The sequence below is a fragment of the Carcharhinus amblyrhynchos genome, chromosome 28, assembly GCF_965287045.1.
Source record: "Carcharhinus amblyrhynchos chromosome 28, sCarAmb.v2.hapA, whole genome shotgun sequence".
Taxonomy (NCBI): domain Eukaryota; kingdom Metazoa; phylum Chordata; class Chondrichthyes; order Carcharhiniformes; family Carcharhinidae; genus Carcharhinus; species Carcharhinus amblyrhynchos.
In genome coordinates, this window is record NC_137351.1 from 27,250,959 (window position 1) to 27,395,137 (window position 144,179).

The following is a 144,179-nucleotide window of genomic DNA, read 5'->3' on the forward strand; positions in this document are numbered from 1 at the left end:
GGATTACTACAATCTACTTCTCAATTAGTTTTCAAGTTTTCAGTTTATTAGTGCCACAAGTAGGGTTACATTAACACTGCAATGAAGTTACTGTGAAAATCCCCTAGTTGTCACACTCCAGCGCCTGTTTGGGAAACAAGAGGCAGAATTTAGCATGGCCAATGCACCTAACCTGATCGTCTTTCGGACTGTGGGAGGAAACAAGAGCACCCAGAGGAAACCCATGCAGGCACGAGGAGGATGTGCCGAGTCGCACGGAAGGTGACCCAAGTCGGGAATCAAACCTGGATCTCCGGCACTGTGAGGCAGTAGTGCTAACCACTGTGCCATGACCTGACCTTTCAGTCATTTGAGAATCATGTTCCTACACTGTGTCACTTTTGTTGCTGCGGGCTGGTGGTTATTTGTTTGAATTATCGGACGTCACTCAAAATCTCAAAGTGGCTAAACAGAGTTAAAGCGGCTAAACAGAGTTAAATTCTTGCTGTGTCAAAATGCAAGTTATGTAAAATACCACAACACCCAAATTATTCAGGGTATGGAATTCTGTTCATTATCTTCAATGAATTATTAGTGAAGAACTGAAAGCTTGGTAGAAAGGAGGACAAACTGCTATCTCAATAATAGATGAAATATCTCCCAATCAACATCTGGAAAAGCCTCGTGTCTTGATTATTTTGTTCTCGTGTGCGTTTGTTTTCTGAGGGGATCCAGAGCGAGAAAATGCTGAATGCAGAGTAAACAGAGTTTTCCCACAGAACTCAGGGAGGCCCAACCCAGAAGGGGTGAAGTGATTTCTAAGAAAGGGTCATTGTGCAATGTCAGAGCGGAGAAAACACTGGACAACTGTTAACTACCTTATTTCAGAACCCTACAAATTTTCCACGCACAATGGATACTATTTGCGTGCTGAAATTAGTCCAAGAACAACTTGCGCGAGATGCAAGCACACATTGTGTGTGAACATTTCAACTGAAATGGGCCACAAAGCCATTTTGCTTGCGCCCATTATCCTGATTTCTGCGGCTACAGGCATTAATCAAACCTGCCTCTGAGGTGACGTGCAAAGATTCAGAGGTATGTGAAATGACTGGGCACCTTTGAAAACACTTCTGGGAGCGTTTTAAGTCAGATTCAGTGGCCCAGGAAGAATGGAGCTATTCAGTCACTCTTGAAAGAACGGGGCAGGGGGAGTAGGGGTTGGGGCTGCCAAGGAAAAAGGGTGTATCACAAGAATCAGGCCTGTGGGTTACTGAGCGTCACTACATGACACGAAGGAGAATTGACCACCGTTATATAAATAACTATGGACTGGGAGCTTGTGCCAGGTGCAGGCAATATCACATTAATATGCCTTGCTGACTAAAAGCTGGAGACTTCAAAGATCGTTCAAAGGGAACATGAATACCTGTGAAAACAAAACTGTGCCTAACCAATTCATTCTACAGGAAATGCCGAGCTCCCGAGGGTTTCTGAAGTAACATTGGTCACAAGAACAGAGCCTTCTGCTTGGATCCCAATAGACGTGAAAAGCCACCACACTACTTGAAGCCTCAAACATAAGCTGAGACCTCGGCACAAGTGTCCTTTCAATTTACTCTTCCCGCAAACGTGGCTGTCACTGGTCCAAGCTGGGACCTGTTTAAGTATGGACGGGAGACAGCCAAGCTCAAGAACTGGTTAGCATTGGAGCTCAACAAAATGGATGACGCTGCACTTAACCAGAAGATGGTGGTACACTATCCCTTACTTGCCCCGTTATATAGACTTTTTAAGAATATGGGATCTCAGTTAAACAAAGTTAAATGGAATGGCCATCAGCCCCATGGCTGGGTGACTGTGACTGAATATTTCTGATGACCAAGGCATCACAACACCATGGACTGCTAACTCGTAAAGTATAGCAGTGAACATAAGACACATAAGAAATAGAAGGTTGGTTGGCCCTTGAACGTGCTCCACCATTCAATATGATGATGTGGAGTTGCCAGCATTGGACAGTAATAAGTCTCACAACACCAGGTTAAAGTCCAACAGGTTTATTTAGTAGCACGAGCTTTTGGAGCGCTGCCCGATTCATTGCCCGGACTCACCTGATGAAGGGGTAACGCTCCGAAAGCTCATGCTACCAAATAAACCTGTTGGACTTTAACCTGGTGTTGTGAGACTAACAATATGATCATGGCTGATCTTCCACTTCAACCCCACTCTCCCATCCAATCCCCACTTCTCCTGATTTCCAAGAGATTCAATCCTGAGAAAATCTATGAATGGGAATAAATCAAGTTTCTCATCGTGCTGACATCATGCAGTTAATGAATGGAAGCTAATGATTTTTTTCTTTAAATAGAACACAGCATTTTGAATGTTACCCTGCAGGGTCAACATAAAATAACAGGTTGGCTGTAGGTAATCTGCCATTAACATAAAGGAAGAACACTAAATCCGGAAACACTCAAATCAGATTAGCTGTGGCTCAGTGGTTGTATTGGCGCCTCAGATGGTCAAAAGGTTCAAGTGCCCATTCCGAGTACACGATCTATGCAGGCACTCCAGTGCAGTACTGATGGGAGTGCTGCACAGTTGAAAGTCCTGTCTTTCAGGTGAGCTCTTGAACCGGTTTGCCCTCTCGGATGTGGGTAGAAGATCCCGTGCGACTGTTCTGAGGGACAGTTGGGGACTTCTCACCTGTGTGGTGGCCAATATTTATCCCTCAGCCCACATCAATAAACCAAGATTATTTGGCCATGATCAGGTCATTATATGTGGGATCTTGCTGTGCGTAAATGAGCTGCCACATTCCCTACATTACAACAGCAACTACACTTAAAAGAAAAAGTACTTTATTGTCTGTTAAATGCTTTGAGACATCCTGAGATAAAGGTGCTATATAAATGAAATTTTTTTTAAAAACAAGACCACAAAGCTGGACTTTAAATATAGACCATAAGCAGTGTTTAAACTGCACAGCAATAAAAATCAGCAGACCTGTAGCCAAGGATGGTTTAATGGGCTGGACATTGTTGCCAGGAAGATGTCCAGTCAGGCAATGACGAAAAGACACTTGGTTCTGGCCCTATCTAAAAGACAAGTCTTAAGCAGTGCCGTGAAGGAGGAGAATGAGGTAGAGAGGCAGAGAGGTGTACAGAGGGAATTCCAGAGCTTGGGGCCTGGGCATGATCACCAAGGATGGAGGGACTGACACTGAGGATACACAAGAAGCCAGGATTAGAGGAGCACAGAGATCTCAGAGTTGTGGAGCTGGAGGAGATTACTGAGATAGGGAGGGATAAGGCCACGGAGGGATTTATAAACAAGGATGGGAATTTTAAAATCAAGACATTGCTCAGCCAGTACTCAATAAAGGTCAGAGATGATGGGGGAAAAGAATATGGAATGAGTTGGGACAAGGGCAGCAACATTTCAGATGATCTCAATTTTATGGAACCATAGATCAAGTTACATTTTTAAAAAATAATTGAGTGACTTCTCTAATCATTGATCTGAATGGGACGAGGCAGTATATAGGGGAGTTCTCTAATGAAGAAATCTATTAGTGTGTTACAGTGCTAGAAAGTAACAGCCATCAGTATTCAACAAGCAGGGTCCAAATAGTCATGTTTCGGTGGACCTCAAAGTCCCAGTTGCTGCAAATTCATCTTACATCTAAAATCTTCAGTAAAAAGCACTAAAACGGTAGAATTTCACAGTTTCTGGCGCAGTTCACCAAAGGAACTGTATTATCCACCGTCGTGAAACTCCACCCGAAAAAACATAGAACAAGGAAACACAAGGAGGGGTATTAAATGTAGAAGCATAAAAGTTCTTCAAACCCAAAGTGCTATTTGAAAGTGTGCAGTCATTCATTATACGGACATGTGCCTATCGCAGTTGTGTTTTAGTGGCAGGTAACTTTGGTTGGTGCCAGCAAGCTGAAAAATTGCATTAATGAACCAGATTACGGGCCATCCTATGACACCCAGACAGCAGGAAACAAACACAACTCAAGAGCTAATTCTGCACTGACAAAGATTGGTGAGTTATGGCCACAATACTCCCAGCAGCACAGGATTATTCCACATACCTGCTGCAATCTATTCCGAGTCAGAGTTAGCCGCGTAAATCTTAACACTGAGAAAACAAACCACGAAATCTGGGCTTTTATGTAATGCACAACACATTTCTTCACCCAAGGGAGTTGTGGAGGTGGAATTTAACTGCTTTAAAAGATCAAGGCTGGAATTTTCATGTCCCGCCCACCACGGGAATTGGAGCAGGTGAGAGGCGAACAATGGAAAGGTCTGTTGGCCTTGGATGGGATCTTACGGTCTTGGGACGAATGAAGCCGTAAAATACCACCCCAAAAATTTTTGGTAGATCCTCAAATACATATAAAACATTAAGCTCAAATGAGTTTTCTTCTGAGAAAAATACTTAAAGTAAAGCTCGAGTTGTAAAAGGGGCGAAGAGTTAAAATCTGATTTGCCACTATTTTTATGTCAACTCAGGATCATAGATAGGGTGGAAGGTTCCAGGCATGCTCACCCCGAAACCAGAATATCCCACCCGAGGTCGATGGACCTTTCCATGGTCCACTCCTCACCCACAATGATTCCCGTGGCGGGTGAAATGGGAAAATTCACCCCATAATACCTAATTCTGAACAAACAACCAAATAGGACTGTTGCTGATGAGACTGAGCAGGTCAGGCAGTATCTGTCATGTGAACATAAGGCTTGAGGTTCTGGAGGAAGGATTCTAGATTCTGTGCTCTCACTGGGTGCAGAATGTTTCGAACATGCCCTGTTTACCTTTCAGTATCCGAGCATCCAACCTGTACAAGTGACACGGGGATTTATTCCAAGTCCATAGGATGGATGGATAAAAAAAGGAAATGAAAGAGAAAGGCAAGGTCCAAGAAAATGGATAAGACTAGCAATAAACTAAGGAGTGACAGTGATTGCACAAGGAACAATTTCAAAACTAGAATTTCAGAGTGGAGCATTGCTCTGAACATTCACTCTAAGTTTATCACCCAGTCACCACACTCTGCCACCTGTTTGGTTACACTGAGGGAGAATTTAGCATGGCCAACGTGCACCCAACCAGCATGTCTTTTGGACTGTGGGAGGAAATCAGCACACCCAGAGGAAACCCATGCAGACAGGGAGAACGTGCAAACTCCAGACTCCACCTAGATAGTGACCCAAGCCAGGTCCCTGGCACTGAGACACAGCAGTACTAACCACTGTGTCACTATGCCACCCTGGATTCAGGGCTGAAAATAATGGCAGGGTGGGAAGTTATAAGCATGGACTCTCATGGATAGTAAATCCAAGAAACAATATAACAATTGATCAGCTCTGTTCCAATTTTTATGCCATTCAAGCTTACCTCCACCTCCAATCGCAACCCATAACACAGAAATAAGGCTAAACTAGGCTGAAAATCATATTTGTTTCTTCAAAAAGGTTCACCTTAATAGATTTCAACAACACAGAACAGCAATGCTAAACAAATTGATGGAATAGTTTTGAAGTTTGAAATTTGCAAGGCTAATTTTTAGTGGGATGATGAATGACAAGAACAGGAGCTAAAGCAACCATGTAAACATAGCACAGAAAGCTGCGATGTTACACCTGGCAAACATTCTCCACGATTTACTTAATCAAGTACTTTTGGCCATAAATGACAAAATCTCCACCGTCCCGCTTGCACAATGTCAATAGCTTGAAGATGAAAACCCCACAAAACGCTTTTGTTTCAGACAAACACATTCATCAAATTCGCAGCAACAGTGTCAGAATGGTTCTGACCCACTGATGTAAGATTTCAGTGATATCAAGACAGACTCAGTTCAACCACATAGGATACAGTTCAGAGCAGTATTGGGCAATTTATTCTATGAAGACGTCACCATATGAACTACTGTATAGCACACCAGCCACATTTCACTGGAGAAGCACATTAGCTGCTGCATGCCCACTGTAAATGAGGATGCAATTAGAACACTGGCTATGCTGCAAGAGGGAGAAGTTAGAATTCAGCTAGGGTCTTAGACTGACAAAGAGTCATAAAGATATTCACAATTCCCTACAATAAACAACTGCCATAAATCACTGTTATCTTTGATTTGGTACATTGTACATCAAGCTCAGACACCTACATTTTAAAAATCATCCTGTTTTGATTGTGCAAAAAAAGCAAAACAATTGAACAATAAATTATTTTGTACACACATCCATCAGGTGTACGGATCAATGCACGAGAAGGCAGTAGCTTAAATCATGTTTAGATAACATGTTTTTCACATGGTGAAAATTCCATATCAGAAACACTGTGCGTCAGACATACAATCTGAGGATTACACAATATTCTTTGAAGTAAAGCTTTACCAAATTGGGCTTTTAATTACCTTCAACTGGGATTACGCTCTCTATTCCTTAGAAAAGTTTACTTTTCTTTTCTGAGAATGTTAAAAGTAATCACTAATTACAAAAAGCAGTCTATACTGGAGGGACATGGGAACACACAACACATTCACTGTTCTGTTTCTTCTCGCATAAGATTTGCGAGCAATCTTGGATGAATATATTATTCTTATTGAAAGACATTTATTTGACATACATTCAGGATCAAATGAGAAGAAACAATTTCTGACGGATTTAGGAGCGAACTAAGGCAAAAGCAAACACATACTAGTGTTATTCCCAAGAAGAAACACCTTAAGGCAATATTACTGCGAAACAGATTACTTTTGTCTTAAATATCACAACGTTGTTGCCTGAAGCTATAAATGCAGTTGATTGTAACCTTAGGTGATGAATTTATAAACAGAAATGCGCACTGCATATAAAGATTGGCCCCATAAAATGCATGGCAGACTTGCGTTTTAAATTCATATTAAGGCATCTTCGAGGAGATAAATGTTTTCCAAAGTACACCGACAGTACTTTTTTCTGGTTTTGTGTTTTGTTACGTAGTATGTATATATATACATAGCAAAAATATATAGACAACATGCAGCTTCTGGCTCAGTTCACATTGTCAATCACAGGTATTCAAACCTTGCTGATAGCACTGAGACCTTCAGTTCTTCATTAGCAGGTCGTAACTCTTCAATGATCAAACTGCAATGGTCAAAAGGTTTGTACTCTTTAAAAAAAACAGCTAAAAATTGTCCTTCTTAAAAGTCATTTTCCAGACAAATAGGTTCTCTTGTGTTGTGTCCAGAAGCAACTAGTTGCTTTAAACATTTGGAAAAACAAGGGAAGTCTTGGCAGTGAACATCATCATGACATGTCGTTTGGGTCATATTCCAGAATTAACTGTTTGATGTGTGCTAGCTTCCGGTGCAGGTATTCGCAGCGAATCTTTTCTTCCTGATACGTAGGGTGGGTCTGTTTCAAAAAGAAGTAAATAACATTCACTTTCATATAATTGGCAACAACACAAAATTTAACAAGTAGCTTGTGTCGAGAACCACTACCTAATTTCACAATGTGCATGAGGGATCCTGGTTTGAGTTCATATTGTTAAAACAGTGATGGAAGAGCACAAGTTGACATGGACATTGATGACATGAGTAATACAGAATGGAAATGTTAGAGGGAAAGTTTAGCAACAGGATTAAGGCACTGAATAAATCTGGAGAGCTGGATTAAGGAACTGGGGACAGAAAAACACAAAGTGGAATTGGTGAAAGCTGAGAATATTTGCATTGTAAAAGAAGCAGTTGATATTGATGCACAATATCATCCTCTTAAAAGCATTTTGAAAATATCCCATTTTCCAGGCATGTTAAAGGAAAACATGAAAACACAGAATTTGGGAGTAGAATCATGGAACCATACAGAGCAGGAGGCCATTCAGCCCATAGAATCTACACCGACTCTCCAGAGTATCTTACCCAGACCCTCTTCCACTGTCTTATCCCCACACATTAAGCATAGCTAATCCATTTAATTTGCACGTCTTGGGGAAAAATTAAAAATTTTTTTTGAAAGCATACCAATTCACCTAACCTGAATGTCTTTGGACTGTGGGAGGAAACAGAAGAAACCCAAGCAGACATGGGGAGAATGGACCAACTTCACACATAGTCAGAATTGAACCCAGGTCCCTGGTGCTATGAGGCATCCACTGTGCCACCATGTACTGCTCCCAACACTCGTGTCATCAATATCCACATTAATCTGCGCTCTTCCATCATTATTTCTAAATTAATATGAACTCAACAAAAGGTGGAGAAGCTATACAACGAACCAAACCAGGATCCCTCACGCACATTCTGGTTCAACTCTGGCCTTGGGTGATTTGACAAGAACAAGGAAAACGAGGTAATTCACTAAACCTCTATCGCCCCAAAAATAAGTTACCTACCTTTTTAAACTTCCTATATTCTTCAAATATTTGGTCTTCCACCACCTGAAAAACATCAATAAAATAGGCTTCTATTTCTTACATTTTAGCATACCAACACAACATAACAAACTTTTCAATCTGTTTCAGAAATTAAGCTCAAATGCAAAACTAGCCCCTTCTCCATTTTGAAATATCAGTTCAAAAGGGAAGAAACTTGCTTGAAAATTGAGATGTTTAGTAGATAGGAATAGTTCTAGCAGGCACCAACACCAGTTCAAAATTTCAGTATATATTACAATAAAGATTAAATGTGTTATTCCTACACTACCAATTTTAATGATAATCTAAATTTGTATTTCACCAAGTTTATTTAAAATGTGAGGCGTTGGCTATGCATTTCTAGAGGAATTCAATCATTTTTATTCCGTCAAATATGGTCTTAAAATACAAGGAAGCAATTCATAGAAAATGGAAGCTGTCCTTTCCATGGAAAGAAAGCTTTATCAATCTGAATAAAAAGGAAATGTTTAAGGGAGGATGCTCAGATTGCAGCCCTGGGCCACATTCAGCTGTAACATCCTGACAATCTGGCTCCTGAAGTTCAAGCCACTCAATTCTACTGTTACAGTTTAAGTTTCTTACTTGCAGGCTTATCCCGTTTGAGGTCTGTAACCTGCAGGTTTAGAAAGGGTCACTTGTACCACTTAAGTCTCACAGGAGGACAAGTCCTAAAGCAGATCAAATCCCAATTTCAATCCCCATTCTGTGGCATATCAACTAACCATAGTGTCCTTCCGCACTGTAGGATTCTATTTTGCCTATTGAGTTTGCACCAACCACAATCCCATCCAGGCCCTCTCCCCATAAGCCCATGCATTTATTCTAGCTAGACCCCTGACACGTAGGGGCAATTCAGCATGGCCAATCCACCTAACCCATACATCTCTGGACTGTGGGAGGAAACTTGAGCACGAGGAAACCCACACAGACATGGGGAGAATGGGCAAACTCCACACAGTGACCCGAGCCAGGAATTGAACCTGGGTCCCTGGTGCTGTGAGGCAGCAGCGCTAACCATTGTGCCACCGTGCCGCTGGCAGCTGCAGCGCTACAGCAATGCTCAGCTCCTCCACGCTCCACTGGACACTGTGCGCAGCTGATGGAAATTACTCCTCTATTTTTCAAACTTGTGCGCTTTCCTGGAAAGTTTACTGTCATTTTGCAAAGAAGTTATTATTTTTTTAAAAGCAGTCCATGATGTAATTTTAGGCCTTGCACTTACTGAACTTTTTTTTTTAAAAAAGGGAGCCTAGGCATTGTCAAATTGTGGTGGAATAGTCAAAAAGCAAAAATGAGGCTGATATTCTACTGGCTAAGAGGAATCCAATTTTTATTATTATACTGTAATGAGAGCAGTTAAAGTCAAAGTGATGCAGCATTTTATGGCTGATCTGCATCTTTATTCTTTAAATACAAAGTCTGACATGGTGTACAGTGAACATTTAATTATGTTGTTCTAGCTCTTTAGCATGCCTGAATTGGTGTCAATCAGGTGTGAAAGTAGCTGAATATCATTCTATTTTAATTAATTCCCTCCTCTCCCTCAATAATTTAAACACAATAGGCTTACTAATTTAACATACTTCACTTGCACAGATATAAATCAATGTTAAAACTAATATTTAATACCTTTAGGAAGGCACACAATTATTTAAACTTACAAACACAAGCTGCCCCCTCCCCCAACCCCTTAGTGCCCATGTTACCAATCAACCAGGAACAGGTGAAGTTTAAGGAGAGGGAGAAGACATGGGGTGAGCGAGCGAGAGAGAGATAATTGAACAACACAACCTAAGGATTTGCATTCTCTTACCTTGTACTCCTTTGTTCCTGGGCTAAGTGTTTTGATTTTTGATCCCAACTGTATGAATTGCTGAGTTATGTTTCCAATTCTTGCATGAAGATCCCGATATTCACTGTATTCTGCGTTGAAATCGTTCCGATAGTTTTGACACATTTCTAAAGACGTAACGGCGGTATACTTTCTGCAAAAATAATGTTGCTGTTACCTCCAAGTTTTCAAAAGCAGAGAAATAAATCGGTGCAGACAAACTGAATGAAAAAGACAAGAAAATTGACGAATCTTTGCTCAGGCTCTAAAGCACTTCAGTCATGTGTGGTAAATTTGATAAGGGGCATTTAGGAGGTGATAGGGGGATTTCTCTGGTGTACCCGTTCCTTTATTGAGTTTCAATTTATACTGATTTACATCCATTGTCAACCCACACTATTTACTACATCCCAAAGGTGAAAGTTTAATCAGACTTTGTCTCTCCCATTTTTAGATGCTGCATACAGATCATAGTGTGAGGTGTAGCATTCTCTGCTGCATTCTGAGCAACACACAAAAAATACTTACATGTCCAAAACTAAATGAGGAAGTATTGGAAACAAAATGAAGTGTCCAAAAGAAGTTTATTTGGCAACACTAAATCCCCTCCGTCAACTTTCAACTACACGTTAAAGGAACCACTCTAGGGGATTTACAAACCAACGATATCTGAAGGGCAGGAATCCAATTGATTTTCTCATATCCACTTGTCAGCTAACTGGTAGAATCATTCTCACAGGGTGCAGAGAAACAATTACAGAAAATCTCCCCAGAAAAAGAGAGGCTGCAACAAAAGCGTGCAATATTTCAGCAAACGTTAGAGCTAAACGTCAGTAGTTTCAGCTGGGGGAAGGGTAATTATGAGGCTATTAGGAGAGAATTAGGAAGCATTGGTTGGACTAGGAGATTACAGGGACTGGGAACGTCCGAGATGTGGAGATTTTTCAAGGAGCAGCTACTGCGGGTCTGTGATAGGTATGTCCCTGTCAGGCAAGGAGGATTTGGTAGGCCCAGGGAACCGTGGTGCACTAAAAAAGTTGATTCGTTGGTTAGGAAGAAAAAGGAGGCTTATGTTCGGATGAGGCTTGAGGGCTCAGGTAGTGCATTAGAAAGTTTTAGATTGGCTAGGAGGGAGTTGAAGAGGGAGTTAAGAAGGGCTAAAAGAGGACATGAGATGGCTTTGGCTGATAGGATTAAGGAGAACTCTAAGGCGTTTTACAGGTATGTCAAGAACAGAAGGTTGGTTAGGGCAAGATTAGGGCCAGTTACAGACAGTAGAGGGAAGTTGTGTGTGGAACCGGAGGAGATTGGAGAGGCGTTGAACCAATATTTCTCTTCGGTGTTCACGCAAGGGGACATGAATGTAGCTGAGGAGGACACTGGGGTGCAGGGGTGTAAAATAGATAGTATTGCAGTTGATACGGGGGATGTGCTGGATATTCTAGAAGGTTTGAAAATAGATAAGTCCCCTGGTCCGGATGGGATTTACCCTAGGATTCTCTGGGAGGCAAGAGAGGTGATTGCGGAGCCTCTGGCTCTGATCTTCAGGTCGTCGTTGGTCTCTGGTATAGTACCGGAAGATTGGAGGACAGCAAATGTTGTCCCATTGTTTAAGAAGGGGAGCAGAGACTTCCCTGGGAATTATAGACCGGTGAGTCTTACTTCTGTGGTGGGTAAGGTTTTGGAAAGGATTATTAGAGACAGGATTTATAGTTATTTGGAGAGTAATGAATTGATTAGAGACAGTCAGCATGGTTTTGTAGCGGGTAGGTCGTGCCTTACTAACCTTATCGAGTTCTTTGAGAAAGTGACCAAAGAGGTGGATAGGGGTAAGGCAGTTGACGTGGTGTATATGGATTTTAGTAAGGCGTTTGATAAGGTTCACCATGGTAGGCTTCTGCAGAAAATGCAGATGTATGGGATTGGGGGTGATCTAGGTAATTGGATCAGGAATTGGCTAGCAGATAGGAGACAGAGGGTGGTGGTTGATGGTAAATATTCGTCATGGAGTTCGGTTACGAGTGGTGTGCCTCAGGGATCTGTTTTGGGGCCACTGCTGTTTGTCATTTTTATTAATGATCTGGATGAGGGTATAGTTGGGTGGATTAGTAAGTTTGCTGATGACACCAAAGTCGGAGGTGTGGTAGATTGTGAGGAAGGGTGTCATAGTTTGCAGGGTGACTTAGAAAGGTTGCAGAGCTGGCGGATGGAGTTTAATGTGGAGAAGTGTGAGGTAATTCATTTTGGTAGGAATAACAGATGTGTTGAGTATAGGGCTAACGGGAGGACTTTGAATAGTGTGGAGGAGCAGAGGGATCTAGGTGTATGTGTACATAGATCCCTGAAAGTTGGGAATCAAGTAGATAAGGTTGTTAAGAAGGCATACGGTGTCTTGGCGTTTATTGGTAGGGGGATTGAATTTAGGAGTCGCAGCATCATGATGCAACTGTACACAACTCTGGTGCGGCCGCACTTGGAGTATTGTGTGCAGTTCTGGTCCCCACATTACAGGAAGGATGTAGAGGCTTTGGAGAGGGTGCAGAGGAGGTTTACCAGGATGTTGCCTGGTATGGAGGGGAGATCCTATGAGGAGAGACTGAGAGATTTGGGGTTGTTTTCGCTGGAAAGAAGGCGGCTAAGAGGGGACCTTATTGAAACATATAAGATGATTAGAGGTTTAGACAGGGTGGATAGTGATAGCCTTTTTCCTAGGATGGAGAAAGCTAGCACGAGGGGGCACGGCTTTAAATTAAGGGGGGGGTAGTTATAGGACTGATGTCAGGGATAGGTTCTTTACCCAGAGGGTGGTGAGGGACTGGAATGCCCTGCCAGCTGCAGTTGTAAATGCGCCTAGTTTGGGGGCGTTTAAGAGATCTGTGGATAGGTTTATGGACGAAATGGGATTGGTTTAGATTAGTGGGTTAGTGTTTTTTTTAAAAGCTGGTCGGCGCAACATCGTGGGCCGAAGGGCCTGTTCTGCGCTGTAATGTTCTATGTTCTATGTTCTAAATGGATAGGGCATTTCTGCAAATATCAAAATGATTTTACTGGCCACACCTGAAAAAAAGCACTAAGTATATTTTAGCTCAATGTTTATAAAAATGATAAAACAGAAACCCAGAATTTCCAAGACAGTCTATGAAGGCATTCGGTGACTGGATAATACTACCAGCCTATTTCATTAGATAGAGATTTGCATCTAATTTTACATGCCTTGCAAATAGTCACTTGACAGGTATGGAACTAGAATATTGCTATCAGGACAAATACAAGAATTCCTAATGTCAAATTACCACAAAAAATGTACATCATAGGAGAAAAGGTGCTGATTGTTAATCAGAGTCAACTTGCCAAGCAAAGTGTTGCCTTGGAGAAAACAACATGGAACTACAGGCTCCCGAAGCCCCCAGAAAAGAGATACTTTTTTTTGGTACCTATTGGTAGTTTATTCCGAATCAAAATTCTAATTTAGTTAAATCAGAGTTCCCACGAGGGACAAACCAGATCCAAGCTGACAAGGCAAGATATACATCCCATCTTGGGCTTGATCAAAACAATATCGGAGGTGGCAGGTCAAGGCATGGCACTCCCTCCCGGGTTTGACCTGAGCTTCATGTTAGCTAAAACCCACACACCCATTCTCTGCAAACAAAATATATTCAAGCCTTATAACTTTTTTGAAGTACCCAAGAACTTGGGTTCCTATAATTCCTCATTACTTCTTCCATGGAAAACCTCAGCCTATCAGGGGTGACTTGCCAACCAAACAGCACCCTCTTCTGCTGCAGTGATCATTTGAAATTTGGCATTTGTTTTGATGAGTGTAAGATGAAAAGCTTTGGCAAGGTTACTCTTTTCACCTTGTAAATAATTATAATACATAAAGACTATCCCTTTAACCATGGAAGGTAAGCAGCTTGACATTGGATGAAATTAATTCCAGTCAACTAAAACAGATCAAGTAAAATAAAACAAAACTGGCTTTGCCTGTGTTTTGTGTTTTTCTTCTCGGACGTTGCATTCTGCTGTCCCATTAGCCTCCAATATCCAGTGAAGTGCTGAAGAAACAGTCTAACTAGGAATGGCTTCAAACCTGGGGCTATCCATGTGACAGCCTGACCAATACCATTTATCTGAATAACAAGCTTAAATTCTGAAAAGCTCCAACAAATCAGGAGTCTCCACTAAATTTCCTTTCTGTTTAAAGTTTATTTATCAGTGTCACAAGTAGGCTTACATTAACACGGCAATGAAGTTACTGTGAAAATGCCCTCATTGCCACACTCCCATGCCTATTCAGGAACATCAAGGGAGAATTTAGTATGGCCAAAGCACCGATGCATCTTTTAAACTGTGGGAGAAAACTGGAGCATCTGGAGGAAACCCACACAGACACAGAACGTGCAGACTCCCCAGTGACCCAAACTGGGAACTGAACCCAGGTCCCTGGTGCTATGAGGCAGCAGTGCTAACCACTGTGCCGCCCCCAAATACTTTTTTTCAAAATTTGGAATTATTTAACATAGTGAGCTGATTTCGAGCTGCAGAATCTACCAATTACGGAACTGTAGTTTACCAAAAAACAATCAGCTACCATTTTCTTCTCCAGCAGGGGCCAGTAATAAAAATATTATGGGTAAGGATATGAGCTAACACCAGCAGATGGCACCAATATTAGACAGAATGAGAATCTGGGAGGATCACGTCAAATTATAAACAGCCTCAAGATGACCATACTCTGGAACGATACTACTGAATACCTAGCTCTTGAATTCCTGAGAAGGTCTGATCGATGCTTTCAGGTATTACGTTTTCTCTTGTTCCAGGAGATTAGAATCCTGGAATTAGCCAGTTAGAACCTGTTACAGGGTTCTGTGACAATCATCCTATTCACTTCTGCAAATATGTGCCAACCCACTCAATTATGAAACACCAACAAGGAAATTGTCTACTCTTCCAGCAGCTGAGCTTAGAGGGGTCAACAAAAAGCCAACGCACCAGATCAACTGTAGTTCAACAGCACAAGTTGGGTTTAAGACAGCCAGTCACCACACAAGCAGCAGAACACAATATAGCTGTCAATGTTTGCAGTGTTATACATACATAAAGTTTCAAATTATAGTGAATACTTCTAATAAACAAATTTAAAACTTTTACATTACTGAATTCTACAGTGCAAGAGGCCATTCAGCCCATCAAGTCTGCACTGACCTCAATCGCACACAGGCCCTATCCCTATAACCTTATGTATTTACTCTGCTATCCTGACAGTAAGGGGCAATTTAGAATGGCCAATCCACCTAACCCTGCACATCTTTGGACTGTGGGAGGAAACCGGAACACTCAGAAAAAACCCACGCAAACATGAGAATGTGCAAATTCCACACAGACAGTGATCCAAGCCAGGAATCAAACCGGGTCCCTGGCGTTGTGAAGCAGTCGTGCTAACCATTATGTTACCATGCTGCCCATATCTTCAGGCAGAACAACTATAAACCTTCAAAGAACAAAGAACATTACAGCGCAGGAACAGGCTCTTTGGCCCTCCAAGCCTGCACTGACCATACTGCCCAAATGAACTAAAACTCCCTACCCTTCCAGGGACCATATCCTTCTATTCCCACCCTATTCATGTATTTGTCAAGATGCCCTGTTCACTAAATTTCTTGACGTTTGAACAGAGAAAACAGTAAGTGACGTCTTGAGGACGTAATGCAGTAGAATTATGATCTCCAAGTACATTTTCCTCATTCTTCAAATGTTCCACAATCATCGCATATCAATAGGAATTTGCCTATCTACTTGGGATGGGTCATGGTAATTGACATTGTTGCTCTTTTTGGTTCAAAGTTTAGTGTGATGTGAACTTCCTCCCTCACCGTGATCCTTAGTTCTATTCTCCAGAGAAGTCACAACATCTGGAGTGCATGTGCCACCAGCAGAATGCCCATCAAACTCTTAATCCCAGCCATCTCATTGCAACATATGGGACAGGGAGAAGGTTGTGTGTATGAAAGTGTATTGCGTTCAATGACATGGATGATAACACTAGGGTGCAAAGAGATACCTTTATCAATTTCCAAATTCAAATAGAAACATGCAAAGAAAACTGGCAGCGAACCTCTTTGACTTCAACTCAAAGATAAAGACCATGATCAAGCAACCTCTCCTTCCACATAAATAATGTACAGGAAAATGTAAAACAACAAAGAAATTAGACGCAGGAGTAAGCTATTCGGCCCTTCAAGCCAGCTCCACTGCCATTCATTTTGATCAAGACTGATCATCAAATTCAATGTCCTGATCTTGTCTTCTCCCCCATATCCCTTGATGACTGAGGGTTATAAGAAATTTCTTCTTGAAATCAGATGTTTTGGCCTCAGCTATTTTCTGTGGTAGTGAATTCCATACGTTCACCACCTTCTGGGCAAAGAAATTTCTCTTCGCCTCAATTCTAAAAGGTTTACCCCTTATCCTCAAACTATTACCACGAGATCTGGACCACCCCACCATTGGAAACATTTTCTGAATTTACTCTGTGTAACCCTGTTAGAATTGTATAAGTTTCTATGAGATCCCCTCTCATAGGATTGTACTGGATACAATCCTAACCGACTTAGTCTCTCTTCATATGACAAACCTGCCATCCCAGAAATTAGCCTGGTAAACCTTTCCTATCCTCCCCCTATAGCAAGGGCACAAAACTGCATACAATGCTCCAGGTGTGGCCTCACCAACGCCCTTTCTATTGCAATCAAACATCTTTATTCCTATACTCAAATTTTCTTGCTATGAAGGCCAAGAGGAAAATCCACAAAAAATTGGAGACTTGAACTAAAAAGTAAAACTACATGGCACCTGCAGGAAAAAAAGCAACTCTCAATACTCTGGTTACACAACTTTCAGTAATACTTCATGTCACTAATACATCTTGACAGATCCGGGACACTGTAACAGTGCCGTAGTGACATTCCTTCGCCTTACTGGGTTGGGTTCCTCAGCAACACCACAACAGTATGCAAGCTATTTAAACCAACCAACTCTGAGATTTGAACTGCGTCAATGAAGGGAAATCTTGCCTTTAGCACTATCTCCAAAATAAGCACTGAGTCAAGGCTTTGTCATCACCATGAAGTAAGAAGCTGCTCTGTACCCTGCCTGACGTTCCACTTGCCTGGTCGACTGAGCCTGGATCCTTCCATCCAAAAGAGCCAAAACGTATCAAGCCAGGAATAACTTGCACCCCAGACAGATTTTTCCATGAAAGAGGGCAGATAATTTGATCGTGCTAGGAATTCATGTTGAGATCACAAAATGTTCAACTAGCTGAAATTAAGCCATACAAATGCTCAAATACTGTCTCTGATTGTCATAACCTTGCTATCGTTTCACTAACGGAGCAGCAACAGAGGTACCCACGATGCACTCAATGTAAGTGAATTGTATGCAATGCCACTGTGGTAAGACATGTGCATATAGGATAGCCGCGTCCAACAGAGGGCACCTTTAAAATCCATGTTGTAAAGCCAGTGGATTGCCTAGTTCAAGTTTTTCTCAAATTGCCTTCAAGGGGACAAGGAGAATTGAAGAATCACAGAATACCTACAGTGCAGAAGGGTCTGCACTAACCACAACCTACCTAAGCACTATGCTCATAACTCCACTTAGTTACACTGCCAGTCCTCCCAGACACTAACGGGCAATTTAGTATGCTAATCAACCTAACCTGCACATCTTTGGATTATGGGAAGAAACCAGAGCATGTGGAGGAAACCCATGCAGGCATGGGGAGAACGTCTGTGTGGAGTTTGCACAATCACCCGAGGCCGGAATTGAACCCGGGTCCCCAGTGCTGAGGCAGCAGTGCTAACCACTGTTCCACCATGCCGTACTGGCCACTGTGCCATCGTGCTGAGAAGGGATTTGGAAGGCAGAGAGATAGACAACTGACCAGTTCCAACAACCAGCTGTTCAGCTGTACAAAACAAAAAAAACCTCAAAGAATGTAAACGATTCGACCCTCAACAGAGGGCTACAACCCATTTACTTGTCGTCTAAGCTTGCAACTACTCCTTACACCCGTACCCATATGTGCAAAGATGAGAAAGAAGTTTGAAACCCTTTCAAAACTTAAGTGCAGACATGATACAATGGTCAATATGAATGATGGCTCAAGTACCAGAAAACACATTTACATCAGGCTGTCACTGGAACATAGAATCATAGAAATTTACAGCACAGAAGGTAGCCATTTGGTCCATCGTGGCTACTGGTTACATAGGAATAGAAGAACAACAGTAAGCAAGCTATTCAGACTCTCAAGCTGATCAGTACGCCAGCTCCATTTACCAGCTTTTCTCCACTTGTGGCGATAGCTTTACCTAACAAAACAAAATCTGTTGTTCTCAACCTCTGAAATTAATTGATCCAGAATCAGAGCCTTTCAAAGAAGCTAATTCCAGTTTCAACCTTTGAGAGAGAGCATGTGATTGTTATCTAGTGATTTAACAGGTCTTTGCAGAACACCCTACCTAGCATGGAGAAGAATAATTGACGATGGGAACAATTAGTCAAAACTAAATCTCTAATTTACTAGGGGTATACCTGCAAGCATTTTAAAACGCACACCAGGTTCCTTCCACCCATGCCATACACTGCAGAGTCAGTTAGTGACATCAACACCTTGCTTACTTAATCAATTATGGAATCATTTGATGACGAAATAGCTGGCTGGCAAAGCCTTCATATTAACAGCTTTTTGATCATTACCAGAGAAGGAAGTGACACAACCCCTGGGATACAAATGCCTCTCCCTCGAGGTTTAAATCACCACAACGCATTATGCAGCTGGTATGTTTTAAATGGTCATTATTAAATAAATAAAACCCCTGCCACTGCACAAGTCTCTTGTTGCTCTAACCACCAGGGAAGGCAGGCACAGCAAGAACAATAATGTACAGCAATGTGAACACATATCATAGGAACAAATGCTCTTTCATGAAAACCTTTAACCAAGGCAAATCCTTTCTATTGAAGTTTATGGATGTTAATTGAAAGCAGGCAACACAAGTCTTCAAAAGTTGAATTTAAAAATCCTTGAATATCTCAACTTAGTTAACTAATTTGAAAGAGAAAACAAACTTGATGAAACTAGGAACTTTTAACCATTTTGAAGTCTAAGAAAGAAATAATGTGAAGTTGCTCCAGAACAAGACTGCACATCTTCCTCAATAAGTGTATACAAAGGTCATGGGTAGAGGAGGGCACTCAATGTTAAAATGGCGGCGCTGACTCGTTGGGCCGAAGGGCCTGTTTCCCATGCTGTGTTGTTCTTTGTTCCATCAGAATGGGAGAAGAGCCCTAAATATGCATTTGTTTTAGAAGGACAGCATTTCTAAGCATCTCTCCTTCTTTCTCCCTCACACATATAGATAGACAAAGAATCAACTTACTGTCATTTTCAAAATGCAGCACAGAACATTATTGGTAAAGAGCAAAATAATCCACTGTTCTAGGTGAAAGAGTTTTCTCCTATTTGCTGCTGACTCAAGATGATGTTTTGTGGAAGGTCTCTTACAATTAAGTCTAGAAGACACCCGCAAAGAATAGCACAGCCTTCTGTGCTGTAAACTTCAATTGGTTAAATTTACTACAGATGTTCAGATCTCCCACCTTCAAGGTGTGAATTACGCTGCATGGAATTTTTCTGGTGCTTGACCAGTCAGCAGGATAGAGTTCCTGTTGCAATGTGTGCACCGTGTCTTTCAGCAGCAGGGAGCCTTTATTCGGCACACCAATGGCATTTTATATTTTAAGTCTGTCAGATAGAAACCATACTGATTGTCAACATGCATTAAATTGCAGATACACAGCAATAGTGCCTTCACTGAATATAGCAATTTCCTAATGCAAATATTTTACTGAATTAATACTACTCACAATAAATAGTCAGGCATTTCCACTGTTGAGCTAGCAGTTGCAGATGTATTTGTGGTTTCATGCTCTGTAGATAAGATCATACAGGTTATTTGACTATCTAAAATATTAAATGTCAATGGACTTACTAATTGCCAATAGTAATTACATGGCTATTTTTTGGTAATAGGCATTGGTAGCAATATACGATCGATTTTCTTTAAAGACCTCACTGGTAACAGCTGCTTGGGTTAATGGATCTTCGCAGTTATTTATTGTCAGTAATCAGCAAATTGAAGAGAGCTTTGGCACTTTGTGTACACAGTTAAAAGCAAACGTACTTCACTGCATCTGTCACATTTCACACAACCATGGACACAATGTTTGAACAGCTAAGGTAACTGGAAGTAGAAAGATTAATTAATCTCTTTTGCTGTCAAATTTACACCAGTTAGTTCCTACTGGTTTTGAGTAATGTTTCTGCAAAGCTAAACTGAGTAGCATATTTTACAACATACGCTAAACTGAGTAGCATATGTTAAAATAAGGCTTCTTATTTAATCTTAATTCATTAATTAAAACAGTGAAAAACACGACCTACAATTTGCTTACAATTATGTTGATGATTGCATCAGTCATTGCTGTTGTGAGTGCTGCAACTATTCAAGTTGCACAATTTATGCGCATTAAGGGGCTTTTGCATTTTTAAGATGAAATTGCATTCAGCAACTCCATTCGTACTCAATCCACTTTTCCTTGCTCTCTGATGTATTGAAGAGCAGTCAGTATTTTGTTATACCCCCTCATTACTAGGGGCCGTGAGTAGGCCATTCAGCCCCTCAGCCTCTTATGCCTCCAATTAGAACATGGTGAATCTTCATCTCAGCCCTATTTACTCACCTTATTTCTAACATCTCTTTCTACTACTGCCTGACAAAATCTATTTTGTAGACCAGTTTCCTTAGGTTAAGATGCAGGAGGGAAAGAAAGCAAGCAGTTATCAAGACCTGTGTTAAATTCTTTACCATTTAAAGTTGTGTTGAGAAATGTTAAAAATTACGTCAAAGTGACACACATTTAGTTATAACATTTTTTAGTCATTTATCTAGTCACTGATAGTTTGGAGATTCACAGCACTGCAAAATCTTAAAAACGTTCTAAGTTTAAAAACCCTATGTGACACAAATGTTACCTTCAACATCCTCTTTGTCCTGTTTTCCGACCCGATGTAGCGGACTCTCCTTTAGCCACGTTCTTGCTTCTGGTTTTGTGTGTTCTCTCACTTTCTCTTTGTGCTTTTTGGCTTTCTTTCTAATGTGGCTGGCAGAGAGATCCAGATCTTCTGCATGGGGATAAGCTGTCTGTTCTAAACTCGCTTGGGCAACTGGATTCCTAGGGCTACCAGCGATATCCCTGTTGCCTTTGAATTCTTTATCATTTCTGCTCGGGTCACTTTTTGTGGAGTTGCTGCACTTTTTAAATGGTTCACTAAACTCATTTTGACACACAGGTAGTGAAGTGCGAGTTTTCTGGAAGTCAGTTTTAACTGTTACACAGGAATTTGCAGTGGCAGTAAGGCATGCTGAATTAGGAAGATGTCCATTCAAAACAGGATGTGGATGACCCTTGGATTGTAAGACTTTACTTCGCTTGCTTGTGTGAGAATCTGTCCGTTCTGAAGGCACTGGTCGTTTCTGGAATATGGGCACATTTAAAAAAAATGAACATAACTGCAATCCTTTAACAATATCAACAAATTCTTTCTTGTGGTTGTGACAAAAGCTATATCACATTTCACAGGCAACATAATGTAGGAGACAATTTATATGTTGACTGCCCAACTTCACAGTTGATTTACTTCCAGTTATGTATTGATTGATGAAAGGGATGACAATGGTGTACAAGTTACTTTTTAAAAAAACCTGAATGCAATGAGTAGCTACTCCGAGCAATACTGCTGCCAGGCAGTAGCAATGTTTCCCCGTGTACTTATTACAAGTAGATCAGCAATTTAAAAAAACAAGGTTGAACCATTAAATGCTTCCAGTTTTATCCGTGGCCAATTTAAAGTACAACCATAAATCAACTATGGCATTAGAAGTGTCAGGTTAAACATGTCTGGGCAAGAGTGCCAAAGTACAATTCATGTTCTTGGATTGAAATGTAATGTACACAGACTAGTTTAAAAATCACTAACATATTTAGCTGCAGAGATCTGTTGCAATGAATGGGAGAAAGGGGGTGGTGAGGTGAGCTGGGATGGGGTGGGGGACGTTAGAAGAGGCAAGGGTGTCAAGCAAGGGGAGGGGCAAAAGACAAGGGGGCCGAGCGAGAGTATATCTTCTTATACCTATTCTGCATCATCAATTTATACTTGCACACGTATATATAGTATAGATATATGTAGAACAGTCCACTTCCACTCAGATTAAACCTAACCCAATTTCCACGTTTGCTCACTTTGGCATTTTCAAAAATCCCAATTCTCACTAAAACCTCACATTTTAATACCAAGGAAACGTGAACAAGGTGACCATTCTATTAAAGCTCAATAGAGCTCCCCAAATATCCAGAACATATTTTTCAGTTGCAGCAGACAGGTTACTGCAGGAACTGACAAAAAAATCATAAATTTGACTTTTTACCAACAAAGAATTTTTGACAGGGCTCGATTGTGGTGAGGTTTCCCCTGAGGACTTCTGGGGTGGAGAACTGAGTTGAAAATTCTTGGTCTGACTCGAATATGATGGTCGTCGTTTCCTACAACAAAGAGACATTGGTCAGAGAGTCAAAAAATGTAAAATAAAGAGGTTTTGTCAAATATGATGCTGTATTCACTATTGCATACAAAGAAGTATCTTCAGCAGCAGACATGTGAATTGAATCCTTCATATTCCTTGAATTATCTTAATACTAATGGTTTGCAATGAACCTCACCATTACAGCAATTACGAAGGCAGAACTTCTAAACCCACGCATCTAGAAGGATAAGAGCAGTGGGTACCTGGGAACACGACTACATGAAGATTCCCCTCCAAGTCAATCACCATCTTGACTTGGAAATATATCACCCTTTCTTCACTGTCGCTGGGTCAAAATCTTGTAAATCCCTTCCTATCAGGAAAGTGGGTGTAACTACTAGTTACTACAGGGACTGCAGTGGTTCAAGAAGCACAGCATCACTTCTCAAAGGCAACAAGGGATGGGCAATAGATCATAGAATCCCTACAGTGTAGAAGGAAGCCATTTGCGTCTGCACTGCCCACAATCCTATCCAGGCCTTATTCCCTCAACCCCACATATTTACCCTGCTAAACCCCTGACACGAGGGTCAATCTAGCATGGCCAATCAACCTAACCCACACAGTTGTGGGAGGAAACTGGTGCACCCAGCAGAAAGCCAAGCAGAATGTGCAGATTCCACACAGACAGTCACACAAGGCTGGAATTGAACTCGGGTCCCTGGCGTTGTGAGGCAGCAATGCTAACCACTGTGCCACCATGCCGCCCAAATAAATGCTGGTCTAACCAGCAATGGCCACATCACGTAAATGAATAAAAAAGGGCATGAGTTCAATCTGAATAAACATGGACAATTAACAAGAGGAGAAAAAATACTCATGATTGGTGCAATGTTCTGTTACAGACCATATGGTGCTAATTAGCAAACAAAAACATTGTGCAGTCATATCCTTCACTGTCAATTTGTGGCCTGCACACCACATTATTAACTGATCACTTCCAGTGATAGAAATGCTACAATTGGTCTCAATGTCGTCAGGCTGGTAAGTGGATCATTAATTACCAGGATTCCCTGATCTGGATCAATATTCAATGATCCCTGCAGAAGGTTTATGCGCATAAACTTAGGTGAAAGCAGGATCAGAATCCGCTACAATACCATTAGCCACAGAACTCCACTTCAATAAGAATTGTTGCCTTCAGTGGATGCTAAAAATGAGGTGTCAACCCAGTGAAGTTACAATACAGGACACTTGCATGCCAAAAGGCTAAGCAGCAAGCGATAGTCAGATCCAAGGATGCCACAATGAACAGATCATATCTAAGATCTGCAATCCTGCCACATCCAGTTGTGAATGAGGGTGGACAATTAAAACAGCTCACTATCCTCAAGGATGGGGCAGTCCAGCACATCTGTGCAAAAAACAAGGCTGAAGGTACTAGCAACCATCTTCAGCTAGACTTGCTGAGTGGATGATCCATCTTGGCCTGCTCTTGAGATCCCCAGAATGACTGATGCTAGTCTTCAGCCAATTCAATTCAGTTCCTGTCACTTCAAGAAACAGTGAAAGACATTGGATCTTGCAAAATGCTGCTTGATTGGCATCCCATCCACAAATACTCATTCCCTCCACCAGTGCATTTTGGCAGCACTGTGTACCAATGCACTGCAGGAACTCACCAAGGCTCCTTAGACAGCAGCTTCCAAACCCATGACCACTATCACCTACAAGGACAAGGGCAGAAGACACATGGGGAACACCAGCATCTGGAAGTTCCCCTCCAAGCCACTCATTACCCTGGCTTTGAAATATATCGCTGCTCTTTCACTGTTGCTGTGGGTATATCTACATCACAGTCCATGATTCAGGGAACAGCTTACCACCATCTTCTCGCAAGGAATTAGGGATGGGCTATAAATACTGGCCTAGCTCAAGATGATCACATCCCACAAATGAATATTTTAAAAAAGCATATAGCAAATGTAGTGAATGGATTTTTCACAATTGTTTTCTCAATGGAATACTAAGATGCCATCAGAATAAATGAATCTCATGCTTATAAAAGCTAGTGGAATATGCTACACAGAAAATGAAAGAATAAAGTATTAATCAGACTGAATCAGATGAGTTATAAGTAACGAAGGAGGAGGAAATTAATAATACCTTGGTCAAAACATTATCACACACCATATAAACTGGAGTAATATCAGAGGGCTGGAGGATTACAAATGTAATTCAAACATCCAAAACAGTGAACAAGAACCTGCAAAGTGTAGGCCAGTTAGCCTCCCAATCACAGTGGGAAAGCATGAAGAACATTGTACATAATGAACATTTGAGTACAGAAACGTGGAGCACAGGTTTAGAATTAAAAAGCCATGCCTAGCAAGATGGCTGGAATTTTTTGAAGGTTTCAGGACATAGGTAATTCAGTATATATGGTTTACTAGAATTTTTAAATGGCATTCATTATTTCATGTGAAGTACAAGTGAGTTAGGCAATTCGACCCCTTCAGCCTGCTCTACCATTCAGGAAGATCACAGCTGATCCCATTGTAGCCTTCACGGTACTTTCTTCCCTGTCTCACATAACCCTGGACTTCCTTGTGAATCAAAAGGATTTCACAAAGTTCTTTATGCAAAATTAGTAAGGAGAATTAAGACTCATGAAATAGTTCAGCTGTTTAGTTAGATAGTGTCCATATCTGTTGTGCATGCTTCAAGTGCCATGCCATAACAATGGTGAAATATGAAGGAAAACCAAATCGGTTGTGGAAACAGCCTGAATAAATTATAAGTGGTTTCAACTGCAACTACTCAAGCTATCAAAATGTAACAGTACTAATGGTGTTTTTTTTGTTAACTAGAAGCAATTTCTGGCATTACTCAACACAAAACTGCTCTGAATTTGGCCATCTCAATCTGAGGCTCAACAGTTTAAAGTTTATTTACTAGTGTCACAAATAGGTTTACATTAACATTGCAATGAAGTTACTGTGAAAATCACCTAGATGCCACACTCCGTTGCCTGTTTGAGTACACTGAAGGAGAATTTAGCATGGCCAACCCACCTAACTACACATCTTTCAGACTGTGGGAGGAAACCCATGCAGACACAGGAGGAACGTGCAGAACTCTGCACAGACAGTGACCCAATGGGGGAATCGAACCCGGATCCATGACGCTGTGAGGCAGCACTGCCACCTTCAGGATGACCTCTGTTGGAATTGGTAAATATTAGACTATATTTATCAAAAGGTTCTCTTCCCAGAGTTCAGCTGCGGCAATGGAGAGAAGTTCATGCTGCATTCAGACATGCCATACCTGTCCTAAGAGCGCTTGATGTTGACACTGAGTAACCAAAATGGAAAAACGCTCCATTTCCCAGCACTACTAACTCTCACTTTCATGAGCACAACATTTTTTCACCATTCAGTAAACTAAGTTTAAAAAACCCTCACATCTACCATGTTTATTTGTACCTGCAAATATGTTTGAAAAAAATTCAGTGTGCACTTGGTACTAATGCTACCAAACTGCATTCCCACAAAGTAGTCAAAAGACAGGCAAACAAATTACTGATAGCTACCCAGGCCAAATGTTAATTCTAAATTTCCTGATACTTACTGGAAACAAAATTATTTAACTGCACAAAAAAAAACAAAAGGGTGAATACAGAGTGTGATCATGAGGTATGCACAGTATTGTATGTTTTGATGGTACACCTTGTAAAGCAAGAAACAGTACAACTTTTTGTTTTTAATTCATTAATGGGAAACGGGCATTGCTGGCTGGCCAGCATTTATTGCCCAACCCTAGTTGCCCTTGTTCAGAGAGCAGTTGAGAGTCAACCACATTGCTGTGGTTCTGGAGTCATGTCAGCCAGACCAGATAAGGATGGCAGATTCCTTTCCCTAAAGGAACCAGATGGGTTTTTCCAACAATCGACAATGGTTTCATGGTCATCAGTAGATTCTTAATTCCAGATTTTTTTGAAATTTAATTTAAATTCCACCATGGTGGGCTTCAACTCCGGACCCCAAAACATTAGCTGAGTTTCTGGATTAATAGTCTAGCAATAATGCCACTAGGCCTCCTCTGAATACAACTATAGAAATATGAACATTTAGATTTCCTCAATCTTTGAATTGTAAATGCTGACATTTTGTTTTCCACTGGCTAAATAAACTGTTCTGACCTGGCACATCATTGTTGCTTACATTCTGTTATTAATGTGCACTTAGTCAGCATTTATTGAAGATTGGAGAAAGCCCATATCTGATGCATCACTTCAACAAGTTCTCCTATCACATACACAGTCCCTGCAGCAGTTGTGGGCGTTCACTGTGTTATTTCATTGACACATGTTGACTGACTGGCCTGTGATCCGAGAAAGCAGACTGTCTTAAATGTTCTTGACAGATCCAGACAAACACAAATTACTGTGGGAAAGACTTACGGGCATAAAGTCTTTAAAGGTTTTCTGGTAAAGCAAACTTTTATGGTAAATAGAACAAAAACAGTTTGCTCACCACAGATTACTGGAAAGTCCCAGGCATGAGATTTATACACTGTAATTCAACCACATAGCCCATTGGTAGATATTAAAGGGTTTTCACTGACAAAACATGTGAACTATAACTTCACATCCTTGATGATTCAGATGTCTTGGCATAGTTCTGGATTTCTTTATATTTTTATTGTGTATGCTGGACACACAAGAAACTAGACTTATACAGCTGGAGCTAATATATAAAAGTATTCTGACACCATCTTTTACAGCTTCATGTGCTAAACTAGAGATCAAGGAAGATGGAATTTCAATTAAATGAGTAAAGTAAACACCTAATACTTCAACAGTACATTTGATTATTTTACTAAGACAAAACAGGGCAGCAAGGTGACACAGTGGTTAGCACTACTGCCTCACATCGTCAGGGATCAGGGTTCAATTCCTGGCTTGGGTCACTGTCTGTGCAGAGCCTGCTTGTTCTCCCCCCATGTCTGCGTGGGCTTTCTCTGAGTATTCTGGTTTCCTCCCACAGTCCAAAAGACATACTGGTTACGTATATTGGCCATGCTAAATTATACCTGAACAGGCACCGGAGTGCGGCGACTAGGGAATTTTCACAGTAATGAGGGAAGAAATGAAATGAGGTGGAGGCTGAATGTGTGGCTGAGGGACTGGTGTAGAGGGCAGGGATTTCGGTTCCTAGATCACTGGGACCTCTTTAGGGGTAGGTGGGACCTGTACAGTAAGGATGGGTGGCACTTAAATCCCAGAGGGACTAATATCTTGGCGGGAAGACTGGCTAAGGCTACCGGGGGGACTTTAAACTAGAAAGGATGGGGGGGAGAGAATTGCGATGGGGAAACTGGGATGGAGGAGGTTAGCTCCCAGGTAGGGGGGGACCGCAGGCAGTATGGGAGGGAGGTTAGACAGGGGGTGGAGAAGGGAAATGCCCAGACTGAGGGGCTGAAGTGTATATATTTTAATGCAAGGAGTGTAGTGAATAAGGTAGATGAGCTTAGGGCGTGGATTGCTGCTTGGGATTGTGATGTGGTGGCCATTACGGAGACTTGGATGTCTCAGGGACAGGACTGGGTACTTCAGGTGCCAGGTTTCAGATGCTTCAGGAAGGACAGGGAGGATGGCAGAAGAGGTGGTGGAGTGGCACTGTTGATCAGGGACAGTGTCATGGCTGCAGAGAAAGAGGATGCCGTGGAGGGACTATCTACAGAGTCTCTGTGGGTGGAAGTTACGATCAGCAAAGGGTCGAAAACTTTGCTGGGTGTATTCTATAGGCCGCCCAAGTGACAGGGAAGTTGAAGTGCAGATAGGGAAAGATTCTGGAGAGATGTGTTAATAACAGAGTTGTCGTGATGGGAGACTTCAATTTCCCAAACATCGACTGGAATATCCCTAGGGTAAGGGGTTTGGATGGGGAGGAGTTTGTTAGGTGTGTTCAGGAAGGTTTCCTGACACAGTATGTGGATAAGCCGACGAGGGGAGAGGCTGTACTTGACCTGGTACTGGCGAATGAACCAGGGCAGGTGATGGATCTCTCGGTAGGACAGCATCTTGGGAATGGTGACCATAATTCTATCTCCTTCACAATTGCATTGGAACGAGATAGGATCAGGCAGGCTAGGAAGGTGTTTGTCTGGAGTAAGGGGAGATACGAAGAAGTCAGGAAGTTACTTGGACAAATAAACTGGAAGGAGGCGTTCTTAGGGAAAAGTACCGAAGGAAGGTGGTGGATATTCAAGGAATGTTTGTCTGGAGCTATGCATGACAACGTTCCAATGAGACAAGGAGGTTTTGGTAGGTCGCGGGAACCGTGGTGCACGAAGGCTGTGTTGAACCTAGTCAGGAGGAAAGGGAAGGTGTACAAAAGGTTCAGGGAACTAGGAGAGGTTAAGGATCTTGAGGAGTATAAGGACTGTAGAAAGGAGCTTAAAAGGGAAATTAGGAGAGCCAGAAGGGGTCATGAGAAGACCTTGGCGGGTAAGATTAAGGAGAATCCCAAGGCCTTCTATAAATATGTGAAAGGTAAAAGGATGAGAAGAGAAGGGATAGGACCTATAAAAGGTGAAGGGGGAAAGGTCTGTGTGGAACCAGAAGAAATGGCAGAGGTGCTTAATGAGTACTTTGCCTCAGTATTCACGGTGGAAGCTGATCTGGGAGATTTTGCTACGGATTTGCAACAGATGGAAAAGATTGAGTTTGTGGATATTAAGGTGGAGGATGTGTTAGAACTTTTGAATTCTATCAAGATAGATAAGTCGCCGGGACCAGATGGGATATACCCCAGGATACTGTGGGAGGCGAGGGAAGTGATTGCAGAGCCCCTGGCGATGATCTTTGCGTCGTCAATGGAGACGGGAGAGGTTCCGGAAGATTGGAGGATTGCGGATGTAGTCCCTATTTTCAAGAAAGGGAACAGAGATAGCCCGGGAAATTACCGACCGGTGAGTCTGACCTCAGTGGTTGGTAAGCTGATGGAGAGGCTTCTGAGGGACAAGATTTACGAGCATTTGGAGAGGTTTGACATGATCAGGAATAGTCAGCATGGATTTGTCAAGGGCAGGTCGTGCCTTAAAAGCCTAGTTGAGTTCTTCAATAATGTGACTGAACACATTGACGAAGGAAATGCCGTGGACGTGGTGTACATGGACTTCAGCAAGGCGTTTGATAAGGTCCCCCATGCAAGACTTCTTGAGAAGGTGAGGGGGCATGGGATCCAAGGGCCTTTGGCCTTGTGGATCCAGAACTGGCTTGCCTGCAGAAGGCAGAGAGTGGTTGTGGATGGGTCTTTTTCTGAATGGAGGTCAGTCACCAGTGGAGTGCCCCAGGGATCTGTTCTAGGACCCTTGCTGTTTGTCATTTTCATAAATGACCTGGATGAGGAAGTGGAGGGATGGGTAAGTAAGTTCGCTGATGACACGAAGGTCGGTGGTGTTGTGGATGGTCTGGAAGGATGTCAAAAGTTGCAGCAGGACATAAATAGGATGCAGGACTGGGCGGAGAAGTGGCAGATGGACTTCAACGCGGATAAATGCGTAGTCGTCCATTTTGGCAGAACCAACGGGATGAACGAGTACACTATCAAGGGCAGGAGTCTTAGTAGCGTTGAAGAGCAGAAGGATCTTGGGGTCCGGGTCCACAGGACTCTTAAATCGGCGTCACAGGTGGAAGAGGTGGTCAAGAAGGCGTATGGTGTACTGGCCTTCATTAATCGAGGAATTGAGTTTAGGAGTCGGGAGGTAATGCTGCAACTTTATAAGACCCTTGTCAGGCCTCATTTGGAGTACTGTGCGCAGTTCTGGTCGCCTCACTATAGGAAAGACGTAGAAGCTATTGAAAGGGTACAGAGGAGATTTACAAGGATGTTGCCTGGACTGGGAGGCATGCCTTATGAGGTTTAGGTTGAGGGAGCTGGGTCTCTTTTCCCTGGAGAGACGAAGGTTGAGAGGCGACCTGATAGAGGTTTATAAAATGTTGAGAGGAATGGATAGGGTGGATTCTCAGAGGCTATTTCCCCGGGTTGAAATGGTCGCTACGAGAGGACACAGATTTAAGGTGTGGGGAGGAAAGTACAGAAGTGATGTTAGGGGCAAGTTTTTCACTCAGAGGGTGGTGAGTGAGTGGAATCGGCTGCCGTCAGTGGTGGTGGAGGCGAACTCGCTGGGGTCTTTTAAAAGACTTCTGGATGAGTATATGGGGTTTTATGGGATTGGGGGTTATAGATAGGTGTTGATGTGATCGGCGCAACTCGTGGGCCGAAGGGCCTGTTTGTGCTGTAGTGTTCTACGTTCTATGTTCATTGCAGTGTTAATGTAAGCCAACTTGTGACACTAATAAATAAACTTTATAAAAAATGGCAAGACAGAAAACCTTCCTAGATCCTTCTGAATCTTTGAAGGAAGTATTATAGTGCTGACATCCAATAACATAATTCAAACCAGTTTAAAATCCAGACAGTTTAATGTGCTGCATAACTTGCAGTTAGTCATTGAACCAAAATAAAGATGTTCACATTTCAAGGATTGAGTGGAATTACATATTAATTAATGTAACAGCAGGAGTGCATGCTGTTATTTTATAAGGCATGCCATCAAAATAGAGGGGTTGGGGTTTGCTCAGTTGACAAGGTGGCTACTATCCGAATTAGAATCACATTAACGGAACAGATTCGGTTCATGTTCTGGCCAAGGTAGAGTTGGGACCTGCAAAGGGCAGTCACCACCATTAAGGATCAGCAAACAAGGACATGCCATGACAAAAAAAGTTGGTAGATGGCCCGTCAGCTGGAGCCCAGTCTAACAAATTAAGGACCTCTTTTTACCTTTGCTGCTATTTTACCAGCAACTGGGGGACCCTCCACTGCTGGGGAGGCTACCAACTCAATCTTGGTAGCCTCTGACATGGAGGAACCTTCCTTTATGGGCACTTCAGGCCTACAGTGGGAGCACTGTCAATAATTATGTTGGTGTGTGACAAATGTTTTTTTTTAAACTTGTTTATCAATAAAAATTAACTTCTTGACCTTAAGACAGGTCAGTTTAGACAGCTTCCTCTCAATAGCAGCAATATAGCACGAGTATAATACTTATTGTAAACCTGAATTCTTACTACTAATGGTTTACAACACCATGGAAGATTTCCTTATTGAGTTCACATGACATCACAAGCATAGAATCCCTACAGTGCAGGAGGCCACTTGGCCCATCGAACCTGCATTGACAACAATCCCTATCCCCGTAACCCCAAGTATTTACCCTGCTAATGGTCCTGACACTCAGGGGAAATTTAGCACGGCCAATCAACCTAACCCTCAAATCTTTGGGCTGTGGGAGGAAACTGGAGCACCAGCATGGATTGGTTTGACTACTATTAGCAGAAGTGAAACTGTGACAACTCTGGTCAATGCCTCTAATTGATCTCTAAATATACCTGTGTAAACCACTCCTGCATTGCTCAGGCCTATAGGAGTGTGGTTCAGATAGATATATCTGGAGACCAATTACAGCCTAATTGCTGCAGGAAATTTCTGTAGATTGACAGCTGCTTATAAATCCCAGACAGCAGGCCTCAGTGAGAGACTAAATTAAGGCCCGAAAACTGAGCATGAATCTCCGCTTTTAAAAACTTGCAACATTTTGAACTGCGTGGTCTGAAGCATGAGGAAAGTATATTTGATGCAGGCTTAGGTAAGAACAGAAGTATAAAAGTCTACCTTATTAGGTGTCTTCGAATCAATTGCTTTTCCTCCTCACTATAGCCAGGCCAATCCTGTTGGATTTCCTTGTAGAGCTCATCTTTTAGTGTATAGCTGCTGTCTTTTGCGTTTAACTTTGCTACCTAAAGGCAGAACATAAGATGTAGGCTCAGAGCAGAATAATCCGAACAAGCAAGTGGATCCCATCAAAGAGGTTTTGAAACTGTAATAACATTGATTTCAAAGTAGGTTTGTTAGTGTGGATGATTGGGGAAAGAAAAGTTATTCAAATATTTTTCAGAGTAAGTTCCAACAATAGGGGCCAACAAAATAAACACCGCAATAAAGCATATCAAGTTTAATTTCAATTAAATGTAAATAATCCACCATTGGAAAGAACACAAAAACATGCCCATACAATGCAAATACTAGACCAAACCTATTTCACATTGACGTCAATATTGCTAAGTTTAAGATGTGCTGCTGCAAACTGCTCATTCTACAATGCTGATTGTATTGTTAGCACACTTATCTGAATGAACTTAGTAATGTAAAACATTGGACTCAGTTACAAACATGTTTTTAAGATCACCAAATGATGAGGTTAGTGTTTTTGTTTTGCAGAGGATTATCGGGACATGGAATGTCACATTAGAAACATAGACTATAAGTTGTAGGAGCAGAAGTAGGCCATTCAGCCCACAGTTTTTTTGTTTTAAATGCTATAACTGAAAAATGTGAAATGGATATTGTACAGGTTTGATCACCCACACTAATGTTTCATAATGGGATTTGTTACATTATTTTCACAGCTGAAACACTTCCGTAGAAGATCTCAGCCTGCCAAACTTTCATACACTTATTTCCAATTCCCGAATGGTAACGATTTGGGAGAACAGGCTTAGCATTGCCGATGCAAATACTGTATCTGCTTGATCATTTAAAACAGCTCAAAATGAATTAAAAGCTGTGATTATGCTGATAATAGCTATCTCTAAGCATAATAAGCCAATTTCAATTACACATGAACGTGGGTTTCCTCTGTGTGCTTTAGTTTCATCCCCACAGTCCAAAAATGTGCAAGTCAGATGGATTGGCCATGATAAATTGCCCCTTAGTGTCAAAGATGTGTGGTTAGATGGATTAGCCATGGTAAATGTGCAGGCTTATGAGGATAGGATAGGAGTGGACCTGGATAAGATGTCCTTTCGCAACACTCAGTTCAGACTTGATGGGCCAAATGGCCTCTTCCTGCACTGTAGGGATTTGATAATTCTACATGAAAGTGTCAAAGCAATCTCTTTGATCTTTCAACCAACATTACCATTAAGAGGCATTTATCTCACAGCTGTGGCATTTTGCACAAATCATCTGCTATATTTGTGTACAAAATAACAAAAACTACATTTCAAAAAAATTAACCAGTTAATGTATGACGTAGAGATGCTGGTGTTGGAGTGGGAAGGGGAGAGTAAGAAGTCTCACAACACCAGGTTAAAGTCCAACAGGTTTAATTTGGAATCACGAGCTTTCAGAGCACTGCCCCTTCTGCAGAATCTATTCCATTTTTAAAGTTTTTTTTTAAAGAAAACCTTATTTTGACTGTAGACTTTTCAATTCCTGGTGAAAAAATGGCTACTGGATTATTTTCAAAAAGAATTGATGAAAAAAACCACAAAAGCAGAATGACTGAATGCTGAAAATGCCATTCCAAATAAAAGACAAAAAATGTTGATTTTAAATTTTAACTATGGGTTAAATGTTGATGTAAGTTATGTATCTGGAAATAAAATCTGTAGACAGATACATGTGCCTTGCATAAACTAATGTACACTATTTGAATTTGGGTACTCCTCGCAGCATAGCTGCTATGTTTACACATAGTGGGTGCTGTGTGCCGAACACCAATTTCATTTGCCAAAAGTTGCATCGGAAATTGGCTTCACTAGAACCCCATCAAATGAGAGAAAATACAGGCTTCTTCTGACAGCTCTGAAGGCTTTCAGATCTTAAATAGTTCAACTTGATTAATAGTTTAGATTTCAAAATATCTCAAAAGATTTTGAAATTATTTGTACTGTCCAGACCTATGCAAAAATAATTAAATCCTAAATTCCAAACCATACTTGCACTCCAAAGATGCACAAGTTAGGTTGATTGGCATGCTACACTGTCCTTTAGTGTCCCAGCATGAGTAGATTACCGGGATTAGTAGGTAAATATTTGGGGTGACGAGGATCAGGTTTGGGTGGGATTGTTGTCGGTGCAGATTCGATGGGCTGATTGCCTCCTTCTTCACTGTAGGGATTTTATGATTCTGATGCAAAAAGCAAGCTAAGCTATCAGTATATCTCTCCAGCTAGTGGGAAAATCTGTAGTTTTACAAGATTAGGACTTTATACAACATGATGCATATTCCATTATTTCATTTTATGGTGGAATGCCTCACGTCCGGTGTTCCTTTAAGAGCGTAAAGTCTAATTTGTAATTAGGCACATTGAGATTGGAGGCAAATTTCCTCTTAGCAACACTTTTCTACACTGCCTTTTGTTACTGGCAGCTTCCCATTGAGTCCAGAATGAATGCCTGTTGTTCTGTGAATATACTTAAGCCAATCTGGTGTTTATATGATGTTAATTATCCATATGCAATACTGCCCAATGTGATCAACATGTTAGATGCAATAAATATGTAAAGCAATAGTTAAATTACCACAGGATGTGAACATGGGAATTATCTGTAAGAAGATAAATACTAATTGCAATTGTCGGAACAAGCACTTTTTTGACTTGAGATGTTCAATCTGTTGGGTAAAAGCAATTAAGATATGCCTTTGCATGGCTATGATATTTTATATGTATTTGCCTAAATATGCAACCATATTTAGATTCAGAAAAAGGTAGACACAGTGAGTGAAATGCTATAGCTGGTGATGTTCCTACAACGTTGGTCATTGGGGATTCTATGCCTATTAACTATGCATATTATGTGCTTCAGCGGCATATTTGGTTAGTGCATGGTACTTATACAGCAATGCTGCCAGCAGGCTATACTAAGGTTGTGGCTGCTGCCTCAGTGTCAGGGGCCTGGGTTCAATTCCTGCCTCAGGGTACAATCTGTGTGGAGTTTGCACATTTTCCTCGTGGCTGCGTGGGTTTTCTCTGGGTGCTTTGGTTTCTTCCCACAGTCCAAATGTGCAGGTTAGGTTGATTGGTCCTGCTAAATTGACCCCTAGTATAAGGGGGATTAGCAGGGTAAATACATGTGGTAATGGGGATAGGGCCTGGTTGGGATTGCTCTTGGTGCAGGCTTGAGGTCTTGCTGCAGCTGTATAGGGCATTGGTGAGGCCGCAGCTGGAATACTGTGTGCAGTTTTGGTCGCCGTACCTACGCAAGGATATTTTGGCCTTGGAGGGAGTGCAGAGGAGGTTTACTAGGCTGATACCGGAGTTGAGGGGGTTGAGCTATGAGGAGAGGCTGAATAAACTAGGCTTGTACTCGTTAGAGTTTAGAAGAATGAGGGGAGATCTCATTGAGACATATAAGATGATGAATGGGATGGATAGGATAGAGGTGGAGAGACCCTTCCCGCTCAGAAAGGACAGTAGGACTAGGGGGCACAGCCTCAAGATAAAGGGGGGACGGTTTAGAACAGAGTTGAGGAGGAACTTCTTCACTCAAAGGGTGGTGAATCTCTGGAATTCTCTGCCCGTTGAGGTGGTGGAGGCTGCCTCGCTAAATATTTTGAAGACGCGGGTTGATGGGTTTTTGATAAGCGAGGGGATTAAGGGTTATGGGGAGAGGGCGGGAATGTGGAACTGAACCACGACAGATCAGCCATGATCTTACTGAATGGCGGGGCAGGCTCAAAGGGCTAGATGGCCTACTCCTGCTCCTATTTCTTATGTTCTTATGTTCACATGTCCTCCTCCTGTACAGTCTTGATTCTATGATTTCCTCTAACAGTGGTTGCAACACAAATAGACAAAGTATTATTGTTGAAGTGTTTTGCACTAGAGAATTTTTTTAAAATACAGTTTGCATGCAGGATTAGAATTTGACTTTGTATGGTACAATAAGTAAAAAGCAAAGCAATTGTTAAATTGTCACAAGATAATTTGCATAAAAAATAAATCTCAACTACAATTGCCCACACTGATCAGTCACTCAGAACAAGTACCTGCATGTATTGATTTGACATATTGAATCTGTAGGGTGAATGTGCTTATTAAAAGTGATGAAATGTTTGTTATTCCTTTACACAAAGCAACTTCCTCAATAATTTTTGTTCTTCACACATTTGAAACCAAGCACCGAGCTGAATTGCTAGCATTACAAGCTGAATCCAGGGGGTAAAGAAGTGCTTTGATGGCTAGAAAAGTCTGTCAATTGGTCTGTTTGAGTTTTAGTGTCACAAATAGGCTTACATTAACACTGCAATGAAGTTACTGTGAAAATTCCCCGCGTCGCCACACTCCGGTGCTTGTTGGGGTATACTGAGGGAGAATTTAGCATGGCCAGCACATCTTCCAGACTGAAGGGGGAAACTGGAGCATCCAGAAGAAACCCACGCAGACACAGAGAGAACGTGCAAATTCCACACAGACAGTGACCTAAGCCAGGAATTGAATCCGGGTCCCTGGCACTGTGAGGCAGCAGTGCTAACCACTGTGTTGGTGGATGGAAGGGTTTCCCCAGAGCAGGGCAAAGAGGTAAAGCAACGGGACAGGTTAACTATTCACAGGGATTTCCTTAAGCAGGGTTGCAAATGAAAAGTGTTCCAGGCAGCAGCAGTACAATGCAAACAGAAACAAAATGCTGTAAAATCTCAGCAGTATGACAGCATCTGTGGAGAGAGAATAGAGCCAACATTTCCAGTCAGGATGACCCTGTCAGAGCTGGGTTTTGCTTTCTCTTTTCTATTGAGTTGGGTCATTAAATCTAAGAGAGGGGTCAGACCAGGGATTGAGTGCCAACGTGGTTTACTTGGAGTGAGATTGGGATTTTTTTTTAAACTACATCTGCAGTTGGAATTAGAATTAGGGGATAACAAGAGAAGTAAACAATGGGAGTATTTTGAATAAAATTAAAATAAATAGCAAAATTTGGGAAATGACAAATACAAAGGTTGGCAGACATTAACTGATTAGAGTGGAGAGAGCACTGAATCATTGAATCCCTAGAGTGCAAGAGGCCATTCAGCCCACTGAGCCTGCACCGACATTGATTCCACCCAGGCCCTATCCCTGTAACCCCATATATTTACCCTGCTAGTTCCCCTGATACTAATGGGCAATTTATCATGGTCAATCCACCTATTTGTACATCTTTGGAGTGTGGGAGGAAACCGGAGCACCTGCAGGAAACACACAGACACAAGAAGAATGTGCAAACTTCATACTGAAAGTGACCCAAGGTTGAAGTAAACCCAGGTCCCTGGTGTTGTGAGGCAGCAATGCTAACCATTGCGTTAATCATTAATATAATCTATTCAAAGCAATAGAAATGACACTGGAATAACATTGTTGAAACAGTTAAATGCCTCAAGGCACATTGGGCAGAAAGTGTTACTATCTCTTGGCATGACCATTGCTACAAAAGTGTTATTAAATTTGTGAGAAAGACATGAGTGTGTTCGTGTACAAGAAGAAGGGTACACATTGCAATGATGTTTCTAGTTAGGGTAACAACTCCGAGAATAGGCACTAGTGAAAGGATTTAGAGTTGTTTATATGCACAAACATGCTCATCATGAAAATGTCAATTAAACCAATACTGAATTAAACTGCAAAACAGATGGACTGTCAGCTATTCCCAGAGAACAGGCAGGTAAAAATAGTGGAATGGCAAACATCATGTCCGCTGTGGCTCTGTTGTCAGGTTACAGAGCCTTTTTACATTTAAGTACTGAACACTGCCAATTGTTCCTTCTGGCAAGGAGCCTCTTCCTCCAGGTTATATTCCCTTTGAAATTAATTTGTGTTAATTAATTACGTGACTACCAATTAGCATCTTATTTTTTTACTCTTAACGTTTCTTAATAGTATGTCAGAGCGTCTGTTACTTCTGGAAATAGATTTCCACTAAACCCTTGCTCAGTCTAACCAGAACACCTGCAACATTTTCTCAAGAGGTGGTTTTTGTAACACTGTAAAGGATTTTTTGAGGGAACAATATGTGAGCACAATTGTTCCAGCGACGAGAGGGGGCTTCTTTTATATCTGCATGGAGTTAGTTACACAGAGTTTTATAAACTGAAGAGTTTCAAAGACAGATTTCATTGAACACTTGGAAAACAAAAACAAAGTTTCAATGACACATTTAAAACAGCGCAAAGACAATGGGACATGTTCAAAAGCTGCATACTTAGATTAACCAAAGCAATTCATTTTACAGAATTGCACAGGCTGAAATGTATCAGAAAATTGAGAAGTACACAAATATTTGTGACAATCTTATCAAAAAACATTTAGTAATGGTACAGTTAATGAAACAGAATATTGAGTTCCATTAAATAATTCTATAAAAATATTTGGAAATATACTAACATACAGTACAGAAACTTGTGCACCATGCCATATTCCTCTGCTTTGAATTATTTGCTGTGGTATAGAAGTTTTGCAGAACAGGAGGTAAACACGGGCTACAATTTACCTCCAACCATTCCTAAAAAGTAAGTAGTCTATCAACACCAGGTGAAAATCCAACAGGTTTATTTGGAATCACGAGCTTTCAGAGAGCTGCTCCTTCATCAGGTGAATGGAGAGGCAGGTTCACAACATGGCATATTTAGGCAAAGGGATAATTGCAAGATAATTACTTGATAAGATAATTAATTACAATTGTGTCCTATATATTCCATGGATGTATATATCCTATAATAATTGGATACTAGACTCGGATAGTTGATCATTCTATCTGGCTTCTACAACTTATGAATTTTTTTGTTTATCAAATTTATGAATTCTGAAAAATGCAGAATTACATTAATAGATTAACATGCAAAATTACTGACACTGGTCTTAAATTTTGGTGCAGAAATTATGCAACTTCAACACTATGGCGCGATACCTTATTAGAAGAACAATATTTAGATTCATAGTCAGGATCAATTCTTATAAAAGTTAAAATTATAATTCATAACCATCAATGTGAATGATTTTTTTTTAAATTTTGTTCCTATAATTCAGCAAGAGCACCCTACTTGTTTCATTGGACAGCTCTTGGATTACAATGACTTCCAACTTCAATCGTGCCAGCATGGCTCATTAATAGCAATGTTGCCTCTCAGTGATAAGGTAATGGCTTCAAATAGAGCCAGATCTGCTGCCTTTTCAAGAGTCGTTAAACTGAGGCACAGTCTGTACTCTCAGGTGGATCTAAATGGCATTATTGCGAGACCAGTGGATCCTGTTGGTGTAAATATTTATTCCAGAATATTTATTCCAGAAGAAGTTTATTCCTCAATCAACATTCCCAAAGCAGATTAATCTCAATGCTGTTTTATGTGGCATTGCTGTATGCACATTAGCTACCTCGATTCCCTATGCTACAATAACGACTATCACTGGAATTCTGCCACCTCGTCCACCATGGAATTGGAACAGGCGAGGGGCACACAACAGAAATGTCTGTTGATCTTGGGTGGGAATTTCCGGTCTCGCTCAAGCGAGGCTGTAAAATCCCACCATGTATGTCAAAAAGTATTTCCTTAGCTTTATAAAGACCTCACTTTGATTTTCTCACCTGGTCCAATACAAACGACAGTTCAGCTTTGTCCTTTGGGTTTGCTTTCTCTCTCTCCAACCACAGAATAAGTTCAGGCTTTTTATATGGCTTCAAAGCCAAAAGGTGAATGATACGATCTTTCAGGGGCTTTTGGCTAACTGTACTGACATAGTTTTTCTTCACCCCATAACATGGATTCATGGTTGGAGAGTGTCTTCTTAGTGGAATGCTTTCAGCAGCTTGGCTTGTGATCTGCTTTCGACTGTGGACTGGCTTTCGCACACCTAGGAAGGAAAGCTGAATTTTAAACAGTGATAAACATGCTGGGTAAAATCAATAAGGCCTTATAAAAGGAAGATTAAATGGGTTGCAATGAATTAGTAAGCTACTGAATTGACTTCTGTACCACAAATAGTGACAACAGCTTCTTCCCTACTGCCAGACATTTGAATAGACCTATCTTGCATTAAAGTGACCTTTTCCTACACCTGAGCTATGATTATAACACTACAGCCTGCACTCTCCCCTTTCATTCTGAATGTATGCTTTGTCTGCATAGTGTGCAAGAAACAATACTTTTCACTGTATACTAATATATGTGACAATAATAAACCAAATCAAAAATATAAAACCGGCCACGCATACGGGTGTAAAAGCTGAATTTTTAAAACTATTATTTTAAGCCAAAAGGCATATTGCCGATTTTTGCATGGGTAATATTTTTGAGGGGTTGGCATGTGTTTGGGTTTTCCAGATGAATAGACAGGGTGACCCACTAGTGGCTAGGTAGTTGAGATAATGCCAAAATATTTTAAATAGTTTTTAAACCCATTGTAAAAGGAAGCTAATGTCTATTAAACATTCCAAAGTGGTAACCATATACTGCTGCAAAAATAACAGAAGTCTGTAATTGTGTGTGTATTTTATAAAATTATTCTTCCTTTACTAGTCTTTGAGTGATACATCTGTCAACCCACCTTATATTATTGCATTATGCAAAGTTTCAGTCAATACTCTCACTCCTTTAAAATGAAAATAAATCAGCATTTATGTCAACAACTAGTACATCACTACAATTATCTCTTAGGAGTTATTTTTTGTTATCATTACCCACATTGTGTGGTTTCGGTTGGTTTCACTCTTGCCATTCCAGTTGTAGCCCAAGCATTAAAAGCAATAGCTTCTCTTTTCCCAGATCCACATAACACTTTAGTTGTGACATTTTTGGGCTTGTTCCCTCAAAGCCGGGGCCCAGTCTTACATGGAGTGAAAATTCCCAGCTTCTCAGGTCAAAAGTTGACTTTTACATGAGTATATACAGTAATTCAAAGCTGAATGTTAAGGTATAGCAATTACTCAACAGCAAGAAGCACGAGTTCAAAGTAGCATTTTTATATTTGGAACAAAAATGGGCAATTTATTATGAACTGAAAAATGATTTCAAGTTATTTAAACTGGAATGTACATTTCATATCAATTTTTAAAATATTTGAATTGGAATGCAGTATGACAGCAGTTTTCAAAGTCACGTTCTTCCTCTGTAAAAATGATGTAAATTAAAGTGAGGAATAAGTGCGTACATAAACTTACACATTGGCATTAACTTCTATTCAACATTACCTACTAATAATTATGGGTTTAAACATAACTATTTGCTAGACAGAAAACATGTCATATGTGACGTAGCTTATGAGAAAATTAAATCCAGCAGCTAAATTCTCACATTACTTTGAATTATGTCTGTTGCTTTAATTTGTGTAGCAACTGTTCAATAAACTAACTGGTGATTACTCTTAAAGGATGCAGTATTTGCCATTCATTGGAAAGTAGAACAATTATGATAAAGTTGCATATAGGTTAAGGGGCCACTTTGTCCCAGCTTTATCTTGTGATCAGGACGAAGGTGAATAAGTACTGTTGCGCCGGTTGAGCAAATAACATGTTATCAAAACTTATATTATTCTGAAATTAAGCTATTATTTAAATATATTTAACCAGGTGCACAATCGTACATTTTTGCCAGTTAAAATAAATGAGGAAATATTTAATTGGTAATTATGACTGATATAATATTTGGGACAAAAATGCTACAACTGCATTTCCGTGACCAGGCACAATTGAGTTTTTAACCAATTGCCAAGTTAGAAATTTAGCAACAAACCATAAACACCACAGGGCATATTTCTGCAGGAAACAAATTATTAGACTAGCTATCTGACAAGAGTCCAGTATATTTTGTTGAATCAAGAATTAAGTGTATACAGACCATCATTTATTAGTGTGACATTTATACCTTGACATGACGATTCTGGTTTAATTTCTATAGTTGTTCGACTCCATGATTCCTTCTCTACTTGTGACATTCGTTCTCGAGTCATCTGGTAAGAGTCATCAGTGGCACAAACTGTGATTTTATCTTGAATACTCCCCAGGCAATCAAGCTGGTCTCTTTCAAAACTGGTTTAAACAACAAAGGTAGAACACCGAGACTCAGCAACATATCCTTCAACAAGTTTTAACCTTTCCAAAATATTCTATTCTTTTGTTAAACCTTTAATAAAAATAAAAAAATCTATACAAAGCCATTTTGAAAATAATTTGTCATATAAGCACACACAAAACTGCATCATGAGAAAGCAGAGAAATCTCAAAGCAATTGTACTTTAATACGAGATTACCTATCTTCTACTGTGGTTGTTCGCGTTCTCTGAAGTTCATAGAACAAAATATAGAATCCCTACGGTGCAGAAAGCAGGGCATTTAGCCTATCGAGCCTGCACCTGACACCGTAACCCCATGTATTTACCTTACTAATCCCCCTGACATTAAGGAGCATGGCCAATCCACCTAACCTGCACATCTTTGGAGTATGGGAGGAAACCCATGCAGACATGAGGAGAATGTGCACACACCACACAGAAAGCAACCCAAAGCAGGAATTGGACCTGGGTCCCTGCCACCCATTCACTCTGGAATGCTCACATACAAATGATGCATTGACTGCACAAGGGTTGAACTATTCATATTTCTATCCACTGGGTCTACCATCATTATCTGGTGATCATCAACCCTTTAAATCGAAAGAACAATCAATAAATAAACTGAGAAAAACACAAGAAACCAGAAAATTAAAAACATCAACTGGCTTGCTGAGAAGCAAATGCAAGTCTAAAAAGTTGTGACCTGAAGGGATGTAACTTTTTCCTCAGTTTCTAAGCAGTTTGCATAATTTGGACACTGTCCGCACCAATTACAATGTGCGCATTTAAATAGATAGTCATTTACAACAGCCAAAGTGATAACCACGACTTATTTGCATGATCATTGGTTATTTGTAGTTCAAATCATCTTAAGTGTGTTCATTGTTTCAGATAGGTACAACTCTGCTTACTCACCTGTATGAATGAATACAAAAAATCCATACTTAAAAAAATGCATTTACAAATATATGTATTCACAAAAATAAATGAACAATAATTCTCAGCAGCTGAAATTTAGTGCTCCATTTAGGCTCTTGGGCTGTTTAAATTATTTGATAAAGTGGTTAGGATTTGTATGCATTTTCCTCTTCTTCAGATCTCATTGAAATATTCCATCTGCTAACAGCTGTTCCTGAATAATGGATTCTGTTCCTTGCTCTCCAAGCTCCTGATAACTGTGTCCAGGTGAGAATAAGGTTGCGGTCCTTGGTCAGGTCTACATACGACAGTATGATTGTTGTTCAAGTAGCAATTATATCCATGTGAGAAAAGGCAGAATGACTCCCCTACTCTCCCATTCCGAGTTAAACCATAACAGGGTCTTTTAAAGAAATTAGAGGGGATGTGCTTCACTGATTCTGCAAGAGGCCCACTATTTACACTGAGGTTGCAAGAAAGACCAATTCCAGACTCGGGTGATTGTCTGTGGGGAGTTTGTGCATTCTCCCTGTGTCTGCGTGGGTTTCCTCCAGGTGCTCTGGTTTCCTCCTGCAGCCCAAAGACCTGTGGGTTAGGTTGATTGCCCACGCTAAACTGTCCCTTAGCGTTGGGGGGGGATTTAGCAGGATAAATACACAGGGGTTGCAGGGATAGGGCCTGGGTCCATTTGTAGGCTTTATGGGCCGGATTGCCTCCTTTTGCACTGTAGGAACTCTATGATTCTGATTACCCACACAGTTTTCGTAGGTTAAACAAAGAACAAGACGACTTTAATTAAACTATTTCTCAATTTTAAAAACTACGTAAATGCAACCTCCATTTATATGGTAACACACACTTCTCTGGGCCTACACACACAGTACAGATGGAAGAGAGGATAGGCCTATAGGTTTTTTCTCTAGTTTGTGAAAGAGAAAACAAAGGAGTATACGTTTAGCTGCTCCTCAGCTGGTCTCAATGCAGTGGCTCAATGAATTGGACATTTTGTTCAGCTGTTCTTCTGGGTGTAGTTGACGAAGGGGCAGAGCCTGACAAAGGGGCAGAGCACCTCACCTGACGAAGGGGCAGAGCCACGAAAGCTAGTGGTGTTTGCTACCAAACCTATTGGACTTCAACCTGGTGTTGTGAGACTTCTTACTGCGTAGTTGTACGATGCAGAGTTCCACATTTTTGAGGAAAAGATCTTGGTTCGCAGTTAGTTTTACTTCTCAAAATGGCACTTTGCAAACCGGGCACAGCACGTCCAAGAGAGAGAGGGGAGAGGAGGAAAAGAGCTCACAGCTTCAATCAGCCAGCATTCAATACAGCATTGTCTTTTTCACTCCTTTCCTGCTTGATAATGCTTGTGAAATATCATGCTAGTAGTATATTGTGGAGAAAGTCTATTAGTTTATATCTGCTGTAGTTATCCTTTCGGAACAGGTACTTGTGTTTTGATGTCTTATCTCAGAAACATTTGAAAAGTCTCAGCATGATATGAATTGACAGGGGGGAATGGGGCCTTTCATACTTCCCAGGAGGCTGAGTGTCTGCCTTCAAGCCATTTGGCGGAATGTAAAATTGTGTGTACTGCAGAAGTCTGGGCAGTTTGCCCGGTGTCTGTACTGGGTCCCAGTTTTTTAAAAAAAATCCAGCTAGCAAAAGAAGAACCCAAAATTGTATCTTCAAAAAGCACATTCTCAGAACATAGCAATTGATTCAGGGCATTGTGCATGCTGACAATGCCAACATACAGCATTACTATTGCTGCAAACACACTCAGTATATAAGCAGCGGTAAGTGTACCACAAATATTAAATGCTTACTTATCAGCATCTATACATGTTGCTGAAATGCCTTCATGCAACAGAGTTCAAGTGCAAGGAAGATGCCTTAACTGCACGCACAAACACGTAGACGAATTGATCACTAAAAGTAATGACGAAAGGAAAGATCATATTCCAAGCCTGACCAATAAATATGTCTTCTTTTGAAAAAGGCTCATCCATTAATAGTAAGAAAAGTTGTGCTCCGCATACCATAAATGGTTGAAGCACCAGATTAAAATCCACATGTGGTGCAATAGTATCCTGAACTCTGCATGAATTCATAACACTCCACTTATATCACAATAAGCCCCTGACAAAAGAAATTCTTCAGACTGAAACAAAGGGCTGAATTTTAAATGCTCTCACATGCCAAAGAGTTGGGAAAGGGCAAGTAGAGCACAAGGAACCCAAATGTTAAGTTCCCCTCAGATGATCTGGAGATTTAACTGCAAGTTCTTCTGCCTTACACAGCCCCATAGGAAGTCTCGCAACATCAGGTTAAAGTCCAGTTTATTTGGTAGCAAACGCCACTAGCTTTCGGGGCTCTGCCCCTTTGTCAGGTGAGTGGGGAGCTCTGATCACAAACAGGGCATATAAAGACACACATTCAGTTTATAGAATACTGATTAGAATGTGAGCCTTTACAGCTAACTAAGTGTTAACGATGCAGACAATGAGTGTGGAGGTAGCATTAAGCATAGGTTAAAGAAATGTGTAGTGTCTCCAGACAAGACAGCAAGTGAGATTTTGAAGCCCAGACATGTCATGGAGGTTACAAATAGTGTGACATGAACCCAAGATCCTGGTTTAGGCCATCCTTACATGTGCAGAACTTGGGTATAAGTCTCTGCTCAACGACTGCGCTGTTGTATGTCGTGAAGGCTGCCTTGAATGCTTACCCGAAGATCAGAGGCTGAATGCCTGTGACCGCTGAAGCATTTGCCAACAGGAAGAGAACAGTCTTGCCTGGTGATTGTTAAGCGGTGTTCATTCATCAGTTGTCATAGCGTCTGCATGGTCTTCCCAATGTATCATGCATCGGGACATCCTTTCCTGCAGCGTATCAGGTAGGCAACATTGGCTGAGTTGCAAGAATACTTAGTGTACCTGGTGGATGGTGTTCTCACATGAGATGATGTCACCTGCGTCGATGACGCGGCACGTCTTGCAGAGGTTGCTGTGGCAGGGTTGTGTGGCGTCGTGGTCACTGTTCTCCTGAAGGCTAGGGAGTTTGTTGCGGACAATGGTCTGTTTGAGGTTATGCGGTTGCTTGAAAGCAAGAAATGGTGGTGGGGGTGGGGGTGTGTGTGTGCTGGGGATGGCCTTGGCGAGATGTTCGTCTTCACCAATGACATGTTGAAGACTCAGGAGACGATGTTGTTGATTATTGTAAAGACTCGTATTCTAATCAGTATTCTGTAAACTGAGTGTGTCTCTTTACATGCCCTGTTTGTGATCAGAGCTCCCCACACACCTAACGAAGGGGCAGAGCCCCAAAAGCTAGTGGTGTTTTCTACCAAATAAACCTGTTGGACTTTAACCTGATGTTGAGAGACTTCTTACTGTGTTTACCCCAGTCCAACGCCAGCATTTCCACATCACGTACACAGCCCCAACAGACAACAGCTTCGTGAATGCTCAGAAGACCTCATACTTTCACATCCTTAAGATGATGGGTGTCACTGTGGCATAGTGGTTAGCACTGCCGCTTCACAGCGCCAAGGACCCGGATTCAATTCCGACTTTGGCTCACTCACTGTCTACCTGGAGTTTGCACATTTTCCAGTGTCTGTGTGGGTTTCCACTGGATACTCCGATTTCCTCCCACAGTCCAAAGATGTGCGGGTCAGGTTGATTGTGCTAAATTGCCCCGTAGTGTTGGGGTATTAGCAGGGTAAATATAGGGACAGGGCCTGGATGGGATTGTCATCGGTGCAGGCTTGATGGGCCGAATGGCCTCCTTCTGCACTAAGGGGATTTGATGTTTCTATGAAAATAACCTGAGATCTTGGGAAACATCTTTCAGTGGGAAGACCAACTCCCCCTCAACATCGCTCACACAGATTCCTGAAACAATGAGGCAATGGAACATATCATAACTCCACTTGCAAACAGATGCCAAAGGTCAACCCCAAGTCTTCTGCTGGTTCAACCGGTGCTTCATAAAACCCTTCAAATTAATTTTAACTTAATGTATAAATAGGGTGGTGCCCTAAGATGTCATCCTGTAAACACTGCTAGAGTTAACACAGGGTTACATGCTGAGGAAATCGAGTGATTAATGCTCTGACATTTTTGACATTACAATGCAGCCAACCCACGTCACCTAATTGTGCACTACGTAAATGCACAAGCCATATGCTGGAGAAGTTACTTGTTCAAATCTATTAATTAATAGAATCCTGGAACAAGTATGTCCAGGTATCTAGTTACCAGATAGATCCAGTAATGAGTGTTTCATCGACAGTTAAGTTTAATTTTCTATTTGTGATATATTGTCATTACGGTACAGGAGGATACTTTTCGGCCCATCAAGTCCATGTCAGTCCTATTTCCCCTTTACTACTCAGGTGGCTTGGCAAGACTACAGTTCTACAAATTTGCAGAAGTTTATCAGTAAAGCAGTTTTTCAAATGTTGTTAACAGAAACTAATTCAATGCTGTACAACACTGTTGGATAAGGTAGATAAATGTTCATGGGCCACCTTCCCATCTCCTGAGAGAGTTGGTCTTGTGCCACAGAGCTGATTGCTATCCACTGTCCGTTTTCTAGTCTTTGTTTAGAAACTGGCTCTATTTGGCTCCTTGCACGAAATGGTTTGGCAGATTATGCAGTCAGACACAAGGTCTATTTGGCTGTACATTACGGAAGTGACATCTGTGATGTGATTTGTGAGGAGATGACAGAGTTACAATTTATTGATGCAAATAGAAATTAATTACTTTTAGACGGAAACTCAAGTGTGTCCTGAAGAAAATAAGGCTGAAAATGACGAGCGAATAAATGGAGGCCAAAGCCACACAAGGTATTATCTTCCAAAAACCAAAACCTAAGTTTGGGGATCTCAACAGATTGAAAAGGAGATCAATAGAAGCAGTTTTTATACAAGGTTTAAATGTCTAAAGGTAACAAGCTGGCAAGAAACCAGCTGGAGCAAAATGCCACAATTGATGCAGGTAGTAATTTAAAGCACAGTACTCATTGCGATAACAATAGCGATCAATGTCATGTGTGGGTTTCCTCTGGGTGCTCTGGTTTCCTTCCACATTCCAAAGATATGTGACAAATCCAGTAAAGTACAATAAAGGACAGCAAAAATAGGGTGGCACAGTGGTTAGCACTGATGCCTCACAGCACCAGGGACCTAGGTTCAATTCCCTGCTTGGGTCACTGTCTGTGCAGAGTCTGCACGTTCTCCTCTGTCTGCGTGGGTTTCCTCCGGGTGCTCCAGTTTCCTCCCACAGTCCAAAAGACGTGCTGCTTAGGTGCTTCAACCATGTTAAATTCTCCCTCAGTGTACACAAACAGATGCCGGAGTATGGCAACTAGGGGATTTTCAAAGTAACTTCATTGCAGTGTTAACGCAAGTCTACTTGTGACACTAATAACTAAACCAAAAAATAAACTAAAACTACAGTGTTTTTTTCAAAAAGATCTAGTTATACATCATTAAAAATCTCTGAAGTGTCATTGATTTGCTTTAGCTATCTTAACCATCGCATGACTGACAAGATCATGCTGTTTCCATGGTAATAAGTAATCCTTTGCTGAAAGCAACATGTTTGACAACAATCTTCTCGCTACAGCTATAAACGATAACAATCTGTGTGGAGTTTGCACATTCTCCCCACGTTTGTGCGGGTTTCCTCTGGGTGCTCTGGTTTCCTCCCACATTCCAAAGAAGTGCAGGTTCGGTGGATTGGTCATGCTAAATTGCCCCTTAGTGTCCCATGGTTAGCAGGATTAGGAGGGTGCATACTCAGGGTTATGGGGAACAGGTCTGGGTGGGGTTTCTCATTAATGTCAGGGGAATTACATGGGATTACAAGGATAGTGCCTGGGTGGGACAGTTGTCGGTGCAGATGCGATGGGCCGAATGGCCTCCTTCTGCACTGTAGGGATTCTGAGTAAAAAAATGGCCAAAATAATAAATTAATTCTGACACACAGCTTTAAAAATTAAAATCAGTAAACTTCAAAGAACATCACAGTGCTGATTTTCTCAGCTCACAAACAGCGGTTATTACGTGATGTTAATTTCTGAAGCCTTTCTATCCTGTTTTAGATCAGTTTCTGCTCTTATCAGGCAACAGGTAAGCCTGATACCTGGCAACATTGAACAACTGGCAGAGGTACTCCAAAAATGCTTCAAAAATTGAAATCAGGGATTCAGCTGGGGGAACACAATGGGGAAAAACACTACAATTTAAAGCCAAATTCCAGGTGCCGGTTGATGGTGAGAATGAATTCATATGTTGGAAGATGCTTTTCTCCTTTTGGAGCTACCATGCGTGTCAGCATGGGGCGGGGGCAGTCCCATGGTGCTGTGTTAGGCAGAGCACTGTTATTCAAGTGTGAGAGTGCCATCCCAGATCTCTGGTTTGCAGGCCAGGTTCAGGAAATAAGGCGACTCCACCTAACTACAGCATACAGTACAACTGGGAGCAGTAGCTCTGAAACTGGGTGCCTAGCCACCAGTGCTCAGGTTTGAGGTCACATCAACATGACCATGGTAGGGCTCTTAAGTGCATCCCTTTCTGTCAGGCTTTGTTATCAATTGTTCCATGTCCTTAAGTGGGGGTAAGCAAGGTATGGTTGGGCGGGGGGGGCGGGCGAGGGAGAGAAACTTGTTGATAGAAGGGGAGAAAAATGTAGATATCTTGCATTCCTTTGAACCATCATATCCAATCAGCAAAAGTGCACAACACAAAATGAGGTTCAGGACTAAGATCAAGTGTAGGGGGACACAGATTTAAGTGTCTGCTTCAGCCACAATGTCAAATAAAAGTAGCCACAAAACTAGGCTGAACATATGTGAGCTGCACATGAAGATACAAACACAGACTGGGAGTCAACAATGGAAGACAAAGGAAAACAAAACTAAATAAAAGCAGAGAAAGCTACAGGGAAATACAGGTATGGACATTTTTGTCCACAAGCAATGTCACAAGACATTAACTTGCCTTTTTGACAGACAGAAAGCAAACTGAAGGGGCAACCAAAGAACAAGTCTTCAATTGTTAAAATTATATTTGTTTAAATTAAAAAGCAAAACAATGTCAATGATAACTGAACAGAAGTAATGAAGTACAACCATACCAGACTCAAAGTCCGAAAATTACACATGGCATATTAGCAAAGATGCAAATAATTTTTTTTCTAAGAGACTAATACTTTAATTGACACTTAAAAGAAATACATCGAGTGTTGGTACACTTGGGTCTTGTGAATTGTAATTTTAAAACCTAAGAATAATGACAAAAAATATTGAAAAGGGTTGCTGTGAAGGGAATGCTAAGCAGAGCAGAATGTTTTCCTTGGCTGGTAAATAATAAGCTTCTGCACCCAACATATGGCCAGAGGGGGGAAATAGCCCACCATTCGATTTCACCAGAATGTTTTCCAGACCTGGTTTAACTTTAGCAGTGAATGGTAAAGATTGTATGCCCACACAAAATAGCTTTTATGCTGAGATAAATTTAATACAGCATTAACACAAAAGTGGCAGATCTGGTAGCAAATTACTGAAGACATGGGATGCTTTCACTGCACTCAGTTAGAAAACTAGTGTGAGCTGAGGCTTTCCATGAAATTCCTGCCTCAGAGTCAGAAGGTCATGGGTTGAAGCTCCATTCCAGAACACGAGCACAGCTACGCAGCCGTGGAACAGTGCAGTATTATTGAAGATGCCATCAATTAAATGAGAACTTAACTGTCTGCATTTTCAGGTGGTTGTGAAGGGAAGAGAAAGAACCAAAGTTATTCTTCAATAAACACCAAGCTAATTTATCTGGTCACTGGTTATGGGACCTTGCTGTGCTACAATCATTGCCAAGAAAATAACAATAACTTAATTTTCAAAGTACAATAATTAATTGGTTGTGAAGCAGTTTAGGACAGTTTGAAGAATGTGAAAAGTATCTTATAAATGCAAGCTCTTTTGGTCCACGCTATACGATTGTTTTGGGAGTTAAATCACTGTTGATTAGGAACACAACTGAATGAAGTTCAATTGTAATATGCGCATTAGCATACAATTCAAAAAGATCCGAGATGTAATATTTATACATTAGTTTAACTAACTTGCTGCACTGAAAACCGCCCCGCCCCATGGAAGCTATACATGGCAATTAAATTAGGTATCCCACTGAAGTATCTCTAAACCTGTACCTCCAAATAATAGCTAATCAAACTGGAGGAATCCACTAATGATTTTAATATTTAATTGTAGCATCCTGGACTTTCTTCTCTCTAGATACCCAGCGATTGGCAAACAAAGTTCAAGTATGCAGATATCTTCAAAAATGGAAATGACCAAAGAAATCATTGATTTAAGCCTCAGATTGAATAAGTAGACAGAAAAAGGTAATAAAGTGTTCATGCCCTGTGCTTCATTGAAGAGACAGTAAGGAAGGGGAAAGAGGGAATAAGCAGTGGACAACTGAGTAACAAGAATACAAGTTTATTAAATCTTATTTATTAGTCTCACAAGTTGGCTTACATTAACACCGCAATGAAGTTACTGCAAAAATCTCCTAGTCACCATACTCCGGTCCCTGTTCGGGTACACTGAGGGAGAATTTAGCACGGCCAATGCACCTAACCAGCATGACTTTCAGAGTGGGTGGGGAAACTGGAGCATCCAGAGGAAACCTATGCAGACACAGGGAGAACGTGAAGACTCCACATAGTGACTCAAGCCAGGAATCGAACTCTGGTCCCTAGCGCTGTGAGGCAGCAGTGTTAACCACTGTGCCACCATAAGCCAAGCAAAAGAAAGCTGGGGCAGCCTGCAAAACAAATCAGTGGAAGAATTCCTCCTTCTTAAAACTAGTTTACAAAATATCAACTGGACATTTCAATTAATTGGCACTTACTCAAATGATCTGTCATAACTCAATACACAGAAGTACTTAGCTTGACGCAATAGTGGCAGAGAAGATCATGCCTTGACAGTTAACTTTTTTTTTACCTTGAAACATACTGGTGGATACAGTCAAAACTTGCTTGAGGCTTGTCTTTGCTGTCAGTCGACAAGTAGAATGAAAAACATCGTGCGCCATCATGACAGTCTGATTTAGGAGCAGGAATTTTGATGTACTGCTATTAAAAAAGTGAGACATGCTTCAATGACTTAAAAAATTTGCAGAAACATAATACAACATACTTCACTGTTACAACCGATTAATAACATAATAAACTGTAAATCACTGAACCACACTGTAATACGGCTCAACATTTGAAATGTAGAATTATACTGCACAAAAGGCAGCCATTTGGCTTTTCATGCCTGTGCTGGCTCTTTGGAAGAATTAACCAATTACACTCACTCTCCTGTCCTTTTCCCATATTTCTATAAATTTTCCCTTTCAAATACTGGGATTGAGGGTTATAGGTAGACCTAGTAGGTAGGAATATGATCAGCGCAACTTGTGGGCTGAAGGGTCTGTTTGTGCTGTAGTTTTCTATGTTCTAATACGTATTCAATTCCTTTCTGGAACTTCTCATTGGAACTGCTGACACCATCTTTCCAGACAATGTATTGCAGATCACAAATGGTTGTGCAGAAATACACATCTCCCTCCTTGAAAACAATTAAACATGCTGTATTCCAGCTGATTCAAGTAGGAATAAGGACACAAAAAAAAAACACTTTTCAAATATACGACCGTTGTGCTGTCAAATTAGCAATGCTGAACACACTGGATCTACCAAGCAAACCCTCAGGCTAGTGCGAAGTTCAACACTTAAGCCTGGGGCACTACACAAAGCAAGTTTTCACTGGGGATCAGGGCAAGACCCAAAGGTTTAATGCCGTTGGTTTCTGTATGATGTGGGAACTGGTGGACTCCAGGGTCCATCCCAGTGACCATGTCTGCAGTAAGTGCAGGTTGCTGGAGGAGCTCCAGCTCAAGGTGGATGAGCTGGCCTCTGAGCTACAGACACTGAGGCTCATCAGGGGGAGAGAGGGTGCCATTGTCAATGGGGTGCAAGAGACATCCACCCCCCCTAGACTGGCTAACTCTAAGGGTCAGGAACAAGAGGGGGCTGCTGGGAGGAGGAAGGGGGGTGAGGAGCGGAGGAAGGAGAGTGGGGAGAGGAGGAAGGAGGGTGGGGAGAGGAGGCCTCAGCCTCTTAATCTGCATAACAGGTTTGAGGTTCTTGCTTCCAGTCTGGAAGGGGACGAGGCAGGAGAGGTTGGTGAGCAAACTGCACATGGTACAGTGATGCAGCAGGACATAGGCAAAGAGAAGGGGAAAAGGAACGTAGTAGTGATTGGGAATAGTGGGGTGAAGGGTATTGACACTGTCCTTTGTCGCAATAACAAAGTGCACAGAAGGGTGTGTTGTCTGCCTGGTGCTCGGGTCCGGGATGTCGCAGCTGGGCTGCAGAGGAACCTGGAGTGGGAGGGTGAGAATACGGTCGTTGTGGTACATGTGGGTGCCGGCGACGTAAGCAAAATGCGGACTGAGGATCTGGGGAGGGAGTATGAAAAGCTGGGAATGGAATTAAAAAGTAGAACCGACAAGGTGGTCATCTCTGGGCTACTGCCTGAACCGAGTGCAGACGGGCGTAGGGTGGACAGGATTAAGGAAGTGAATGAGTGGCTCAGGGATTGGTGTGGGAGGAATGGGTTTGAATTTATGGGGCAGTGGCACCAGTATTGGGGTAGGTGGGACCTGTTCGAGCGGGATGGGGTTGGTCTGAACCGTGCTGGGACCAGAGTGCTGGCGAATCGAGTAAAGAGGACTGTAGACAGGGCTTTAAACTAATTGGGGTGGGGGGGGGGGGGGGGGTGCGCGAGGGTAGGTGACGTTACGAGGTCTAAAGTTAAGGATAGGGTACAGGTAAGGGAAGAGGCCGAGGATGTCCCAATAATAGAGGGAGTAGGGGGCGTGAGTATGGTTGGTGGCGTTACGGCAAATAGGGTCCAGGTGAAGGCTGGGATGAAAGCGCTTTATCTGAATGCACGAAGCATTCGGAATAAAGTGGATGAGCTGGTGGCGCAGATCGACACAAATGGATACGATCTGGTGGCCATTACAGAGACGTGGCTGCAAGGTGACAGGGACTGGGAGCTGAATGTACAGGGCTATCAAGTGTTTAGGAAGGATAGGCAGGAAGGAAAAGGGGGGGGCGTTGCTCTGCTGATTAAGGATAGCATCAAGGTGGTAGCAAGGGATGATATTGGAGCCAAGGAGCAGAAAGTGGAATCGTTGTGCGTGGAGATTAGGAACAGCAAAGGGAGGAAGACGCTGGTGGGTGTCGTCTATAGGCCCCCGAATAATGATCTGGAGGTGGGGCGGGCTGTTAACACGCAAATAAGTGCGGCGTGCAGGAATGGGACGGCCGTAGTTATGGGGGATTTCAATCTGCATATTGATTGGTCGACCCATGTTGGACGCGGTGGGCTCGAGGAGGAGTTCTTGGAATGCTGCCGGGATAGTTTCCTGGAACAGTGTGTGTTGGAGCCGACGAGGGAGAGAGCTATCTTGGATCTCGTGCTATGTAATGAGGCGGGTAGAATTAGGGACCTTGCGGTGAAGGATTCTCTTGGGGAGAGTGATCATTGTACGGTGGAGGTTCTGGTGCAGATGCAGGAGGAGAAAGTGGGTTCCCGGACACGCGTACTTTGTTTGAATAGAGGGGAGTACAGTAGGATGAGAGAAGAATTGGTGAATGTGGACTGGGGGAGCGCATTGGAGGGAGGGTCTGCTGAGGAGCAGTGAAGCATCTTTAAGGAGATCTTTCTTGGTGCTCAGCGGAAATTTATTCCGATGGTCAAAAAGGACAGTAGGTGGAGAGGTAATAAGCCGTGGATAACGAAGGAGGTGAAGGAAAGTGTTAAATTAAAAGCGGAGGACTTTAGAGTAGCTAAGAGTAGTGGGCGAGAAGAGGATTGGGAGAGGTTTAAATGTCAACAAAGATTGACAAAGAAGTTGATAAAGAAGGGTAGGAGAAACTATGAAGCTGGGCTAGCACTTAATATAAAAAAGGATAGCAAGAGTTTTTATAAATATATAAAAAGGAAGAGGCTGGCTAGGGTGAACGTTGGTCCTTTAGAGGATGAGAAAGGGGACCTAGTGGTAGGGGATGGGGATATGGCTCAGGTATTGAATAACTTTTTTGTTTCTGTCTTCACGGAGGAGGACGTGAATAATTTGCCGGGTGTTAGTGATGGAAAGGTGGTAGGACTGGAGGGTCTTAATGACATTACTGTTACTAGAGAGGCGGTGCTCGACAGACTGGAGGGGCTGATTGTGGACAAGTCCCCAGGACCGGATGGAATGCATCCGAGGGTTCTGAAAGAAATGGCGGAGGTGATAGTGGATGCCTTGGTGGTTATTTTCCAGACGTCGCTGGATTCCGGGGAAGTGCCGGAAGATTGGAAAACAGCTAATGTTACGCCGTTGTTTAAGAAGGGTGCCAGGCAAAAGGCAGGGAATTATAGGCCGGTTAGTTTAACGTCTGTGGTAGGTAAAATGTTAGAATCCGTCAATTAAGGAGGAAATTGCGAGGCATCTTGAAGGCAATTGCTTGATAGAGCAGACGCAGCATGGTTTCGTTAAAGGGAAGTCGTGTCTGACAAATTTACTGGAGTTCTATGAGGATGTGTCTAGGGCGGTGGATAGAGGAGAGCCAGTGGATGCGGTCTTTCTGGATTTTCAGAAGGCGTTTGACAAAGTACCTCACAAGAGGTTATTGCAGAAGGTCGAGAGACATGGAGTTGGGGGTAGGGTGTTAGCGTGGATAGAGGATTGGTTGTCAAATAGGAGGCAGAGAGTGGGGGTCAACAGGTGCTATTCGGATTGGCGGATGGTGACTAGTGGAGTGCCCCAGGGGTCGGTGCTGGGGCCTCAGCTATTTACCATTTATATAGATGATCTGGAGGAGGGAACCGAGTGTAGGGTGTCGAAATTTGCTGATGACACCAAGATTGGGGGAACGGCAAATTGTGCGGAGGGTGTGGAGAGTCTGCAGAAGGATCTAGATAGACTGGGCGAATGGGCCAGGAAATGGCAAATGGAATTTAATGTTGGCAAGTGTGAGGTGGTCCACTTTGGTAGGAAGAATGGTAGGAAGGACTATTACTTACGTGGCGAAAAACTGCAGCAGGCGACGGTGCAGAGGGACCTCGGGGTCCTTGTGCATGAGTCGCAAAAACCCAGCTTGCAGGTGCAGCTGGTGGTCAGGAAGGCGAATGGGATGCTGGCCTTCATAGCGAGGGGGATTGAATATAAAAGTAGGGAGGTCTTGCTGCAGCTGTATAGGGCATTGGTGAGGCCGCAGCTGGAGTACTGTGTGCAGTTTTGGGCGCCGCACCTGCGCAAAGATATTTTGGCCTTGGAGGGAGTGCAGAGGAGGTTTACTAGGCTGATACCGGAGTTGAGGGGGTTGAGCTATGAGGAAAGGCTGAATAAACTAGGCTTGTACTCGGAGTTTAGAAGAATGAGGGGAGATCTCATTGAGGCGTATAAGATGATGAATGGGATGGATAGGATAGAGGTGGAGAGACTCTTCCCACTCAAAAAAGACAGTAGGACTAGGGGGCACAGCCTCAAGATAAAGGGGGGGGGGGGGGCGGTTTGGAACGGAGTTGAGGAGGAACTTCTTCACTCAAAGGGTGGTGAATCTCTGGAATTCTCTGCCCGTTGAAGTGGTGGAGGCTGCCTCGCTAAATATTTTTAAGATGCGGGTTGATGGGTTTTTGATAAGAGAGGGGATTAAGGGTTATGGGGAGAGGGCGGGAAGGTGGAACTGAGCCACGACAGATCAGCCATGATCTTACTGAATGGCGGGGCAGGCTCAAAGGGCTAGATGGCCTACTCCTGCTCCTATTTCTTATGTTCTTATGTATATAAAGTTTAGGAGGCATCTCAGCCTTTGGACCAGAAATTCCAGGTACAAGTCCCACTTCAGGGCTTGATAGCCATGTAAAGTCCACTCATAATGTGACCGAACCAGTTAATTGTCAGCCTGTAAATCTATCCATCCTGGCAGGCGGTAAGAATAGGCAAGGTTCCTGGTCAGCCATAGGTAACGACAAGCCACCGCAGAATTTTATCAAGCATAAACATGGTCCAATCCAGCATAAACATGGTCCAATCCAATAGTGACCAGTCCATGGTCACTAACGCCCTTCTTTGGGCAAAGTATGTTGAAGGAGGAGGAGGAATATAAAGTTTGCTATTATACAGTGTTATGGTCTTGGTGGAGATCAGTAACTTCTAAGAAATTCAAACTCCCAGTTATTAACTAAAAGAATTACATGACAAGATTTCAGCTTCAACTTAAAAACAAACTTCACTGTTCAACTGTAAAGCAAAACAGGTACCAATTTAACACTACATTTTGTAAACACTTAATACTTTAAAACTGAAAAGCTCGCCAGACTATTTCCTGTTTTACTTTTATTTCCATCCAAGACTTCCCTATACGTTAAAAGGATCTTTTGGGTTCCTTCACTTCTCCTGGGAGCGAATAAAAAGTGTGCCACAGCACTCAGGCATTCACCCTGATTCTTCTCAATGTTCTGACTATTCTCTGAAGCATGGGATTTATTGAGATCCTTTGAATAGCATCTGGCTAGACGAATAGATCAACTTTCCCCCAACACCTCATGTGTGGACTCCGAGATCCAGCGTGGGCCTCACTACATTCTTGCTTCTAAATCAGAACTTTGGTTTCTAACAATCCTCTCTGCTGCAGGTCCACAATTCCTATACAGTTCCTTGCAGATAATGTATCCACCTGTCTCAATGCTGCTCCCAAGATTTCAACTATCTGCCTCAGGAGAAATCACATTGTTAAGACTCCCAAAATCAATGAATAAAACTGTGCATTCTAGCCCCATGGCAACGTGAAATGCCAGGAATGTCCCAGAGACAGATAACTATTCGATTTTATCTTCAAAACATCTCTACTCTTCGACCCACATGAATAATTTATATCTTTAATAGGGACAAGTGCAATTTTATCAGACTGTCTGACTCCATTACAAGTTAAGAGAGGACCACCTGTTTACTGTTTTCACACCTCTAACTCTAATCACTTGAAGTAAACATGATACCACACAAAAAACAGAAAATCTCAGCAGGTCTGAGCTAACAAAGGGTCACCTAGAAACACTGACTGTTTTCTCCCCATAGACACTGTCAGACTTGAGATTTTCCAGCATTTTCTGTTTTTCTTTCAGATTTCAGCATCTGAAGTATTTTGCTTTTATCCAGTTCTTTTCCCCATTTTATCTTGCATTTAAAAATTCAACACCCTAAGCCAAGCATTTCCAAACTGAGGTCCACAAACCTCCAGGGATTCAACATGAGTCTCAAGGAGCCCGCGAAGCAGGTGGCTGCCACACGACCCAGTAAACGCCGGTTCAAACGCATTTAGTTTTAAAAGAGTTAGAAAAAGCAAATGGGATGATCAGAGCTGGATTTCTTGGAGCACTGGATGCTGACAGGCTGGTTAGCAAGAAAAGGTTGTACATGGTCTACCAACAGTGGAAAAGGAGCGGGTAGGTTTCAGGCCTCAGGCGTGTGTGTGAATGAGAGAGAAATACATATGTGAATGAGAAAGACATATGTGCATGCATGTGAACGATAGAGAGCACGAGTGTGCGTGTGAATGTGAAAGCGCACGTGTGTGTGTGTGCGTGCGCGCGCGCACATACATGCGCAAAAGATCAGTGTGTTTGACATTAGAGTCAACCTTCTAGCATCATTCCTCCCTTTAATAAAATGACAAAAGTTAAATTTTTGATCAGATAACTTAATTACCAGATTAATAAATAAGAAATAGGAGCAGGAGTAGGCCATCTAGCCCTTCGAGCCTGCCCCGCCATTCAATAAGATCATGGCTGATCTGTTGTGGCTCAGTTCCACTTTCCCGCCCTCTCCCCATAACCCTTAATCCCCTCTCTTATCAAGAACCCATCAACCCGCTTCTTAAAAATATTTAGCGAGGCAGCCTCCACCACTTCAACGGGCAGAGAATTCCAGAGACAAATGCTTGGGGTTTTCTAATGTTCTGCTGGGGGGGGGTTTAGAACGGAATTGAAGAGCAACTTCTTCACTCAAAGGGTGGTGAATCCCTGGAATTCTCTGCCCATTGAAGTGGTGGAGGCTACCTTGTCGAATATATTTAAGTCACGGGTAGATAGATTTCTGATAGACAAGGGAATTAAGGGTTATGGGGAGAAAGCAGGAAAGTGGAACTGATCCACTGCAGATCAGCCATGATCTTATTGAATGGCGGGGCAGGCTCGAAGGGCTAGATGACCTACTCCTGTTCCTATTTCTTATGTGCTTACATCATTTAATGCAACTGGCACCACTACCGTCAGCTCAATTTTAACGGTTATAAATCCAAGTTATTTAAAACTAAAAATTACTTGATACAATGAAATCAATCCAAGGAAGTATGTTGTGTACAAATCAGAACACTGAGCAAGTAGCACAAAAGATTTTAGTGTGTGCAATTGTAGTAAATCTATACCATGCTCATTCTGAACCATCGTGACAGGGCTATTGTTGGGAGTCCCACACATGTTCCAGAAACACTTTACGCAACAACTTTTTCTTTCAGCGTTTGTCATCATTGATAACTATTAACCAGGGCCAGAAACTATATTGGATTACCATAATTACAACAGTGGCAGAACTTCCATTGATCTCCCATGGGCAATTTCCCACTTGCCAGTTGAAACGCTCGTATCTCTAGTGCAAAGTCTTCACACAATGATTGCAACAAGCCAACTCGGGCAGCTTTGATTCACAATATGCTACTTTTCCCAAACCCAAATGTCTGTATTTTAAATGTTTTAGTACAATAATTTCTAATCATTTGAACAAACATGATTATTCTGTATTGCAGGCTATTCATTTATTACATTTCACATGCAGTTAAACACAAGTAGCTGTTATAGGTCTCAATGAACCTTCCACAATAATACACCTTCATTTCCCTTGAAGATTAAAATGCAAGGATTTACCACATTAAAAAAAGTTGGAATTGGATTTTTATAAATAATTTTTTAAAAAATCAAGTAGAGAATTAAAATTTCCCCCTTCCATGGCCTCAGCTTCAGTTTAGGTAATGCTAAACTGAAGTTTCATTCAGATTTGAAAAGAATTGATTCAAACTCTTGGAGCCTTCAAACTGTTAGATCCAAAAGATGTGACGTTTATCTTTTAAATCAATGAATGGCAGCATATGCTTTGAATAAACAATTTATGCTGCAACTTTCTCATAGGCAGTATGGTGGCAGAGGGATTAGCACTGCTGCCTCGGTACCAGGGACCCGGATTCAACTCCCGGCTTGGGTGTGTTTGTGCGAACTCTGCACATTCTCCCCATGTCTGTGTGGGTTTCCTCCCACTGTCCAAAAGATGGCCTGGTTAGGTGCACTGGCCATCCTAAAGTCTTCCTCAGTGTACCCAAACAGGTGCTGGAGCGCAGAAATTCGGGGATTTTCACAATATCTTCATTACAGTGTTAACGTAAACCTACGTGACACTAATGAACAAACTCTTAGAAACTCAAACTGCTGCTTATATTCCACAATGCATAACCAATTAAAAATGTGAATTATTCAAGCACAATATAATTAATTATACTCTACCTTGCCTGAACTTCACAGCTATTTGCAAGTAGCTGATAAGGTTGCGAGCATTAATTCCTCAACCTACAAGTAACATTTATTAAATAATACAAAATACATTTTTCTGATGTTCAAGTGTTACTGTCAGCTTTTTCAGCTGAAGAGGTAGCTAACTTGAGGCAAACAAGTATTAAACAGGGTACTTCAATGAACCTTTGATGTTACTGGATTGTCCCAAGAATCTAATCGCCTTCGCTGAATTCCTATAATTGTTATGCACATTTTGCTATTAGATCTAAGAAACCCTTTCAAATCTGCAATGTACAGCAATGAACACATTTTCAGTGAGCTACTAATAAGGGGAACAAATTGTTCCTTTTGCAGTTAAATGGGGTTGGTTTAGCTCAGTTGGCTGGACGGCTGGTTGGTGATGCAGAGTGACGCCAACAGCGTGGGTTCAATTCCTGTACCAGCTGAGATTATTCATGGTCTTCTCAAGCTTGCCCCTCACCTCAAAGGTGATGATCCTCAGGTTAAACCACTAGTCAGCTCTTGCCCTCCTCAAACAGAGCAACCTATGGTCATCAGGGACTATGGTATCTTTACCTTTAAGGGCAGCACAGTGGCACTGCTGCCTCACAGCAGCAGGGACCTGGTTCAATTTCCAATTTGGGTCATTGTCTGCATGGAGTTTGCACATTCTCCCAGTGTTTATGTGGGTTTCCTCCAGGTGCTCCAGTTTTCTCCCACAGTCTGAAAGATATGCTGGTTAAATGCATTGACTTGAACAGGCGCCGAAGTGTGGCGATTAGGGGAATTTTGCAGTAACTTTGTTGCAGTGTAAGCTTTACTTGTGACTAATAAATAAACTTTAAAGTTTGTTCTCTCAAATGGGGCAGACAACATCCAAGCCAAAACTTGGATAGCAACAAAAATTAATCCCTGTGTTTATCTCCAAAGATTTCTGGAATAAATTTGATTTGGGAAAGCAAAGGGTTCTCAAAGAAAGCAAATGCCCCACTGTAATGACTTCAATCAGGCCACTGGGGTTGGCCTATTAGAATATGAACTCCCTGATTAAGGAGTCAATTGATGGGCCAATCAGGGAGTCTTTTTCTTGTATTTAACTGGGAGTGTCAATTCCTCTGGCACTCCTGAAGGTAGACTGCTGACTGATAGCACTCTGCGTACTACTGTTGGAATTGTAAATAAAGGGATTTTGTGAAGGGACTTCTGCCTCCGAAGAGTTGTTACACCTACAGCCCTAAAACTAAAATCACAAATTTCCCCTGCATATTTCAGTGAACACACTGCTTCCAACCAATATTCTACGAGTTGGAAATCTCAAAGCAATGATATTCCTGAAAATTCATGCTGTAAATATTCAATAGAATTTTTGTGTTCTGCTCCTGATTCTGAATACCCAATTAGAAAATAGCTCAAATGTTTTATCCCATGCTCCGCATTGTTACTTTCTTCCATTTAAAGGCATTTATTCATATTCAAATTTTGCATTTTGCTCTGCATTTATTGCGGGTCAACCCACAGCACGTGGACTGCAGTGATTCAAGGCAGCAACTCACCATCACCTTAAGGGCAATTCGGGATAGACAATAAATGCTGACCAGCTAACGACGTCATGTCCCACGAATGAATAAAAGAAACGTGTGCAGACAACAAAGAACATAAGAAATAGGAGGAGTAAGCCATCTAGCCCTTCAAGCCTGCCAAGTGCAATTTCAGCAAAAATGTTCAGCTAAGATGTCCCAAACAAGTTGCACTATAAACGAGACCCACCCTCATACCAATTTCATGCCAATAGAAGCTAGCAGGCAGGTGCTGAGAAAGAGGGGGGTGTAGACTGGCATTCTACCGAGCTTCCTCAGGGTGGCAGCCCCACTGCAGAACTGTTTCAGGGGGCTGCAGACCAGTAAAATGTGAATTGGGATGCAAGACCTATCAAAGGGTGTGTCGGCAGCACATTCAAATACAAACCTCTTGCGCAGACACCTTTTTAATTTTCTTTCAGCCTGGACAGTTCAATCCTCCTTAGATTGAGGTTGAAGTGAAAACGTAAAGGCCACCTGGCTAATCGGCCTGCCTGACAACTGTAAAATCAGGGGGCCGCTTAAGACTGTGTTCAATTGGTCCCTCAATGGGTTAAATTGCCTGCTTGATGGCCGGTGCAATATTGGGAGAGTGTGCAATGGTGTCGGGATGCATGCCCAATGTCATTTCACGCTGGTTCATGTGCTTCAGGGTTGGGTACACGTCCACCAGAGCAAAGTAAAATTCTGCTCAATGTCTTTCTAAGTAGCAGCTTGAATTTTTCTGGATATTAACGTGCAGGCTTGCTCTCTGTTATGGGTTAGTGGCTTATCAGCTTCAGCAAGAATTGGAGTGCCACAATTTCTTTGGAGTGCAGAGGACGTGAAGAAACAACCCTAGTTCCCACTCCCAAATGCTGTTCTGTAATCCTGATAAAAATCTAGGCATGACTGAATCTCAGGTGAGGCCAGGATTCCACTCAAAAACAACAAGTCCCTGGCTTGGGTCACTGTTAGTGCGGAGACTGCACGTTCTCCCCATGTCTGCATGGGTTTCTTCCAGGTGCTCCAGTTTCCTCCCACGGTCCAAAGATGTGCAGGTTAACAGGAATGGCAATGCTAAATTGCCCCTTAGTGTCAGGGGACTAGCTAGGGTAAATACTTGAGATTATGGGGATAGGTCCTGCATGGGACTGTGGTCGGTGTAGATTCGATTGGCCAAATGGCCTCCTTCTGCACTGTAGGGATTCGATGATTCTACTCCTATAAGCGGGTCAATTTGACTCAGTGCCCGGTTCACACACGAAGAGCCCCCTAAATGACTAGCAGGGAACTTTCGTCACCTGGCAAAGCTTGAATATGAATTAGTGTCTTTAGGAGGGAAAAAAAACTGGACATCATTCGCCCAACAGAAACAAGGATCAACAAATTCTGACAGAGCCAGTGCTCTGCCTCTAGTCTTTGTTTCCAGCACTTTCTAAGTTATGTACAATTGTTGTACTTAATAGAAACACAGAAACATAGAAGATAGGAGCAGGAGACAGCAATTTGACCCTTTGAGCCTGCTCCACCATTCATCACAATCATGGCTGATTGTCCAATTCACTAGCCTAATGCTGCCTTCTCCCCACAACCTTTGATCCCATTCGCCCTAAGTGCTATATCTAGCCGCCTCCTGAATACACTCAATGCTTTGGCATCAACTGCTTCCTATGGTAATGAGCTCCATAGGCTCACCACTCTGGGTGAAGAAATGTCTTCTCATCTCCATTCTAAATGGTCTACCCCAAATCCTCAGCCTGAGATCCCCAGTTCTGGACTCCCCTACCATCGGGAACATCCTCCCTGCATCTACTCTGTTAATGTTACTGTCTTCAGGATTCCAAAACTATTAAGATTTTCACACCCAACAATGCTTCTTCTAAAGACTTTCTACTGATCATGCTAGCAGCACTGCTAAAATCCTTTCATGTTAACGTACAACTACTTCATTACGAAAATTCACAGTAATCGCTTGTTTTGTTTTCTGAATATATGAAATGGAGAACCATTTTGTTAAAAACTGTGGTTGTTCACTTGCAGATGATTTTAACTGTGTTAAAGATCAGGATATCACAAGGAATGCAGTCACCCAAAATACTTTTAAATAGTGAGAATGACCAGGAAAAAGTCTTGTGGTAGTTTTTAAAAAAATACAATTGGAATATTAGTGGCAATGTTGTAAATGCGTCATTTTTTTTTTGAAAACAAAATGCTTGATGTGGCCTCATTCTTGTTGTTACAAGCTTATGCTCAATGTTGTTTCTGCATGTCAGGTATAGTGCCACACCTCCAGGCGATTGGGCTTGCATGACTAGTTGCTGTTATCAGCAAAATTCCCTAGACAGAGCTTTTCTTTAAATAGCAATTTGAAAGCACGCCCATGGGTTTTTTGCTAAAACAGATTAAACAAAACATCATTCCATCATAGACGGTTCCAAACCCACTCGAATTAAAAAGTAAACATAGCGCCACAATTTGGACTGTAATAATTACTATGCTCCTGAGACTCTTTCATCTTTCTTTTTAAGCTTTTACTGAAGTTCTGCAAAATGTGGTGATTTTATGCTTAACCTCGTATTAAAATGAGGAAAGTTGCTCCACCAAGGGCTCAGCTGATTAAGTTGCGAGCAGCTGAGTCTCACAAATCAGGGAGGTCCCAGGTCCCTACCTGGTGTTCAGCTACCTTATCCTAGCCTGAACAGAGGAATCTGTAACAAAAACAGAAAATGCTGGAAAATCTCAGCAGGTCTGACAGCATCTGTGGAGAAAGAATAGAGTCAACATTTCGAGTTTGGATGACCCTTTGTCAGAGGTCTGAGAAACAGCAAGACATTTACAGCCTTCAGGGTCGTGCCTTTAGCAGTTATAGATGGAGTATTCAGAATTTGATGCTGGTTAGTGGAATATCTCAGGCTTGCTTAAAGTGATGGTTAGAATCATAGAATCCTTACATTGCAGAAGGAGGCCATTCAGTCCATCGAGAATGCACCACCTCTACGACAGAGCACCTTATTAGGCCATATCTCCGTAAACCCCACATATTTACACTAATTCCCCAAACCTGTACACCTACACAAATCAAATCAGGTGCTCCGGTTTCCTCCCACAATCCAAAGATGTGCTGGTTAGGTGCATTGGCCATGCTAAATTCTCCCTCAGTGTACCCAAACTGGCGCCGGAGTGCAGCAACTAGGGCATTTTCACAGTAACGTCATTGCAATGTTAATGCAAGCCTACTTGAACTTAAACTAGAACTGCTCCTTAATAGCCTCAGGACCAGCCACTATTAGATCATCTGCACCGATGACTGTCACATACTTGATCTTTTGATTTGATTTATTATTGTCACGTCTTAACAGTGAAAAGTATTGTTTCTTGCGCACTATACAAAGCGTACCGATCATAAGGAAGGAAATAAGAGAGTGCAGAATGTAGTTTTACAGTCATAGCTAGGGAGTAGAGAAACATCAACTTAATGCAAGGTAAGTCCATTCAAAAATCTGACAACAGAGGGAAGAAGCTGTTCTCGAGTTGGTTGATATGTGGCCTCAGACTTTTGTATCTTTTTCCCGACGGAAAAAGGTGGAAGAGAGAATGTCTGAGGTGCATGGGGTCCTTAATTACGCTGGCTGTTTTGCCGGGACAGCGGGAAGTGTAGACAGAGTCAACGGATGGAGGCTGGTTTGCATGATGGATTGGGCTACATTCATGGCCTTTTGTAGTTCCTTGTGGTCTTGGGCAGAGCAGGAGCCATACCAAGCTGTGATAGAACCAGAAAGAATGCTTTCTGTAGTGCATCTGTAAGAGTTGGTGAGAGTCGTAGCTGACATGCCAAATTTCCTTAGTCTTCTGAGAAAGTGGAGATGTTGGTGAGTTTTCTTAACTATAGTGTCAGCATGGGGGACTAGGACAGGTTGTCGGTGATCCGGACACCTAAAAACACGAAGCGCTCGACCCTTTTTACCTCACCTCCATTGATGTAGACAGGGGCATATTCTCCTTTATGTTTCCTGAAGTCGATGACAAGCTCCATTGTTTTGTTGACATTAAAGGAGAGATTATAGCTGCTGCACCAATTTACCAGATTCTCTATCTCATTCCCATACTCGGTCTTGTCATTGTTTGAGATCTGACCCACTATGGTGGGGTCGTCAGCAAACTTGAAAATCGAATTGAAGGGGAATTTGGCTGCACAGTCAATGGTGTATAAGAAATATTGTAGGGGGCAAAGAACACAGCCTTGTCAGGCACCGGTGTTGAGGATGATTGAGGAGGAGGTGGTGTTGTTGCCGCCTGTCCTTACTGAATGTGGTCTGAGAGTTAGGAAGTTTGCAAGAAAAACAGCAGCTTCCAGCCCTAGTGCAAAGCTTATGTGGTTTTCATAACAGTTGTGACACTTCTCGCAATACAAAAGGTGGGTGCAGAACCTTGAGATGATTGTTTATACCCCTAAGGTGAATATTGCAACTGCTCTCTGCCAACCAGACCAGCTCTGTGCTGGGTTTGGGAGAGGTTTCCTTAATCAAGTAGAGTTCATTCACTTCAAGAAGCTAAATAAAGTGACTGTTGTTTCTTTTTAAACCATCCGCAATATTTTCAGCGAGTGGGTGAATGCTAAAGGTGTGCATTTCAGGATATAACAGGATGTGCCTGAAGGAGTCGGTAAGGTGTGCCTACAAGAAACACTTGTGTGAGAGTTGAGTATGTTGGGTCAGTCCCCCCTCTCGGTCTTGCATATCTGCTCCCAGCAGTTTGTCAAGTCAAGATCACTGCAGATGTGATCAGCTGCCATGGGTGATCTGTGGTTTCTTCTGCACCCATAATGATGAACTTTACAGCAGTCCACACAGCTGTGCTGCGATACTTTCAATATCAGTAAGGGAAAGCCATATCCTCTGCTACCTCTCTCCAGGCAGCTTTTTTGTGCATTTGAAAAGGGTAGTTGGAGATAAGCATAGGCATCCACCCTCACAAGGGCACCAGTCCACATGCTACCTCACCAGCTTTGGCTTGCGAATCAATGCAGTTACTGTGGTTTGGCCACAGCCGTACACAAGCATCTGTGTGGAGCCACAGGTGAGAGTTGGGTGAGCGTCAAGAACTGGGTGCAGTTATTAAAGTAGGATGTGGTTCACTCCTGCAACTGGTACAGACCTACAGATAAATGTGTACAGATTCTGCTAACTGCTTTGTAGAATTACTACAGTGCAGAAAGAAATCATTTGGCTCATAAAGCCGGCACTGACAACAATCCCACCCAGGCCTTCTCCCCATAACTCCGTGTATTTACCATGCTAATTCCCCTGACACTAAGGGCCAATTTAGCATGGCCATTCAACCCAACCTGCAAATCTTTGGACTGTGGGAGGAAACCAGAGCACCTGGAGGAAACCCACGCAGACACGGGGAGAATGTGTAAACTCCACACACAGTCACCCAAGGCCAGAATTCTAACCACTGTGCCACCATGCTGCCCTAATAATATAACAGGACCCAGAAATATTGTAATGAAAGAAATCTATAGTGTTGATTCTAACAATCTGAAAGCTCTCTTGAATAGGGTTGTGAATGATTTCAAAAGTGATGATATTACAGGAAAGGAGGGCCCTCAAGCAACAGCATCACCGTTGTGGTCTGTCTATAGCTCTATTCCCAGCGATGTGCATACTCCCAATCAGGAGAGTTATGTAGCTTTGAAGTGCCCTTGTGAATCCTGTAAGTGCAGGTAATTGCAGAATCTAACATGCTCAGACATGCGAATCAATGCTGTATAACCTTGAGGAGCAGATGGGTGAATAGTCGCGTTTTCTGCCTGAACATAAAGGTACTGAAAATAACAAGTTCACAGGTCTCCTGTGCACCACAAATGAGTTCTTTTAACTGAATAACATTGATTTTCAAACACTACTACCTTATGCAAACAACTTCTAAAAATGAAAAAAAATTGACAATGAGTTTTAAAATCAAATGGACATTAAAAGAACATGGTAGATAAATGCGACAGACTAATGTTTAAGTAGTTCATTAAATATATATTAAAAAGGCGGGGATTGTAACACCAAACCCTGGGGAACCCCACCATAAACCTTCCCCCAGTCTAAAAAATAACCATTCACCACCACTCTTTTCCTGTCACTCAGCTAATTTCATACCCACATTGTTACTGTCTCTTTTATTCCATGAACTCTAACTTCACTCGCAAGCCTGTTCAGTGGCACTTTACCAAATGCCTTTTGGAAGTCCCCATACACTACATCTACCACATTACTCTCATCAATCGTCTCTGTTATCTCATCAAGAATATGAAGTAAGTTAGTTAGAATCATAGAATCCCTGCTGTGCAGAAAGAAGCCATTTGAGCCAACCAGTCTGCACTAACTATCCTACCTAGGCCCTATCCCCGCAACCCTACATATTTACCACGCTAATCCCTCTAACCTACACATCCTGGGACACTAAGGGGCAATTTAGCATGGCCAATCAACTTAACCTTGCAGAACTTTGGACTCAAAGATAAACAAAAATTTCCCATTATAAATCTGCATTTTTTCCCCAGGTTAATTTTGTTCTAGATCATCATTTCTAAAAACTTCAATCCCCATCACTAAGTTAAATTGACTGACCTGCAATTGCTGGATTTATCCTTCCTCCCCACTTTTTAAACAATGAAACATTTGCAATTCTTCAGAGCCACGACAGATCAGCCATGATCTTATTGAATGGCAGGGCAGGCTCGAGGGGCTAGATGGCCTACTCCTGCTCCTATTTCTTATGTTCTTATGTCCTTCAGCTCTAGTGGCACTTCCACAATTTCCACCCTTACTTCCCTCAGTATCTTTGCATACATCTCATGTTGTCTTGGTGGCCTCGCAACTTTTAAGTATAACCAATTGATCCTATCCTCCATCAATCTTTAGCCCAACAAGTGTTTCAATTACCTATTTCATGATGATTGGGCAACACTCTCATCTTTGGCAAAAGTATTCATTTAGTACTCAGTCATGGCCTCTACTTCCAAAGTAAATCACGCTTTAGTTCCATAGTTAGTCTCACGCTTCCTTTTACCACCCTTTCACTATTTATACATTTTTTATTCTTTCATAGAATGTGGGCATCACTGGTTAAGCCAGCATTTATTGCCCATTCATAATTGTCCTCCAGAAGGTGGTGGTGAGCCGCTGCAATCCACGAGTAAATACACCCACAGTATTGTTAGAAAGGGCATTCCAGGATCTAGACCTAGCAGTGAAAGAACAGAGATACAGTTCCAAAGCAGAATGGTATGAGATTTGGAGGTGAACTTGAAGGTGGTGGTGTTCTCATGCATCTTTCTAGGTGATAGAGGTTGAGGGTTTGGAAGGTGTTGTCAAAAGAGCTTTCATAAGTTGCTGCAGTGCATCTTGCATGTTGTACACACTGCTGCCACTATGCATCAGTGGTGGAGGGAGTGAATGTTTAAGGTAGTGGATGGGGTGCCAATCCTGCTTTGTCTGGGATGGTGTCAAGCTTCTGGAGTGTTGTTGCACTCATCCAGGGAAGTGGAGAGCGATTCCATCACACTCCTGACTTTTGCCTTGTAGGTGGTGGACAGACTCTGCGAGTCACGAGGTGTGTTACTTACCGCAGAATTTCCAGCTTCTGACCTCTAGCTACAATGTTTATAATGGCTAGTTCAGTTCAATTTCTGGTCAACGGTTAATCCCCACAGAATGGTTCAGTGATGATATTGCCATTGAACATCAATGTATGCCTTCAGAGGGCTTTTGGATTCCATTTTATGATAGCTGCCAGTTTCTTCTGAGTCTCTCTTTACCTCTCATTTGTTTTTCTTTTCACTTCATGTCTGAACATTCTACAATGAACCTGGTTTTCAATCCAATCCTAAACTTACCAAAGCCACCATGTTAAAATCAGCCAAAGGAGAAAGGATTACAGGTTCTGCAGCTTTACTATACAAAGTTCCAGCTTGGGTGACTGTGTGAAGTCTGCACATTCTCCCACGTCTGCATGGGTTTCTGCCGGGTGCTCCAGTTTCCTCCCACAGTCCAAACGATGTGCTGGTTAGGTGCACTGGCCATGCTAAATTCTCCCTCAGTGTATCCGAACAGGTGGTGGAATGTGGCGACTAGGAGATTTTCACAATAGCTTCATTGCAGTGTTAATGTAAGCCTTACTTGCGACTAATAAATAAACTTTACTTTTACTAATAAATGAATCTTAAGAAAACTTTAGTAAACTAAAAAAGTCTACTGCTCAGTTTTGAGAAAAAGCACAAGCTCTGTATCCTTAAACACAGGTGCATCCAAAGTTAAACTGAGCAAAGCTGCAGCCAGTGAGTAGAGAGGAGAACAGTGGATACAGCGGGAACTACGTACATTTCAATCTATCCGCTGCTCCATATTGACAGGTAAGGATTCTGAAGTAAAGCAGTGTCCTTTTTAACATTAAATTAAGTATGAATTGAGGGAACTAATCACTAGAAGTGATAGTATATTTACATCAGTATCACTACTAACAACTGAAGCACAGCAACAGAAAGTTGTAACTTCCATTTGTGCAATTCAGTACAAACTTGAAAGGTATTATTTGTCAATTCAAACCATGTGTGATATTCAGATGTGGAAAGGCATTCAGTCTGTCAGTTACAACAACATTGTGGTGTTCAAATACAGAAACAGACAGACTACACTGGGCTACATTTGCCTAAAAAGATTAGCTACTGCATGACAATCATGCATGCAGTGAGACACACTTTTGCACAAATCAGCCAGCAAGAGCGTGATATGGTGTGGGTTGCACCCAACTTGCAAACTGATTTGTTCCATTCCACTGTTTCATACAAATAGCATTCCCACATTTTTTTTAAAAAAACAAATTGCTGGATTCTTGTACCAACTGTCCATTAAACTTATGCAGAAAGTTAGGCCCAGTGATTAATAGTACATGTACCCTTTTAACATTGTGATAATTATTAATACAAAAACAAAATACTGTGGATGCTGGGAATGTGATGCAAGGTCACAGACCTGAAACATTTAGCTTTTTTTTGCTCCTTCACAGATACTAACAGATCTGCTGAGTGTTTCCAGCATTTTCTGTTTTTATTATTGATATAATCATCAATCAATCTCTCTGGCCCAGAAACAGAGCAATTTAAAATTCCATCAGGTAGCGAATTACTAGAAATTTCCAAGGTCAGATTTTTAATTTTCTTATTTTTCCACTTGTCTGGTTTTTTTTTATCTTACTACATCTTCCTTTCCCCCTTCGTTCCTCTTTCTGTAGATGGTTTGACTCTAATTCACCCAAGTGCCTTCTTCATCTATATATCTACATATAGACAGGGCAAACCATTTTGGCAATAATACTGTGGGAGATGAGTTCTTAGTGTGTGTACAGGATACTTCAAGGACCAGTTGTGCTGAAGAAATGACTAGGGAACAGGCTATCCTAGATTTGTTAATGAGAAGGGGTTAATTAATAATCTTGCTGTGTGGGGTCCTTTAGGGAAGAGTGAGCAGAGCATGATAGAATTCTTCATTGGGGTAGAAAGTGAAGTAGTTCAATCCAAAAGTAGAGTCCTAAATCTAAACAAAGGAAACTACAAAGATATGAGGGGTGAATTGGCTGCAATAGATTGGGGAGCTTAATTGAAAAGCATGATAAGGGATAGGCAATGGCTAATACTTATGGAACGAATGCATGCTTTGCAACAGTTATGCATTCCTTCCTGTATAAAAACGCAACAGGTAAAGTGACTCAACACAGCCAACAACATAAATTTAGGAGTGTATTAAATCCAAAGAGGAATTACGTAGAGTTGCTAGAAAAAGCCACAAGTCTGAAGATTGGGAACAGTTCAAAATTCAGTAAAGGAGGACCAAGAGATTTATCAAGAGGGGATAGTAGAGTATGAGACTTGCAAGGAACAGAAAAGACTGTAAAAGCATATAAAAGCATGAAAAAAAGATAAAGACAAATGTAAGCCCCTTACATTCCAAAACAGGAGAGTTGGTAATGGAGAAAAAAGAAATGGTGGGGCAATTAAACAACTTCTTCAGTTCTGAAGACAAATAACTTCCCAGAAGTGCTAGGGAAAAGTCTCAGGGAAGGAATTAAAGGCAATTAGCATTAATAAAAGAGGTGGAAAAATTAATGGGACTGAAAGCTGATAAATCCCTAGCACCAGATAATGGATTGAAAATTGATTAGCAGACAGGAAACAGCAAGAATAAGTGTGCATTTTTTCAGAGTGGAAGGCAGTGACTAGCAGGTACCATAGGGATAGTGCTTGGGCCACAAGTATTCACAATATATCACAACAATTTGGATGATGGAATCAAATGCAATATTTCCAAGTTTGCTGATGGCACAAAACTAGGTAGAATTGAGTGGTGAAGAGACAGTAAAGTGGTTTCAAGGTGATTTAGACAAGTTGAGAGACTGGGCAAATACATGGCAGATGCAGTATAATGTGGAAAAGTGTGAAGTTATTAACTTCAGTAGTAAAAACAAAATGGTAGAGTATTATGTAAATGGAGATAGATTAGGAAATGTTGATGTACAAAGGGATCTAGGTAACTTTGCGCATTAGTCACTGAAAGCAAGCATGCAGGTGCAGAAAGCAGTTAGGAAGGCAAATGATATGTTGGTCTTCACTACAAAAGAATTTGAGTACAGGAGCACGGATGCTTTACTGCAGCTGTACAGGGCCTTAGTGAGATCACACCTGGAGTTGTGTATGGAGTTTGGTCTCCTTACTTGTCATAGGAGTGTAGTGAATATTCACCAAACCGATTCCTGGGATAGCAAGATTGTCACATGAAGAGAATTGGGTTGGCTAGGAATGTATTAACTGGAGTTTAGAAGAACGCGGGGTGAACTCATTGAAGCATACAATATTCTGACAGGGATGCAGGGATTATGCTTCCATTGCTGGCGTTTTAAAACAAGGGGTCACAGTTTCAGGATATGAGGTAAGCCATTTAGGACTGAGATGAGGAGAAATGTCTTCATTCTGAGGGTGGTGAACCTGTGGAATTCTCTACCACATAAGTCTGTGGAGGTCAAGTTACTGAATATATTTAAGAAAGAAATAGACTTTTGGACACTAAAGGCATCGCGGGATGTGGAGAGAGGAATATGGTGTTGAGATAAAGGATCAGCCATGATTACATTGAATGTTGGAGTTGGCCTGATGGGCCAAATGGTCTACTCCTGCCTGCTCCTATTTTCTACACTTTCATCTTTCTGTCAGATATTTAATTCTTAAATGTCAACAGTTAAGGAATTTGCACTGATGGCCCTGCCATTCACTAACATCTGCAATGCTCCGTTGCAATTACCACACCCTTATCAAACTGCTTATATTTCCAGCAAGTGATGGTGCAAAAGAAAAACAAGCTGAATGCTGCAGAAAAAAGTCTAGCCACTTTACAGTAATGACACTATAAGCTGGCTATGTGTTTCCAGCAGAGGTGAATCCATTTTGTTTTGCAGTGGTGCAGTTACGTGTGAAGAGATTTCACTATGTTTTAAATGAAGTCACAGATTCTAGCTCCAACCTACAACAGTACACACGTGATTTTTATAAACAAACTAAGCAATTAACTCTTCTGAGGAGGCGATGGCCTAGTGGTATTATCGCTAGACTATTAATCCAGACAGTCAGCTGATGTTCTGGGACCTGGGTTTGAATCCTGCCACAGCAGATGGTGGAATTTGAATTCAATAAAAAGTATCTGGAATGAAGAATCTACTGATGACCACGAAACCACTGTCGATTGTCAGGAAAAACCCATCTCGTTTAGGGAAGGAAATCTGCTGCCCTTACCTGGTTTGCCTACATGTGATTCCAGACCTACAGCAATGTAGTAGACTCTCAACTGCCCTTCAAGGGCAACTTGGGATGGGCAATAACTGCTGGCCAGCCAGCAACACCCATGTCCCACAAATGAATAAAAAAAGATGGCAACATTTATACATGCTGAAGTGAAAAGCAACTCAAATTACACAATGGGGAGAACTAAAGTTACCACACAACGTTAGTATATTCCACCAGCGAGTTAAAATCCAGTGTAGATGCAAATGTTGTGTGTCTTCTGGTTGTAAGGTTGTAATCTGCATTCAATTTCAAAGTTTTCCAAGTTTAACAGGATTGCATTCCACTTTAAATCTCTTGTAGGTGAAAATCGTCACCTAAAATTTCATAGCGTAAACAATGCGGTGTTATCAGTTATAAAATCTTCTACAAACAAAGTTCTTCACAGACTGTGAAAACAGCTTCTTCTGCAAGATTTGTTGAGATAAGCGCATGAAAGTACACATTTAATACTCTTGGGCACTTTTCTGCACAATACACAAGACTATACATGAATACTGCCACAACTTGAAAACCAACTCTACCGGTCACTTTGGTTAGAAGAGAAAAATCAACAGACAAAGTTGGAAAAACCATACCCCACTGTGGCTGCCAGTGAGAACGGGGAATTTGGCACTCAGCCAAAGGGTAGTTGAGCAATTAGAGATGGACAACAAAGGCTAACAACCACATCCCATGAAAGAAGGAAAATATGCACAAATTCCAAGAATGTTACCAAAATTTGGTAACTAGAATATAAATCCAGTATAGCAACTTACAGTCCCCCCTCAGTATTAACGTTCAACTGAATTTAAGAAGTGAAAGTATTGCTTAAAACAACCAAATACGCACATTGGCTTCAGTGGATTTTGCAATCCTTAAACTTTCATTATTGTATATTATTTAAGAGCAGCCTTTTCATTAAGCAGCACATTTTTTTTTCTCCAATAAATATGTATCAACAGGCTTTCACAATAAGGCAAGTGAAAAACATGCAGGGTGACAATCATCCTTTGTCTTATGGCAAATTGGTGTGTCGCTGCTTTAAGTGGTCGGCAGCAAAATCCCTTTAATTAGCTGAAGTCAGCAGTGTTGCTATCAGATGCAGTTGGTTTTCGAAGAACCAGACAGATTGTGTGTGAACAATTATTCGCATCATGCCTATACCACTGTGAAAAGCAATAGTACATTCTGGTGGCAGCAATAATTAACATTAGCATCCCCAAAGTGAGCTCTAAATACTACTGTTAGTAGGCTGCATTACACATTCTAGATCTGCAAAACAAGTTGTAAACATAGTCGCGCCTGAAAGGTGCTCTAATGCAGGTAATGTTGTGTTAATAGCCTGAAGGAGGTTTGAATATGTACCCTAGGCAAGGCATGCAGATAGAAGAACCGGTTTAGTTTATTGTCACAAATAGATTTACATTAACATTGTAATGAAGGTACTGTGAAAATCCCCAGAGCACAATGGAGGGAGGGAGAGCTCACAGCGGGCCATGAACGTTAATGCTGTCAACTTGACCATATTTTAAGTACAGCATTGTAACAAAATGAAGCCCAAATCACAGCTGAGCAACCTTTGCAAACAGTTTTCTTTAGCTTGAAATAGAAAATTTACAAGTAAGCACATTTATCAAATAAAACACTTCCTATGCAATTCAAAATTTATTTTACTCTGAAAACTTGTAATCAGCTTTTCCCCTTATTCAGTTACCTAAGTCCAGGCAATGGGTAATTTTATACATTTTCATTCAAACAAGTCCAAGCCCCTTTTCAAAAAAATTTGAGATTATTCCTTTTGTTCATTCACTTGTGTGAATAACTAGCTCGACATTAGGGAGCAGTCAGCTCTGCAGGTAAATTAAAACAGTACAGGGTGCGCAACTAACAAAACATCACAGTCTGAAGGGGTCTAACAACCACAGAGGCATTCACTCCATCATTGGTGAGTGATTCAATTGACTTTGTATGGGAGATGAAAGCACTGTAGTTTTAAAGAAAGTTTGGCTACTGTTACTATTATATTACTGTTCCTTAAATTGTGTGCATTAATAGCAAATCGAGAATTAGCAATCTCAATGTAGTTTTTCACCTGCTTCTTAAGCTTACGTGTAATTCTGGAAGAATATCTTCTCATTAATGTCATAGCCAACATCACAATGAAGGTAAAGGGAACGAATTGATAAAAACACCACGTCTCCGTCGGATCCCAGTAACGCTGGACGAAGGAAGAAAACACAGCTGCATATTGATTCCAAGCAGCTCTCTTTCCACTGAGTACCGTGCTAATATGCCAGCTTGAATAGATGTCACAAAATAACTGCACACTACAGTGTGAAACTTCACTGTGTTCTAGGAAATTTATACGGCAGTGTGAAACCGACATTAGAAACAGCAGATGTCAATGCCAAATCTGACCCGTTTCATTTCTCAGTGGCCCACTGTTGGTAGCATATGAAGATGGGGAAAAATTCATTTGGCTATTCAGACTTCTGCTATTACGCACTGTCACAACTAATTATTGACTAATACTGAAGCAGCACAGGAATGATTATTATTTTACATAAGAACATAAGAAATAGGAGCAGGAGTAGGCCATCCAGCCCTTCGAGCCTGCCCCGCCATTCAATAAGATCATGGCTGATCTGTCGTGGCTCAGTTCCACTTTCCCGCCCTCTCCTCATAACCCTTAATCCCCTCTCTTATCAAGAACCCATCAACCCGCTTCTTAAAAATATTTAGCAAGGCAGCCTCCACCACTTCAACGGGCAGAGAATTCCAGAGATTCACCACCCTTTGAGTGAAGAAGTCCCTCCTCAACTCCGTTCTAAACCGCCTCCCCTTTATCTTGAGGCTGTGCCCCCTAGTCCTACTGTCTTTTTTGAGCGGGAAGAGTCTCTCCACCTCTATCCTATCCATCCCATTCATCATCTTATACGTCTCAATGAGATCTCCCCTCATTCTTCTAAACTCTAACGAGTACAAGCCTAGTTTATTCAGCCTCTCCTCATAGCTCAACCCCCTCAACTCCGGTATCAGCCTAGTAAACCTCCTCTGCACTCCCTCCAAGGCCAAAATATCCTTGCGCAGGTGCGGCGCCCAAAACTGCACACAGTACTCCAGCTGCAGCCTCACCAATGCCCTATACAGCTGCAGCAAGACCTCCCTACTTTTATATTCAATCCCCCTCGCTATGAAGGCCAGCATCCCATTCGCCTTCCTGACCACCTGCTGCACCTGCAAGCTGGGTTTTTGCGACTCATGCACAAGGACCCCGAGGTCCCTCTGCACCGTCGCCTGCTGCAGTTTTTCGCCATGTAAGTAATAGTCCTTCCTACCATTCTTTTGATGTTTTAAAGACTACTTTGTTTGTGGTACAAGGCTGTTTCCAGAGCAGTTCAATCTACTTAAAATGGTTGCAGTTTTACCCAACTTGCTGGGTTGGGTAGAGCTCTAGCCAAATGAGAAACAAAATTTCTTGACACAAAGCAGAATTTTTCCAAATACCCCCACCCCTCCCCGCAATGGAAAACCAATTTTCCAGGCACAGGCATCAGTGAAAATTACAGATGCCCTTTCGATCTTTGGCCTTCTTTATATTGGTTTGACTTATTATTGTCCCGACTTATTATTGTCCCATGTATTAACAGTGTAAAGTATTGTTTCTTGCATGCTATATAGACAGAACATACCATTCATAGAGAAGGAAAGGAGAGACTGCAGAATGTAGTGTTACAGTCATAGCTAGGGTCAACTTAATGCAAGGTAAGTCCATTCAAAAAAGTCTGACAGCAGCAGGGAAGAAGCTATTTTGGAGTCGGTTGGTATGTGACCTCAGACTTTTGTACCTTTTTCCCGAAGGAAGAAGGTGGAAAAGAGAGTGCGCAGGATCCTTAATTAAGCTGGCTGCTTTTCCAAGGCAGCAGGAAGTATAAACCGAGTCAACAGATGGGAGGCTGATTTGTGTGATGGGTTGGGCTACATTCACGAAGGGTCTCCACCAGGAAGGTGGAGGGGGAGGCATCTTGGCCCCACAAGAGGCATACTAAATACAAGATGACATGAATAGTCATTACACCTGATCTTGGGCTTTATTCTACGTTTGATCCTATCCAAAAGGCTTGCTTCTGTGAATTCTTGATTGGTGCTTCTCACCCAACTTGCATCTCTCCCCGAGAGATCCAAAAATAACTGCACTTTAAACTCACTTTCAGTAACACTGCCAAACTGACACATTACTCAGTCCGTCAACCAACTATTCAATTAATTACTGTCCCACTAGTGTTGTACTTTTCACACATCCGAGTCTTCATGCTCTGATACTTTTCTCTGTCTTTCTATGGTCTCTGCCACTTGACCACTGTCACTAGGTAGCAATGATGTGGAGATGCCAGTGTTGGGCTGGGGTAAGCACAGTAAGCACAACACTAGGTTAAAGTCCAACAGGTTTATTTGGTAGCACAAGCTTTCGGAGTGTCACTCCTTCTTCACCTGAAAGAGGAATGACACTGTTGCACCTGTCGCACTTTAACCTGGTATTGTGAGACTTCTTACTAGGCAACAACCCAGTTTTTCATACTTCGTGTTTTTCTCAACAATCACTAAATATCTAACCCCTTTACAGCTCCAGGGACCTGGGTTCAATTCCAGTCTCAGGTGAATGTGTGGCATTTGCAAGTTCTCCCAGTGTCTGCATGGGTTTCCTCCGGGTGCTCCAATTTCCTCCCACAGTCCAAGACACGTGCTGGTTAGGTGCATCAGCCATGCTAAGTTCTCCCTCAGTTAAGTGAGCAGGTGCCAGTGTGTGGGGATTGGGGGACCTTCACAGTAACTTCATTGCAGTGTTAATGTAAGCCTACTTGTAACACTAATAAATAAAACTAAACTTCAGGGGTTGTAAAACATAATTAAAAGTGTATATCTATAATAAACACCACCAAGACTAATCTTTCAACCAAAGGTCCAGCCAGACTTCAAGACACCAAAGCTCAAACAACCAAAAAATGAAACAATTTTACCTTTGAGCATAAGTATCTATAATTTCTCAATTTAAAGTTATACATGGTTCCCTAACAATAGTAAGGATTTAAATTTGAAAGCCCTGAAAATAGCATGGGAATCATGATGCACTATTAACTTGCATCACGTTGAACAGTGGTTAATAATACAGGAAAAACAACAAAAATGAAGCAGTGAAGACAGCATTCAAAGCTGACAATAGCCCCATAAATAATAAAACAAATACAAAAACATTTTCTTAAAAGAAATAAAAGCAGCAAGGTACATCATTCAGAACCATGCTGGAGGGAAATGAGACAATAACTAGTCTGTGCAGAATCAAAGTTGGCAGTGACTCATCCACAATCCCCTACATATACCAGTTATAGTTGCGTGAGAATCCAATTGCTGCCAGTTATGGGTTTCATGGCTTCGATACCAGCTGCAATGAGTAGCCAAAATGCATGGTACGCTGGTATTATCTGGTACCATGCTTACTGGTTTGTCCCATTGGGATAACTGCACTGGCCTGCATATAATCACACTTTGGAGAAGATCTCTTTCAATTCTGTTAACTGGCAAATTTGACATGCAGTCAATAGTATCCACACCACGAGAAAGCCTACAATCTGAACAATGTCATGCGCTCACTTCCCCTGCTGGTCTCTGGGAAAGATAAAAATGTAACATTTCAGAGACTTCCCTTGTGCTACAATGGACAGCAAGCCACAACATGCTGAAAACAGCTCCAGCTACAACCTGGAAACAAATCGAGGCACTTAAAACTTTATCGCTACAGTCATTATCACAGCCACTGAAAATGTGGTCAATGCCCTGCTCTGGGTTTCTGCTGTGGTTGCAGCAGGTGGCTGATTTCAGAGAAGATACCTGAGAAATCCCATGTATTCTTAGCCCTGTTTGTTTTAGTCTAAGCAAGACTTCATCTATGCAAAGACTTCATTTTAAGACATTTTTGCCTATGCAATTATATTTAAATGCTAGACTGTAGTGTTAACTAATACTGCTAACTTAACTACATTTTAAAATTCAGAAGGCATGATGGGTTAGCTAAAAATTGACTGCATTCCTAAAGGGTACACAACGCAGGCAAAACAAGTTTTTCACAACAGCATTTGCAAGGCTTAATTTTCTAGACAGAGACAGCATGCAAGGACACTTACAATAACGAGGTAAGGATTGAGATATAATGTGGATTTTAGTGTGTTTTTTCAGTTCAGTTTCAAGATCCTGTTAAAAATTTAGCACACAGGCTGGTGGCAGAAGCCAGCCTGTGGGTTCACTATGTTTTCTTTTCTGCTCTGTCACGCTAATTTCCTTAAGATCTGTTCAATAAAAGAAATTCATTCTAAAACCCCGTACCAGTGCTGTTTGTTTTTATTGTAACACAGATTTCTCGCACACTGTTTTGACACTGAGGTTCACGTTTTGAGAATAGCTTCCTGGCCATCCTGGATGGATATAGACCCTTGCTGTGTTATCTTCCCCTCCTCTTCCCCCTCTTTCATCGAGCAACTTGTCCTACTCTGTATGTTACCTGCTCAGCTCCCAGTTATAACGTATTACAAGGGGAATGCCTAAAGCTGTGCATGTCTGGGAGCAAGTGCTTTCTGCAGAGGCCTTGAAGTCAGCACAGTTTTTTCAGCACCTTCCACAACACTCCCTGTAGATTTTTGCAACTTGGATAACTATAGGAAGTACCAACCACTTGTAAGATTGTAGAAACAGCCCGAAGATTTCAACTAGCATCTAACCTACAATTCCCTACAAATTAGGTTGATGGGATTGGAGTCTGGGAGAGGTTGAATGACGTTGAATATATGTTCAGTTGCACAAGGTTAAGTGAGGGTGTTGACTAGAGCGTCGAGCTTGAAAATTGCACCATTCAAGTCAAATTGTCATTGCATGCCGATTTGCTTTCTCTGCATCCTTCTGCTGGACATTAATTGCACACACAAATGCCCTCAGTAGATGGTGCCCTGAGCGAATCACCGCAGAACTGTGCGCGTGCACACTGGGACACAATTTTGAGTCCCAAATGGTCGCTTCAAAATCCAATTTTGCACCCAAGCTCAATTGCTTTGCAGGGTGGATGTCAGAACTGAGGCTTTGTTTGCTAAACGATCAGTTAGCAATCAGCTAACATCATAGCTCTGATAATTTCTGCATATTGTAAATCATAGAAACCCTACAAGTGCAAAAGGAGGCCATTCAGCCCATCAAGTCTGCACCGACCACAATCCCACCCAGCCCTATCACCATAACCCCATGCATTTACCCAAGCTAGTCCGCCGACACAAATCAGCATTCTCAATCCACTAACCCGCATATCTTTGGACTGTGGGAGGAAACTGGAGCACCCAGAAGAAACCCAAGCAGACAAGGGGAGAACATACAAACTCCACACAGACAATGTCCCAATCCAGAAATCGAAACCGGTCCCTGGTGCTGTGAGGCAGCAGTGTTAACCACTGTGCCACCATGCTGTCTTTGTTTCTTTATAGTTTTTAAGCATGACACTGAAATGCAATGGGTTGAAAATACATTCAGCACGTCCCAAAGTGCTCCACAACCAATTAATTACTTTTGCATGGCAATAACTGTTTCAATCAATTCGAACAACTAATTTTCTGCATGGTCTCAGGCTCCGCAAGGACTCCGACTACATCAACACCTTTCTCAACCACTCCACTACCTGTGTTATCTGAATGTCTGTCCAATATACAGTCTTAGATGAGCTACGTCTTTCTATTTAAAAATTAGTAAGTCAAATCCATCATTTTCAGCCCTCCCATCAGAAATTCTGCCCCAGTGTAACTGGTTTCACCTCCTGCTCTGGCCTTATGTCTCACACTAAGCTAAGCCATTGTCAAGCTGACACCACATTAAGCTTCCAGTTCCATCTCCTCTCAGCTTGTTTTTTCTTAATTCATTCGTCGCTGGCTGGCCAGTATTTATTGCCCAGGACAGTTGACAGTCAACCATATTGCTATGGTCTGGAGTCACATGTAGGTCAGACCAGGCAAGGATGGCAGATTTCCCTCCTTAAAAGGACATCAGTGAACCAGACGGGTTTTTCTGACAATTGACAATAGTTTCACAGGCTTAAGATTCTTAATTCCAGATTTTTAAAAAATTAAATTCAAGTTCTACCATCTGCCGTGGTGGGACTCAAACCCGGGTCCCCAGAATATTAGCTGAGTTTCTGAATTAATAGTCTAGTGATAATACCCACTGGGCCATCCTCTCCCTGTTACTGTAACATAAATTGGGAGTTAAATGGTATGTGGAAAAGTTTTAAATTAAGTAGAACATCTTTGAATACACTTCAGATGAAATGATTGACGTGGGAGCTTCTGTAGTCACAAGGCAGCAGCTGCAGATTACAATTAATATTAAGAACAAGAGATTTGAGAAAACTAACCGAGTAGACCCTTTAAAACCTCACATTGAATATTTTCTAGAAATCTAAGACCCATGGATTAAGATTTCTAAACAACCAATAATTTGTAGGATTACTCAGGGAAATTATTCTCTTTACTTCCAAAGAATCCCTCCCTTAAGCATGATAGAGTCCGTCGCAAATAGATTTCACATGGAAGTTATTTATCACAGTTGGTAAATTTTCTCTCCTTCTTTAAATGTACTGATCCCTGTTGAACATTGGCAAGATAACAGTAAGTGAGCAATGTCCATGGAACCAATGTGGTTTTTATTCTTCTGCCAGCCTTGACAGTGCACATCTACAGAATGTTCACCTAAGGGGACAAGTATCTCCAACACTCTAGTCAACACCCTTTCTTAATCTTGTACATTCAATGTCAGGAAAACTACACACACTATAATTCTTACCCCATCAAGCTAATTTAAAGGGAGTTGCAGGTTAGGCGCTGGATGAATTCTTCCCCCAACAACCACAGGTAAGCACTCCCAGAAGTGATTGTTGCACAGCAATCAGAATTGAGAACCAGACCAACTTGTCCCTCCATAACCCAAGGTGGCTGATGATAAGCAGTACACTTACAATGCCCCAGGCTGAGGTCAGATACATTAGAGCGACCTGCAAAGTTAATTTACTCCAGATTTAAATAAAATCAATGGGACAGCATTTTATCTACATTGCATTAGCCAACCTACTACAGAACAAATGAATGTGTTAAACACTTGTAGACCTGGAATGCTGTCAGGCATCTGAATCAGCAGCTCATTAGATAGATTTGCTGAGCCATCAGATGAGCAACAAACAGGTTTTAAAAGTTGGAAAGAGTGAAAGTAAGGTTCTTTTGTTGCTCATCAGACAGTTTCAGTGGTCCTTACCCAGCCTACTAGACAGATAGTTTTAACACTTCTTCTGAACTGCTATGATGTACAGCAAATTTTTTTTTTATTTTAGAGACAGCATCACCACAAGTGTGACAGAAAGTACTTACACATACCAGGCAAATATTAAAAAAATGTTGAGTGTTTCTTCAGAATTACCAAAATAAATCATCCCAAGTATGCCATGGTTTGAGATTCACAACTTATAAGAAAATGATTGACAAAAATCACAAATAGGAAGCCTTAGTTTTTTTTAAAAAAAATGACCATTTCAAGGAACTTTTCTTCCTATACACAGCCAATCTAAAATTGACTACACAAATGTATGCAAAACAGAATCCTGAAAATTGGTTCACCCTCTCTCTAAGAGATTCTGCAATGCCAGTAGTAATCGAGTTAGTATATGACAAGACTTAAAGGTTAGAATTAGGTAGGGTAAATGCTTATTGAGGAACAGAGACTTCAGGCACTAGAATGGACCAACCGAACATACATTGTATAAGGTGTTGTGGTGGTGTGTGAACTGATACAAACTGCAGCTTTGCAGATACCAACAATGCGCATTTGCCAAGGATGACATTTTATGCTGGAGGAAAAGAGAGGAGACAACACTATTAAATGAATAATACTAGATGGGGCAAGATGTAAGTCTGTAATTCTTCCTTTTGGTTAAAGAGTGATTTTACTTTTGTTTTGATAGAACAGTTCTTTTCTCATACTGGACACAGGAAGGTAAAGTTTAATTCGTTAACCCAAAATAAATTAGGCATTGCAATCTAGATATGAGACAAAGAACAATCTGCTATCCAATATCTGTAGTGTTCAGAAATGAAACAGGCTTTGCGCTGTTTGTTTTGTAATATGCCTCGGTCAGCCAGACGATTAAATTTTAGGCTGCAAAGGATCATAGTTTCAAATGATGGCTTGTATACATATAACAACCGCTCTTAGAAGTGCAACATAAACTAAGAATATCATATTTGAATTAAATGCATGTTACTGTCCAACATAACTACAGCAAAATGGAAACGATGTTCCATCAGCAAAAACAATAAAATAACTGGCTGGAAACTTCCCAAAAATACCTTTCAAGTGAAGAATAAAGTTTTTGTTTGGTGTAGATCACAAAGGTTTAACTAATAAGGTGCCACAGGGCTGAATTTCAACATCAGTTCCACTGAGAATCAAGGGCAACTTGGGAATGGAGATAAGGAGAACTTGCCCACCTCCACTTCCATGATACTAATGTCTCATACAGTCCCCAAGATGGATAGGTTGAGTAAAATGTCTTGAATTAGCAGGAAACATGGCATATTTCTCTTCACCTGGAGCCCAGTAATCTTGGGCCCTGGCAATGCTATAAGATTCAAACAGAGTTCCAGGATCTTAGGATGGAAAGACGACATTGAATGGTCCAAAGGAATGCTTTGTCCTTTACTGTGTTTAACTCAATAAAATTGAATTTCCCTTTCAGCTACTGAAAAGACCTGCCGCAGCGAGTTCCCTCGTTCAATGCCAGACAAGAAGTAGGGAATCCCAGTAGAAGTTATGTTTCAGCGATCCTGGGAAATTATCAGGACGAGAGGCAGGTAATAGGGAGGCCACCCTATCAAAGTTACACCATTATTATAGCCTTTAGTAAAGCCTGCTCCAACATTTCCAAACCAAAGCCCTGAAGATAATCTTTTGTTACACATTGAAATTCACACAAAGAAACCTGGTTTTAAAAAGACTAATTTAAACAAATACAATTGGTTCAAATCCAGGACTCTGTCTCAACCATTACCACCATAAACCAGAATACCCTCCATACCAACCCCCTGGCCAGTCATGGGCAGAGCTCAAGAGCAATGTGGAGATGAAAATAAACTTCTAACATCTTATACCGCTCACTCCTTTACCCTTGAAGGTGAAAACAACTCCTATTCAGAAAATCTATTCAAAGCTTTTATATCTCAACTGGTTAATCCCTTATAAAAGCAAACAAATTTCTCTTCAGACCCCATAAAGACAACTAATCCTAAAGACACTTTACACTGTCAATCAAGCTGTGAACTCAGAACACCATATGGAGACAATTGTAGCTTTTGAAACTCAGCCAAATATTCATAATGGCATAATAATAGTATTTGTGAAAATGCCAAATGACCAGATGTTTTTATTTATTTCTAATCTATAGCAGATGGCCTGCCAAGTAAAGCAGCCCAGCAGAGTGTTTTGTTTTAACTCTCAGGTGCAGCCTAAGTTTAAAGAGTAGAGAATTTAAAAGCCGAACATAATAGTCCTACAAACGGAATCCATCCTTTGTGAGTTTTTATGTCTACTCTATCAATTTATGATTCTCACGCTGTGGGTTAAGGCCCTTGCTACAGCCAAAGTGTAGTCTGCTGAACTCCAGACACACCTTTCCCCTGAATCTTCCCAACTCAGAGTCCAGCCCCAGGTCTCGTTTCCGAGTAACAGCTTTCAAATCAAGTTCCTACATCAAGATAACATTGTCACATTGAATTAGAAAATGCTATTTCATGCCAAGTCATTTTAAGAGAAACAAATCCAGTGAGCTAAAACTGTCACGATGATGTGCTGTGTGCATGTGGAATATTAATCTTTAATATAATCAGCTGATCAAATATACACTGCACAATGGACTTTTAAATCAAGCAAAGACACTGACTTATGATGGCTGTCATAGGCCACCTGATGCATGGAATTGCAACTTGATCAGTTTGAGTGTTTACTAGGATGTTGCCTGGACTTTTACAAGGATGTTGCCTGGACTGGGAGGCATGCCTTATGAAGTTAGGTTGAGGGAGCTGGGACTCTTCTCCCTGGAGCGACGAAGGTTGAGAGGCGACCTGACAGAAGTTTATAAAATGTTGAGAGGAATAGATAGGGTGGATTCTCAGAGGCTATTTCCCCGGGTTGAAATGGTCGCTACGAGAGGGCACAGATTTAAGGTGCGGGGAGGAAAGTACAGAAGTGATGTTAGGGGTAAGTTTTTCACTCAGAGGGTGGTGAGTGAATGGAATCGGCTGCTGTCAGTGGTGGTGGAGGCGAACTCGCTGGGGTCTTTTAAAAGACTTCTGGATGAGTATATGGGGTTTAATGGGATTGGGGGTTATAGATAGGTCTATAGATTGGTAGGTGTTGATGTGATCGGCGCAACTCGTGGGCCGAAGGGCCTGTTTGTGCTGTAGTGTTCTATGTTCTATGTTTTCAATGTGGATTACAATTAGAACATACCAAAGCAAACCTCCTGCGCGATTTCATGCCTGATCTCAAAGGTGAATTGTCTTTTGTCATTTGCATTTCTATTAAGCTACTTTTCAGACAAAGACAGAAAGTCTATCAGGGCAATGGAAGCTGCTGATATGTTGTTCCCAGCTCATCACAGCAAGGAATGGTCCATTCAGAAGTGACAGTTGGATGACTAAAGAAACTAAATACCTGGGCCATAATATAATAGCCAATGTTTGTCCAGACATGAGCTAAACAATTAGCATCTGTGTAACATTCATTGAGAGGTCATGTGATAAGACTCTCAATTTTTGAAATGTATTTTGTTACATCTACCCGCTCTTGGTAGTCGAAAGTAATAGTCTGCAATGGAGCAGGAACACCAGCTCACTCTACCTACAACAAAGGAATCATAAACAACAAGTGTGCGCGCACACATGCGCCCCATGGGCTTATTTTTTAAATATCTTCATATCTTTATCTGGGTAGGCTTTTAGCACAACAATTGTGTTTGAACTCAAGAACACCTGTTGGAATGAGTTTCTTGCAATCAGCATGTAAATGATTAAGTATAGACACTGAACTAATATCTTCATCCTTATAGATTACAAAAAAAAACCCTGTTACTATCAATCAAGGCTGGAAAAGTAGGGCTCTGTCCTGGCACATGTCCTAAGATTTCTGGAGCATAGATTTAACTATGAAAATTTACAACTTCAACAGTATAATTTCTTCATTAGGTTTCCTGGGCAGACACCATGGTTAATTTTCAAAGAGTAAAGGCTTTATTATGTCACATCGTCTAATACAGAAGTGAATAACGTACTTAACTTGTGCCTGATCATGAGCAGAAAAAAATTATTAATATCACTTTAACTGTGATATCTCCAATTAACCTTACTAAAAGAAATGCCTGATGGAAGGTGAAGGATGATTGAAAAATCTTACCAGTCTATTTACTACCCTAGTACCCATAATATGCCACATCCCCAGCAGATTTACATTTCTGTTTTAAGCTTCTCTCCACTACAAAGTCTGATAGCCTGCTCATAGAGTTCTATAGTGCAGGAGGCGGCCATTCAGCCCATCAAGTTGGCATCGACCATAGTCCCACTCAGGCCCTATCCCCATAACCCCACGCATTGACCCCAGCTAGTCCCCCTGACACTAAGGGGCAATTTAGCATGGCCAATCCACCTAACCCGCACATCTTTGGACTGTTGCAGGAAACCTGAGTACCCGAAGGAAACCCATGCAGACATGGGGAGAACGTGCGAACTCCACAGAGTGACCCAAGCCAGGAATCGAACCCAGGTCCCTGGCACTGTGAGGCAACAGTGCTAACTCCAGAATATTGGAGCAGAATTAGACCATTTGGCCCACTGAATCTGCTCTACCATTCAATCATGGCTGATAAGCTTCTCAACCTCATTCTCCTGCCTTTTTCCCATAATCTTTGATCCCCTTACCAAATAAGAATCTATCAATCTCTGTATTAAATACACTCAATGGCCTAGCATCCATAGTCTTCTGTGGCAATGAATTCCTCAGTTTCACCACATTCTGGCTGAAGGAATTCCTCTTCATCTCTGTTCTAAAGCGTCATCGCTTTACTCCGAGGCTGCGTCCTCAAATCCTACTCTCTCCTGCTAATGGAAATTTCTTCTCCACATCCACTCTATCCAGGCCTTTCAATATTCTACAAGTTTCAATGAGATTCCCCCCTAGATCAGAGACGGTACTATTTGAGGAGCATAGGAGTTTGCTGTGTGTCCAGGCCTGTATTCATTCATCAACCAATATCACTGAAAGCAGATTTTCTGGTCATTATCTCATTGTACTGAGACTTTTAAAATGCACAAATTGGGTGCCACATTTCACTGCATCACGACAGTGACTTCACTTCAAAAGTACTTCATTGGCTTTGATCCTGGGCATATTGACTTGGGAGAGGTCACTGATGTTAAAACGATTTGAAGGATCTTGCAAATGCACCATAGAAACTTCTCCAGTGCTTTGATATATCTGCTCTAGGTTGTTCTCCAAAACATAAGAGGAGATCACTGCTGTTCAGCAAACCATTAGCTTCCATAGGCTCAGGTTTGAGATCCTGGTTCTTGAGTATTCTTTTCCTCAAATGGTTAACATCATCCATGTCCTCCTTCATTGAGAAAGCTCCCAAGATATGGCAAATGATCTGCCGCTGATCTTAATTGACAGGGGGAGGTGTGTGATGTGTGAGGTGGATGAAAGAGGACCTTGGCTTTCCAGGTGTTTAGTGAAAGGCTCATTTTCTTACTCCAGAGAAGAAACTGACAATGATCTGGAGCTGTTTCTGAGTCAACACACACAACTATCATCTGTATGGAAGACATATGTATATACAATATATATGGTGAAAAACTGAAGCTTCAGTATCGATCCCTGTGGAACACCACTCGTTGCACCCTTCCAGTTGTACATGTCTGCTGTCTCCTCACTAATTTCTCATCCATGCCAATAAGTTGCTTCCAACTTATGCGGGCACATTTTGTGTGAACTTTGTGTCTTTTGGATGTCTATGTAAGTAGCATTCTTGACTTTTGTCCATAACAAAAGGTAGGATTCACCCAATAAAACAGAAATAATCCTCTTTTCCCCTGATGTATATGAGTAACCACTTACAATAAAAAAAACACTCCTGTTACTATAATGATGCCAATTACAAAATCTACCATGTCAAATATGTCCATAGTATATCAAGCTCTTATTTTATACTCAGCTGGTATTTAGTGAATATTCAAACTAGCACAAATGCAAGTAATCAGCTTATTTCACAATACTTCAAACTGTCATGACTGTCTCCTTAGGGCAGCTCCACATTTCTAAAAAACATATTCAAAGTCCATATTTAGTTTAGCAAGCTGACCAACAGCAACAGCAATATCACTAAGTTCTTTTCACAAACAGAAATACGAATACACATTTTTTGCTGCTCTTTATCCCAGCTAAAAAGGGAATGCAGGCACCATGTTCTCACACCTCGAAATGTGCCAGCTGCTGCCTGACAGCAGCAACAGTGGACCCAAGAGACAATATTGCTAACTTGTGTGACATATTGAGGGAGCACAATGGGGAGGGCACCATACACAGGTAGGGGCATGGGAACATATGTAATCAAACCTCCCTTCACTGACAGGCAAACGTTAATTTGCCTCTCCCTGCTTACTTAGTTCTCATGTTATTTTCCTCACCACTTAATTTGCAATGACCTTCCAATCTCCTATTTTTTGATGATCTAACTCTTTCCACCACCAATCTAACGTCTGATTCACGGACTTGTCATGTCTGCAATAATTGGGAGTCTGTCATGCTGTAGCAAAAAGGTCAGAGGTTGGGAATATTGTGGAGTAACGCCTTGACTCCCCAAAGTTTGTAATGAATATTCTCTACTTGCCTGGGTGGCTGCAGTTCCAGCACTCAAGAAACTCGAAAGCATCCAGATGAAAGCAGCCCACTTGGCTGGCAGCCCATTCACCACTTCCTAGCCTCCACTATCAGCACATGGTGGTTGCATAGAAGAGCACTGCAGAAACTCACCAAGGTTGCTTTATTTATTACCTTTCAAACTGGTGACCTCTCCCACCTAGGAAAACAAGGGCAGCAGACTTATGGGAACACCATCACCCTCCTCCAGCCATGCACCATCCCAACTGGTAATTATATCACTATTTCTTCACTGTCACTGGACCAAAATCCTAGAACTCTCTTCCTGACATTAGGTATACCTTCATCACATGGACTTCAATAGTTTAACAAGGAGGCTCACCACCAACTTCTCAAGGGCAATTAGGGATGGGTAATAAATCTAGCCTTGCCAAAGTCTAGCTAATACCTCTGCAGAGGTTTCACAGATAAAATTCCTTTTTAGGTTACCGAATTCCCAAAACAACAATATCGGCTATGTGAATCATTATCTGCCACGATAATTCAGGCAGATATTAAAAATCCGATGACTCCATTCTGAAAGATTTGTGCAGTGTCCCAACCAACTTTACCAAAAACAAATTAACCAAACACTCAGCTTACATTTGTGAAATGTTGCTGCTGCAAGATGGCAGTAGGATTCACCCCTACACAAAATAGAATCCACAGAATCCCTACAGTACAGAAGGAGGCCATTCAGCCCATCGAGTTGGTTGGTGACTAGTGGGGTGCCCCAGGGGTCGGTGCTGGGGCCTCAGCTATTTACCATTTATATAGATGATCTGGAGGAGGGAACCGAGTGCAGGGTGTCGAAATTTGCTGATGACACCAAGATTGGGGGAAAGGCAAATTGTGCGGAGGGTGTGGAGAGTCTGCAGAAGGATCTAGATAGGCTGGGCGAATGGGCCAGGAAATGGCAAATGGAATTTAATGTTGGCAAGTGTGAGGTGGTCCACTTTGGTAGGAAGAATGGTAGGAAGGACTATTACTTACGTGGCGAAAAACTGCAGCAGGCGACGGTGCAGAGGGACCTCGGGGTCCTTGTGCATGAGTCGCAAAAACCCAGCTTGCAGGTGCAGCAGGTGGTCAGGAAGGCAAATGGGATGCTGGCCTTCATAGCGAGGGGGATTGAATATAAAAGTAGGGAGGTCTTGCTGCAGCTGTATAGGGCATTGGTGAGGCCGCAGCTGGAGTACTGTGTGCAGTTTTGGGCGCCGCACCTGCGCAAGGATATTTTGGCCCTGGAGGGAGTGCAGAGGAGGTTTACTAGGCTGATACCGGAGTTGAGGGGATTGAGCTATGAGGAGAGGCTGAATAAACTAGGCTTGTACTCGTTAGAGTTTAGAAGAATGAGGGGAGATCTCATTGAGACGTATAAGATGATGAATGGGATGGATAGGATAGAGGTGGAGAGACTCTTCCCGCTCAAAAAAGACAGTAGGACTAGGGGGCACAGCCTCAAGATAAAGGGGAGGCGGTTTAGAACGGAGTTGAGGAGGAACTTCTTCACTCAAAGGGTGGTGAATCTCTGGAATTCTCTGCCCGTTGAAGTGGTGGAGGCTGCCTCGCTAAATATTTTTAAGAAGCGGGTTGATGGGTTCTTGATAAGAGAGGGGATTAAGGGTTATGGGGAGAGGGCGGGAAAGTGGAACTGAGCCACAACAGATCAGCCATGATCTTATTGAATGGCGGGGCAGGCTCGAAGGGCTAGATGGCCTACTCCTGCTCCTATTTCTTATGTTCTTATGTTCTTATGAGTCTGTACCTATCACAATTCCACCCAGGCCCTAGTCCCGCAATCCCACACATTTACCCTAGCTAATCCCCCTGACACTAGGGTCAATTTTTCATGGCCAATCAACCTAACCCGCACATCTTTGGATTGTGGGAAGAAACCGGAGCACCCAGAGGAAACAAATGCAGGCACAGGGAGAATGTGCATTCTCCACACAGACACCAACCCAAGGCTGGAATTGAACCTGGGTCCCAGGCGCTGTGAGGCAGCAGTGCTAACCATTGCGCCACTGTGCCATCCTGTCACAGTAACAACATACCCTGAAGTAATTAATTCTACGGTGAAGTGCTCTGGTGTCATCTAGCTATGATAGATAGCATATAAATTTAAGTCTCTCTGCTCATTGTAATAGTGTTGATAGTATGTATTACATTATGCTGTGCAAAATCAGAATTAAATAGGTTCATTTTGCTGCTACCTAATTTATCAAAACCAACCACAGTAGAGATCTAAATTTGAGGGTGAATCAAAAAAAAAACACTCAAGGGCAATACTTACCCCCTGATTTCCCTGGAAGCAGATTACTGGTTGATTTGGTAAGGTAGCCTGGGGGAAAAAAATAAAATTTAATTTTAGATGAAGGCAATGTAATTAAGCAGGACAAATCCATAGTTATTTGCTTGTACACAATTTATCAAATGTATCTAAATTCCTGGTTTTATCAGATTCAATATAACATCTAGGAAAACCCATTTTTGTTAAGCATGTCAAAATTTATCATGAGCAAACAAAAAGCCTCTGGAGCAAAGGCCACTGAAAAATCATTACTTTTGATCACTTTATAGAAATCGGGAAGTCTTATGAGACACAGAATCTTTCTGACTCATCCACTTCTCTCCTGAATCCACTTCAACAATGTTCCTAATAATTAGGTTTACAGCACAGCTCACTTTTGGCTTAAAAAGGTTCCACAAGATAACCCTTCACAGTCTGAAGTTTTAACTTGTTTTTGGACCTTTAACCACGGTGGCACAATGGTTGGCACTTCGGCCTCAGTACCAGAGACGCAGGTTCGTATCTGGCCTTGGGTGACTGTCTGCATGGAGTTTATGCATTCTCCACGTGTCTATGTGGATTTCTTCCAGTTTCCTCCCACAGTCCAATGATGTGCAGATTAGGTGGATTGGCCATGCTAAATTGACCGTTGGTGTCAGGGTGACTAGCACTGTAAATACATGGGGTTATGGGGATTGAGCCTGGGTGGGATTGTTGTTGGTGCAGGCTCAATGGGCTGAATGGCCTCCTTCTTCACTGTAGAGATTCTATGAGCCCTTTAAAATGCTGAATATTAACAAAATCACCTTGAAGCCCTCAGTTTCCATCCCCTGCAAAGCTAAAAATTATTCACAATCCTTTATTCTAGGCCAACACAGTACATATTTTAAGATCACTGATATTAGAAAAATGCCCACCTGCTGTATGTTACAGATGAGCGCCTATATTAAGCATAGATTACAAACATTCATGGAAAACAGCTTTCATGCAACAAAATCCTGATATTCTTTAGCACTTCCAATGCACCGTGTTTAGATCCTGGCTTGGCATTATATGCAGCCAAATCACGGACATAATATCACAGCTAAACTAACCCAGAGTGATTGCATTTTTTTAAATTCATTTGTGAGACATGAGAGTCGCTGACTGGCCAGCATTTATTGCCCATCCCTAGTTCAGAAGGCAGTTAGAGTCAACATTGCGGTGGCTCTGGATTCACATGTAGACCAGACCAGGCAAGTACGGCAGATTTTCTTCCCTAAAGGACATTAGCGAGCCAGACCCAATGGGTTATTCTGACAATGAACAATGATCATCAATAGATTTTTAATTCCAGATATCTTTTATTGAATTCAAATTCCACCATCTGCCCTAGTGGGATTCAAACCTGGATCCCCTGAAAATTAACTGAGCTTATGGATTAATAGTCTAGCAATAATACTACTGGGCCATCACCTTCCTTGATACTAGTAGTACGGATATTTGTTTTTCTAAAGGCGTACACTGAGTGTTCTATATAATGCAACATCAAATTATTTTTAAAACTGCCAGTATACCAATTGAATTGTTAGTAAACAAGTGGAGTTGGAGTAGTTAACTTCAAATTAGTTTAACATTTTTTATGAGCCTCCAATTTTTCAATGCATTTCTGAAAGGCTACAGAAATTTATGTTGTGGCTTATTGTTTCAGATTTTAAAAAAAGTGAAAAACAGCTGTTTTTCACTCATTCCTTTAACACATCAAGATATGAAGATGGGTTGGACCTTACCAAAGTTCCACTCCACACCCTCTGTAGTACAGAACCTTACACCCAAATCATCAGAGCCATTCTATGGCTCAAGATAAAAAGCGAGACTTGCATTTATATAACACTTCTCTGGCCACAGGATGTCTCAAAGCACTTTAAAATCAATAAGTATTTTTTCTTAAAAAAGTGTATTTGCTGTCATAATGTAGGAAACACAGCTAAACAGCAATGCAATAATGACCAGATCATTTTTAAAAAATACTGCTTAGCCAATATTTATCCACCAATACACTGAGGAAAATTCCACGTTCTTCTTTGAAATCATCTCATTAGATCTTTTACGTCCACCGTGGAAGGCAAACGGGGCTTCTGTTTAATATCACATGCAAAAAAAAACACCTCCTCCAGTGCAGCACAGCCTCAGGACTGCACTGCAGCATCAGTACTCAAGTCTTGGGGTGGAACTTAAACCCAGAATCTTGAGACCTAGAGCTCAGAGTGCTACCAAAACAGATGGCTAAACAGATTGTATGCATTATAAAGACAGTTCAGTCTACTGTACATAGGATAAGAAACGCTCAATTAGAAGCTATTTGTGAAGTTCAATATTTAGCAACCAATGTTTTGAACTGCTACTTTAGAGAGGGTTGCTTGAGAAAACCAGCTTTTAACTTCATGAATACCTTAAAAGATGTGAATGGCCAAGATATTTATATTGTTCACAGGATGTCCTTCTCTTCTTCAAAGAGAGAGATGTGTTTCATTTTAACAATCCATCAGACAGGCTGCACACCATCAGCCTTTTCTGTGGGAGGAGTGGCAATGATGTTTTCTGTATTTGCATGCAATAAAACAAACTAGGGCAGCTCAGTGTTTACAATTCATCCTTCAGATGTAGATACACCTGCTTGTTCTGGTAGTTTAAGCCAACATTAAAATCTCTCGTAACTATCAGTGAAGAACAGGGAGTCTCAGCCAACATTCTTCCCGCAACCAATACCATAAAAGAATTATCCAGTCATTCATCTCTTGCCAACTTGTCACAAATGGAGGATGCAAGCTCTCACATCACAATCACTGCACTCTAAAACAATTGCTTATTTTGAAATATTTGAGATGTTTTGACAGGATTAATGTTATTAAATGTTCATCTAAATTCCTCTCTTTACATTCAGAACAAATGATGATTTGTTCAACAAACAGTATGCATTTCTTCAACAAAGACTTATTGTTTCTCAACTGGCCTGGTGCAATTATATTAATACATCAAAACATTTTTCAATAATTCATTAGTAAGTTTTCTGGACATTTTCTTTTCCCTAAATAAATACAGCATGGTTAATTTCAGTGTCTGTTCCTCTGAACTCAAAAGTCATGCAATTAAAAGTCAAGACAAATAAATCAAGGTGCTTGGCTGCAAAATATGAACTTGGGAGATCAGATCAAAATCTGAATTAAACAATGGAAAATTTTCTCAGACAATATGTACAAATATTTGCCCACTCGATGGACTAAAAATACAAATGAACTGTCCTACAGGAATGTATGGAGCTACAATCCAGAGACCAACAAAAAAAAGGCAGCTGGAATTTTCAACGTAGTCTGCAACTTTAATTTATGGTTTAATGTTATTCAGTGTAATAGCTTCAAACCAAAAATATTACAAGTTAGAACAAATATGCCCGGCATGGCAACAAATTCATAGAAACAAACTGGCAGCAAAGGGTTAACAGATGTTCAAATTTCACATACTGAAGCTGCACATTCATCAGTTTTCAAATTAAATATTTCAATTATTGAGGGCTGACTCTTAAAATGGCCCAGCAGGACACTCAGCTCAATGGGAATTAGGGATGGGCAATAAATGCTGGCTCAGCCAACGATGCCCACATCTCATGAATGAATTAAAAAAATCTTGTAAACATTTAACAAATCTTTCAGGGAGGAAAATCACCATACAATGCAGCAAACAACAGTAATTATGAGTAAAGACCAGCAAAACGTACCAATATTAGAATGGTTCAGAGGCCAGAGATCAAACATACAAATGCTAGCCACATAGAGAAAGTTCTGAAAAAATATATCAAACAGCCACATCGATCAAGGAAGCAACTGTAAATATCAATGGAAGTTGCCTCATACACCATAATACTGAATCTCAAATACCAGAGGTTACCGCTTATGCAGCAGAAGAAGAAATTTACTCCCGTACCAAATAAAACCTAAAAGCCAGGATTTTTGCTCATTGATTTCTTAATACGTCAGTGAATTTATTACAGTTATAAACTCAAGCTTACCATGTCCTTTGAGTGTAATTACAGATGGGCAATGATAAATGACTGATGCTCCCACTCCATGAAAGAAAAAAATAGAAAGCTAAAAGTATGCACACGTTTAAATGTTTGAAGTTTATTTACTAGTGTCACAAGCAGACTTATGTTAACACTGCAATGAAGTTACTGTGAAAAATCCCCTAGTTGCCATTCTATGGTGCTTGTTTGGGTACACTGAGGGAGAATTTAGCATGGCCAACGCACCTAACCAGCACATCTTTTGGACTGTTCAGAGTGAGGACGGGATCAAATCTGGTTGTTAAGTGTCTTGCAGTCGAGTAGTGTGTTTACATTGAGTTTGCAGGTAAATAAGCTGAACAATTATAAACACAGCCAAATATGAACAGTTCTTTTAGGTGGCAGCAATGCCACAAAATAATTTTAAACATGAGACAATATAGTGTAAGACATGATTTAAAATGTGTAGCCTCGCAGATCTAAAATGAATAGTAATTATAAGGACAACCTCTCAGCATTTCAGTGGAGCTACTGTCACTGTCATCAGAGGCACTTGAATGAATAGGAACCAACTTAAGTGAATAACCTTGCATTACAATGCAAAGAAAACCTGAAAATAATTCATGGCATATTCACTGTAATGGTTTTTTTATTAACTAGGACCATGGCTGGAAGTTAATTTGTCCTGTTTTTTTTTCCCCCGTAATATTCAAAGTTGCATTCACAAGACAACAAATCCATAGATAATTAGCTCAAAATAAGCCAACAGGGAAACTGATAATTGGGTGGGAGCGGAGGAGGGAAACATTAAGAACGTCAACCAAGCAGAAACGGGAGATTCAACATCACACTTACGCTGTCAGGTTCAAATTGACTGAATCTATGCTGAAGACTGTTACACTAGCAGTAAAACTGACAATTCACTGAGCAGGTGTGTGATCATCATGCATGGTGTCAAGACCACACTCTAAATCCTAGTTACTTGAAAACGTGCAAAGGAGACGAAGGACACTCCAGTCAGGCAATTATAATTCACAGGAGCTGCCTTTGTGCAGGCACTAAACACAGTAATACGGACATTTCTAAGGCAACACAGTTTTGTATTGCCAATCGAAAACAGAATCAGCATCCACTCACTGAAATGTGAATCGAGTTATTCAGTAAATGATAGGCAGCAATCAGCCAATGAATAGCAGCATTTTTGGTTCAATTAATTTTTTTTGGCACACTACTTTGCCTTCTTTTTCTCTGAATTTTCTACCCTAGTCTCCTAAAAGCATCAACACCTTGCAGCAGTAGTTTATGAGCACCCAGTAATTTACCATGCCCCATGACCACCCCATGTTTGAACCATGGTTGAAATTAACAGAGAGCTCGCAACAGTGCAAGTGGGGCAGCAGGTTTTTTTTGGGGTGGGGGGGGGGGGGGGAGTCATTGTTGACCCCAATACTTTTCTCACTGAGCATCCAACCATGTACATTTCCAGCATAAAATGGGTGAAGTGCTATGTAAAGTAGCAGGAACCCTGCTGATTTTTCTCTCCCTAATGCAGGAATCTTGCAAACAATTACCCATTTCCTGTCTCTCTTGACTCCCTGGTCAAATGGAGTACATCACTGTGCAGTGTGTTTGAATCCTCTTGCTGGGTCAGCGAGTCCCGCTTTAATCAGCTGAATCATTCGGGTGGCACAGTGGTTAGCACTGCTGCCTCACAGCTCCAGGGATCCAGGTTTGATTCCTGGCTGTCTGTGCGGAATTTGGACATTCTCCCCATGTCTGTGTGGGTTTCCTCTGGGTGCTCTGTTTTCCTCCCACAGTCCAAAGACATGCAGATTGGCCATGCTAAATTGATCCTTAATGTCCCTGGATACATAGGTTGGGAGGAATTAACGGGGTAAATATGCTGGGAAGGGGCTTGAGTGGGATTGTGGTCGGTGCAGACACGATGGGCTGAATGCCCTCCTTCTGCACTGTGGGGATTCTATGATTAGGGATAACACTATTCGGTTACATTCTGAAATTTGGAACAGATTGCCAGCAGGCGAGGGGGAAGGAAAAGCATCTGTTTGACAAGGAATTAACTGTGGAAACAGCACGGCCAAGGAAGTTTCAACAAGCCAACCGCAACTGTGCCGAATAATAGAAAACAATCTCAGCTGCAAACTGACAAAAAAAATTGCCATTTCGCTGTGTGGCACTTACTCACTGCTTCAATACAACAATTTGAATGAAAAGTTGAAAACATCTTGCTCAAAATTTAACACCACACTCATTTTCATAATTGAAACATACATATGTCATGCTGCAGAAATGCCAGAGTTGGACATTAGTAACATTAGATTTTTTAATAAATGCAAGCTTTAACAACAACCAAAACATTTTTGGTATATTCTGATTCGCAGAGCTGCATCTATTCAATTATTTTGACCATCATTCCCTTAACTTGGAGAAGAAAAAAAGCGCTCTGGAAATTGTAATGTTATGTGTTGCAAGCCGATTAAAATTACAATTACCAAAATTGTTTGCAGACACTAACACATCCATTCACAGTTTCTGACAGACTTCTGCTGCACATTTCCAGCATTGGCTTTTTCTTTCTTATGTAAGTCATAAACTACAGCTTATGCTGCACATTGTGAAAGACGGTAAGACTTAAGCTTATTACAATAAACCCATTACTCAACAGACCTGTATTTCCAAAATCTTACACTCAGACAGCCCTCTCTACAAACTTGTGGAAAATTTGGAAGATAATCAGTTTTAAGAGAACTCAACCATCTTTTGAACTTATTAGTTTAATTTGTTTGGAGGAACCACAGATAGTTGGAAAATTAAAGGGCAGGGTTTCAGCGTATATTAGAAGTCATTATGAGTGACAACCACGTTAACTCCTTGGTGTCCAGGCAGCATTCTGACCATGGGTGTGTTTAAAGGGCAACACAGCAACAAATATAGTCTGGCTCATTGGGAGCTAACCCTGTTGGAAACTACAGTTAAAATAGCCAGACACAGGGACAGCAAAGGAGGAAACCAGGGCACCATTGGCAGATGTGCAAATGGGGCAGTGGGATTCAACTGGATAGCCATGGGGAGGTCCAGGATTCGCATCCAGAAAGGAGGGAGCACAAGCCCCCTCAGCAATCTGAATAGAGGTGGCACAGACCCCACTCCCACCCACCCAGGACGATAGGACACTGATAGTTTGATAACCTGGGGATCAGATTATCAAACTACCCCCCCCCCCCCCCAAAAAAACCATGGGGCAAATGGGCACAACCTCCCCTACCCCCAGAGGGAGGGAGCACAGAAGCCCCTACTGCAGTATTGACACAAGACAGTCTACCCCTCACTCCCAGGGGATCAGCCGTTCCCCATCCCCTCAAAATGAAGAGGACAGACTCCACTCCAAACACAGGGAAACTAACATCTCCCTCATTACACTGGAACAGGACAGCCTTCCCACTCCCAACAGGGGCAAACACAGTCACACAACACCACCTCCCAGAGAGGGGGGACAGACTCTCTCCCCACCATCTCCTCCCCAGTCAAGGGGACAGAGTCTCTCCCCACTCTCCACCTCCCCTCCCACCCCCCCAAAATCAGGGAAACAGACTCTCTCCCGACTCCCCTCCACCCCCCAGTCAGGGGGACAGACTCCTTCCTCCACCCCCCCAGTCAGGGGGACAGACTCTCTCCCCACCCTCCCTCCACCCCCCAGTCAGGGGGACAGACTCCTTCCTCCACCCCCCGGTCAGGGGGACAGAGTCTCTCCCCACTCTCCACCTCCTCCTCCATCCATCCATCCACCCCCCCCAAGTCAGGGGACAGACCCCCCCCCCCGCCGTCAGGGGGACAGACTCTTCCCCCCCCACACCAGGGTTTCCCCGGCCGGTTCCTGTCAGCTCCGTGCGGGGAGCCGGGACTCTGAGCCCCCCGGGGAGCGGGGCTGAGGGTCCCGGCCGCCGGGGACGGGGGTGTCCCCGGGCTGGGCAGCGGCTTTCCCGGGGACACAGCACCCCCCCCCTCTCCCCCCTCACTCACCGCCAGCCGCCGGTAAGCCTCCAGCGCCCGCAGCGCCGTGTCCGTCAGCTTGACATGGAAAAGCGAGAGGCGCGCCGCGCGCTGCAGCTTGTGACAGGAGAGGGAGAAGGAGCCCGAGCCACCGGCCCAGCCTGCAACCGCCGCCATCTTCACCACACTGGATCCCTGCTCCCGGCTGTTTGGGTCCCGCCCCCTGACTGGGTCCCCGCCCCCCGACTGGAACTCGCCCCCTGGCTCCCCGCCCCCTGACTGGGTCCCGCCCCCTGGCTCCCCGCCCCCTGACTGGGCCCCGCCCCCTGGCTCCCCGCCCACTGACTGGGTCCCGCCCCCTGGCTCCCCGCCCCCTGACCGGGTCCCGCCCCCCGGGCCCCCGCCTCCTGACTGGCTCCTGCCCCCCGGGACCCCGCCCCCTGGCTGGATCCCGGCCTTCAGAGTCCCCGCCCCCAGACTGGATTCCGCCCCCTGGCTGGATCCCGCCCCCTGACTGGATCCCACCCCCGGATCCCTGCCCCCTCACTGCATGCCGTCCCCTGGTCCCCGCCCCCTGTGTCCCGCCCCTGATTGGATCCTGCCCCTGACTGGATCCTGCCCCTTGGATCCCTGCACCCTGACTAGATCCCACCCCTGGGTCCCCGCCTCCTGACTGGACCCGCCCCCTTGGTCCCTGCCCCCTGACTGGATCCCCACCTCCTGACTGGATCCCAGCCCCTGTGTTCCTGTCCCCTGACTGGATCCCACCCACTGATCCAGCCCTCTGACTGGATTCCCTGTCCCTGGTCCCTGCCCCAACTGGATCCCCACCTCCTGACTGGATCCCCATCCACTGATCCCACCCCCTGACTAGAGTTCTGCCCACTCATCACACCCCCTGACAGGGTTCCCCACCTCCTGACTAGATCCCACCCATTGATCCTGTGCCAATCATTGATTGAGTGTCATCTCACTCACTGACTGGATATCAATCTCATTGACTGGATCACCATCTCAATCACTGTCTCAACAGATTATATTGCCCACACTCATTAGATACTCATCAAATCACTCTCCCACACTCACTGGATCACTATCTTGCTTATGAACTGAATCACTGTCTCATTGAATCACTGCCTCATATATTGACAGGTGACTGCTTCACTCATTGACTAGTTTGCGCCTTGCTCAGTAACTAGATCACCTCTTCATCGCCACAACACACCACATCATACATACTGAATCACACCTCCCACACACTGAATCACACCTCTCATATTCACTGGATCACCATCTCACATAAGATCATCTCCCATGTTCACCGAATAACACATCTCACATTAACTAGGATATAAGAACATAAGAACTAGGAGCAGCAATAGGCCATCTGGCTCATTGAGCCTGCTCCACCATTCAATAAGATCATGGTTGATCTTTTTGTGGACTGAGTTCCACCTGCCCGGCTGCTCACCATTGCCCTTAATTCCTTTACTATTCAAAAATCTATCTATCCTTGCCTTAAAAACATTCAGTGAGGTAGCCTCAACTGCTTCACTGGGCAGGGAGTTCCACAGATTCACAACTCTTTGTGTGAAGAAGTTCCTCCTCAACTCAGTCCTAAATATGCTCCCCCTTATTTTTGAGGCCATGCCCCCTAGTTCCAGTTTCACCTGCCAGTGGAATTAATGTCCCTGCTTCTATTTTACTTATTCTCTTCATAATCTTATATGTTTCCATCATTCTCTTAATTCTTCTGAATTCCAAAGAGTATAGCCCCAGTCTACTCAGTCTCTCCTCATAAGCCAACCCTCTTAACTCCGGAATCAACCTAATGAATCTCTTCTGCACCCCCTCCAGTGTCGGTACATTCTTTCTCAGGTAAGGAGACCAAAACTGTACACAGCACTCTAGGTGTGGCGTCACCAGCACCCGATACAGCTGAAACATAACCTCCCTGTTTTTAAACTCCAACCCTCTAGCAATGAAGGACAAAATTCCATTTGTCTTCTTAATTACCTGCTGCACCTGCAACCAACTTTTTGTGATTCATGCACAAGGACATCCAGGTCCGTCTGCACAGCAGCATGCTGCAATTTTTTACAATTTAAATAATAGTCCATTTTGCTATTATTCCTACCAAAATGGATAATCTCACATTTACCAACATTGTATTCCATCTGCCTGACCCTCGCCCACTCACTTAGACTATCTATATCCCTTTGCAGACTTTCAGCATCCTCTGCACACTTAGCTCTGCCAATCATCTTACTGTCGTCTGTGAATTTTGACACACTACACCTGGTCCTCAACTCCAAATCATCTACATAAATCGTAAACTATTGCGGACCCAACACTGATCCTGAGGCACACAACTAGTCACTGATTGACAATCAAAAAAAACACCCATTTACTCCCAATCTTTGCTCTCTGTTAGTTAACCAATCCTCTATCTATGCTAATACACAACCAGCAACACCATGCACCTTTACCTTATGCAGCAACCTTTGGTGCAGCGCCTTGTAGGATGCCTTCTGGAAATACAGATACACCACACCCACAGGTTCCCCACTGTCCACTGTGCATGTAATGTTTTCAAAGAACTTCACCATGACTTGCCCTTCCCATGCTATGTCTTTCCAATGGGACAATTTATATCCAGATGCTATTTCTTCCTTGATGATAGATTCAAGCATTTTCCCTTCCCCAGAAGTTAAGCTAACTAGCCATAGTTACCCCCTTTTGTCTACCTCCTTTTTAAACAGTGGCGTCACATTTGCTGTTGTCCAGCCTGCGGGAACCACCCCAGAATCCAATGAATTTTGGTAAATTACCAATGGTGCATTTGCTATTTCTTCTGCCATCTCTTTTAGTGCACTGGGATGCATTCCATCAGGGCCAGAGGATTTGTCTACTTTTAGCCCCATTAGCTTGCCCAACACTACCTCTTTTGTGATAATGATAGTTTCTAGGGCCTCACTTGCTATAGCCTTCTTGTCATCAATTTTTGGCATGTTATTTGTTTTTTCCATTGTGAAGACCGATATAACGTACCTGTTCAATGCCTCAGCCATTTCTTCATTTCCAGTTATAACGTCCCCTTTCTCATCCTCTAAAGGACCAATGTTTATTTTAGCCACTCTTTTTCATTTTATATATTTGCAAAAGCTTTTGCTATCTGTTTTTATATTCTGAGCTAGTTTACTCTCATAATCCATCTTTATAGACTTTTTAGTGACTTTCTACTAACCTTTAAAGATTTCCCAATCCTCTAGTCTCTCACTAATCTTTGCCATTTTGTATACATTTTCTTTCAATTTGATACCCTCCTTTATTTCCTTAGATATCCATGGCTGATTATCTCTTTTTTGACAGTCCTTTCTTATCACTGGAATATACTTTTGCTGAGCACTGTGAAAAAGCGCTTTGAAAGTCCTCCACTGTTCCTCAACTGTCCCACCACAAAGTTTTTGCTCCCAGTCTACCTTAGCTAACTCTCACCTCATCCCGTTGTAGTCTCCTTTGTTTAAGCACAAGATACTGATATTGGATTTTACCTTCTCATGCTCCATCTGTATTTTAAATTCAAACATACTGTGATCGCTTTTTCTGAGAGGATCCCTAACTGTAAGATCATTAATTATTCCTGTCTCATTACACAGGACCAGATCTAGGATAGCTTGCTCCCTCGTAGGTTACGTACTGTTCAAGGAAGCTATCGTGGATACATTCTACGAACTCCTCCTCAAGGCTGCCTTGACTGACCTGGTTTGACCAATTGACGTGGAGATTAAAATCTTCCATAATAATTGCTGTGCCACTTTTACATTCATCAGTTATTTCTTTACTTCTCACCCCATCATGATGTCATTATTTGGTAGCCTATAGAATCTGCCCATCAGTGGCTTTTTCTCCTTACTATTTCTAATTTCCATCCAAATGGATTCAACTTTTTTTTCCATAGAACCTATCTCATCGCTCACTACCGCCCTGATGTCATCCTTAAATATCAGAGCTACACCACCTCCCTTACCTTCCTGTCTTTCCCTCCAAACAGTCTGATACCCCTGGATATTTAACTCCCAGTCATGACCATCCTGCAACCATGTCTCTGAAATGGCTATTAATTCATACTCATTTGCAATGATTTGTGCCATCAACTCACTTGTTTCAAGTCTCCCATGTTCACCGGATCACCATCTGACGCTCACCAGAGAGCTGATGGCATAGTGGCAGTGTAACTGGGCTATCAATGCCAAGACCCAGGTATGCACTGGGGTATCTAGTTTTGAATCCTATCAGGTGGTGGATCACAGCTTCACACACAGTGAATCATACCTCACACATTCACTGGATCACAATCTCCTCCATTAACTAGATCACTTCACTGGATCCCAGCATTCTGACCTGCCACTCACTGAATCCATGTTCCAAAATCCCAGTGTTCATCCACTTCATGGTATCTTGGGAGCCTACTGACTATTCAGGCTGATCATCTGCCTGAACTGTACTTCTCTGCCTACTCCCCATATCCCGTGATTTCCTGAGAGACCAAAGATGTGTTGATTGAGATTCAATGAGGGAGCATCCACAACAATATGTAGAGAATTCCGAAGATTTAGAATCTTCACAGTGAAGAAATTTCTCTTCATCTTAGTCTGAAAAGATTGACTCCTTATCCTGAGACTTTGCCCCATGTCGAGATCAGGGCGCCAGCGTCTCTGTATCTACCTTGTTAAGGGCCTTGTATGTTTCCATGAGATCATCTCTTATTCTTCCAGCCTTTCATCGTAGCACAAGCCTCTCATCCCATAGACCAATCTAGTGAAACTTCGCTGTACTGCCTCCAATGCAAATATATCCCTCTTTCAATGTGGAGACCAGAACAGTGTGCAATGCTCCTGGTGTTGTCTCACCAAAGCCCTATACAATTGCAGGAAGCTTACCTTAAACTTGTATACTGATCCCAATGCAATATTACCAACATGTCATTTGTCATTTGAGCAGCTCGCTGTATCTGAATGCTAATTTTTTATGTTCCTTATGTGATTACACTAAAGTTCCTGTCAACATAACCATTTAGAAGTTACATGCCTTTTAATAAACAGTTTGCTTTTCCCAATTTACTCCCAAAGTGAATAACATCACACCTTCCCACATTGTATGCCATTTAACGACCTGTTGCCAACTCACGTAACCTGCCCGTACCATATTGCTGCTATATCTTTGTATCCTCCTCCAAGAACAGTATGTATGCATGGAGGCACAGCAGCTTAACTTAACTGGAATAAGTTATGTACAAAATACACGGTGACTTGTACACGGGTGTGCATGGGACTGGTGCCATATTACACCCAATCACTGAGGGAAGTATGAATAAGGGATACATATCTTCCTTCTCTTAAGGGGTGCAGGTATGATGGCACAGTGGTTAGCACTGCTGCCCCACAGTACCAGGGACCTGGATTCAATTCTGGCCTCGGGTGAATGCCTGTGGCGTTTGCACATTGCCTGTATCTGCGTGGGTTTCCTCCGGGTGCTCTTGTTTCCTCCCACTGTCCAAAAATGTGCAGGTTAGGTGGCTTGGCCATGCTAAATTGTCCCTTAGTGTCAGTGGAATTAGCAGGGTAAATACATGTGGTCACAGGACTAGGGCCTGAGTGGAATTGTTGCCGGTGCAGGTTTGATGGCCTCCATCTGCACTGTAAGGGTTCTAGGATTCATCGCCCTGGGAACAATATGCATAAGGACACAGGTACCCTGTCACTTAAAGCACTATTTGCATAGGGACAGATAACACAGCATTTTGAACTCAATGCATCAAAATGTATATATAATACCCTAACACTCAATACTTTGGAACAATATGTGTGCAGGTTTGGGATAAACAGCGCACAACACTCAATACATCAAGAACAGTGTGCACGGAGACATCATCCACAGTGTCTGATTACTCAATGTGCCAGATTGTGTCTGAACATTATTTGTAAAGGGATTGAGAGCAGATAACAGTCTATCGCTGAGTGTACCAGAGTACAGCAAGACAGATGGCTGGTTCAATGCATCTGGAAACATGAATACACTGTCACTCGCAGTAGAAACAGTGATTTGATTTGATTTGATGTATTATTCTCACATGTATTGGTATACAGTGAAAAGTAATGTTTTGTTGCACGCTGTACAGATAAAGCATACCATTCATAGAAGGAAAAGAGACATTGCAAAATGTAATGTTACAGTCATAGCTAGGGTGTAGAGAAACTTCATCTTAATGCGAGGTAGGTCCATTCAAAAGTCTGATGGCAGCAGGGAAGAAGCCATTCTTGAGTCAGTTGGTACATGTCCTAAGATTTTTGTATCATTTCCCAGCAGAAGAAGGTGGAAAAGTTTATGTCCAGAATGTGTGGTGTTCTTAATTATGGTGGCTACTTTCCCGAGACAGCGGGAAGTGTAGACAGTGTTGAAAGGTGGGAAGTTGGTTTGCGTGATGGACTGGGCTTTGTTCATGATTCTTTGTAGTTTCTTGCGGTCTTGTACGGAGCAGGAGCCATATTAAGCTGTGATACAACAGAAAAAAAAGTGTGCATGTCAACAGTTTGTATATGTTGCCCTGTAATTTCTAATTACATTAGAAATTATGTATGGAGATGAGAGTCTCAATGCACACTCACTCATTACACCAGAATTATACTTGCATGGAGATGGGGACATGCAGCACCTTCTCACTCAGTGTTGTGGAGATACAGTACTGAGATGCCTATGAGTTGGGCACATGCAATGCGGCAATCACCATGAGTAGGGGACATACAGCAGCCTGTCTCTTAATGCATCGAGGCCATTACGTGCAAAAGATACATGCGCTTGGAACAAAGTGACCACAAAAGCTGAAGGCGCACTGTATGTTGTCATTCAATGTAAGAAGTCTCACAACACCAGGTTTAAGTACAAGCAGTTTATTTGATAATAATCCCACAAGCTTTCGGAAATGGTGTTACTTCATCAGGTGTGTTCCAGTCCAACGCCGGCATCTCTACATCATGTTGTCATTCAATACAGCAGAAGTAGTGTGTGTGCAAGGAAGTATCCTGCATATTAAAAGAAGCATGTAAATGGGGAAAGAGGACACACATTTCCCAGTCATCCAGTGCACATGAAAAATGTGCATATGGAAAAAGATTGCCCTGCATCCTGTCATCAATGTAATGTGTGCATTACTAGAGAGAATGCATAGTGCCCTATTTATTACCCAATTTAGTAAACACGCAAGGAGAATGGAGCCAGCAACCTGTGATGAACGAGGAACAGCGTTCACACAAAAGCGCGGGCAGTGCCTTATCTTTCAGTACAATTTACATAGGGAAAGGGGACATGAAAATGTCCAAATGCTTAGTTGTTGAGTTGGCCACGGAAGTTATCAATAGAACTCCCTGTGGACCTCATGAGCACCCCTGTTAGGAGATTGTGGAGGCTTGTCCAATAGGAAAAGAGCAATGGGGGAGTTTTAAACCAGCTGGCTCCATTCATCCTGGCAGTCGCCAGACTCAGGACCGATCTGAACTGTGTAGCCATTGAAAGAACACACTGGTAAATAAACAGTGATTGGTGATGGAAGACTGGCCTCAGTAAGGCCAGTATACTAAGAACAGCCTAGCCATAGGGAGAGGCATCTGCAATCTCCCATAATCTTCTGTACATAAATTTAATCTTGCACAAAATCCTTCTTCCACCCCATAATCATTCTTAATCTCAGTTCACCTATCGTGCTTGTCCTCTTCAATTTCCTTTCGCTCCCAATCTTGCAACACACTGAATTCCATATCAACACCTTCATTTACGTAACCCTCCATACTATTTACCGCAATCAGCAATCTGCTTCAAGCTCACATGCCAGACCGTTTGCAACCTTGGTGTTGGGTGGAATTTCCCTCAAAAAAAACCGAGACCGGAATTCTCCGACCTCACCCAGGGCTGGGATTCTCCAGTCCTGCTGCTACGAACGGGGGTTAAGCTGAGCGCCAAATTCTCCATTCTCACCAGCAACGAGAGCAGGGCAACTGACATTGGAGAATTATAGCCAAACTGTCATAACGATAATAATGGAACAATCTACATTGGTCTCTCAGGTGCGCTCTATACTGAAATCGTCTTACGCTCAGTCACCTTTTTGGAGAATTTTGTGCCGGTACTTGGTGGGGCAACTGAGAATGGCAGGACCTAAACACACCCGTGAGCTCAGATTCAGAGCTCTCAGGTTCCATTCACAAAGGTGCCCCAATCTCACACTGCACAGGGGAACTCCCTCCATTTGCCCATGAACATTGGGATCCCCACCTCACTCCCCCATTGGCAGCATGTTCCCCCACCCCCTCCCCAACACAGGTTGCTGGCATCAGGGCCCTCCTGATGTGCCCCCCCCCCCATCATAAACCCTGATATAATCCACCCCTGTACGCTCCCCCTGTATAACTCCCCTAACATCCCTGCATGGTCCCCCATTGGGCACCCCAGCACATAGAACACCCCTGTCAGACACTCTCCCAGCATAGCCCCCTCCATCATGGCCCTCACTCAAGCCCCACCCCTTCTGTACTGCCCCTGCCACACTGGCAGTGCCCATCTGGCACCACTGGAGTGAGCGATGACCACTGCCAGGGTGTCAGGCAGGTGGACACTTTTCAATGAGCCATTCAGCCTATCGAGTCTGCACCCACTCGCCGAAACAGTATTACATCCAGTCCTTCCCCTCTATTCTGCCAGTAGAAAGGGGCCAGAATGATTACAAACTGTTCTGCATTGGGCGCAGAACCAATTTAGGCAATCTTAAATTGGTGTGATCTATGCCAGGCATAGCGAGGTGGGAAAATTGCCCTCATTATGTCTGATCCTGGTACAAGCTTCCACCCTCACGTGCTCTATGACTGCCCATCTTTACTTCCGATTCCACCCCTGCCTCAGCTCACCTGTTGCTGAATCATCCATCCATTCCTTTGGTACTTTGGAGATGACAGTTCCAATGTTTCCCTGGCCAACCTCCCATCTTCCACCCTCCTGAAACTGGAACTCATCTGTAGATTTGATGCTCGTATCTTAAAACGTCACAAAGTCCCATTTACTCATCACTCAGGGGTAGCATGGTGGCACAGTGGTTAGCACTGCTACCTCACAGTGCCGGGGACCTGGGTTCAATTCCAGCCACAGGTAACTGTCTGTGTGAAGTTTGCAAGCTCTCCCCATGTCTGTGTGGGTTTCCTCTGGGTGCTTCGTTTTCTTCCCAAAGATGTGTGGGTTAGGTGGATTGGCGATGCTAAATTGTCCCTTATTGTCCAAAGGTGTGTGGGTTAGGTGGATTGGCTATAGTAAATGAGAGGAGTTAAGAGAATAGGGCAGAAGGGAGGTGAGTTGGTGCAGATTCAGTGGGCAGAATGGTCTCCTTTTGCACGGTAGGGATTCTATGGATGGATTCTGTATGCATGGCCAGTTTTAAGGTGGGGACTGATGAAGGTAAATCAAATCTAAAACCTCTCTTAAAAAAAAATCTCAAAAATGTGTACGTAAGAGGATTTGGGCGTAGTTCAATAGGTTTAAAATTTCTGCTGGCTCAGTTGATTCTGCCCACACTTTGCTGACATTACCAGCAGAAACAATTGGAGCCTTTATTTCAGAATATTCAATGACTTGAGATTAAAAGCGCGGAATATTCAATAACATTAAACTAGCAATAGGCGTCACTCATTCAGGATATTTATATTATATATTTGAATGTCAATATACATACCTATTAATTTCCTGGTACACGCTGTCCAAGAATTTGAGAAACCTTTGCAGCTCAAATGTTATTTAAAATTTCCCTTCTAGATTAGCAGTTTTGGAGAATGGCCATTTCTTAAATCCATATTTAAGATTCATACATAATACATTCTCGTCTGTAGTAAAAGCCATGTGAATTGTTTGTGGCCCTTTCTTTGTTTTGTATTTCAGTTAACTTTGCATGGCTGCGTTTGAATGAGGATGAAAAATAAACAGGGAGAAAAAGCCAGTGATTAATCTGTAAAAGGATGGAATACATTGTGAACATATCACCCCACTGTGGAGTAGCTATAACATGGTGACTTAACTGAAGTGCATTTTCGTGGGGGGAAAGCAACTGCTAACAGGGGTACAATTGTCTAGTCATTATGTTAGAAGCATAGTAATCCAGAGACCTCCATTAAACCATAAACCCCTATAGAAGGAGGCCATTCAGCCCATTGAGCCTGTACTGACCACAGTCCCACCCCGTTCTCATAAGTCCACACATTTACCCTGCTAATCCCCCTGACACTGCAGTCAATTTGGCACGGCCAATCCACATAACCAGCGCGTCTTTCAGACTATGAGAGGAAACCGAACAACCCGGAGGAAACCCACGCAGATACATGGAGAACGTGTAGAATCGTCACAGACAATGACCCAAGATGGGAATTGAACCCGGGTCCCTGGCACTGTGGGGCAACAGTGCTAACCACTGTGCCACTGTTAACCGTTAACATTCAATAGTGTCAAATGGCTAGTCTCATTCACATTGGAAGTCATCAAACCATTCTGGGACAGTTTACATCAATCAGCAATATGAAACTTATGGGGACAGGGGAGTTTTCCCAGTCTGCCCACCATAGAAATCGTAGCGAGCAGAGAGAAGCGGATCATGCAAAGGTCATTGAACTTGGGTGGGCTCTTTCAGTTTTGGGGTGAGTGTGGCTGGAAAATTCCTTCCCAGATGTTTGATGGATGGGAAAGGTTCTTTAGAAAGGAAAGTCTTTATACCTCTCTGTCCTCCATTAAAACTTACTGCTGCGATCTCCTGGTATCTCCTTCCTGTTAAATTTTGGCCTGATTCAATTCTGTTAAAGGTGCTATATAAATGCAATTTGTCATTGAAATAAATCAGATTATTTCAACATTACCATTTTGAGAAGTATGCAATCTTCATCAACATGAGGTAAGTCAACAGGAGCATGTGTTCATTGGTAAACAATGGGCGGGATTTTCCGGGCTCACTTGCTCCGATATCCCATCCTACCCATGGTCAACCGACCTTTCCAGAGTCCACCCCTTGACCACTCTGATTCCCATGGCAGGCGGGATGGTAAAATTCACCCCAATGAATTAAACATGAAAATTGCAATAATTTCACATTGAACAGATTTAGTTATTTGTTGCTTTCTTCACTCTAACAATCAGTAACACAGTATCAGTTGGTTCTTGCTACAACACCTTGACTTCAGCACCACCCAAGTTCAATGACCTTTGCATAATCTGCTCCTCTCTGCTCGCTACGATTTGTATGGTGGGCAGACTGGGAAAACTCCCCCATCCCCATAAGTGCCTTCTAGCTGATGAAGTACTTTTGAGGTATCATAGAATCCTACAGTGCAGAAGGAGGCCATTTGGCCCATCATGTCTGCACCAACCACAATCCCACCTAGGCTATATCCCATAACACATGCATTTACCCCAGCCAGTCCCCTAATACTAAGGGACAATTTAGCATGGCCAATCCACCTAATCCCCACATCTTTGGACTGTGGGAGGAAACCAGAGCAGTCCCAAATGGTAGGACAATTATTCTGTAGCACCAATGTCTTTTCAGTGAGTTGGCCAACCAGGTTATGGAACATAAGAGTGCAACAAGCATTAATGAAGCAACCCCCTTCTGTACTGCACCATAAAATCTCTACAGTGCAGAAGAAGACCATTTTGCCCATCGAGTCTGCACTGACTCTCTGAAACAGCATCTTATCAGGATCCATACCCTGCCCCATTCCTTTAACCCCATGCACTTAACCCACCAATCCCTTCAACCTACACATCTTGGGACACTAAGGGCCAATCCACCTAACCTGCGCATCTTTGGACTTTGGGAGGAATCCAGAGCACCTGGAAGAAACCTATGCAGACACAGGGAGAACATGCAGACTCTGCACAGACAGTGACCCAAGCCGGGAATCAAACTCTAGTCTCTGGCACTGTGAGGCAGCAGTGCTAACCAATACGGCAATGAAGTTACTATGAAAATCCCCTCGTCGCCACACTCCGCGCCTGTTTGTGTATACAGAGGGAAAATTTAGCATGGCCAATTTCTCCTAACCAGCATGCTTTTCAGACAGTGGGAGGAAACCAGAGCACCTGGCGGAAACCCACGCTGACACAGGGGAGAATTGCAAATTCCACACAGACCATTCTAAAACTTACAATATTTGCAACATAATATGGTTCTGAAAACAGAAACTGGCTCCATGTCACAATTTTTCACTGAATGAATGTTCTTGACACGGCCCATTAGCATCAGAAACAATCTGGTTGCCAAGATGGAATTAATACAAAACAGCCTTGCACATATTGTGTACTAACATGTTCACCACAGACTACAAACTGCAAGGATATAGATTTACAACTAAAGAACCTGATTGCTACATCAGGTAGAGGTGCTGAACAAAAGCAAGAAAATTCCCTGTTGAGAAATTCCCAATACGTGGTCCATCCACCAATTCTAAAATTACAATGGGATTTTTTTTAGAAATCCATTCTTTGGGTACAGATGAGACATTAAGGCTGGCATCCATTGCCCACCCTTGAGAAAATGACTACAGTCCATGTGCTGAAGGTGCTGCAACAACGCTGTTTGGTAGAGTGCAGAGAAAAACCTCCTGCCTAGCCAGGGAATGAAGAGAATCTGAGAAACAAACTAGAACAAATGGAAGATAGAAGGGAAAGCGTTATAAACAACACAGCACAGGAAACAGGTCCTTCGGCCCAACAAGCCCGCGCTGCCATTTTAACATTCAGTGAGTACCTCATTCCAATCCTTCTTCAACCTATGGCTTTTGCCTACGCCTCTTGGACTCCACAATAAAGGTGTGCAAATTTAGAGAATCATATGTGTGCCAGATTGAGGGAGGTCTAATTTAGGGACAATTTGTTAACACCAATCAGCCTAAAAGCACATTTTTGGGGTATGGGAGGAAACTGGAGCACCCGGAGAAAACCCACGCAAGGACGGGGAGAATGTACAAACTCCCACAGACACCGGCCCAAGATGGAGATCCAACCCAGGTCCATGTACCTGCACAGCAAACTGTGATAGCCACTGAGCTGTCGTGTTGCCCGTCAGTTGGTCCAGTTTAAGCGTACACTAACGACGTGAAGCACTAGGCAACTCTAGAAGCAACATCCAAGAGCAGCCCTCGCACGACCCACCGCCTGTGTGCCCCTTATAGGCCAACAAGGTGGACCGAATCACCTGTGGATGTAAAAAAAAGACATCAATAAACATACACAGCTTATACAGACATTCACAGAAGATCCCCAGAGGCTCAAATATAAGACAGGTGAGCCATACAATATGTTGGACAGCCCATTGGAATCTATTAATTCCCAGGAACATTCTGAGGCTCTTGATCCTTATTCAGAACAGTCTTTTGTACCCCTCCATCTCTAGTCTGCTCATGTGCCTATCTAGGTAAGCCTTAAACAACTTGAGCATGCCTGCCTCCACCACCCTACTTGGCAGTGCATTCCAGGCTCCCACAACCCTCTGCATGAAAAGCCTCCCTCTAACATCTGAATTATACCTCTCCCCTCTCACCCGAAGCCCATGGCCCCTTGTGATTTTTGTATCTAACCTGGGAAAATGCTTCCCACTGTTCACTCTAACTATACCCTTCATAGTCTTATACACCTCTATTAGATCTCCCCTCATTCTGCGTCCTTCCAGGGAGAACAGCCCCAATTTGCCCAATCTCTCCTCATAGCTAAGACCTTCCATACCAGGCAGCATCCTGGTAAACCTCCTCTGCACTCTCTCCAGGGTCTCCACGTCCTTCCGGTTATACAGGCATCCGTGTAACTTTATTAAAAAAGAACAATCCAAGTCAGAGTGCACTAAAAACCATTGGATGAATTCTGTAGTGGAGGAGGAAACACAGCAGTCTTTTTCCAGATTGTTTAAGTCCAGAATGGAACTTATGCATTCAGGCACCACCACAATGTACTGGAGAGTATTAAGACGGTCTCAATTTTAATCAGATTGTGATTACCAATAACACTTGAAAAGAGTATTATGACACAGTAGTTTATGGAGAACATCTGTCCATTTGCCAACTAATTGAGTTGTGGTTAAGCAAAGAATCTACTGATGAATATATTTTAATAAGAGTGTTGCGCAGTTACTGTGACTGACAATAGTGCTTAATTCCAACAATTAGTGCTGAAACAGGAATACAGGTGGTGGCTATACTCAGGAACCAAAACCCTTATCAATTATTAACTATATTCTTTTGCAATACACTGAAGGTTACAATTCATGTGCATTCATTTAGTCTGCAATGATTCCAGATCTATAATATGTCTTTTGGGATCAGGAATCGCAAAATGAATTTTTATTTTTAAAAATTTTCTATTTTCTTGACAGTTTTGGCCAATTTAAAATCACTTACTTTTCAATGGCCTGCTTCAAACCCACTTTCTGTCTTCCAGCAAATTTTATGTAATTTACTAATATTCTAATTTCTGCGGCATTTTCAAGTTCTTTTTTTATTCACCCATAGGACGTAAGTGTAATTGATAAGATCAATATTTACTTCCCATCTCTAATTGTTCTTGAGAAGATGGTGGTGAGCTGCCTTTTTGAACTGCTGCAGTCCATGTGGCGTAGGTACACCTGCAATACTGTTTGGGAGAGAGTTCAAGCATTTTGACCCAGTGACAGTGAAGGAACGGTGATATATTTCCAAGTCAGGTTGGCTTGGAAGGGAACTTCCAGTTGATGGTGCTCCCAGGCATTTGCTGCCCTTATCCTTCTAGATGGTAGCAGTTGTAGATTTGGAAGATGCTGCCTAAGGAACCTTGGTGAGTTCCTGCAGTTTGTCTTGTAGATGGTACACACTGCTGCTGCTATTTGTTGGTGGTGAAGGGGGTGAATGTTTATGGAAAGGGTGTCAATCAAGTGGACTGCTGTGTTCTGCATGGTGTTAAGCTTCTTGAGTATAGTTGGAGCTGCACTCATCCAGGCAAGTGAAGAGTATTCTAACACACTCCTGACTTGTGCCTTGTAGATTGTGAACAGGATTGGTAATCTTAGAATTATAGCATCCTTACAGTGCAGCAGTGCAGAAAGAGCCATTTGACCCATTGAGTCTGCACTGACCACAGTCCCACCCATGCCCTAATCTCATAACCCCAAATAGTTACCCTGCTAACCCCTCTGATGCAACCAGCATAAATGACCCCTGATAGTAGGGTCAATTTAGCATGTCCAATCAACCTAACCTGCACATCTGTGGACTGTGGGAGGAAACCCATGTAGACACGGGGAGAATGTGCAAACTCCACACAGACAGTGACCTGGAATTGAACCTGAGTCCCTGGTTCTGTGAGGCAGCAGGGCTAATCACTATGCCACCATACCACCTAGGAGGCGGGATACTTGTCACAGGATTCCTAACCTCTGAGGCTCTGTTATTTAAAGTTAGGGTTTGTCCATTTAGTTTTTTTTAGCTGGCTTCTAAAGCATTTAATTGTAATTTTGAAAGTTTCTTTGTTGTTACCTGATTATCTGTTTCTCTGCAATTGTGTTCTTTTCATATTAACCCATAAAGTTTATCTATGTTCCTTTCAAATATCTTCCCTCAATCATCCGTGTTCCCCTTCAAATATACACAAAACTTTTGTCTATTTTCCATTGACAAAATTAGTTTTTCAAACTTAAATAAGTTAGGTGACAATATGAGGTAAGTTTGCTGAGTATGCAGGAAACGCTTATAGAAGAGCAATAACAATAATATGCATTAATATAGCCCCTTTCACATCCCAAAGTGTTTTGTACAAAATGCATTATTTTGAAGATTAGTAACAGTTGTTCTGTTGGAAGAAACATGACCAATTTGCACACAGTAAACTTGGCAATGAAATAAATAACGAATCAGTTAAGCTGTTTTTTTGAGGGATAATTGTCAGTCAAAAAATATTCTCTGTTCTTCAAAGAATGCCATGGAATCTTTGAAGTTGGCCGAACAGGAAAGGCCTGAATTTACTGCCTCAACTAAAAGACAGCATGTGGGATTTTTGTCCTTCTCCATGGTATGTTCTGCACCACTTGTTGGGATTGTATGGTCCTGCCATTGTCCATGGGGTTTCCCACTGAACGCCTCCCTGACCCCTGGGAAACCCACGGCAAGGATGCGCCATCAGCAGGGCCATAAGCTTCCACCTACGTGAACGTCAGCAAGATTTCGGCGAGCATCTCTGACAATGCAGCACTCCACAATAGGTCCACAGCAAACACCATCCCTCTGGTACTACACTCAACCCTGGAACACCTAAATAACAAAGACACCAAAGTCAGGCTCCTATTTATTGACTACAGCTCAGCTTTCAACACCAATTTTTATACAAATCCAACTCCAAACGCCATGGCCTGGGGCTCGAATCCTCCCTCTGTGACTGGACCTAAATTTCCTTACCCACAGACTGCAATCAGTAAGAATAGGCAACAGCATTTCTTCCATGATCATCCTCCACACCGGTGCCCCACAAGGCTGTGTTCTCAACCCCTTACTGTACTCCTTACACACCTATGATTTGTGTGGCCAAATCCCCTTCCAACTTGATTTTCAAGTTTGCTGACGACTGGATCTCAAACAATGACAAGACAGAGTACAGGAATGAGAAAGAGAATCTGGGTGAACTGATGTGATGACAATCATCTCTTCCTCAATGTCAACAAAATGAAGAAAGTAGTCATCGACTTCAGGAAGCGGAGTGCCTACATGCCCCTCTCTACATCAAAAGGGACGAAGTGGAAATGGTCGAGAGCTTCAAGTTTCTAGGTGTCCAGATCACCAATCTGTCTTGGTCCCTCCATGCTTACACTATGGTTAAGAAAGCCCACCAACGCCTCTATTTTCTCAGGAGACTAAGGAAATTTGGCATGTCCGCTACGACTCTCACCAACTTTTCCAGATGCATCATTGAAAGAATCATTTCTGGCTGTATCCAATTTGGTATGGCTCCTGCTCTGTCCAAGACCACAAGAAACTACAAAGAGTTGTGAATAAAGCCCACTCCGTCACTCAAACCAGCCTCCCATCCATTGATACTGTCTACACTTCCCGCTGTCTCAGCAAAGCAGCCAGCATAATCAATGACCACACACACACCCTGGACATACTCTCTTTCACCTTCTTCCATCTGGAAAAGATACAAAGTCTAAGGACATGTACCAAACGACTCAAGAGCAGTTTTCTTGCCTGCTGGCGTCAGACTTTTGAATGGACCCTTCCTATATTAAGTTGATCTTTCTTTGCACCCTAGCTATGACTGTATCACTACATTCTGCACTCTCTCCTTTCCTGGTCCATGTATGGTATGCTTTGTCTGTATAGTGCATAAGAAACACTGGGGGTGATTTTCCCAGGCAGGAGACATAAGCGGACGCCGTTTAGCGAGCTGGGCACCACAACTTCCACACGCCTCCAGCTGCCGGGTTTCCAGCATCTTCAGTTCAGTGCTAGAAATTAAATTATTTAGTATTTAACTGAGTATTTTAATCCCGTTAGCGGGCCCAGGATTGAAGCTTCCAGATCCGCTAGCCTCTCCCTTGTCTCTCAGCTGGAAGTGTTTCACTCCAGCAAGGTTTACAATAGCTCTCCGCTAACAGGGAGCTGGTGGCCTAACCTCGATGGAGTGAAGGGGGGACAATGGAGGCTCCCAAGGGAGTCAGGGATAAAGGCGGGATGTCCCCTGGGCATTGCCAAGCAAAAGTCCAACAGGTTTATTACTCACCTGATGAAGGAGCAGCGTTCCGAAAGCTAGTGGCTTTTGCTACCAAATAAACCTGTTGGACTTTAACCTGATGATGTGAGACTTCTTACTATGTTTACTCCTGTCCAACGCTGGTTTCTCCACATCATTGCCAAGCTGGCAGTGCTGGCTTGGTTCCCTGACACTGTCTAAGGGGCACTTTGGCACTACCCACCAGGCATTGGGCAGTGCCAAAGGAGTTGGGGCAGAGGGGGCTGGAGCATAATGGGGGCAAGGCCTCTGGCGGATGATCTGTGGGGATGCATGGAGGCTGAACAGAGCTGGCCATTGGGGTGGGGTCAGCCTGCCAGGGGGATTTTGGGAATGCTGGGGAGGGGACATTAAGGTGGTCCAGACAGAGGAGGGGGGGTCAGTGCTGGCCCTGACACATCCAGGAGGCCAACGATCAGGGTGTGAGGGGATCAGAGGGGTAGCAAAAGAGGGTGACCGTGTTGGCCAGCAATCAAGCTGGCCAGCAGCCAGGTGGCTAGCAGTGCGGACTACTGTGCATGTACCAATCTCCATGCTCAGAGACTGGTGCACGCTCAGCTTTATGCTGCCAGCCTCTCCCGTGGGAATAGGCTCTGCCCCCAGATTTTTATTGTGATACTCGCTAGGGCACTCTACGATGAAAATCCTGCTGGATACAACAATGGAATTTATTCCTGTCTTTACGCAAATTCGGCACTTAGAATTTTTTGGGGAGAATTCCACCCACTACTTTTCACTGTATATTAATACATGTAACAATAATAAACTCAAATCAAATCAAATCTCTCTCATGTGTCAGTCAATATTTTGTGCTTATATTCTTGGAGATTAAACCCATGACCTGCTGATCAGGAGGTTATTATGCTACTAATTAAGTCAAACTGTCGCAATAGATGCTTTTAGTGATTTAAATCAGTCTTGCAACTGGGACTCTAAACAACAGATGGGATTAATGTTGACCTGGATGAAGTATAGTGTATTGGTGAAGAAACTGAACAGTGCAGGTATAAAGTGAAGTAATTAAAAAAGCTTAGAAAACCAAGATAATTGTCTGGAAGTAACTCAGCACTTCCAACATTCCTATATGTAGATGACTAATTAGAAAAATGAATAAGATATTTGAATGGAAAGTCAGAGCATGGAATACAAGCCCACAAATGACATATTAAGGTTAGTACAGTAAGAAGTCTCATAACACCATTTAAAGTCCAACAGGTTTATCTGAGCAAACACCACTAGATTTTGGAACTGATTGTTCCTTCATCAGGAGTTCTGGTCAAAAACAGGGCATATAAAGACACAAACTCAATTTACATGACTAACGATTGGAATGCGAGTCTTTACAGCTAATCAAGTCTTAAAGGTACAGAGAATGTGAGTGGAGAGAGCATTAAGCACAGGTTAAAAAGATGTGTATTGTTTCCAGACAGGAAAATTAGTGAGATTTTGCAAGTTCAGGCAAGGTGGGGGGGTTACAGATAGTGTGACATGAACCCAAGATCCCGGTTGAGACCGTCCTCATGTGTGCGGAACTTGGCTTTCAGTCTCTGCTCAGCGACTCTGTGCTGTCGTGTGTCGTGAAAGCTACCTTGGAGAATGCTTACCCGAAGATCAGAATGGCCTCTGATTGTCCCATGATTGTCCCATCATGCCTGTTTCAGTATTCAGTTGTTGAAAATGTACTATCATCTTCTTATCATCTCAACTATCTTGAGAGGATATTTTATTAGAATCATAGAATCCCTACAGTGTAGGAGAGGCCATTTGGCCCATCAAGTCTGCACTACCCACAATCCCAGCCAGGCCTTATCTCCATAACCCCATGGTTATTGAGGCATTTTTCTAAGCTACTCCCCCTGATACTAAGGGGGAATTTAGCACGGCCAATCCACCCAACTTGAACGTCTTTGGTCTGTGGGAGGAAACCAGAGCACCCAGAGTCAGAAAAGGAGTTGAAAGTAACTGGTATGTTGAAGTGGTGACGCTAGCGAGAAGTAATGTGGACCACATCAAAGTTGCCATTCCCCATCCCACACTTTGACATTATCTTCAATACATAATTTTGGCTAATCAATGACAAACTGAAAATAACAGCTCGACTATGGTTCCCAGCCCTGTGTAATATTTCACCGACTGATATTTGCCCAAAAGGCAGAATTGCTGAAAGACTTTGATTGCATTGAAGATAACCCAGGACTGCTGATCACAAATATCTTTGGAACCAAGCAAATATGCCACTCAATTCACACATTTCTTTCCGGGACTCTGTCGGTGCTTTGAGCATTGCAAGTTTTGATCAAAAAGGATGACGGTGCATTCTCTGGGCTGACACCAGTAGCACCAACAAGTGAGCCAACAATAAAGCTTCCGGGTTTCCAACTCACTCAAAAGCACTGGTTTACGCTCAACAGGATCAGCATTCTCCATCCAGGGACATCACACCTCCTCCATACGTAGGTGAGGGTGATCAACTGGATCATCTCATTGTGACTGGATGTGGCCCACAAAACTTTGCCGCAGAATTCAAGACAACACACGTAGTGAGAGAGGGAAAGTTTACGGAAGATGTGCGGGGAGAAGTTTTTCACGCAGGAAGTGCTGGGTGCCTGGGACGCATTGCCAGAGGACGTGGTGGAAGTAGGCACATCAGCAACATTTATGAAGCAGCTGGGTGGGTACATGAATAGGGAGGGAATAGAGGGATATAGACTGAGTCAGGGCAGGTTTTTTTTTAAATTTAGTTGGGACATCATGATTGGCATGAACTTTGAGGGCCGAAGAGCTTCCTAAACTGTACTTTCCTTTGTTCTTTTGTTCTATATAACAATTGTTTTCATAGAATCATAGAATCTCTATAGTGCAGACAGGCCATTTGGCCCATTTGCTCTGCACTGACCACAATCTTGCCAACGCCCTATTCTGTAATCCCACATATTTACCCTGCTAATCCCCTGACAACAGGGTCAATTTAGCATGGCCAATCAACCTAACTCACACATCTCTGGACTGTGGAAGGGAACCAGAGCACCCGGACTAGACACGGGAGAACTTGTAAACTCCACACAGACAGTGACCTGAGGCCGGAATTGAATCTCACTAACTGTCCTGGTTGGAGACAATACGCATCTCTTTAAACTATGCTTAACCCTCTCGCCACTCACATTGTATGTACCTTTAGGACTTAATTACCTATAAAGACTCGCATTCCAATCATTATTTTGTAAATTGAGTTTGTGTCTTTATATGCCTTGTTTGTGAACAGAACTCCCACTCACCTGATGAAGGAGCAGTGCTCCAAAAGCTAGTGGCTTGTGCTACCAAATAAACCTGTTGGACTTTAACCTGGTGTTGTGAGACTGGTGCTGTGAGGCAGCAGTGCGAACCATTTTGTCTTTTGTTTAGTGTCACTTGCTGTGCAAAATGTTTTAATGATATCATGAGATTTGTGCAAACTTTTATTGAGGCAGGTTGTTCCACAAGGACATTGAGAACAATAATAATGAACAAGGACAATATGAAGAAATCAGTGAATGTTGCCTTTTGTGTCTCTGTGGACTTTATATGCCCCGTTTGTGAACAGAACTCCCACTTACCTGATGAAGGAGAAGCGCTCAGAAAGCTAATGGCTTTTGCTACCCAATAAACCTGTTGGACTTTAACCTGGTGTTGTGAGACTTCTTACTGTGTCTCTGTGGACAAACAGGGCCGACTTTTGGGAGCAATCAGGCTGTGGGGAATTTACATTGAGTGAATGATCAATAATTAAATCTGTTTAGAAAGATCCAGTTGGGGATTTCAACACAAATAACCCCTGGAGGGATCCCTTCCCCAGCTGTGGGTTTTTTGTGGAAAAAACGTAGAAACAATAGTCAGGAAGAAAACAAGGTGCACTGAGGTAGGTTTATGTGACGCCTGTGTCCCCAGTGGATCACCTAACACAGAACTGGATAAAGAGGGGACCTGAACAGGCTGCAAAGCAGGAGGTGACAATGCTCGATACTTGAACTGAGGAACTGTTGTCAATGAGGCTCCAAGTGGAGCTTTGAGTGTGAAAGAGTTGCCTGCCTGTGATGAATTAAATAGTGATACTTTTGTGAAAATTATTATTGGTCCCTGGCACCATGGATTGCTTAGTTGGTTCAAACCGCAAGAACATATCTTTTGAACCAATCTTTTCTTCATTTCTCGACCAAGCCACATGCCTTTAAATAGAACAAGGAGAAGCAGTAATGAAAATCATGAACTGTGCCTTAAAAAGACAGCATCACTGGATACTTCAGTCAAAAGCCGAGCTGCAAAATAATGCAGCCAGGTGCTAATAGGTCGGCAGTGATACGCCTGATTGCACTCTTTCCTCTGAGACACGTTCCACTCTAGAGACTTGAGCACAAGTATCCAGATTGTCAGCCCAGCGCAGTACTGTGGGAATGCTGCACTGTTAGAGGTGCCGTCCTTCAGTTCAGGTGAGCTATTAAACTAAAATAATCTCTCAGGTGCATGTCTGAGGAACTTTTATACGCTGAGTGTCCTGTACAGTATTTATCCCTCAATCGACATCAATAAGAAAAGATTAAACAAATTGTCTGGTCTTAATCACATTAGGGCTTGATTTATGCAAACTGACTGCCCCATTTTCTACATCACAATGGCAACTACACTTCAAAAAATTGCCCATAAGACTCTTTGTGACGTCCTGGTGTCGTGAAAAGAACAATAGAAAGGCAAGGTATGGGCAAAATACTGCGGATGCTGGAATCTGAAACAAAAACAGAAAGTGCTGGAAAATCCCAGCAGATCTGATAGCATCTGTGGCAAGAGAATAGAGCCAATGTTTTGAGTCTGGATGACTGCATCCATGCTGCCAGATGGATTTTTATAGCATTTTCTGATTTTGTGAAATGCAAGTGTTGTCTTTGTGATTGACAGTAAAATAGGGTGGCACACGGGTTAATGCTGCTGCCTCACAGTGCTAGGGACCAGGGTTCGATTCCCAGACTGGGTCACTGTCTGTGTGTGGAGTCTGCACATTCTCCCCGTGTTTGCGTGGGTTTCCTCTGGGTGCTCTGGTTTCCTCCCATACTACAAAGGTCTGCTGGTTAGGTGCATTGGCCATGCTAAACTTTTCCTCAGGAGTATGGTGACTGGGGGATTTTCACATTAACTTCATTGCAGTGTCAACGTCAGCCATAAGTTAATAAATTTAAATTCTAATAAACAATAAAATAAAAGGACTGTCGTTTATTCTGACTCCAATCATGATCCCTGTTTTCTCACCACTGACTGAGGAAAGAAACATCAGCAGAGTGGAATGTGGCTGCCGTGATTTGACTTAAAATATTGGATTTCTCTAAAGCAGCGGCAACTATCTGTGGGTATGACCATTGGTGAGATCATCCAAGTTTCCAAACTGAACGGGGTTGTGTGGGGAATGACTTGCACTACAGGGAAAAGAAATGGAGAGAAAACAAAGCGAAAGACAACAAAAAAAACACAACTCCGACAGATGCAGAACTCTCACTTGGAGCGCAATCTCGAATCCCGATTTTGAAACCAACTATTCTCCAAGTAAAATATAATAATATTATATTAATAATAGGCATTCTCCCTGTCAAGGCTCTGACTCATGCTGCGACATACTTCCGCAGTGTTCCACTATCTCACCATGATAACCATTCTTATTCTTTAGGTATGAGCCTGGACAGCTACTGAGTTATAAGAGGGTTGTCTCAGGCAACTGATTGTCCATTTCCTGGCCCAGTAACATCAGGGTAGTTGTTCAGTTGCAATCAACTAACTCCAAATGGACAAGCATTCAATTTCATTCCAGCTATCAACCGATGGAGCTCTTAAATCTCTCTTTATTCTTGCAGTCCAAAATGTCAAGGATAAAATTCATTGCAATCAAATTCTGCTTCAAACTGGGTTTAAAGGTTCTTGGCAAGATATTGGGGTGAGTTGTGTTGAGTATTTGGATACTGGGCTGCAGAGGGAACATATCCATCCCACTCTGTCGCCGGTGCTATTTAAAGCGATCATCGTTTGGTCACAGATCACTTGTTGGTTAGTTTCTTCTGGCTGTTGCTATGATTCTGCAGTGTTTGGTGCTTTTTATAAATTGTTCCAAGTTGCCAACGGTCTACAGGGAGTGGTGTGGCAGGTGCTGGAGGAGCTTTTCCTGACTTCAAGGCTTCTGTGCAACCTAGTCGCTCCCAAATTTACGTGGAGCGGTCGGCATGCTCCTTACAGTACAGCATGGGTGGGGGAATAAACAGAGGTCACACAGAGCATGACAAGGTGCTGGAACAGGGAGTGCGGGGCACAAGGGTCCTCAGCAGGAGACCATACCTGGCCAGGCTGCTTAGGGAGTAATTCTCAAACTTAGACTTAACAAGGAATAAAGAGATTAAAAATAGCTTCAGCGTATTTTTTATAATAGCAGGGAAATGTTTTTCTGTTTTCAATGTAAATCTGCTACTTCCAAGCTGGGCCCCCCAAGGGTGTTTCTAGTCTGGTTGTGTCATAAGGACATGGTAAAGGTCCTCCTGTGTTGCATTGGGGCCTGTGGAGATGGCTTTGCTGAAGGCCGAAAGTTGCTGCTCCCATCGGGAATTCAAGTGCTATTTTTTAAGGCGGGTAAATGCAAAAAATTCTTTTACTTCTGATGATCATAGCTTTCTGCCACTGATCAGAAATGATGGTCCATTGCCTGCAGGCTTCAGTAAGGATGTCCACACTAAAACCTGCCACCAGCTGTAGCCACAACTGCATCCTCAGATTGGGATGGGGAATGCACTGCAAATGGTTGTGAAAGTAATCATGGCGACTAACTTTTGTGCTTCTTCTAGACTGGGGTTGGAGACATTAGAGGGCGACACATGGCACAGTGGTTAGCACTGCTGCCTCACAATGCCAGGGGCCTGGGTTCGATTCCCGGCTTGGGTCACTGTCTGTGTGGAGTTTGCATGTTCTCCCCATGTCCGCGTGAGTTTCCTCTACATGCTTCAGTTTCCTTCCACAGTCCAAAGATGTGCAGGTTAGGGTTGATTGGCCATGCTAAATTGATCCTTAGCATCCTGGGGTGCATAGATTAGAGGGAGTAATGGGTAAATATATGAGGTTACAGGAGTAGGGCCTTGGTGGGATTGTTGTTGGTGCAGACTTGATGGGCTGAATGGCTTCCTTCTGCACTGTAGGGTTTCTATGATTAGCAACATCTTACAGTTTCCCAGCCACTGTAACGTAAGGGAAGCCACTGGCGCTCTCCATTCGTTGAAAACTAACCACATTTCATTCTCTCTTGCTGGTTGACCAGAACAGAGTGGATCAGCAGAGTAAGTGTTTGAGTGTTGCAGACTTCTCCATGGTTCAGGATGTCTCTGAGTGCGCATGCAAGTTGTTGCGAGGTAACTCTGTCCTTTACTGCATCCAAACCATCCAGCTGATGTGTGGCAATATTGAGTGCATTACACAAATCAATGTCCATGGCCTGACTGTGCTGGAACTGCCATAGCAAAATGAACCAAAGGGTGGCTATTGGGTGTTAGGGCGATCCACTGACTACATAACTGAAGACACCAGTGCCCAATCTGCACACACCTGGGCAGCGTGTGACACTGATAAATAAATAAACTTAAAAATTTAAACTTAACATCCAGCTCCACCTCCTCTTCGGAGATCAGGACACGTAGGTGCATCAGTACTCCTCGAGTTAGCTTCTGCTGATTCCAATTGTGTGCATTGTTCTCTGGCAAAAGGGTTTAAAGTTTAAGTTTATTTATTAGTGTCAAAAGTAGGCTTATATTAACACTGCATTGAAGTTTCTGTGAAAATTCCCTAGTCGCCACACTCCGGCACCTGTTCGGGTACATTGAGGGAGAATTTAGCACGGCTAATCCGCCTATCCAGCATGATTATCAGACTGTGGGAGAAAACCGGAGCCTGAGGAAACCCGTACAGACACGGGGAGAACATGCAGACTTTGCACAGACAGTGACCCAAGTTGGGAATCAAACCTGGGTCCCTGGTGCTGTGAGGCAACAATTCTAACCTCTGTGCCTCTGTGCCACGAAGGGAAATGTGTCAATGAATGTGGGTAATCTGTTTGGGTTATACGGCTACTATGGTTGAACAGTTGGCAGTGTGTGCAAGATGTGAGATGTGGGTGTGAGGTTTGCAACAATGCTAAGTGTGAGAGTGTGCAATGTGAGTCTGGATTGATACAGATTGTTGATAGATGACAGATGACGTGTACAGGGTATTGAGTAGTGCCAGAAGCTTGTGATGCAATGAGCAGAACATGGCACTTGAAGCGACATTCACTAACCTTGACCGCTTGTGTGAGGTCAGTTAACTTCTTACAGCACAGCACCCAAGGCTTTGGGGTTTAATTTGTGGCGTTGACCTCCATAGCTATCTGCTCGTACAGCCTTCCGAGCGTCCACTCTCTCCCTTGCAGATACAGGATATCCCTTCAACTTTCCACCTCTCCAGCACAACATTCGGAAACCTTGGAGCCCACCTTCCCCATGTTGTGCCATTATTCAATGCTTCACAACTCAGATTGACTGCGTGCAAACCTGTTAGCATCTGCATCAGCCACGGAATACCTCCATCCAGGAGCTGCCGACTCATTTTAGACCCCCTCCCACCCCCCTCCCAACTCCCCATCATCTCCCCACAATCTGGTCACCTCCCCCTCACAGAATTGATCTCTCACTCCATCTACAATGGAGCAGCCTGAGGCTGCCTCGCTGAAATCCGAAGCTCACATCTCTGCTCTGAATGAGGCTCGAGGCTCATTTTGTTTTGGTCAAAGGCTGGCCTGCTGTAAGGGGCGAGGTTCACCGCCCTCCCGCAGTCCTATGCAAAATCCATCCCCGTAATCTTCACAACGTTCATGTGTGCTCACACCCAGATCTCAAAGGTGAAAAAGCAACATGCTGACCCAAACAATCCTCAGCTCCACAAATAAAACAGACACAGCAATGGTCTCTGATCGAAGCACGTTAAATACACTTAATCCTTCCTCAACATCACTGCGGCTGTAACCTGGTCAATCATATACAGATCAATTCCCACAATGGGTTTGATTCCGGTTAAAATTCCTCTGGTTGTTGCTTTTGGTATTTGCTACAATTTAATGATTAGATCGGTGTGAACGCAGTCTTATTTTCCTTGAACGTGAGAAAACATTACAATTTCCACCAAGTGTCAAGAAAGGCATGGTGGCACAGGGGTTAGCGCTGTTGCCTCACAGCCCCAAGGGACCCGGGTTTGATTCCCGGCTTGGGTCACTATCTGTGCCAAGTCTGCACTTTCTCCCTGTGTCTGCATGGATCTTTTCCGAGTTCCTCTGACACTCTGAAAGACATGCTGGTTAAAGGCATTGGCCATGCTAAATTCTCCCTCAGTGTACCTGAACGGGCGCCGAAGTGTGGTGACTAGGGGATTTTCTCAGTAACTTCATTGTAGTGTTAATGTAAGCCTACTTGTGACACTAATAAATAAGTTTTAAACTTAAAATGATTCCTGTCAAATGCTGATAAATTATGATTAGTTGGTGAAGACAAGGCTTTTTTTTTGCAGGCATTGACTGAGGCTCCATGGAGACAATTAAAAGTAAAAGTAAAGTTTATTTATTAGTCACAAGTAGGCTTACATTAACACTGCAATGAAGTTACTGTGAAAATCCCCTTGTCGCCACACTCTAATGCCTGTTCGGTTACACTGACGGAGAATTTAGCATGGCCAATCCACCTAACCTGTACATCTTTGGACTGTGGGAAGAAACCAGAGCACCCAGAGGAAACGCACAAAGGCATGGGGAGAACGTGCAGGGAGACTCTGCGCAGACAGTGACCTGAGCCGGGAATTGAACCCAGCTCCCTGGCGCTGTGAGGCAGCAGCACTAACCATTGTGCCGCCGTGCTGCCCACAATTTGGATTTCTATCTGATGATGAACAGAATTTAATGGGAAATATTGACATAAAATGGGAAAAATGTGATGCGCAGCTCGCTCAACTGAACCCTCTTGACCTCAAACAGCGAATGCTTTTTAGAAAGACTTGGCTGAAACAAGTTATGTCTTTGGAAAAATGAAGAAAGGCGACACAGTGGTTAGCATGGCTATCTCACAGCACCAGGGACTTGGTGGCGTAGTGGTTAGCGCTGCTGCCTTACAGCACCAGAGACCTGAGTTCAGAGATGTGCAGGTAAGAAAGTTTGGCAATGCTAAATTGCCCCTTAGTATCATGGGGATTAGCGAGGGAAATACGTGGTGTTTTGGGGATAGGGGCTGGTGGGGATTGTTGCCTGTTCAAAGGGCTGAAAGACTTCCTTCTGTGCTGCAGGGATTCTATGATTCTATGACTGTCTGTGTGGAGTTTGCATGTGCTCTTCATGTCTGCATGGATTTCCTCTGGGTGGTCTAGTTTCCTCCAACACTCCAAAGATATGCAGGTTAGGTGGATTGACAATGCTAAATTACCCCTAAGTTTCACCAAGATGTTTAATTATGGAATGCCATGCGTGGCGCTATGGACGGGGGGAGGGGTCCTGGATAAGATGCTCTGTCATAGATTTGGTGCAGTCTCGATGGGCCAAATGGCCTCTTCTGGACTGTATGGGTTTTATGATTCAATGAAAGTGAAGTAGAAAACGTTTTTCCCTGAAAATAAGCAGGCATTTGAGGAGAATCCTGGTGTAACATTGATAGGATCTCACTGGGACTGCTGGACATTGGGCCACACATGGCCCCTGCCCAGAAGGCAGTATCTGAGATGCCCCATGTGGGGGAGGAGCCCCGCGGAGACCTTTATTGTTTTAAACTATTGCCCAAAACCAAGATGATCCCTTTTATAGCAAAATACGAAAGAATTAAGTCCATTGAAATGGTTTGGCTCCACTAGCATTTTGGCAGATGGTCAAGTTTTCTTTCCAAGAGGAAAATGAGGATGAGAAATAATAAATGAACTAAAATGTAAATGAAGAGTGGAGGGTGGATTCAGATAACTGACCACAAAATATAAAGTTACCAGATTCTGACTTCAGCGGAAGGCAAAGATGTAATGGTGATAATTCTTTATGCACTACACTTGGTGTCAGTTGGTGAATTGTATGTGCCTTATTGCTATAAGTAAGTGGAAAAATAGAAAGACAAGATCTGTTTTGTGTTGATTGACGTAAAAGTCTTTCTCCTTGTAAGTTGAGCCATAACACTGCAAAATAAGTGGAAAACAATCATATTTCACTGTTTTTGGTTCATTTCAGATACTTTAAAGCTTTTACTTGCTCAAAATGCAAACAGACAATAAAACGTCCGTCTGATTTCCACAGTTTAATCAACACAGCTTAGAGAATCTCTGCAACATACTTGCCAATATCAGCTGATCTCCCAAAGTACCCTTTGCCTTGGAGTATCGGGGTTGACACGGATTGACAGCATCAGGGCATCAGGATCCTCCCAATGTGTTTCCTGGTGGACCCTGACATGTGCACCCCAACCCCCCCATCACCCCCCATCATGATGCTCTCCACAGCCCACTCCTGCACACCCCCACCTCTGCATGCTCCTCCTCATGACCCCTTTTGCACAACCCCTCACTGCATGACCCCCAACGTATGACGCCCCTTCATGAACCGTACTTGTAGAGGCCCCCTCTCGATGGCCACCCACCTTGACGACCACCCCCCCTTGACAACCACCCCTCTTAATGACTGCACCTCTTTCAGAGCTCCTCACTTGACAATCAAACCTCTTGACAACCACCGCCTTGACAACCAACCCCATTGATGACCACCCCCCCTTGATGACCATCCTCCTTGACGACCGCTGTCCTTGACGAGTGCCCCCTTGCAGAGACCTCGCCTTGATGGCCACTCCCCCTTGCACAGCTTCCCTGTCATTGAGCATAGTCCCCCCCCACCCCACACAGGCCCCACCCACACTCAGGCGCCACCCACTTGGTCTGCATCTGACACAATAAGAGTGCCCAACTAGGGTTATACAGGGTACTGCCAGGGTGCCAGGTGGGCACTGACCGATGGGCATATCCCAGCCATGCCTCTGACCACATGAGGGCTTCATTGGCCTCTGATCACCCTGATGTGACCATGGCAACTGGTCTCTGTTACTGCAGTGCAGTAGTGATTCTCGCTAGTATGACATCTCGCCGGTGAAGGGAGAAGCATCTGAGAGGGGGCAAGCTGGCGTGCCAAACCCCGGGAAGTAAATGTGGTCATTTTTATGTCAATAGGCTTTGCGCCCTGGGTGAGAATCGGATTTTTGGCCTCTCACGCTATCTTCCCAGCTCGCCACACTGATCAACTGGTGTGACAAGCCAGTAAGATCTTGCCTCAGATATAATAGTTACATCACAGGGATACTTGGCAGCCAGACTCACCCTATCGTTTCAGACAACTGTTCAACTTGACGCACGCTGAGATCAATTAAAGCTTCATTATTGTTACAGGATGTTCCCCCAGATTGGCAGTGTTTACTTCCCCCACCTGAAAACATTAACAGAATTCGGCACGCAATAGTGTAAACTCACACTCCACGTTCAAAAGCAAATTTTAAGTCTTCATTAAGTAATCAAGTGAAGGAACTGATCTGAAACCACATCAACTGTGAACACTTGTCTGTTGCAACAGTCAAAACCACATAAGTTGTGAACAGTAACCGTTCACCTGACACCATTGGGGTTAAACTCTTATGGATCAGCAATCGCCTCGATTCCAAAGTGCGTTTGCAGCAAATCATGGAATCAGTGCAGAAGTGGGCCATTCAGCCCAACAAGCCTGCGCCAACAACAATCCCACCCAGGCCCTATTCCTGCATCTCCCACGTATTTACCCTGTTAATCCCCCTGACGCTAAGGGACAATTTAGCCTAGCCAATCAACCCAACCAAGACATCTCTGGACTGTGAGAGGAAACTGGAGCCCCTGGAGGAAACCCACACAGACATGTGGAGAACATGCAAACTCCACGCAGACAGTCACCCGAGGGTGGAATTGAACCCGAGAACCTGGCTCTGTGAGGCAGCAGTGCTAACCATTGTGCCACCATGCTGCCCTGACCTATTACAGTACTCACTTGTTGAAAATGTACAATCACCTTCACCTTCAATCACCTTCACATCACAGGATTTTCAGAGTAACTTTATTACAGAATTAATGTAAGTTTACTTGTGACACTAAGTAATAAACTTTAAACTCTCAACTACCTTGGGAGGATATTGTGGAGTCAGAAAAACAGTTGAAAGTAACTGCTGTTTGTTTCTGGCTTTTTTGTGCTGATTCAGTAGTGATTTTTCAGCTTTTTCTGTGAAATATGACACAAGTGTTTTAATGATGTTATGTGTATGCTTAAACTATTAGTAATTCCCACCATGATTTCTGATTTTGTCAGAGAAGTGGCATAAAAGGCCACTTACACTCAAATTAGGATGGGAGATTGGAGGAACCCTGCCGCCCATTCCCTCCCCACCCCCCTTGGGAAATTGTATCCCAAGGATTTAATTTGGAATTCAAGGAGGGAAGGCTGGAAATTCATTGAGGTGAGGACATAAGGGTACAGTGCTGAGTCCTCTGCTGAGCACAGCACGCTCAGCCTGAGAGAGGAGAATTAGTCAGCATTGAAATATTCTAAAGTGTGGCCTTTCACCTCTGGTATTGGAATTTTAGTCCAGCCCAGTTTGATTAGGTGAAAGTTTCTTTTGTTACCGGACTGTAAGTCTCCTATCTGTATTCAGTTTGGAGAATCCCAGTCCATTTTCAAGTGTTCAAGTTCATTTATTAGTGTCACAAGTGGGCTCACACCACCACTGCAATGATGCTACTGTGAAAATCCCCGAGTTGCCACGCTCCAGCACCTGTTCGGGTACACAGAGGGAGATTTTACAATGCATCTAACCAGCACGTCTTTTGGATTGTGGGAGGAAACCGGAGCACCCGGAGGAAACCTACGCAGACACGGGGAGAATGTGCACATTCCACACAGTGACTGAAGCCGGGAATCGAATGATGGCGCTGTGAGGCAGCAGTGCTAATCACTGTACCATCGCGCTGCCACATGGGTTTACGACAAAAAAATGTGGCACTCGTTGGCAATCTCAGTCAGAGGGACAGAATGGTTACTGTGGGACATTCTACACTGGTGTGTAGACATGTTTTTCTGAGATCAGGGTGGAGATGTATTATTAGGTGAGCAGTAGAGGGTGGCTCTGGTTGTGCTTTACCTGATCTAGAAGTGCTTGACAGTGACAAGAGGCGGGGGTTCATTTTAATGTGGGGGTGAGTGGGAAGAATTCAACGTGTGTTGAGGGGCAAAAGAAAAAGCTGCATATGTGAAAGCTTTTAGGTTTTACTGAGGTGGGTCTAGGGGCAGACTGCCAGGGGCTAGGTTGGTTACATTAATGGCCAAAAGCTTCAGGTGTAACCTGCTTTGCAGGTCCAACGGTAGCCTTGGATGGAAGGCAATTGATTTTACAGCATTCCTTACAGGACAGGAGACAGAGTGCTTCCTAACCCTCCTCCCCCACCCCCCCCACCCCCCACCTCCTCCCCACCTCCCAACAAGTAGCCCATCTCCCAGCAAGCTCTCCCACAATCACACTAAACCCTCAGGAAAAACAGCTCCCCCCCACCCAGTCTCTGGAATGAGGTCTTTCCAGTCTTATTCCAGAATGTTCTCTGACCTGCTAGCTGCCAGCTTATCCATCAGGCTTACTTACGAACGTGGAACGCATGATGAAAGACACACCCTTGTTAACTTTGCACAACATGGAGGGAAGCCCAGAGTCCAGCGTTTTATGTGTACTCAAAAAACAAAAAGAACGAAGAAAAGTACAGCACAGGAACAGGCCGTTTAGCCCTCCAAGCCCATACTTTAATGCCTTAACTAAACTGAAAAGTTTCTGCCCTTACTCAGACCATATCCCTCTACTCCCTCCCTATTCATCAGATGCCTCTTAAATGTTGTTCATGTGCCTGCTTCCACTAGCTCCTCTGACCGCACGTTCCAGGCACCCACCACTCTCTGCGTGAAAAACTCCTCCGCTTAAACTTTCCTGCTCTCACTTTGAACATGTGTCCTCTTGAAATCGACACTTCCACCCTGGGAAAAGGCCTCTGACTATTCACCCTGTCTATACCTCTCATAGTTTTGTAGACCTCTATCAGACTTCCCCCCAGCCTCCCTCTATCTTTGAAGTGAAAATAATCCTAGTTTATTCAACTTCTCCTGGTAGTCAACACCCTGGAGACCAGGCAACATCCTGATGAACCTTCTTTGCACTCTTTCCAAAGCTTTCACATCCTCCTGGTAGTGCAGTGACCAGAAATGTAAACAATGCTCCAAATGCGGCCTGACCAAGGTTTTAAATAGCTGCACCGCTCGCAGAGTGCCACTCTTTTGTAAAGCCTCCCATCAGGGTGCTGGAATTGGGGATGTTGGTAATAACAAGTGAGATTCTCTGGCCATGCTAACCCCAAAACCGGAGAATCCCGCACCAGATGAATGGACCTTTGTATGCTCCACCCCGTGATTCCCATGGCAGACGGAATGGGAGAATTCCCCTCAACATCTCTCATCTTGAGTAACAACAAATAAATTAAATTCAGGGCTTCGTGTGGACTGAATTACTAACCCAATAAGTCCTGTTGCGTAAATCTTTGGTTCTTAGAAAATATTCATGCTAGCTTTAAAGCATTCTTTGTTATTCACCACTGGCAGTTTAGGAGCGTAGCTATTTCCCAATGGCTAACAGTCACTTCTGGCAAAATTGCTGATGAATGCCATCCTGTATTTTGTACTCAACGCTTCCTCCTGTGCTGGGCAATTACACAATATGCATTTTCTAAAGTTTTTTTTATTTGTGCCACTAATAGGTTTATATTAACACTGCAATGAAGCTACTGTGAAAATGCCCTAGTCACCACACTCTGGCACCTGCCTGGATACACTGAGGGAGATTTTTGCATGGCCAATGCACCCAACCAGCACATCTTTCCTCCCACAGTCTGAAAGGTGTGCTGGTTAGGTGCATTGGCCTGTAGGAGGAAACTGGAGCACCCAGAAGAAACCCACACAGCTACGGGGAGAACATGAAGTCTCCGCACGTAGAGTGACCCAAGTTGGGAATCGAACTCGGGTCCCTTGTGCTGTGAGGCAGAAGTGCTAACCACTGTGCCACCCTGCAACATTCATACAAGGGAAACAGCACGCTACCTAACATAAGCCTGGAATGAGCTCATAGCTGGAAAGAAACATTGCACCCCAATCTTCTAATTACTCCAGTTTTAAGCTGTGAGGAAAATAAACAAGTGATACACATGTAGATGTAGAAAATGATTAAACTTCTCAACTTCACGCTACTAAACTCTGCACATAGCCCGAGGCATTAGACAGACAGGAGATTATACCTTTCTATCAGCAACTATTGCACTTTTCTTAAAAACACAATTGAATGCTACACATCTCAGACATTATCTCAAGGGATTCATTACTGACGAGAGGGTAGTCCTTTGCTGTTTCAGGTATGTTAAGTCCACAAGTGAAAGCTGTAACAGGTGTGCATACCATTCCTCAAAACAACTTGGGGCTGCATATTCTTCAAAACGTCACTTGTTCCCTCAATTTTATCTAAGTTTTGTCTGCTCCTCTATTTTGCTTAATTCAAATGATCACTTTTCTTTTATTGACACTGCTGCTTAATTTAAATTGTTTCATGGATTGAAACCCTTCCAATGTAGAAAATCACTTTCAATGTTTTAAAAACTGTGTTTATCGTCAGCCTCTCTTTCCGGCTGTTCCTACTCCATCGTTTAAATCTGCAGCCTGCACTGCGTCCAGAACCCTGAAGCAATAATTATCTGATTGCATTTCATGTACACTTGATTGTACTTGGCAGAATCCAAGGTTGGTAATTTGAGGCCAGTGAAATATCGACTTACTTCAAAGTTATTCCATTTGTTTTGTTTCACGCTGGGGAGGTGTTTGAGTGTGAGACATTTGTGTACCTGTAGGTGTTGTGTGAACCAATCTGTGCCATGATTTACACTGATGTAATTTAAAGGCGGCATAGTGGCACAGTGGTTAGCACTGCTGCCTCATAGCGCCAGGGACCCGGGTTCGATTCTTGATTGGGTCACTGTCTGTGCAGAGTCTGCAGATTCTCCCCGTGTCTGCATGGGTTTCCTCCGGGTGCTCCAGTTTCCTCCCACAGTCCGAAAGACGTGCTAGTTACATGCATTGGCCATGCTAAATTCTCCCTCAGTGTACCCAAACAGGTGCCGAAGTGTGGTGATTGAAAGATTTTCACAGTAACTTATTGCAGTACTAGTTAGCAATGCTGTCTCCCAACACCAGGGACTCGGGTTCAATTCCCAACTTGGGCCCCTGTCTGTCTGGAGTCTGCACGTTCTCCCTGTGTCTGAGCTGGTTTCCTCTGGATAATCCGGTTTCCTCCCATAGTCTGAAAGACATGCTGGTTAGGTGCATTTGGCGTGCTAAGTTCTCCCTAAGTCTACCTGAACAGGTGCCAGAGTGTGGTGACTAGGGGGATTTTCATAGTAACTTCATTGCAGTGTTAATGTAAGTCTATTTGTGACACTAACAGATAAACTTTAATGTAAGTCTACTTGTGACACTAATAAATAACTTAAACTTGAAAAAGATATCGAATTGAAATTGTTCAAATCTGCTATTCTAACAAGTATAATTTGAGCTAATCAATAGGGTGTGATTTACAGCAAACAAGTGGTTAAAAGCAGGAGCTGGGAATGTAAGAGAAGGGATAATCCGGATCAGGTTTTCATGGAACATAAATGTTTGTTTTTGTAATACAGAATGACAAATCTAAACATGAATATCTTGGCATCAAATGACATTACAGACAGCACAACTAACACACCTGGGCCATTAGCTCCTCCGATGTAAATGAAATTCCTAAATTGCTGAGACATGTGGAGAACTACAGGGATTAAATAATGTATAGCTGACTTAAAACCCCTACTTAACACAATGCTCGTCTACAATAAAAGTACTTTTCATGGAACAATCATGGCAGTATGTTGGTAAAGTGAACACGTTCTGGAAAAAAAAGAGATCTTTGGGTCATTCTGGCAAGTGTTAGGGGGCTTTTCAAAGAAGAATTTCAGTGTAAATGTCACGGCACTATTTGGATCGCTTAATATTTTGCACGAAGCAAATTAATTATTGACTCTCCATCTTCTGAGACAGTTTCATATTAACATTGCATTCCAGCAGATCAGGCTGGTCGTACAGTGTAGTAAAGTGTTGCATGATTTTGGAATCATTTCTTAAAACAAGCCTCCACCTTCCACTCAGCTGAAGATAAAGGATTCCTTGTCACTATTCGAAGATGAGCGGGGGTGGGTGTTCTTCCCTTGTCCTGGCCAATATTTGTTCTTCAACCAGGATGACTGAAGTAAACCAACTATCACTTATTTCATTTCTGTTTGTGGGAGCTTGCTGTGCACAAATTCGCTTTGTGGAGATGCTGGCGTTGGACTGGGGTAAATGAGGTAGAGAGATTCTTCCTGTTCAGGAAGGACAGTAGGACTAGAGGGCACAGCCTCAAGATAAGGGAGGGTGCAGTTTAGAACAGAGTTGAGAAGGAACTTCTTCACTCAAAGAGTGGTGAATCTCTGGAATTCTCTGCCCGTTGATGTGGTGGAGGCTGCCTTGCTAAATATATTTAAGTCACGGGTAGATAGGTTTTTGGTAGGCAAGGGAATTAAGGGTTATGGGGAGAAAGCGGGAAAGTGGAACTGGTCCACTTCAGATCAGCCATGATCTTATTGAATGGCGGGGCAGGCTCGAAGGTCTAAATGGCCTACTCCTGTTCCTACTTCTTATGTTCTTATGTTCTTAATACAATAAGGAGTCTCACAACACCAGGTTAAAGTCCAATAGGTTTATTTGGTAGCAAAAACCACTAGCTTTCGGAGCGTTTAGAACATAAGAACATAAGACATAGGAGCAGGAGTAGGCCATCTAGCCCTTCGAGCCTGCCCCGCCATTCAATAAGATCATGGCTGATCTGAAGTGGATCAGTTCCACATTCCCGCCCTCTCCCCATAACCCTTAATTCCCTTGTCTGTCAGAAATCTATCTACCCATGACTTAAATATATTCAACGAGGCAGCCTCCACCACTTCAACGGGCAGAGAATTCCAGAGATTCACCACCCTTTGAGTGAAGAAGTTCCTCCTCAAGCAAGGGGAGCGCTTGCTGCCCCTTCGTCAAGTGAGTGGGCAAGGGATAGTTGTAAAAGGTGCTATATAAATGCATGTCCTCTCTTATTTCCATTCCTTTCATCAGTGTTCATTTCCAACTACGAAGTCTCTTTTAAATTTCTTTTCAGTCTCTCACAGGAGGAATCAAGTTCATTTATTCCATGGGATATTACTGTGCTCATTCTCTTCAAAGTGTGCTGACACATTACTGAACTGTTCATCAAGACAGTTAGGCCATTTTCCCATGGTGCAATCCACTGAGAACTCCATGTCGCAGTGAGTGAAATAATCCGCTCATGTGATTCGTGCAGAATCATCACTGGAAAGTATTTGCACATTCCAAATTGGCATGAATGGAATTTCTGGCAATTATTTTGGAGAAGCTCTTGTTAACTTTCTGAGGAGCCTGAGAGGAACTTTATTGGAAAGTCACAAGTGAGTAATGAAGGCCTTTCTCGTGGGGAGGGTCATTCATTTTATATTGTGAAAAGTGTGAAGGATCGATATAAGTCATCAGTCATTGAATACATGGAATACATGAAACCTATTTCTAAAACTAGCAAAAATCCCTACTAACATAATATGTTTAACATCAGGGAACATAGAATCCCCACAGTACAGAAGGAGACCAAATAGCCCACTGAGCCTGCATTGAGTCTCTGACAACAACTCTAACCAGGCTCGATCCCCGGAACTCACTAATCCCCCTAAAGCAGCACGCTGGTACAATGGTTAGCACTGCTGCCTCACAGTTCCATAATCCAACACATTTATCCCACTAATCCCCCTAACCTACACACCCTGGGACACTAAGGGGCAATTTAACATGGCCAACCCACCTAACCTGCACATCCTCGAGGTGTTTAAAATTTTAAAAGTGATTGACAAAGCAAATGTAGACCTCTTGTGGGGCAATCTCGAACAAGAGGCCACAGGTATAGGGTGAGAGGCAGTAGATTTAAGACTGGGAGGAACTACTTCTCGCAGAGGAGGGTGAATTTGTGGAACTCGTTGCCCCATAATGTGGTGGAGTCTGAACTATTGAATGGTTTCAAGAAGGAGGTAGGTATATATCTAATAGAAAAAGAGATAAGGGGATATGGGGAAGAGGTGGGGAGGTGGATTTGAGACCAGGGAGAGATCAGCCATGATCTGATTGAATGGCAGAGCAGGCTGAAAGGACTGAATTTGTCGATTTCTGCTCCTAGTTCCTACCTTTGGACCGTGGGAGGAAATTGGAACACCTGGAGGAAACCCACGTAGACACAGGGAGAACATGCTGACTCTGCACAGACAGTGACTGAAGGCTGGAATACAGCCCAGGTCCCTGGTATTGTGAGGCAGCAGTGTTAACCATTGTGTCACCGTGCTGTCCTTCATCTCCTTGTGCTCCTGACAACGTCTTTCAATGTGTTCAAAGCCTGTCCTAATAAACATTCTCCATTTTGGTTGTTCAGGGACCCCCAGAAATGTTTGATCTTTTCAGAGATGCTTTGAGATTATCCCTAATGTGCTTTCATTGTTCCCTTGGGGTGTCCACCCATGACTGAGTTCCAAGTAGAACATTCTGGTGTCAGGCATACAAATGGCATATCTGACCCAGTCATAAGTGACTAGCGCATCAATGCTGGGGATGTTTCCTTGGAAGAGGACACCCCCCCCTCCCCCATTCTTGCCTGCATTTGGAGGAACTCATGTAAACAGAGGGATGATGTGTGAATGGGACTTGGTAACAGTTAAGGACACAGGCAGCACTGCATTAGATTTCCACAAATTTGGAGATGGTAGGATATAATCATAGCATCCCTACAGTGCAGAAGGAGGCCATTCAGTCCATTGAGCCCACACTGACAACAATCCCACCCAGACCCTATCCCTGTTACCCCATTTATTTACGCTGCTAGTTCCCCTGACAGCAAGGGTCAATTTACCTTGGCCAATCCACTAACCTACACATCTTTGGACTGTGAGAGGAACCACAGCAACCGGAGGAAACCCACGAAGACATGAGAAGAACATGCTGACTCCACACAGAGAGTCACCCAAAGCCGGGATTGAACCCAGGTCCCTGGCACTGTGAGGCAGCAGTGCTAACCACTGTGCCACTGTACCACCCCAAGTGCAACGTGGGAAGATGGCCAGTATTATGTTGATTACTGAATGGATTAAATGGGCTGAGGTTGAGTGGATTTGGGTGAGAGGTCTTACTGGTGGCATTTCTTTGTAATTTGTAGGGTGCTGGAATTGTTGGCTGGGCAGAGGGGCTTTTATGACAATCGACAAATCTAGCACGAGGGGACAGAGCTTTAAATTGAGGGGTGATAGATATAGGACAGGCGTCAGAGGTAGGTTCTTTACTCAGAGAGTAGTAAAGGTGTGGAATGCCCTGCCTGCAACAGTAGTGGACTCACAAACATTAAGGGCATTTAAATGGTCATTGGATAAACATATGGATGATATCAGAATAATGTAGGTTAGATGGGCTTTAGATTGGTTTCACAGGTTGGTGCAACATCGAGGGCTGAAGGCCGTGTACTGTTCTAAGTTCTAATGGTTTTGTTTATATTGAATTCAAATGTTATCATCTGCTGTGGTGGGATTTGAACCCTTGTCCCCCGACCATCACCCTGGATCTCTGGATTATGAGTCCAGTGACAATACCATTATGTCACCACTTCCCCCCATACATGTGGTTGGAACTTCATCTCGTAGTCAAGCACAATACAAAGATTGCAACAGCCTGGTTCAGAAGTTGCTGAGGAGGGGTTGGAGTCAGGAAACAGAACTTGTGAGGGGGACTAATGGTTTTGATCTTTCTAATATTGAATTGGAGGAAATTATGGCTCATTCATTACAGGATGTCAGAAAAGCAGTCTGACAATTTAACAGCATGCTAAAAAGAGAATTAAGAGTGTTATATTTGGAATGGCTACAGCCTTGGAATTTATTCCTTTATTTTGCTTGGTCGTGAGAGGTGGTTTTCCGAGAAATCTGGCTATAGTTTCAATAATCCCCTGAACAACAATTTAGATTAAATCGCCAGGCCCATTCACACCCTCCAGTTAGTCATGAAGCTACTGAACCAAATTTAATTCAAATGAATTTGAGATAACCCCTGTGTCCAGTCCTGAAATGTAACCACTGTAAATACTGCACCTCAAATCAATTCCAGTGTTACCAGCAATGGTACTGAAACTAGCAACACACAGCAAGCCAATCGGCATCTTTTGGAGAAAATAGGGAGTCAACATTTTGGACTTCCATCCTTTCAGGACTAAAACATAAAAGGTCAACCAGGAAAAGTGAAGGGAAGGGTCAAATGGGATTCGGCATAAGAGAAGGTATGAAAAAAGTGGAAGATGTGGAGAGCCAGGCTCTTTTCTTTATTCTTTCATGGGATGTGGGCATCTGTCCATCCCTTGACCTGAATGGTAGAGTCGGCCAGATCAGGTAATGGTGGCAGATTTCCTTCCCTGAAGGAAGTGAGTGAATCAGAGGGATTTTTACGACAATGATTTCATGGTCATTGTTAGACTTTTAGTTCTAGATTTTTATTGAATTTAAATTTCACCATCTGCCATGGTGGGATTTGAACCCCAGTCCCTTTCATCCACTGCGCCACCATTTGAGAAGTTCAGTGGGCCCACCAACCTCAAAAATGGAGAGAGCAGGTTATCATTAGGGAGAGTACAAGTCTACACTTCAACGCTGCAGCACAGAAACAGTTTGTTCATCCCATTCAGCCTGGGTTGACGTTTAGTTCCTCGCAAGTATTTGTTGTACTCCTGTGTTTCCATATCCCTCACTTTCCTTTCTGGTAACCGTCCATCTAACCTGTACTTGGCTCCAAGATTGATGTCCTCTCGTTCAAAACTCCAACTGACTACCTGAATTACAACCTAAGATTTTAGAATGAAAGAGGAAGCTTATTTAAAGCGACTTTCTCTCGATTTTATCAGTAATGTGTTCTGCAGGTTAATCATTAACTTATGAAGGTCTTGCAACAGTGCAGTGAGAGGCTGGGGAATATTTATATTGTGTTCATCTGAAGTTGCATGCCACATATTGTAGGAAATTCCATTTAGCTTGAAGCATTTTAATACGATAAAAGTAGAGAGAAGAATTCCACACTGAGAGATTAGGCATTAGTATGTTTAAGAAAAGACAAACTTGCGTTTGTGTAGTGCCCTTTCGCGATCACAAAGTGTTTTACAAACACTTAAGTAGTTTTGAAGCATAGTCACTGCTACAATATAGGAATGTGGCAACCAATTTGTGCAGAGAAAGATCCCACAAACAGCAATAAGATATTGACCAGGTGATCTGGTTTTACTGATGTTGGTTGAGGGATAAATAGTGTGCAGGACATCAGGATATCTTCTTGCTGGTCTTTGAATAGTGCTTTGGGTCATTTACCAAGACAGCAGATCTGGCCTTGGTTCAATGTCTCACCTGAAAGTTATCACCTTAGACAGTGGTGTACTCCCTTGGTGCTATATCATAGAATCAGAGAATGCCTACAGTGCGGAAAAAGGCTATTCTGCCCATCGAGTCTGCATTGACTCTCTGTTAGAGGATTGGACCCTTATCCTATTCCCGTAATCCCACACGTTTATCATGGGCAATCCTCCTAAAAAACATATCATGGGACACTAAGGGGCAATTTAACATGGCCAATCCATCTAACCTGCATGTGTTTGGACTATGGAAGGAAACCCACAGAGACATGGGGAGAATGTGCAGACTTCGCGCACACAGTGACCCAAGGCAGGAATTGAAACCTGGGTCCCTGGCACTGTGAGTCAGCAGTGCCAACCACTGTGCCACTGTGCTGCCCAAATTGGTTAAACATGATTTCCCTTTCACAAGACCATACTGACTCTTTGAAATTACCTTGAGGTTCTCTATGTGCCCCCCCCTTTAATCTCCTTAATGATTGATTCCAATACTTACCCCATGACGAATGCTAAGCTAATGAGCCTATGTTGTATAATTCTTAAAGCCCAGCAATTTGTTGAGATTAGTGGCAGGGCCCTGAGGTGGATGGAATTTCAATCTCCCCAATCCCATTTCAGGATGTAGTTTGGAGTCTCCCAGCCAACTTGGACTCCTTGTGCTGATTTGACCTTTCCCCTCCAGGTGTCCAAAAGAACTTTCAGCGAGACATCAATAAAATTCTGGTTATCGATGGCACAAGAGAAAAGATAGGCCTTCCAGCTGGAAATACTGTTAGGTTCAAAAAGAACAGATCTTTGTTTCTAGGTGGTTGATTACTGTAAACTTGAGCAAAAGCCCTGAGCTGTTTAACTAAAGCTATACTTTCTATAAATCTCTACAATTTTGGAAAAATATTATTTTAATTATTCAACCGCGAGTTGTGGCTAGGCCAGGATTCGTTGCCCACCCCTAATTGCCCTTGAGATTATGGGGTGAGCCACCTTCTTGAACCAGTGCTGTCCAGTGTAGGTAAACCCACAATGCTGTTAGAGAGGGAGTTCCAGGATTGTGACACCACCACCGTGAAGGATGCACAAGTTAATTTTCTTGGCCTGCTCCTCTGTAAAAGGAAAGACTGCCTGGAAGTATCTCCAAGGAAATAAGGCAGAGGTGAACAATTGGGCCAGTCCATTTATATTGAATGAAAGTTACGTCTGGGAGGCACCAGCCTTTAGCATGGTTTAGCACTATCTCCCGTGTATGAGTCTCCTGGTTGCAGTTCAGTAAAGGAGATACGAGTTCTACTTCTTCATAGACTACCTTTACTTCTTTGATTCAACTCCACATACAATTCTCCACCAACACCCAGTGCCACCTGTAGCCCCTCTACATATCTGTGACTTTGACTG

The 144,179-nt window shown here is 42.7% G+C and overlaps 1 protein-coding gene across 2 annotated transcripts; it reads right to left on the reverse strand.

Annotated features, from left to right (window-relative positions):
• Nucleotides 1-2,071: 2,071 nt before the first annotated feature.
• Nucleotides 2,072-101,434, reverse strand: LOC145359475 (RNA polymerase II elongation factor ELL). Of its 2 annotated transcripts, none has more exons than XM_080214044.1 (12): nucleotides 101,275-101,434; nucleotides 93,198-93,245; nucleotides 52,784-52,911; nucleotides 42,658-42,821; nucleotides 40,383-40,648; nucleotides 32,655-32,779; nucleotides 22,816-22,930; nucleotides 21,363-21,864; nucleotides 20,195-20,258; nucleotides 10,238-10,409; nucleotides 8,383-8,427; nucleotides 2,072-7,400 (listed from the first exon to the last, which is right to left on the reverse strand). In XM_080214044.1, exons 1-12 carry the CDS (start codon nucleotides 101,419-101,421, stop codon nucleotides 7,293-7,295), a joined length of 1,884 nt encoding a protein of 627 aa, XP_080070170.1. In that variant the 5' UTR covers nucleotides 101,422-101,434; the 3' UTR covers nucleotides 2,072-7,292. The 2 variants fall into 2 exon arrangements, with proteins under 2 accessions (XP_080070170.1, XP_080070169.1); XM_080214043.1 differs by having other exon boundaries at nucleotides 52,784-52,914.
• Between the last annotated feature and the right edge of the window lie 42,745 nt (nucleotides 101,435-144,179).

Bases quoted from the DNA above. Each gene is read 5' to 3' on its own strand.
- LOC145359475 (XM_080214043.1), bottom strand. From the start codon at position 101,421: ATGGCGGCGGTTGCAGGCTGGGCCGGTGGCTCGGGCTCCTTCTCCCTC. The intron at 22,931-32,654 runs GTAGACTTTTAT...TCTTTGTTGTAG, and splicing joins ATTCGAAGACACCTAATAAG to GAAACGACGACCATCATATT. The intron at 8,428-10,237 runs GTAAGAGAATGC...GATGTTTTTCAG, and splicing joins CAGGAACAAAGGAGTACAAG to GTGGTGGAAGACCAAATATT.